Source organism: Impatiens glandulifera, chromosome 7 (genome assembly GCF_907164915.1).
Source record: "Impatiens glandulifera chromosome 7, dImpGla2.1, whole genome shotgun sequence".
Classification (NCBI taxonomy): Eukaryota; Viridiplantae; Streptophyta; class Magnoliopsida; order Ericales; family Balsaminaceae; genus Impatiens; species Impatiens glandulifera.
This window is the reverse complement of record NC_061868.1, coordinates 48,462,668-48,606,293: the sequence shown is the minus strand read 5'-3', so window position 1 is coordinate 48,606,293 and position 143,626 is coordinate 48,462,668. Positions and strand designations below refer to the sequence as shown.

The 143,626-nt window shown below is 29.5% G+C and overlaps 18 protein-coding genes, 1 non-coding gene and 1 pseudogene across 22 annotated transcripts; 14 read left to right on the top strand and 6 right to left on the bottom strand.

The window, feature by feature from the left end:
• The first annotated feature begins 1,230 nt into the window (after positions 1-1,230).
• Positions 1,231-3,286, top strand: LOC124945074 (RHOMBOID-like protein 2). The gene is made up of 5 exons (XM_047485445.1): positions 1,231-1,804; positions 2,133-2,296; positions 2,417-2,580; positions 2,659-2,909; positions 3,011-3,286. The coding sequence occupies exons 1-5, from the start codon at positions 1,506-1,508 to the stop codon at positions 3,120-3,122; spliced, it is 990 nt and encodes a 329-aa protein (XP_047341401.1). The 5' UTR covers positions 1,231-1,505; the 3' UTR covers positions 3,123-3,286.
• Positions 3,287-6,756: 3,470 nt separating this feature from the next.
• On the bottom strand, positions 6,757-13,340 carry LOC124910115 (annotated as a pseudogene).
• Positions 13,341-15,569: 2,229 nt separating this feature from the next.
• Positions 15,570-16,820, top strand: LOC124910114 (RHOMBOID-like protein 2). The gene is made up of 5 exons (XM_047450735.1): positions 15,570-15,868; positions 15,947-16,110; positions 16,202-16,536; positions 16,567-16,634; positions 16,712-16,820. The coding sequence occupies exons 1-5, from the start codon at positions 15,570-15,572 to the stop codon at positions 16,794-16,796; spliced, it is 951 nt and encodes a 316-aa protein (XP_047306691.1). The 3' UTR covers positions 16,797-16,820.
• Positions 16,821-18,626: 1,806 nt separating this feature from the next.
• Positions 18,627-21,048, top strand: LOC124910113 (actin-66-like). The gene is made up of 5 exons (XM_047450734.1): positions 18,627-18,659; positions 18,745-18,773; positions 19,741-20,096; positions 20,204-20,811; positions 20,968-21,048. The coding sequence occupies exons 1-5, from the start codon at positions 18,651-18,653 to the stop codon at positions 21,046-21,048; spliced, it is 1,083 nt and encodes a 360-aa protein (XP_047306690.1). The 5' UTR covers positions 18,627-18,650.
• A 3,898-nt stretch (positions 21,049-24,946) lies between these two features.
• On the top strand, positions 24,947-30,929 carry LOC124945143 (protein HAPLESS 2). Its single transcript, XM_047485524.1, has 18 exons — positions 24,947-25,345; positions 25,431-25,574; positions 26,051-26,139; positions 26,435-26,474; positions 26,752-26,809; positions 26,909-26,969; positions 27,390-27,468; positions 27,574-27,708; positions 27,914-28,108; positions 28,460-28,540; positions 28,623-28,723; positions 29,020-29,137; positions 29,408-29,440; positions 29,534-29,627; positions 29,700-29,788; positions 29,905-30,017; positions 30,132-30,232; positions 30,307-30,929. The coding sequence occupies exons 1-18, from the start codon at positions 25,160-25,162 to the stop codon at positions 30,846-30,848; spliced, it is 2,259 nt and encodes a 752-aa protein (XP_047341480.1). The 5' UTR covers positions 24,947-25,159; the 3' UTR covers positions 30,849-30,929.
• On the bottom strand, positions 30,839-35,042 carry LOC124945144 (phosphatidylinositol glycan anchor biosynthesis class U protein-like). 2 transcript variants are annotated; one of them, XM_047485525.1, is made up of 15 exons: positions 34,877-35,042; positions 34,116-34,295; positions 33,979-34,026; positions 33,824-33,884; positions 33,692-33,724; positions 33,467-33,591; positions 33,207-33,341; positions 32,749-32,825; positions 32,380-32,645; positions 32,165-32,221; positions 31,885-32,053; positions 31,720-31,777; positions 31,546-31,631; positions 31,407-31,463; positions 30,839-31,286 (listed from the first exon to the last, which is right to left on the bottom strand). In XM_047485525.1, exons 2-15 carry the CDS (start codon positions 34,285-34,287, stop codon positions 31,200-31,202), a joined length of 1,431 nt encoding a protein of 476 aa, XP_047341481.1. In that variant the 5' UTR covers positions 34,288-34,295; positions 34,877-35,042; the 3' UTR covers positions 30,839-31,199. The 2 variants fall into 2 exon arrangements, with proteins under 2 accessions (XP_047341481.1, XP_047341483.1); XM_047485527.1 differs by having other exon boundaries at positions 34,116-34,292.
• Positions 35,043-38,437: 3,395 nt separating this feature from the next.
• Positions 38,438-39,556, top strand: LOC124910757 (F-box protein PP2-A13-like). The gene is made up of 2 exons (XM_047451436.1): positions 38,438-38,812; positions 38,904-39,556. Exons 1-2 carry the CDS (start codon positions 38,489-38,491, stop codon positions 39,435-39,437), a joined length of 858 nt encoding a protein of 285 aa, XP_047307392.1. The 5' UTR covers positions 38,438-38,488; the 3' UTR covers positions 39,438-39,556.
• Positions 39,557-39,574: 18 nt separating this feature from the next.
• On the bottom strand, positions 39,575-44,006 carry LOC124910756 (probable transcriptional regulator SLK2). Its single transcript, XM_047451435.1, has 9 exons — positions 43,268-44,006; positions 43,007-43,138; positions 42,844-42,892; positions 41,870-42,084; positions 41,690-41,758; positions 40,855-40,940; positions 40,639-40,732; positions 40,481-40,550; positions 39,575-40,182 (listed from the first exon to the last, which is right to left on the bottom strand). The coding sequence occupies exons 1-9, from the start codon at positions 43,952-43,954 to the stop codon at positions 39,677-39,679; spliced, it is 1,908 nt and encodes a 635-aa protein (XP_047307391.1). The 5' UTR covers positions 43,955-44,006; the 3' UTR covers positions 39,575-39,676.
• A 5,500-nt stretch (positions 44,007-49,506) lies between these two features.
• Positions 49,507-49,586, top strand: TRNAL-UAG. Its single transcript has one exon. It is a non-coding gene; the product is annotated as a tRNA-Leu (tRNA).
• A 4,314-nt stretch (positions 49,587-53,900) lies between these two features.
• LOC124910309 (BAG family molecular chaperone regulator 1-like) lies at positions 53,901-55,406 on the top strand. Its single transcript, XM_047450936.1, has 4 exons — positions 53,901-54,220; positions 54,297-54,553; positions 54,689-54,835; positions 54,922-55,406. The coding sequence occupies exons 1-4, from the start codon at positions 54,052-54,054 to the stop codon at positions 55,213-55,215; spliced, it is 867 nt and encodes a 288-aa protein (XP_047306892.1). The 5' UTR covers positions 53,901-54,051; the 3' UTR covers positions 55,216-55,406.
• Positions 55,407-61,448: 6,042 nt separating this feature from the next.
• On the top strand, positions 61,449-62,949 carry LOC124910112 (actin-66-like). Its single transcript, XM_047450733.1, has 4 exons — positions 61,449-61,481; positions 61,567-61,960; positions 62,087-62,712; positions 62,872-62,949. The coding sequence occupies exons 1-4, from the start codon at positions 61,473-61,475 to the stop codon at positions 62,947-62,949; spliced, it is 1,107 nt and encodes a 368-aa protein (XP_047306689.1). The 5' UTR covers positions 61,449-61,472.
• Positions 62,950-77,087: 14,138 nt separating this feature from the next.
• On the bottom strand, positions 77,088-78,800 carry LOC124945856 (protein DETOXIFICATION 49-like). The gene has a single exon (XM_047486370.1). The coding sequence runs from the start codon at positions 78,673-78,675 to the stop codon at positions 77,131-77,133; it is 1,545 nt and encodes a 514-aa protein (XP_047342326.1). The 5' UTR covers positions 78,676-78,800; the 3' UTR covers positions 77,088-77,130.
• Positions 78,801-89,945: 11,145 nt separating this feature from the next.
• Positions 89,946-90,813, top strand: LOC124910584 (ethylene-responsive transcription factor ERF027-like). Its single transcript, XM_047451255.1, has one exon. It carries the CDS (start codon positions 89,952-89,954, stop codon positions 90,618-90,620), a length of 669 nt encoding a protein of 222 aa, XP_047307211.1. The 5' UTR covers positions 89,946-89,951; the 3' UTR covers positions 90,621-90,813.
• Positions 90,814-99,168: 8,355 nt separating this feature from the next.
• LOC124945964 (dehydration-responsive element-binding protein 1E-like) lies at positions 99,169-99,921 on the top strand. Its single transcript, XM_047486508.1, has one exon. The coding sequence runs from the start codon at positions 99,208-99,210 to the stop codon at positions 99,838-99,840; it is 633 nt and encodes a 210-aa protein (XP_047342464.1). The 5' UTR covers positions 99,169-99,207; the 3' UTR covers positions 99,841-99,921.
• A 4,164-nt stretch (positions 99,922-104,085) lies between these two features.
• On the top strand, positions 104,086-105,200 carry LOC124945179. The gene is made up of 2 exons (XM_047485568.1): positions 104,086-104,511; positions 104,672-105,200. The coding sequence occupies exons 1-2, from the start codon at positions 104,137-104,139 to the stop codon at positions 105,086-105,088; spliced, it is 792 nt and encodes a 263-aa protein (XP_047341524.1). The 5' UTR covers positions 104,086-104,136; the 3' UTR covers positions 105,089-105,200.
• LOC124945178 (calcium-dependent protein kinase 17-like) lies at positions 105,135-107,380 on the bottom strand. 2 transcript variants are annotated; one of them, XM_047485567.1, is made up of 6 exons: positions 107,239-107,380; positions 106,343-107,009; positions 105,973-106,269; positions 105,732-105,905; positions 105,546-105,652; positions 105,273-105,465 (listed from the first exon to the last, which is right to left on the bottom strand). In XM_047485567.1, exons 2-6 carry the CDS (start codon positions 106,917-106,919, stop codon positions 105,418-105,420), a joined length of 1,203 nt encoding a protein of 400 aa, XP_047341523.1. In that variant the 5' UTR covers positions 106,920-107,009; positions 107,239-107,380; the 3' UTR covers positions 105,273-105,417. The 2 variants fall into 2 exon arrangements, with proteins under 2 accessions (XP_047341522.1, XP_047341523.1); XM_047485566.1 differs by having other exon boundaries at positions 105,135-105,465; positions 105,546-105,905.
• A 19,034-nt stretch (positions 107,381-126,414) lies between these two features.
• On the top strand, positions 126,415-129,977 carry LOC124945828 (hydroxymethylglutaryl-CoA synthase-like). Its single transcript, XM_047486332.1, has 12 exons — positions 126,415-126,684; positions 127,018-127,124; positions 127,280-127,412; positions 127,554-127,697; positions 127,785-127,943; positions 128,046-128,119; positions 128,209-128,284; positions 128,738-128,793; positions 128,883-128,970; positions 129,073-129,213; positions 129,288-129,440; positions 129,517-129,977. The coding sequence occupies exons 1-12, from the start codon at positions 126,613-126,615 to the stop codon at positions 129,715-129,717; spliced, it is 1,404 nt and encodes a 467-aa protein (XP_047342288.1). The 5' UTR covers positions 126,415-126,612; the 3' UTR covers positions 129,718-129,977.
• A 2,768-nt stretch (positions 129,978-132,745) lies between these two features.
• LOC124945779 (transcription factor TCP19-like) lies at positions 132,746-134,198 on the top strand. The gene has a single exon (XM_047486273.1). It carries the CDS (start codon positions 132,868-132,870, stop codon positions 133,987-133,989), a length of 1,122 nt encoding a protein of 373 aa, XP_047342229.1. The 5' UTR covers positions 132,746-132,867; the 3' UTR covers positions 133,990-134,198.
• Positions 134,199-137,555: 3,357 nt separating this feature from the next.
• On the top strand, positions 137,556-140,035 carry LOC124945463 (agamous-like MADS-box protein AGL14). Of its 2 annotated transcripts, none has more exons than XM_047485909.1 (7): positions 137,556-137,761; positions 137,845-138,035; positions 139,184-139,268; positions 139,384-139,445; positions 139,522-139,621; positions 139,747-139,788; positions 139,865-140,035. In XM_047485909.1, the coding sequence occupies exons 2-7, from the start codon at positions 137,848-137,850 to the stop codon at positions 140,012-140,014; spliced, it is 627 nt and encodes a 208-aa protein (XP_047341865.1). In that variant the 5' UTR covers positions 137,556-137,761; positions 137,845-137,847; the 3' UTR covers positions 140,015-140,035. The 2 variants fall into 2 exon arrangements, with proteins under 2 accessions (XP_047341865.1, XP_047341864.1); XM_047485908.1 differs by having other exon boundaries at positions 137,556-137,774.
• A 159-nt stretch (positions 140,036-140,194) lies between these two features.
• On the bottom strand, positions 140,195-143,259 carry LOC124945461 (protein FIZZY-RELATED 2-like). Its single transcript, XM_047485906.1, has 10 exons — positions 142,601-143,259; positions 142,395-142,517; positions 142,203-142,307; positions 141,428-141,607; positions 141,275-141,337; positions 141,006-141,200; positions 140,822-140,923; positions 140,682-140,744; positions 140,545-140,613; positions 140,195-140,466 (listed from the first exon to the last, which is right to left on the bottom strand). Exons 1-10 carry the CDS (start codon positions 143,057-143,059, stop codon positions 140,413-140,415), a joined length of 1,413 nt encoding a protein of 470 aa, XP_047341862.1. The 5' UTR covers positions 143,060-143,259; the 3' UTR covers positions 140,195-140,412.
• Between the last annotated feature and the right edge of the window lie 367 nt (positions 143,260-143,626).

The following is a 143,626-nucleotide window of genomic DNA, read 5'->3' as shown; positions in this document are numbered from 1 at the left end:
TTATTATTTATAATAGTTATGTATTTTAATTGTTCAATAATAATTTATGATCTGTAAGTTTGTAGACCTATTTGTGGAAATTAAAAGTGGCTTGACAAAGGGACAATATATAGGACATGAATTTAAGATGCCCATATTGGAATGTAAGCCGTATTTAATTCTGTCAGTTTTATAATATATAATAAATAACTGAAAGCATATTGAAGTATTTATAAAAAGTTACCGTTTTTGTTTAAATTAAAAATCAATTATAACAGTTTTAAATATTTTGGTATTAGCAAAAGAATAAAATATTTTAGACAGAAAGTAATAAATTTATATACTTATTATGCAATATATTTTTTTAGCTATTTTACTATCATTTTAACATTTTTTTAAATATTATTTTCTTTATCATTGAAGTTATAGTTATTTATTATAAAAGATATTTTAAAGTTTTGATTATTATTAATATAAAAAAGGTTTTATTTATCTTTATTCTGCCCATGTTTAGATAGTATAAAATAATAATAAAGTTTATTAAAGTAGAATAAAAACTGAAAAATATTAACGATTTACAAATCAACTGTAATGTTTTATGTCAAATAAAAATAGGTTGAATCCTTAAATTATGGCTCATGTTATTGGGATTTTCAAACTTTACAATTTTGTGCTTTTTATAGTTAAAAGTTATAAAACAGTTTGGATTATCAATCTTGTTTGGTTTGACAAAGAGTGGAACTGAGTTTGGATAAAAAATAAATAAATTTAATTATATATAAAATATATTTTTTATAATATTTTATCGAAGTACAAGATACAAGTGTTTTCAAAATATTATTTGACATTTATAAATAAATAAAAAATATTTATATTATTAATCTAATTACAAAATTGTATCAAGGGAGGGAGAGTGTTAATTACCAATTTTCTAATATTTGATAATCAAAACTTTAAATTATTTGAATTTTCTTTAAACTTTAAGAATCTTTTAAAAGAGTTAAACAATTTTTTTTTTCTTTAACCCTAAAAGAGCCCAGAATTTATAGTTTTAAATCAATGACCCCACAAAATTATATTATATGTTATTCGGTTATTTGTTTAAGAAATAAAAGTTAAGATAATATGTAAGAAAAAATATAAATTTTAATTTTTATATATAATTAGGAAAAAGAAAATAGTTGAAAAAGCAGTCTGAATATAGTCAATTTTATATATGTATATATTGTGATTGTCGCCAAACACCTAACTGAGCAGACAAAATATATTGACGCGGAGAGAGAGAGAGAGAGAGAGAGCTGCCGTGATTGTGTTCTTAACGAATGATGATGATGATGAATTCACACAACAATTACAGATCTTCAATCTCGCTGCTGTTTATATTCCATTTGGAATTGGTTGCATCCAACTGAAGAAAGATTTCAACCAATTTCCCTTTCAACTCACTTCATCACCTACTACCCGATTTCAACAAATCCATATTCAAGTCAATCTGTTTCAGAGAAAAAAAGAAAGAAGGAGAACTAATGGGGACTAGAGATCCGGAGAACAACGGAGATAGGATTAAGACTAGGGGAAACAACTATCCGCCGACATTCTATTCGCCCTCGTATTTTGTGGATTCGAATGAAAGACAATGGACATCTTGGCTCGTACCCATGATTGTTGTAGCAAATATTTCAATGTTTATCATCATTATGTTCGTCAACAATTGTCCTAGAAACAATATTGCTGATTTTGAAGGCGTGTGTGTCGCCAATTTCCTCGGTAGACTTTCCTTTGAGCCACTCAGAGAGAATCCTCTTTTTGGTCCTTCTTCATCAACGTAAGCTATTCTTTTCATCAATTGCTGCAAATCTTCTTGTTCTTGAAATTATGACTCTTAGTTAGTTATGGTATGATCATTTTTGTGAATTGGGTATTCATGATTTACACTATAAGTGATCTCAATTACTTGTCTATTTCTGGCTTCAAAAAACTAAGCTTTTTCTACTTGGATTCCATTTTCTTCATACATTAGTGTTTAAGTTTGACTTTTGTTGAAGAAGGTGGGGTTTTGTGTAGTTTTCTTTGACCTAATCTGAATGGAAGAGAACATTAATGTGGTTGTTCAACTAAACAAGGGGAAATTAATAAGAATAATGGTCCTACAGGTTGGACAAATTGGGAGCTTTAGAGTGGAACAAGGTGGTTAATGGGCATCAATGGTGGAGACTTATCTCTTGCATTTGGTTACATGCTGGTGTTATTCATCTGCTTGCAAACATGTTAAGCCTGGTTTTCATTGGAATTCGCCTAGAACAACAGTTTGGATTTCGTATGTTTTCTTTTGTTTTGTTTTGTTTTGTTTTCCAAACATTCATTCATTTAGTAATAATAATTATTTCCTTTGATGCAATTTGTTGTTTGTTTGTCTGTCTGTCTGTCTGTTGAGCAGTTAGAGTTGGGGCGATGTACCTGTTATCGGGATTAGGTGGAAGCATTCTGTCTTCACTTTTCATCCAAAAGAGTATATCAGTTGGTGCCTCTGGTGCTTTGTTTGGACTTCTTGGAGCAATGTTATCAGAGCTTCTAACAAACTGGACTATTTATACAAATAAGGTGAGTTTGAAACAAACAAACAAAAAATATAGTTGAAAAATAGAAGTAACATGCATGGTACAATATTTGTATTTGTAGGCCTGTGCTCTATTAACGCTATTGACAATCATAGTTGTGAACTTGGCACTTGGAATCCTTCCTCATGTTGATAACTTTGCTCACATTGGTGGATTCTTGAGCGGTTTTCTTCTTGGCTTTGTATTGTTGCTTCGTCCCCAGTTTGCTTGGAGGGAGAGCCAGCATCTTCCTGCTGGTGCTCGCCCTAAATCCAAGCATACTGTCTTTCAGTGGGCATTTCTGTTCATTTCCCTGCTCTTGCTCATTGCTGGGTAAGTTTTTTCTTTTTTTTTTTATGTAGCTAGAAAGAAATCTTGATCATATGTTGGTTACTTTGTCATCTGATGAATGTTTTTTTTTTTTTTTTTTACAGATTCACAGTTGGGATAGTGATGCTTTCGAGAGGAGAGAATGGGAATGATCGATGCAGCTGGTGCCATTACTTAAGCTGTGTGCCGACCTCAAAGTGGAAATGCAATAGCTGATGACCTCCTTCCCGACCAAGGAATTCTCCCACTTTGCTTGCATTTTATATGAAATTTCCTCTTCCTATATTCTTTGTTTGTTTATTAATGTACTATATTATTATTATTATCATTGTTATTATGTAAATGTATACAAGTTTTAAAACTCCAAAATTTCCATCTAACCTATTTGAATGTTATCGAACAAACTCATGTCATCCCCAAACCGGGAGACTAAGACTCATATTTAAAAAAATAACACTAACTTTTTATTAAACATAAACGCAAATTGTGTTCAAATGTTATAAAAAAGAGGGAGAGGGGTTAAAACAATAAATGGAGATAAATAAAGAAATGCAATAAGACGATCATGTTTGGTTGGGAGAGAACACAATGCACAAAATGAATCAAGATTTTACAAGTTTCTTCTTCTTCCTTGTCCAAGTCACTATTACCTTATCATGTGATGAAAAATGTTTTGCTTGTTTGCAGATTCACAATTGGGATAGTCGTGATTTTAGGTTTCAAGAGGTACTTTGGATGGCTTATCGAATTTCACATGTACATTATTAAGTTTGGTTGCTTCTTTGTCTTTCCATTATTGAATTCATGAGGCCTGATGTGTTGAAGAACACAATAATGTTTTTTTTTTGTCTTAGAGATCTTTTCTGTGGCTACTATTGAATCCTTTTCAATCTCAATCCTCCTCATCTCAATCCTCTTCGATCCATTCTTGACATACATGTTCTTTGTCTCAAATGGTTTCTACTATATATTGAAAACTGCTGCATCGATATGCTCATTTTAGTGGTGTTTTGTTTGACTCAAAACCTATGTTGTACGGATATGGGTATCATATCAAATACGATACGGATACGGCGATACAGTAAAATTTAAAAATATAGGATACGATACGTTTAGGATACACATATTATTAAAATTATTAAAAAAATATATAAAATAATAATTAAAAAAAATAAAATATATTAAGAGTTAGTTAATGTGAATTGTTAATAAAATATATTAAGAGGAGGAAATGTTATTTTAGGGTAAGTTTTATTTTAAACATTCAAGTCCTTCTAAAACTTTTACGTTTTAAAAATTACTCAAAACGTATCAAAAAATGTATCCAAGCCGTATCCCGTATCGGATTGGTCAACTCCAAAAAAAGTCAACGATATTTCTTTTGTCGTATTCGATACCCGTTTTGCCGTATCGTTTATGGATTTTTTTTAGGATCCTTACTCCATAGCTCAAAACCCTTATTGCTGCAAAATGACTTATTTAAACTCGTAGATCTATGTATTGTTTATTGTTTTAAAAAGTTAATACACAAGAACCCATTTGGTCTATTTGTTGTTAAATGACTTACTGTTTTACATGGTTTTTGACTCAATTGTTAACATGTTTAACAAATTCTTGTGTGGCTATTAAGCCCATCCAATTGCAATTAACTAACCAAATAAGTTAAGTTACTTTTTATTAATTTGAATTGATATATCTCTATATTATTTTTAAAAAGTGTTAAAAAAAAATACATAAAACATTGATACCAAATTTTGAGGACGTGTCTAATCATCATTACAGAGTCTTATTAGAGCATCTCCAACGGGCACATAAATCCTATTATATGTGCTTTTTTACCTCCAATCGGACGCCATTCCCAAACACAAAATGAGTTTGGATGCCGCTCTCTCCTCCTGTCAACGCATATCGGCACTATTCATTCTCCCAATTTGACCATTTTTTTAAAATGATTCTTAATCTATTTTATTTTATTTTTTTATATATATAATCTTATATATCTATAATGTAAATTGATTCTTCAATTTTTTATTTTTTTTATTTTTAAGATAAAAATTTATAATATTTTTAAATGTATAATAAAATCATTAAATTATATTATATTTGAAATTTAATTTAATTTATTTTATATTTTTATATTACGAATAAACATATAAATTTATTATTTTTTATTAATAATGTTTGTTTTAATATATTACGTTTTTTTATTTAAATATATTATTGAATTATTGATATATAATTAATTTTATTAAATGAAAAAGAAAAGATTTGGATTAAATATGTGAAGTTGATAAATATATAGATAATATTAATAAGGTTAAAAAGTTAGTGTAAGAAAGAAATATTTTAAGAATATTTTTTTTTAATTTGGAATTGAGTTTTTGGGTTGGAGATGAATTACTATTTGATGTGACGTTTATTGCATTTTGAATTTGTGAATAAGTTTGTGGGTCGAAGATGGTCTAACTGAATCAATTCACGAAATAGTTTTTTTTTCGACGTTTCTTATATACTCATTTTATTTTCAAATATTATATATTTCTTAAAATTAAATTTCATTATTATGTTGTAGAAACTTCGTGCACATTTCTTTGCCATATTATTTTCAAATTATGTTGTATAATTGAATAATCAGATACCCCATATTTTAATTAAATTATTTGACTATTATCTCACGATTATTTCATTAAATTGAATGATTTTTTTAAGACTAAAATCTATTTGCATCATACAAAAGGAATAGAGCTCTCCTGAATATGGGAAAGAGAGGATTTCTTTAGTCATTTTCACCAATTGGATTGAATATATATGGTCAAATCAACAAGGAAACTTCACATGGAGAAGGTACCGTTTGGATTTTGATGTTGTGACAGATAAATTTGATGTTTTAATTCCATAAAAAAAGGCAAAATATTGTGTAATGGGTTAGAAGAATGAAGAAATTAGTTTACACGAAAAATCATTGAACAAATTGGATCAAATACATCCTGAAATCACTGCCATAGTTTCTTCGAATTCTCGATAAATTTGTGACCAAATTGGATCAAGTGCAATCTTCGATGAATCTGCAAAATAGCTTCAAATTAGTTTCAAGAAGTCTAAATTGTGATCAATGTATGACTAAATTCTCAACAACCAAAACAATAAAATTTAACATTTTGCATATGATGATTAAGACGTGTTTTTTAAGTTTTGATATGAACATGTGTTTGTATTTTATTACTTACAAGTTTTTGTTTTGTTTTGTGACCAGGGTTTATACTTGTGGATGGCTAGTACGACCCCACTTAAGTGTAGCGTGAAAGTTGTTTGTGCCACAATTTAATACAAACAAAATAAGGATGAAATCTTCAATCTGCCTATCCTATTAAGCCTTCAGACTTGACTAAATGACTAATTTTCAACTTCAATAATTATTTGAAAAAAATTATATTTGTTATGTTTTTTAAAAACATTTTTTTCATGATCTCAAATATGATCATGATGCAAAAACAAATATTTATACTTAATGAAACAAAATATTACACTCAATCTGGATTATGATGTAGAAAATAATTTGTATATTAAATGAATCCACAAATGTTGCACTATAATTTAGATCATGAAAATCATGACCCATAAAAAAATCAATTATAATATTGACGAAATTTAATTGTAAAATATAATGTTTGAGATTGACAAAAATACATGTCTGCAAAATAGGCTATGTTTTTAACATACCTTAAGACAAAATGACAAGTCCAAGATAAATGGGTCAGTGATAAATATTAAAGTACCTTTCTTCATTTCCCTTTTGTTAGTTTTGAGTAACAATGTTGCCTAATTTAAAATGTTTTATTTTCAAAGCTTACTACTGCTTTTTAAAGAACCTGCTGTTAATTCCAGCCCTGTACAAATTCAGGTTCGACATTGCTGTCTCTATATGAACCTCTGTTCCTGCACCTGCAAAGAAGACATCGCCTTCCTTAACCGACAGCCCTTCAGACAATGGACCGCCGTGCATGGTTCCCTCACCATTGGTCAACACAAAAATAGATGGACCAGGAACGGCTGGGAAAACAGTAGAGCTTCCTGATGGAAGGGCACAATGATCAATCTCAAATTCATCAAATGGTGGGAGATATTTCTTAGTATAAGGGTTTGCAGGAATTCCCTCCAAGATTTCAGGAAATCCCTATAAAATTTTTAAGTTCATATCAGCAGAGTTAGTAAAGAAATGATGATCCAAACGCAATGTCATCTGAATCCAAATAAATACGTTTAATTAAACCTGGTTGTATGTGAGCATGGAGCAAAGAACTTGGATGTCGCGATGTTTTGGTGTAAGGCCAGCTCTGACAACATTGTCGGACGTTGCCATGCACTCAACACAGTCCCCCGACAAGTAGGCATGAGGTTCGCTTGCCCCTAAATACAGAGCTTGGCCTGGCTTAAGTTTGACATGGTTGAAGAGGAAGGCTGCAATTACACCTACATCGTATGGATACTGTTTTTCTAACTTCAACACTAGCTTTTCCTTCTCTGTCAATTTACCCTCCTCCTGCAAAAAGTTTAAAAATATATGAATATAACCTTTAGATTAAGCAACTACCAATTCAAAGTGGGTTGATGTTCATTCACATCATGTCAACAAGGTCAAATGTAATGGCTCACTTTCTTAATTAGTCAAATTGCATCACTGGCTGGCTATAATAGTCATCAAATGATAAGAATAGCAGGCAGAGTCTAGGCCATTAGGGTAAATTGTGTTTGGATAATCCTATAATTCCAGTTAAAAGAAAGAGCAGAAGGGTTTCAGTTCACCCACCTTGCTTGATTCGTGGAGACGAGTTGTGATTGCAGACAACACTTTCGAAACAACAGTGTCGCTAGCTGACATGATTTGGGTAAACACTGATCGTAAAACTGATTTCATTCTCTCTTCTTCACCAACATCATCATGATTGATGTCTATTATTAGTTTCTTATATTCATTACCAATCACTTGTTCTATCTCGGGAACATTCTGCATGACCTCTTTAAGCTCCTGAAAAACATCATCAAATATTTCTCTGAATTTCTGCCCCTATTATTATATTATAGATGAAATGCATTATGCTTCAATCAATCAATAAAGAAAGAATAGAACCTTAAGGGTAATGAATCCAGATAAGGCCTCAAAATTTGTGAGCGCCAGAGCCATCTCAAGCTTGTGATTATCATCCTTATAGATATGTGGCTGGTGTTTATGCAGATAACCAGCCAATTCCTTATTTGGATGTGCCTGAATTGACAAAGCTTTTTCCACTGAAAGTACCTAATATTAATAAATAAATAAATAACAAGAGATAGATGTGAAGAAGAAAATAAACGATATAGAATGAGAGATTATTATTATTATTATTATTAGTACCTTAAACAGGAAAGGTAGATCATGGCCCTGTTAGAAATTAAAGTAATAATAATAATAACAATTAATGAATCTTTTTGTTATGCAAGAGTCTCTTGGATTGTCGAAGCCTCTTGATCTTATCTAATAAATGAGACTCTTCATGTCTCTTAGTTTAAGAGTCTTAGTTATGTTTATTTTATTTAAGGATTGTAATCGTATTATTTTCTATCAAGTTCAATAGACAGATTATCCTTCCAGTTTTGCTTTTCATTCTCTAAATTTTCTATTCACTTTCATATATATTCTTCACTGTTCGATCATCGAGGTCCTGGTTGTGACTTCGTTACATGGTATCAGAGCTTTGGTAATATTGTTGAAGAAGATATCGTTGTTATTCGATATGGAAAGTGGTGGTCGTGTAGCTGGACTCGGTTTGGAGTTGTTAAACCAGTCAAACTACCGGATATGGAAAACTTGTATGGAATCGTACCTGGTTGGGGAAGATTTGTGGGACATCGTCGTAGACGATGATGATGTAGCTCTTGAGGATGTTGCTGAAAATGCGGAAGCATCGAAGAAGCGGAAGAGACTCAACGCGAAGGCAGAATTTGTGTTGAAGAGGTCAATCTCCCATAATCTGTTTGAGCACATCATCGGTTGTGGATCTGCTCGTGAGATCTGGGAAACGCTTGATCGTCTTTTCAATAAGAAGAACGAGGCTCGTCTCCAGATGCTTGAAAACGAGTTGGCAGCCGCAAAGCAAATCGGATCTGTCTCGGAGTTCTTTCTTAAGGTAAAGAATATTTGCTCAGAAATTTCTTTATTGAACCCAGATGAGAAAATCTCAGAGGCTCGAACAAAGAGGCATATTGTTCGAGGACTTCGACCTGAATATACACCATTCATCACATCGATTCAAGGTTGGGCTCAACAACCTTCACTCGAGGAGTTTGAAAATCTCTTGTCATCTCAAGAGTCGTTGGCCGCACAAATGGCTGGAACGAGTATAAAGGAGGAGTCGAACAGTGCGTTGTTCGTGAAGAAATCGAGCTGGAAAAAGGGAAAGTCGAAGAAGGAAGAAACAGGTCAAGATTCTTCAAATACTCCTAAGAAGTCCCTTAAGTGTTTCAGGTGTGGCAAGACTGGACACTTCAAAAGAGACTGTCGAGTAAATCTGAATGGAAATTTTGTTGGTTCAAATTTCGGAGAAAAGTCTAACCAGCGTGTTGAGGAGGACTGGGACAAGGCTTTTCATGTCGATGTGACGACTTCGAAGGAAAAGAAAACAGAGGCTTCTCATGGTAAACAGGAGATCGATCAAAGGTGGATCGTCGATTCAGGGTGCGGACATCATGTTACTGGAGATGGTTCTGTGTTCTCGTCGAGTCGAGTTCATAATGGGAGCGCTGGCATTGTCACGGCTGATAACTCGGTTCACGAAGTTAAAAAGGAAGGATCAGTTGTCATTGAAAGCGATAAAGGAGAATCTATTACTCTAAAGAATGTCTACCACGTTCCAGGAATTCAGAAGAATCTCTTCTCGGTTGCAAATGCTGTAGACGCTGGAAATTTGGTGTTGTTTGGTCCAAATGATGTGAAGTTCTTAAGGAACGTGAAAGAAATCAAGGCGGATGTGGTCCACACTGGAACTCGGGTAAATGATCTTTTTGTCCTTTCAGCTTCAAATTCGTACATAGAAAGGGTGAATGACAAAAGCACCTCTTTTCTATGGCATGCAAGACTTGGGCATGTCAATATGACTAAGCTCAGTGTTATGTCTCGAAAGAAACTTGTCGAAGGTCTACCTGAAGATCTGAGAATTGAGGAGGGCAGTGTGTGTGAAGGATGTCAATATGGGAAGGCTCATCGACTTCCTTTCGACAACTCTGTATCGAGAAGTAAGGGTCCTTTGGATCGAGTTCATAGTGACTTGATGGGACCAACTCGAACTGCCTCATACTCGGGAAGTAAATATATGCTGTTGTTTGTGGATGATTTCTCCAGGTTCACTTGGGTGTACTTTGTGAAAGAGAAGTCTGAAGTGTTCTCTAAATTTCTCGAGTTCAAGGAGACGGTAGAAGGAGAACAAGAAAGGAAAATTCGAGTATTGCGGACAGACAATGGTGGGGAATTTTGCTCAAAAGAGTTTGAACTGTTTTGTAGGCAAAATGGCATAAAAAGAGAACTCTCCTGCCCTGAGACCCCGCAACAGAATGGGATAGCCGAAAGGAAGATTCGACACCTTACAGAGACTTGTAAGTCTTGGCTGCATATGAAGAATATACCAAGGCAGTTATGGGCAGAAGGCATGAGTTGTGCTGCTCATGTCATCAATCGAGTTCCGCTTAGCCCAAATGAGTTCAAATCTCCATTCGAGATGCTTTTTGGTTTTAAGCCAAATGTTAAACATTTTCGAGTTTTTGGATCTACTTGTTATGTCCATATTCCAGACTCGAGAAGGAGCAAATTGGATGCGAAGGCAGTCAAATGCGTGTTTGTCGGCTATGACCAGAGAAGGAAAGGGTGGCGGTGTATGGATCCGTCAACTCACAAATGCACTGTGTCGAGAGATGTTGTTTTCGACGAAATTTCTTCGTACTATATGAAGGATGTTGAAGAAACTGTTCAGACTGATCTTCCCATTCCCACGTCTACGGGAAGCTCCTGTAGTAATAATAGTGACAGGGGGAGCCCTGACATAGCTCAAGATACTTCAGTCGATGAAGGAGCCAAAGGTGAAAAATTACCAGGAAGTCCACATCAGGAAGAATCAAGTCAACAACAGAATGGGGAATCTCGACCAAAAAGGAACATTGTAAGGCCCCTTCGATTTAGGGATGATAATTTTGTAACAACCTTCTCTTGTTTCTTGGCAAACGCAATAGACGACGAAGAACCCACTTCTTATAATGAAGCAAAAAATGTCAAGGAATGGGTGACAGCAATGGAGGAGGAAATGCATGCTCTCAAGAAGAATGAGACATGGGACGTTGTTCCGAAGCCTCCTGATACTCAAACAGTCACATGTAAGTGGGTGTATCGAATCAAGCGAAAGGCTGATGGAAACATAGATCGATACAAAGCTAGATTGGTCGCTCGAGGATTCTCACAGAAGTATGGAGAAGATTACGAGGAGACATTCAGCCCAGTTGCGAAGATGACGTCAATTCGCACTGTGTTGGCCTTAGCAGCAAGTTCTCGATGGAAGTTGTGGCAATTGGATGTCAAGAATGCATTTCTCTACGGAGAACTTGATCGTCCAATATATATGGAACAACCACCTGGATTCGAGAAGACTGATGGTTCCCAATTGGTCTGTAGACTTAAGAAGACACTATATGGATTAAAGCAAGCCCCGCGTGCTTGGTATGGAAAGATTGCAGAATATCTTCAATTTTGTGGGTACAAGGCTTCAGAATCCGACTCAAGTCTGTTTATAAAGAAGAGTCAAGGACAGATGGTGGTGGTGCTTCTTTATGTGGATGACATAATCTTGACGGGCAGTAACTATGATGAGGTTGCTCGTCTACAAGATGAGCTCTCGCTTCGTTTTGAGATGAAGAAGCTTGGTGAACTTGGAACCTTCCTTGGTCTGCAAATCGAAAATTTCGATAAAGGGTTGTTTGTATCGCAGATCAACTACGCAAAGAAGTTGGTAGAAAATTTTGGTATGACTGATGGAAAAAAGAGCTATACTCCTCTCGACGTAAATCCTAGACTTAGTCGAGACGAAGGAACATGTCTACCAGATCCTCGTCCTTATCGTGCTCTTGTGGGAAGTTTGATTTATCTGACTATAACAAGGCCTGACATTGCTTATGCAGTTGGAGTGGTGAGTCGATACATGCAGGAGCCAAGGAAACCACACCTCGAAGAAGCGAAAAAAATTCTGAAGTATATTAATACCTCACTAGATATTGGTCTACTCTACGAAAAAGATGTAAAATTCGTCTTGCAAGGATATGCAGATGCTGACTTTGCTGGAGATCGAGACGATCGAAGGTCCACATCTGGGTTTGTTTTTCTTTGTGGAAACACTAGCATATCTTGGAGTAGCAGAAAACAAGGATCGGTATCCTTATCTACAACAGAAGCAGAATACAAAGCATCAGCTCACGCAGCACAGGAGTGCATATGGCTTCGTAGACTCTGGGAGGATTTTCATGTCAATTTTGATCAGCCAGTTCCTATACATGGAGATAATTTGAGTGCTATTAAATTGACTTCAAATCCTATGTTTCATGCGAGGACAAAACACATTGAGTTGGAGCATCACTTTATTCGTGAAAAAGTACTAGAGGGAATCATTGAGATGGTTGCAGTAAGGAGTGAAGACAATATTGCTGATATCTTCACAAAAGCACTTCCTAAAGGTCCGTTCGAAAATCTACGATCTAAGTTGGGACTAGTTCATCGGGCATCACTTTAAGGGGGAGTGTTAGAAATTAAAGTAATAATAATAATAACAATTAATGAATCTTTTTGTTATGCAAGAGTCTCTTGGATTGTCGAAGCCTCTTGATCTTATCTAATAAATGAGACTCTTCATGTCTCTTAGTTTAAGAGTCTTAGTTATGTTTATTTTATTTAAGGATTGTAATCGTATTATTTTCTATCAAGTTCAATAGACAGATTATCCTTCCAGTTTTGCTTTTCATTCTCTAAATTTTCTATTCACTTTCATATATATTCTTCACTGTTCGATCATCGAGGTCCTGGTTGTGACTTCGTTACAGGCCCCATTTCTGGACAACCTTATCTCCAAGCACACTAGGGTTTCGATAAATAAAAGACTTCAATGTCTCATCATCATCTCCTTCGGAGAGAAAATCATTATCAACAACAAACGTCGGTCCTGAATCGTGCGTTCCCATCCACAACTCGGCATAATGCTCTCCTTCTTCAACGGAAAGTCCAGAATTCAAGGAGAACAATCTTGATACTGTAGACTCGCACCCTACTCTACCCCAATCATACTTCTAGACTGCACATCGAAGCCTCCGGAGACACCCTCTCTTCTCCGGCGACGAACCGTTAGTAACCTCCATTGTTGATACAGAGAAAGATGAATATCTTACGGCCAAGTTATACAGGAATCAAAGCTCAGTTCTTCTGCCGTTTTTAAGAACAACGAAGAAATGTAGAGAGGAAGACGGAACTTCCCTTTTGGAAATGGAAGTTTGTTACGATTCAAGGGATGCGTAAGCCAATTTGGGCCCACAAATTTATATTTTTGAACATTAATAATATAATACTAATAAATATTAAAAAATTCACGTTATTTTAGGCCTGGACCACCAAAGTTTAGGGTGTTTTACAAAATAAATTATTTTTAATTTTCTATATTTCATGTTATATTAAAAATATATAATAATTTATTCAATCACTTTGTTTATTAAAAAAAATTATCAATTTAATTATTTAAAAATCTAAACAATTTATATTTTAATGGAAGATTTGATACCTTCACTTAATGTTTTCCCAATCAAAGAATATTAATGTCCAATTATTTATATGGTTCAAAATGGTTTGAACCATATAAATATTATTGTTTGATTGACTTGAACTGCAACATTCAATATTTATGTATAAGTTTGGTATAGTCTTGGCAATATTTCCAATAAGTGACAATAATATATATATATATATATATATATATTAAGAAACTATAGTTCAATGAGCTTACAATCACAAAATTATTTTCAAAAAAATATAATAAAAACAATGTATTTGTTAAGGGAATTTGAAGCTTTTTAAATATAATAAGAATACATCTCCCTATCTATATACAACATATACAAAGTGCTATTAAATTATTTGAAATCATTCATATTTTTTTTAATCAAATTATCAAAATATTATATTTTATTTTAAACTTTTTAAATCTTTTTACTTAACTAATCTATCAATTTCAATCCAAAGTCTTTAATTTATTAAAAACTCATTTTATGGGGCATACTTACCACACACTTTTCAAAGAAACCAATCAGAACGCCTCATGTCACACTATACTTCTAATTATAAGTATAACAAATTATAAGTATAACAAGCTTATTACATATTTACATTTATTTATTTATTTATTTATATATATATATATATATATATATATTACATTTTTATATCAAATAAAATATAATGTCCAATTATTTATATGGTTCAAAATGGTTTGAAGTTTTGTTCCAAATAAATTATTTTTATGTATTTTTTTTTAATTAATTCAACATATAATTTTTTTTAATTTTTATTTTTATTTTTTAACATATAAAAACTTTTTAAATAATCATTCATTTTAGGAAGAAAAAGATATTAACTTATTATTATTTTTTATTTTATTTTTGAAAAAATAACAAAAACTATTGACTTATTATTTTAATTTTATATTATTTTTTTATAAAACAAAATATTGTTGAAAATAAATTAAAATTTCACTAAAATATAAAAAATAAAATTAAAATGAAAGTCATCTAGTTTTCTAAATTAATATATATATATATATATATATATATATATATATATATATTAAAATTAAACAAATTTTTGAATAAAAATAGGGTTAATTGTTATTTGAAATTTAAATTAGAAGAATTTGTATTAAATGAATTTGTACAACTTTGATTTGTGATATAAGGCTCATGACTATTTTCTTACTTTATATTTTATAATAATATTTTTATTTTTTTAATTAATTTATTATATTTATAAAAAAGAAATTACAAAATTTTTATTTTTTTAAAACTATTTTCACTCATTATATATTTTTTAAGGCATCATTTTTTTAAAACTATTTTCACTCATTATATATTTTGTAAGGCATTTAAATTGTATTATACAATTTTAAACTTACATTCTATTCTTGACTCAATTTAAAACACAAATAAGTTCAAACGTATATCATATACAAATTTATATCTTTATGAAATTCTATAAAATAAAAATAAATAAGTATCAGCTATCAAATCTACTTCTTTTAGAATTTTTTATTTTTTTTTCTTTCTGAAATTACATTTTTTTAGTCATCTAAATAATTTTTGATAAATACGTTTGAACTTAAAAAAAACAAAAATAATAAGTTAGCCATATATAAAAATTATGATAATATAATTCAAAGTTTGACCTATTTTATAAAAATAAGCAAATTTTGAATTTTAAAAATATGCTGAATTTTAGAGTAAAACTAACGAAAATCTCTCATGTGATGGTTTATATCTTTATATAAAGTTGGATTCTGCTCCATAAATCCTTTTATGTTGCAGCTGTAAAATAAAGGTATTTGACAAAAAGATATATCAATGGAGAGTCAAGATCCTGAAAACAGAGTAATTGCCATGAACAGAAGAAGAAGCAAATATTTGCCAATATATTTACTTCCCCCTTATTTTACAAACTCGAAAGAAAGACATTGGAGATCTTGGCTGGTGCAGACAATTATTGTATCTAATATAATCATGTTTATCATCACCATGTTCGTCAACAATTGTCCTAAAAACAATATTCTAGAGATTAATGGCCAATGTGTAGCCAAATTCCTAGGCAGGTTTTCGTTTCAGCCTCTCAAAACCAATCCTCTTTTCGGCCCTACTTCATTAACGTAAGCTTATTCTGTTCCTCAATTTCTACAAAATATGGTTAAGATTTCCAATACTTTATTATTATTATTATTATTCAGGGCGTTTAAATTGGGAGGTTTAGAATGGAACATGGTGGTTAATGGTCATCAATGGTGGAGAATGTTCGCTGCCATCTGGTTACATGCTGGTGTTATTCATTTGTTTGTAAACATGTTAAGTCTGTTTTTAATTGGAATTCGTCTAGAACAACAGTTTGGATTCAGTAAGTTTTGTTTCTTTAAAACATTTGATTTGCGAATAAGATATAAAACTTTTGATGAAATTTGTTGTTTGTTTGTTTGTTTGTTGAGCAGTGAGAATTGGAGCGATTTACCTATTATCTGGATTAAGTGGAAACATTTTGTCATTACTTTTTCTCCAAAATGGTATATCAGTTGGTGCTTCTGGTGCTTTGTTTGGACTTATTGGAGCAATGTTATCAGAGCTTCTCACTAATTGGACTGTTTATACAAGAAAGTTATGTGCTATGTTATTGCTCTTGAGCATGATCATTGGAGAATTGGTATTTGATGGCATTCATAGTTGGCGAGTTAATAACTTCGGCCACATTGGTGGAGTCTTGAGTGGTTTTCTTCTCGGATTTGTATTGTTGCTTCGTCCTCAGCCTCTTCCTCGAACTCTTCCTGTTGTTGTTGTTGATGATGATATTGTTGTTCAGACAAAATCCAAGTATACTGTGTTTCAGTGGGTATCTCTAGTAATTTCTCTGTTATTGTTCATTGTTGGGTAAGTAATTGCACAAAATAAATCAAGTTTTTTTTTCTCCTTCTTCTTCTTGATTAAGGGTTTTGTTTTGTTTGCAGATTCACAGTTGGGATAGTTATGGTTTCAAGAGGAGATAATGGGAATGATTATTGCAACTGGTGTCATTACTTAAGCTCAAGATAATATGTATATCATAGAATGGTAGCATATCTTATATATATATATATATATATATATATATATATATTTAGAGTGATGAAAGGTTTATTGGTTAAAAAATATTAAAAAATAAAAGAAGAGTAAAAAAAGCAACTTATCATTACATAATCAATGAAAAATAACACTAACAATGAAAATCACAATGTGAAAATTTTGCCACTCATCAATTTAATTCACAATTATTTATTATGCTTATACTCCAATTAAACAATTGATGTATATTAAAAATAAACCAGTCACAATTTTAATTATAATTCAAAATTATAAAAAAATATATATATACATAACAGTTCAAGGGTTAAAAATCCTACTTAAAATATTAAAATAAAAAATGTTAGTCTAAAAATTTTAAATTAAAATTGTGACTTAAATAGAGCTTAAATTGATTTAATATTTTAAAACATTAAAATAATTTTAAAATGCATTAATAATTTTTGACATCTGTAAAATGAATAAATTTATATTTAAGAAAAAATAAATATAATAAATAAAAATTATGGAACATGAATAATTTACTCAAAACATATTTTTTATAAATCAAGCTAAAAGATTATATACTTGTAAAAGTAATTTTTTTTTCATGATTCTATGTATTAATTTTTACTCTTATTTAAAAGCAATGTTTTGTAATTGTTCACTAATTTTTACTCTTACAAAATTTCAAATTGGTCTATTTTAAAAATAAAAACAAGTAATGAAATAAAATTAATTTTATATTTTGAAAATAAAATTCTAAAAATTAGATATATGGAATAATATTACAGTATAATTATATTTTGATATAATTTTTAAAATTTATGTTTTGATTTGATTTTTAAAATTTATGTTTTTATAATTAATTAATATTAAATTTATTTATTTTATTATAAGTATAATATATATTTTTTAATTTATAAATATTATTTTGATATATCTATATTCTAAATATAGAATAATTTTTAAAATCTACTCTATTTATTGGACGCGGTATTCCTTAATAATTGGGTATCCTCCATTGTTCCCTCTAACTATCTTGACTCCGCGATTTTTTATGGTTCTTCATTATCTCTATATGGCCTTTTTTTCCTAGGGGTCCATTTTGTATGGTCTTTTAGTTTAATGTTTCTTTTTAGCGGGAGTGGTTATTAGCAAGAACTTATTGAATCCATCGTTTGGGCTCATAATAAATTAAAAGTTACTCCTGCTACTCAGCCTTGAGCATTGTACAAAGACGTGCCGTAGAGTAACTCATTACCTTCTGAGTTCTTTTTTTTTACAGCTGCAGGTTTAGTTTTTGTTACGGTAAGATTTCTATGTTACAATACGAGTTTAATCTTGATTCTCACTTAAATGATGAAACTTCATATTATATTTAATTGAACTTTCGAGCTTAGCTAGTTATCTGCTAATTTAAGTGCAATAAATATATCTTATGTTTTCGTGTTCATTGTCTATTGTGCTTATTGTCGTTCATGTTCGTATGAACTGTTAGGATTCACACAATCTCATTAAGTGTGTAGAGTCAAATCTTTAATTTGTCCATTGAACTTGATGCAATATGATCTTTTTAACATTTCAAGCTAAAGTCCCACAATATTCATCATCTTTGTTTTCCAAAATAAGTGGATTGGATAATTAATTCTTCTGACTATAATTATATGATATGATGCTAATTTTTTATAACTTTTTGCAACTAAAGTTATTAATTAATGATTTACTAGTTAAGATGTAATTCAAAGATCAGCATGCATGCACGCTTTTATCGCTTCTTATTTGAATCTGTGGACAGTAAGTAAGATGTTAGGAGGTCAGCCAATTGTGTGCGACAATGGAACTGAAATGATTAAGGTATTTCAAATCTGAGTCATGAGTTTTCATAAGTATTTAAGATATATATGACTAAATTGTAATCAGACAAATTCAATTTTGGTAGGCTGGATTTGCCGGAGACAGGGGCGGAGCCAGGATGAAAAATTACCTGGGGCTGACTCCAACTTGCATCTCAGATTTAACTTTCTATGTTCCGCTTTTTTTTCAATAAAATTTCCACGATTATTAGAAGATGGAAACTCGTCATGCCCTCTCAATGCACACGTTTGCAAAGTGAGCCACTGAGTGATTTCAATAGTTGTTGTAAGCCGTAATCTGTTATTTTTTTTTTCATCTGAAGACTGTGCATTTAGTATTTTGTCAATATGACAAGGATATTCATTAGATTATCAAGATATTCAACTGCCCTATTATGTGGTGAAATATTATATCCTATATGCATAACAAAAGAGCATCTATCCTCATCATTAACTCGCTTTCAATATTTGAATCCATCTATTGTAAATGTAGGTTTTGGGGTTGCTTATGTTAAAACAAGAAACATGGGAAATAAAAAACAGCATCTTTCAAAGGAGAGTATTCTAACTAAGTAAATTTCTTAAACCAATAACTTTGGAACCGTCGATTTTGATTTCCAAATTTGGTCGGCGGATACTCATCCTTAATAGGTTGATATAACTCTATCTTGATATAAGCTCGTCTAATTTCATCATTTTGATTCATATTAGAATACGTAATGTTGAATCAAGTTTAAGAGAACTTACATCAACATCAATTCTAGGAGATTTGTTAAGTTCTTGAGTAGAGATATCAAATTCTTTATTTTAATTTGTTTATTAATATTAATTTATATTTTCTTATAAATTTTTGAAATAGTTTAAAATTAAGAAATATAAAACACACTATAATAAAGGTGAGGCCAAGGTTTGATCACCAGACCTCATATTCACATTTTAATAACATAGCCAACTGGGCTAAGACTCACATGTTAAACAAATATATAAACAAATTTCTTTTAGGATTTTAATTTAGGTGGGGCTGCAGCCCACCCTAGCCCATGGGTGGCTCCGCCCCTTGCCGGAGATGATGCTCCACTAAATGTATTTCCTAACGTTGTGGGTCATCCTCGTCACACGTCTGTGATGGTTGGAATGAGGCACGTCTACGTCGGTGATGAAGCTGAGTTAAGGAGAGGGGTTTTAAATTTAAAATACCCAATTGAAGATGGCATTGTGAGTAATTGGGACGATATGGAGAAAATATGGCATCACACATTCTACAATGAGCTTGGTGTTTCCCCAGAAGATCATCCCGTTCTTCTTACTGAAGCACCTCTTAACTCCAAGGCTAATCGTGAAAAGATGAACCAAATTATGTTTGAGACATTTAACACCCCTACTATGTACATTGTCAATCAGGCCGTACTTACTCTATGTGCAAGTGGTCTTTTCACCGGTAAGCTATTTAAAGTAATTCATGCAATCTCTCTATGTGAATTTGAAAAAAAAGAATAGTGTACATTTTTGAACCTCTTTCAATACTTGTATTTTTCATATGAGTAGGTATTGTGCTGAATTCCGGTGAAGGTGTGAGCCATACAGTCCCCATATACAATGCACAAGCCATTCCACACGCAACCCTTCGACTTGATTTGGCTGGACGAGGCTTGACAAATCACTTGATGAAGATCCTGACAGAAGGTGGTTATTCATTTACCAGAAAAATTGTGAAGAATATGAAGGAAAAGCTGACTTACATAGCTCTGGACTACGAACAGGAGATTGAGACTTCAAGAACCAGTTCTTCATCAGTTGAGAAAACCTATAAGCTTCCTGACGGTCAAGTGATCACCATTGGTGCTGAGAGGTTCCGATGCCCTGAGATACTTTTCCAGCCATCGATGATTATAGGAATGGAAGCCGCTGCTGGAATTCATGAGATGATTTACAACTCCATCATGAAGTGTGATGTGGATATCAGGACGGAGCTGTTTGGACACATTTTGCTTGGTGGTGGTTCAACTATGTTCCCTGGTATTGCAGACAGAATGAGGAAAGAGATAATCGCAATGAGCAAAGAAATAATGATAAATGTGTTTGCACCTCATGAGAGAAAGTACACTGTCTGGATTGGTGGATCTATCTTTGCAGCTATAAACACTTTTAGGGAGGTAATCTTAACTTTTCATATTACTACAATTATTAATACTAATAGATAAAATTATTATAAGGGCATTCCCATGAAAACATAATTTATTTTAACATGTTATATACTATATGGCTAGGTCATTCACTCTCTAATATTTTTAAATTATTTTTTATTACAGACGGCGATAAAAAAGACCGACTACGATGAATTTGGACCTTCCATTGTTCACAGGGAAGGCCCTGGCTTTAAAATATTCTAGTACTATTTGTTATTTCTGGACAACTAATTAGTTATAGACATCTGAAACTTAAAAAATGTTTTTGTCTCTTTATTTATTGTTTATGGAGTTGAATTTGAAGACCCTAAATTGGTGATGAATTTTACTAGAATGGGTGAATTCCTTCGGTTTTAATTCGATGCCTGCTTGCTTCTCTATTATTCTTATACTGTGTCATTATTTTGGTTTCACATGTGGTTATGGTTGAATATACACACTAGTTTAATTCTATTTTAATGAAAAATGGTGAAGTTCCTCCTCGAGTTGTTCTTCTACTACTACTACGACTTTATTATATTGATTGTGTAGTAAGAATTAAATCGTCTTAATTTCTTGTGATTTTGGTTTCACATGTGGTTATGGTTGAATATACACACTAGTTTAATTCTATTTTAATGAAAAATGGTGAAGTTCCTCCTCGAGTTGTTCTACTACTACTACGACTTTATTATATTGATTGTGTAGTAAGAATTAAATCGTCTTAATTTCTTGTGAAAAATTAAAGATATATAATATTTTAAAGTTAAATTAAAAATTAAGCTATTTAAAAAAATTATGACATCTTCTTGAAAGGGAATTGACCTAACCATGAGTTATCGCAGACAAATCTGTAAATCATATACTATATTTTTCACCAAATTATCTAAAATTTATTTTATAACTCAATATACATGTACTAATATAACTAATATAGATCTGGTGGTGCACGGATATATATGAATATTATTTATATAATTTTTTTTAATAAAATTAATATTATTCAAATATTTGTATTGGTTTTAATTAATAAAAATTAAGTTTAATATAAATTTAATGTTTAAATTTATCGAGTATATAGTTAGAAAATTTTTTAAAAGAAATATATAATGTATACAATATATATAATTTAAAAAACATCTAAAATAAATATGTAATGCATATCAATCATATAAATTGACAACCTCCATTAATACATTAATAACGAAAAAAAATTATTTACCAAAAAAATCGTCATTGAATTTTGGATCAAATTATCGATCAAATTATATAAAGTACTTATGGGTCTAATATTTCTTATTATTATATACTTATTTGAAAAATTAAAATATTAAAATATCATCTAACTAATTCATTTAAGTTTATTTTTATATTTTTAATATTTATAATAGTTTTTATTATTTAATAACTAAATTTAGTAAGAATTAATATTTATAAAAAAAATAGAAAAATAAATTAGTATAATAGATAAATAAATAAATATAAAATATTTAAAATTAATATATTTATATATATATATATATAAATAATTTAAAAAATATGTGATAATAAAATTATTGTATGTAGTGTCTTAATTATGAAAAATGAGATCTAAAATGTTAAAATGCTTTTAACAATAGTTATAAGAACCTACACTTAAAATAGACATTAAATTATAACCGTTGGACATAATAAAAAGTTATGTAAAATAAAACTTTAGAGATAGACACATATATGCTAGAGTCTTGTTCTTGTTCTCATACGAAATATCTTTGTATCCAATTTTTTTATCTGTAATTTTTTTTTCAAACCCTAGTCATCTAGTGTTCTTCACCAATGAGGGTACAAAATTTCCTCTTCAACGGAACCAGGTGAATAGTTTCTTTAACGAGCATAAGGCAAAATTTCTTCTTATACTTCCTCAACTCATTAAATTTAAGAAACATTATTAAATAAACGCAAATTATATTATATAAATACACAAATTATATAAAACAAACATTACTAAAACTTATTTTTTAATTTTTTTTATTCATGTTGTTCATTATTATATGTTTATAATATTTAAAAAATATATATTAATAAAAAGAGAAGATAAAAATAAAAAATAAAAAACATATCAGTAAATTATATAAAATGTCAAATATATAAATTAACCTATTAATATAGTTAGAACAGTAGCTAGGCAAAATTGAGTTTTTATGTGAGAAGATGTGGATAAACTCATTTTGAGTTTTGATTTAGGTGTGGATTTTAAAAATATTTTAGAGGTGATTTTGCAGGTGAGTTAGAGATAGTTTAACTGTCCATTGTATTGACATATTTTTTTTAAAATTTTTTATTTATGTTTGTGTACACAAATATTTACATCACAAAACAAAGAATAAGGTATTTATAGAAAGTTATTGACATGCCTGACTTTATGTTTAAAACTATCCAGAATTAGTTTATGAGTTTTTTTTGTTTTTTTTAGAATTATATAAACAAATAATGAATTAAATTAAATAAAATTATTAAATTATAGGATAATATAACATTTTTTTTAGTAATAAATAAAATAAAAATAGACTTGCCCATTCCTGCCTTAACATGTAACTACATGTAGATCTGTTCATATTTCATTTTACAAATAAATATTAATTAAAGAGTTTATCATTTTGAGAATCACATTCATATCATATGGAGTCTCAAGGATTAATTGAAGTGTACATATCTAAATCGAATACTTCATTATATGGAGGATTAGTTAATATCAAATAATCAAATTAATTAGGTGGAATCAACCTCACTAACCAAAAATCTCAATTTTTATTTTCCATTCTTGATTAAAAAATCATGTACCACTCAATTTATTCTCAGCAGCCAAGAGCTGAGGGACACAAAAATATAATCGAGAAGTCTAAGGTTTTATTTGATAAAAAAGAAACGTTGGAGGACCATTTTGTTTTTGTTAGAGGAGGTTAGAGAGAGATTATAATTTTTTTATTTTTTATTTTTTGGTTAAAAAAAAAAACAAAAAATGAGGAACAGTTATTTTTAGAGAGAGAGTATAAAAAGATAAAGTCGTATAGAGAGAGAAAGAGAGAGGATTCACCATTGTTATTGCTTGGGAGATTTCTTTTGCATTTCCAAACCGTTTGTAAGCCTCCTTCCTATCCTATCTAATAATAACAATCATTTGATTTTATTCTATTCTCAATTCCAATTTAACCCATTTATTCTGCTATTTCATTCTTTGTTTAATCCGATTTGAGGAATTTTTAATTATATAATTGAATTTTTATTCCTTTCCATATAATATATATATATAACTTTTTTATTTATTTATTTTCATATTATATTATATAGGAATTATATCTGCTTTTATATTATATATAAATATTAATTATATAATTATATTTTATATATTTAATTTGGATATCTATTTTGTTTTGATAAAATTTATAATTATCAACTCTTTAATTTTAAAAAAATTATAATTACTATATTTATTTATTTTAACTAACTCTTGTGGTAGCTGTAGTTCTTAAATCTTTTATCAGTTTTCATGCGTATTTGTGATACATGTACTTTGCTAAACCTAAATGAAAATATATTTTATTCACCAAATGTCACATTCCACAATTTATTTTAAGAATGAAAGAATTTGTTTGCTTTAAACAATAAGATAAAGCATAGATGATAAAATCATTATAAGAAAGAAACAGATATTAGAAAACTTAAAAAACTGAGTAACTTATCATCATAAAATAAAAAAAAAAGTCATATTGTGTCTATGACTTTTCTCACCGTAACTAAGTACCGAGTCTTTTTAACCTTTTTAGATCAATTTTTTTCGCGAATTAATTCAATTATTCGTTCAATCTACGTCAATAATCTTTCTCACACGTAACGAATGTTTTTAGTCTATGAGTTCAACTTGTCCAATTATTTTTATGAATAGTATACTCTAAATCACCTTACTGATTTTTAAACAAAATCATTAAGAAATTATAAGTTTAAAAGTGTCGGTTAGATTGAATAAGATTGAATAATACTGATTATTTGATTATGTGGATTGTGATTTGTCAATATGAAGGCCTTTTCCAGTGAGATGAGAAGAGATACAAATGTTTGCCGCCAAAAACTCTGAATCATTTTCTCACTATTCATCTTCTTCTTCTTCCGAGATAAATCGCCTGCGGCTTCAGTCGTCAACCGCCAAAGAACTTGAAGAGATCATCGTCATTTCCTCTGTTCCGTCATTTGACAGTTATTAAAGCCGCCAAAACCGTCATCATTCATTCATTCATTCATTCATCCATTCAAGATGCGATAGTATCAAATCTTGCCAATTCGCATTCTCTCGCATAACAGGATGAAATGTATTACCCCCGCGCTCATTTTCTGTCACTTCCTTTCTCATATTCTATCCTTTCACTCCCTCGCCGCCACTCAAATTCTTTCCAAATCAAAACTAGAAAAGTGCGAAAAGGTCTCTGACTCCGGCGACCTCAATTGCACAAAGAAGATAATCGTCAACATGGCTGTTCCGAGCGAATCGGTAATGTTTTACGGATCATAATTTGATATTCCTTTTCTCTGTTTGTTTGCCTTTTCTGTTTTTTAAAATCTGATTGCCTTTTCAGAGCGGAAGGGAAGCGTCGATGGTGGCAGAGATCGCGGAAGTGGAGGAGAACTCAACAGACAACTTTAGAGCTCTGCGAGTCCCGCCTATTATAACGGTTTACAAATCGGCATCTTACGCACTTTACCAGTTGACATATATACGAGTATGCAATGAATTGAGTTTCTTAGTAGATCAAATTATTTTGTAGATTGGATTTCACTTGACTGTCTACGGTTCCCTTGCGTGTGCTCGGAATGCATTCAATTTGTGTTTTCCTACTTTTGCTTATATTTGTCCATAGCGTCTACTTACTTTTGAAAACCAGGGCATTAAAACCGTATGAAGACATTGTCTCATTCAATAATTTGTTCTTCTTCTAGAAAACAAGTCAATAAGGCTATATATGTTTGCTTGATTAGGCAATGTCCATTTGAAACTTGAAAGAAAACCCTGTTTATATCAAGATTTTAGCCCCCTATACAGAGATAATGAAGTAGACGTTGTTTGTGTCTGACTATTGTAACTACTCAGCCTATTCCAGTTCAGTTATTTCCTTTGGATAATCAATTTTGTATGAGCTACCTCTTAATATTAATGAAGTAATTTAACGTCTGTTGCTGTAACATATTTGTTTTCTAGGATGTTGCTTATAAACCTGAAGAGTTATATGTTAAAACACGTAAATGTGAGCCTGATGCTGGCGCGAAAGTAGTGAAGACATGTGAGAGGCAAGTGGTTACCTTTTCAAAATTTTCTATTTCTTTTCCAGGTTCATGCTTTGAGATTGAGGGGTGTTCTTAGAGAGTTAGTTTTTAGACTTTGAGTTAAGACAATTTGGAAGTGATAAATATATGAGTTGTGCAAATGTGAAACAATAAAGCATAATTAGTTGCAGATGATGTTCTCATCAGTGCATTTCTTTTATAAATGGTGCACTACTTATATACTACTTTAACAAGAACATGGTGGAGCTTTTAACATTATCCGGCGAATTATCTAAATACCTTCTTGATTCTGTTTCAGGCTTCGAGATGAAAATGGTCACATTATCCAGCACACTGAGGTGAGTTTTGTCAGCGTGTTCATTTTCTATAATTGTGATCATCATGACGATTTATGCTGACAATGATGAAACTCTTAGTCAAGACAATAGTATTAACCATTGTAGAACTTGTCGTCAAATTTCAACATTCTTATTTTTCATATTAACAAATTTCCCCATTCATAACCTAACTATGCTGTTATGCACATTCAAAAATCTGAAAAGATTGTTTGTTATCTTCAAGAATTCACTACTTTATGAATCATTTATTCTTTTGCTTCTTGTTATTTCTTTGTAGCCAATATGTTGTCCTTGTGGAAACCAGCGTAGAATTCCTTCTTCATGTGGGGATTTTTGTAAGTTCTAACATATGATAAACCAAGATAGGTTCTAAGTGCCCTTAACTTGTCTAACTTATCAGTTGTATAACTACTGTTTTTATTTGTTTGAACAAGTCGACAAGATGCTGAAAGGGAAGGCAAATACTGCTCATTGTCTCAGATATGCAGGTGAATGGTATGTTATCCATTTGTTACATCTAACTGGATAATTTATTAGCATCACCTCTACATTTTTGTAGTCATTTGACCTGGTTATTGTGTTGTGAGATCTGGTGATATAATTACATTTCCGGTGTTCATTATTTCATTCTTTCGGCATTACCATGTTGGTAGTCTTTTCACACACAATTTAGTTTTGGTCTAGACTCAACTAGGAAAACAAAGAAATGCCTTGTGCAACTTACTTTTGCCTCTTTTAATCCATCTACACTGTGAAGGGTTTTGATGCATACAAGTATTTTTGTTGTTCCAAGAGATAACCGGATATGGACATTTTTAAATAAGATTTAATCTTGAACTAAAAATATTTTTATTTTTATACTAGTTTCAAATTCCTACAAACAATGCTACATCTGTTTTCCTATTATCTATTCAGGTTCCATGTTTTTGGTATTGGACAGCGGTCACTTGGATTTAGCATCCGGATTGAAGTCAAAACACCACAAAGAAAGACGGTGTGTAGTTCACTGTGGAAAGAGTCCGTAGTTCATCTTAATTGAGGAAATTAAAATAAATTAGTTATGTTGCCAAGCGAATTCTTATTACTGATTTGCTTGTAGGAGGTGGTTGTTGGTCCTGAGAACAGAACAGTCACTTCCAGTGATAATTTTCTAAGAGTAAATCTAGTAGGTGATTATGCTGGATACACAAATATCCCTTCATTTGAGGATTACTATCTTGTTGTTCCAAGACAGGTAATTGGCTGTTTGGACTGGATCTACTTCTTTTAAGTACCTTGTTGAAACTTGCAAGCATGAGACCTATGAGGGACATGTATATTAAACTTTACATACTAACCTTCCCTTTGTTATTTTTATTTGATCTTCCTAGTATGTAAGTTATTTACTTTTTAGGTTAACATTAGGTTTTCTGCTATGTACTGAATATTTATGACTGAAGGGTGGACCAGGTCAACCCGACAATCTTGGGAGAAACTTTTCTACTTGGATGCTGCTTGAAAGAGTTAGGTTCACCTTGGATGGCGTTGAATGTAACAAAATTGGTGTGGGGTACGACGCTTTCAATGGACAGCCAAGTTTCTGCTCTTCACCATTCTGGAGTTGCTTGCATAATCAGCTGTGGAACTTCCAGGATGTAGGTAGTTCAAATTGATGTTAGAGTTGAGATCATTTCTCTCATCCTTCTGTCCTTTATATTTATGGAAGTTAGACCATCTCCATCATTTTGGTTTTCTCTATTATGCACAAAACAGAACTTCTTGGTGCCACTACATCACTCTTTCTTTAGAGAAACTAATGTATCTTCCATTTCACTACTTTTTGCATTCTTGAATGATGTGGAAGTTCTTTCCAATGTTTTGTTGAGAGTGATTAATAGGATCCATAGTTTTTGTTGGACCATCATTGTATCTGTTTTCAGATCCAATTCCTTTCATTGACACCATTAACAGGCTGATAAGAACTCTGAGAACTTTATTTGTTACAGGCTGATAAGAACCGTATAAGCAGGAACCAAATACCACTTTATCTAGTGGAAGGGAGGTTTGTAAGGATAAATGAGCATCCAGTTACGTTTTGATAAACTATAGATGATACTTATCATGCATATTTCTATGTGTGTGTTTTCAAGCATTTCGTATTCTCTGCAGACTCCTGGTAGCCATTCATTCTCAATTGGCATAACTGAAGTTCTCAATACAAACCTTTTGATCGAACTCACTGCTGATGACATAGAATATGTCTACCAAAGGTTAGTATCCATTTCACATAAGAAATTCTCATTTGTAGAAGCAGTATCTGAACTATTTAGGATAGCCCGAGTAAATAATTTTTCACCATTGAGTTAGCCTCCATGATAAAAAACATGTCTAAAAAACAAATAAATAAAGTTTTGTCAATGCTGTATATATGCTGGGATTATTTAAGGTTAGATTGATGTATATCAGATTTTTATATTTCTTACTTTGATTAATGGAATCTTGGTATAGTATTGTGTTGTTATGGTCATTGTCAATTATAGCGTTATGTACTTCAATTCTTTTCCAGGAGCCCAGGAAAAATTATTGACATTGCAGTTCCAACCTTTGAAGCTCTCACTCAATTTGGAACTGCCACAATTACAACCAAAAATATTGGTGAAGTAGAAGCATCATACAGCCTTACGGTACTTTTTTTTGTATACAATTCAGAAGAATATCCGTCTACAATAAATGTGATTAAAAAAAGCATCAACCGTTTAATTAAGAATGAACTTAGTCAGAAACTCATTTATGCATAATTAAGATTTGTGAATTTGTGACGTGAGTTATTTTACTTCTATGTGTCCATTTGATAATTGTAGTTAGGGCTAACATGTAAAAGCTTTTGTTATCGAGAGTGTATAACTGTATGTGTCAATTTTGTCCCTTTACATAATTGTTTTTTTTTTTGACAGTTTAATTGCTCTGCAGGTGTCGGTCAAATGGAGGTAAGAGAACTAATTACTAGTCCCTTAATTCTAAATGAAACTGTTACATGTTATAGATAAGACATTTAGTCTGAGTTTTGTATATAATTGCAGGAGCAATTTTTCATAATGAAGCCAAAAGAAACCGCAACTCGCCCATTTAAGCTGTATCCAACCACCGATCAAGCTGCCAAATATATCTGTTCTGGTACAACACTTAAACTAGATATGTTTAAATTTTTTCTTGCTTAAATCAGTTTGTAATTGATGTCGGCTGCAGCAATTCTGAAGGACTCGGGTTTTAGTGAAGTGGATAGAGCCGAATGTCAATTCACTACTAAAGCAACAATAATTGATAATGGATCACAGGTTTACTGTAACCTCTTTATTGTGTATATACACTCAATTAGTTGTTGTGTCCTAACCACCCTGAGAAACGTACTTGATATATGATCTGCTATAGCTGAACAAACATTTAATTGCAGATCCCATTTTGGGCACCTGAAACCAGTATGAATGGCTTCTTTGACTCAATTAAAAGATTATGGAACAAATTGTGGAGTGGTTTTGCAGATTTCATGACTAGTAAGAGCTGCAGGTATTTTGATTGAAAAAGTCCATTTCAATATTCATTGTGAATCAGTTTACACATTATATTATCAGGCAGACTGAAAGTTTATGTTGAATATTAATATAATTATTGCGCATGCAGAGAAAAATGTTCGAGTTTCTTTGACATGAGCTGCCATATTCAATACATATGCATCAGTTGGATAGTGATGTTTGGTGTAGTTTTGGCAATATTCCCAACAGGTGAGGGAGGAATGTCGTCTATTTATTTAGTTGTAATTTTTATTAATAATAGTTCCATATGAATGAATTTGCAGTGATGGTACTTGTCTGGCTTCTACATGAAAAGGGTCATTTTGATCCTCTATATGACTGGTGGGAAGATCATTGTTATGGAGATGATGTAATAAGAAGAAGAAGAAAAAGACATCATCATATGAATAAGAGGACTCAGGCTAGTCGTAAGAATCAACAACACCGCCATAAGGAAGGCAGACACCAACATATGAAGAAGAGGACCGATAATAATAATCAAGAAGGAGAAGCAGCTACTAGAAGACATGGAAGGAATACTGAACGAAGAGATATGGATTATGAGTATGAACTTCACCGTGTTCAGAAACAGAAGCAGCAACACAAGCACAGACACAGACGGAATAAGAGTAATTCTGGTTCAGATCATCACCACCACCCTCCTCCTACTACTACTACTAATATTAATAATAATGTCGATAAAAGGAAAGACGAAGAAGTAGCAGCAGCAGTAAATAATCGCCGGCATCACATCAGGCACACAAGAAATAAAACTTCTTCAAAACCGAAGAAATTGTCTATGGAAAAACACACACAGAAGCTTTAGTCATCAAGATTAATATTAGTGCTATATTGTTTATTAAGGTACCTAGGTAATGTTGTTGTTTGAATTTATGTTTTTATAATTAAATTAAATTTATGTTTTTGTAATAAAGTATATACCTTTCAACTGTTTTGATCTAAAGTTCAGAAGAAGTGGGAATGCTTAATGACTAGGACATATATGTATATATTGAGAGAGTATTGTTTTTGTCAAATCATAAGTAGGATATGTAGGCAAAATAAATCTTTTGCTTCTAAAAATAGTACACAAGATGAAAATGAAACACTTAAAAAGGTTTAACTAACACAGGTCCTACATCGAGTTGAGTTGAGGCGAGTAAAGAAGAAGAAGAATTCAGATCTTGGTATCAGACGATAGCCTCTTTTTCATTTTTCTGTCATGGTTAAGCATAGCACTCACACTCTCCACCACCAAAAGTATCTGCATACATATCAAACAAACACATTGATTTTAATTGATAGCTTTAAGTTTTGGCAATATATAATACTACTCTTTCCGAAAAAACTAAACTTTCACCAAACAACATATAACAGAACAAACCTGCAAGCAAGCATATGCCATAGCCGTTGCAAAGTAGAAGTTTGCATTCCCCGTACCCTGCATCAACTTAACCAAATTATTAACTGAAATACTTTTGAGAAATATATAATTAATCAGTTGCGACTTATATGGAATTTACCCTCCAAATCCAAAGGTTATGCATTACAGGGCTCAGAAGAGAGACACCTGCATACCCACAGAACAGGAAGAAAGAGAACTGCATATCTGCATGTCAATAACACCACAACAACACAAATAAGATATGATAAAACCATTTTCACACCAAATAAATAAATATATCGGGCTATCTTGCCTGCTAATTCGTTGATGAAGAGACCCAACAATCCCAGGTACAGAGCAGCGTCGCCCACCTAATTTGTTTTCAGACAAACAGAGATTGCTGAATGTTTTTAATGTAATAAAATAGCTGAAAACATATCCAACTCGTAAATCGGTAATAAAATGAAAGGCGGCTTACCGATGGGTAGGATTTAAGCATTGAAGCGATTGTTACGTATACAAAAGCCAGAAAGAGAGGTCTATGCTTCAGCCGAATTGCTAATGGCATTAACATGAATAAGATGTTTAAATGGAAGACTATAAGAAAGAAGTTTCTGAAAAAATCAAAAACTTCTGCAAAGAAGTACCTGCATTCGACAAAACAACCAGCTATATATAAAGACGAGCATTTTACTTATATATATGGTATGAAGAAACTTGAATCTCTGTGAAGACTAAATAGAATCTTGTTAACTCACCACAAAACCCCTATATTCGGAGACAGGTCTTCAACAGTGAGAATAAATCCATACGTTCTGCAAGAATTTTAAGTGAAATGAGCAAGCCATCATTAGAAACATAATTACAATGTGGTCACTCAAAAGGGTTTAAGAGATGGATGAGAACACTTAGTAGCAAAAGATTGAGATATCGAGTTTTCTTTCAGAGCAATGGGAAAAATAACATATGCTACCTTCTAAACATCTCACCGAGCCCGCCATACTGCTTGACAAAGAAACCACATAGAGCTAACACATAGAGTGTCCACACAAACACCCATGTGAAGAAATATATTACAACCCTCCATGAGAAGAATGTTGCTTCTTCTAGTTGACTTGTTATTTCCTCGTCTTTCCTAGGACCATGACTTGCAGAATTATCGCCACAATCATACAGTGTCTTGTGAATGAATAATTTCTTTGGAGGAGTATCTGGTCCGTAAATTAATAAAAGGACAACCTGGAACAAAAGGAAGAACTCTCATCCCAAAAGCTTTAAGTATTAAAAAAAACGAAATTAAGAAAAGACTATAACCATTCTTGATAACATGTTAAATGCATACCGGTACAATCAAAATTGCTGGATAAAGAGACAAATGAGTGGCTATGACCCATCCAAAAGCTGCTAACGAAGCTTTCTCTGTAATTATCTAAATAAGAATCAGTATATCCAACAAAAAAAATTACAAAATTGTATACTCATGTATACAACAGATAAAGAAACATAATTTGCAAACCGAGGTTCTTATCCAAATTATTGATTTTTTTCATCACATGAAAAATCTCAAAAAATTCTCCTCATTGATAACAAATAAGAATTGCGGCAAGGCCTTTATTTTTCTAACATTTTAAAATATTAAATACTGGGATATTTTTGTAATATAACCCAAAATAATCATCTACTTTTTTATCAAACAATATTTTATTCCACCAACCCCGAAGATTTCCCCTTCACAGATAAAAATAGCCATGCAACAAACGAATATAATGCAATAGACAGAAGAAGTTAACTGGTTCTTACTGGTGCAGGCACCATAGAGGGATAACACGACAGCAAGATTTTCAATTGGAGATGTGGACAAACCCACACATGAAAGTATGGTAAAAGGATTCCATAAGTACACAAGAGCAGCAATATCCCCAGGAGAAAGAACCTCTGAATAAAGTATTGAAAGAAAAAATAGACAAGTTATTATCACAAAATGGGAAGGAAGAACCTAATCAATATAGACAAGTAGTTCTCATATAAGGAAACACACAATCAGATTTGTTTCAAATTACCTGTGGTTTCCAAGACTTTGTTGTCACCTATTGATTTTAAGCTCCATATAAATGATTTTTGGATACGTTTACCAATGGATCGAATTAGAATTGCAGTGACAAAGTCTGCCATCACAGAAACCAGACTGCATCCAAATATATGTTGATCTTAATCATGTAAAAGATAAACTTTGAAGAAAAAAAGGTAGAAATTAAACCGAATTTTTACAAAATAGTAACTTTTACCTGCAGAAAATATGATCTGGTAGACCTTCAATTCTGCATCCATAGAGATTGTAACCATCAGATCAGGTAAACACACTTTACTGACATCAACTGGGGAGATCATTTATACGAAAATGAATCTAGGTTAATCACCTTATGGCAGTAAGTGGGCCTAATACTAAAAGTAGAAGCGGAGATCCATGGTACATTGAGCCTGCCAAAGAAAGAATTTAGCATATGGAAATCCATTTAGCAACAGAATATAAGCTATGGAATTGAACTATAACAGTGTTGATACAAGAAGATACCAGCATAAGGCGAGATAGAAGACTGCTTCAGCCAATAACCTTCAGCAACTGCAGATTTGAACTTGAGTGAGCTATGGGTCAAACAAACACCACATAATAATATCTCTTAAATACGCAAAAGATGAAATAAATAGTACGGCGGCGGAGGCTGGTTACAGGGGTTGAAACTTCGGGACGAGAGGCCAAGTTGAGGCTTTTGGAGAAGTAAATGAGGAGCATTCGCAAGGCTACTGATGCCATCACCAAGCTCCAGAACCATGGCTGCTGCCTCTTCTTTATCATCATCATTTTATCCTTCTTCTCCTCCATTCCCACTTATTTTTTATAGAAAAAAATCATACAAATAAGGATATAATAATTAAAATATTTTGAATAACAGCGATGAAATCCCATTAAGAAATCATCTTTACCAGAGGCTATAACGACAAACAAGTACTAACCAATCCAAGATACTTGAATTAGTCATCGGTTGTTCAATTTCCACCGAATAATTTAGAAACCGAACCCACTAGTGACTTTGTCATTGCATCATTTCATCGCTCGACTATTCTATCATAAGATCAAGATGTTTGTTTTTCTCTTATCGATTCTTTTCTTAATCTTAGTCACGGTCTCTTATCAATTTCCATTTGTTTTCACCTTCTTAACAAATAGCATACACATGATTTACATTTAACCTAATTCCTAAACTAGCATACTATAACCTGACAGTTCAAATATACAAAAAAAAAAAAGTAAAAGATTCAGAAATCAATCAATGAATCTGAAAAGCAGCTACTAAGAAGTAAAAACAAGAATAGTTTCAAGAATTACCAATGCTTTCTGTATAATGGCGCAGAGAGGCCAGAAACTCATTCTTAAGTAGATCAAAATGATAAGTGAGAGTACAAAATGGTACCTGGACGGAGAATCGGAGATGCGGCTGCCTGATGTGAGGTCCGTTGAGCCGTGCCGCCGCCTACCGGGAACTGGATAATGGAGTCTGGAGAAGAACTGAAGAAGACCTAGGACCGCGACTCTGAGCCCTGGGTACTCGATCGAGACGGACGACGATCTTCCAGTCCCTTTGGAGGTTGTTTCCGTTCACAGGAGGAACGACCATCAAACAGGACAAACGACGTCGTTGCGTCATATTGACAGTATAAGTCCCTAAGGAATATATAATGTACAAATCGAACCATATGTTTTTAAATCTCAACAAATACATAACATACCGAGGAAACCAATTTATGCGTTTGAAAAAAAAAAAAAAAAAATAGAAAGGGAGACTATTATGAGTTAGGATAGTGCTTGGGCTTGTTTTGATTCAGGTTATTTAATCTTATTTATTTAAAAATATTTGAATTTTAATATACGAAGTATATTCTAATATTTTAGTTAATGAATTAAATAATACGATAAATGAGAATAGATAAATTGATATTTGATTATGTTATGTTTAAACAACTTAACAGGATTATAAAAATCCATAGGTTCATCAAATTAATTTTTTTAAAATTTTTTGGTATATTATCAACAATTTTCACATAGGTGGGTGATATATTGAGAAGTCATATATTCAGATACTTTACACAAATATACATGTCATAGGTTCCATTTAATTATTTTTCAATATAATTTCTTTCAATTTGGTAAAATTTAGATATATTGATTCTTGATACCCACTATGTTAGAGTTTGTCTGATGTGGGTCTTTTGGGATAAAAGTGTGTTTTTAAAATTCAGTTTGATATGATTTGAACAAAAAATGGTTTTTTAAATATATATTAACAAAGTATTTTTATCTTTGGTAAATATTGTTTAATGATAAAAATATTTAAATAAGAGGTAATTTGGTATTTTATTTAATAAATATATTGATTTGATAAATGAAAAAAAAGATGTAGGTATGAATTTTTAGCTAAAATTTCACATAACCCATATAGCTCTGAGATCATACTTTCAATTTTGGTGTGTCATACATGTTCTTCTATTTCTCCAGACATAAATTTTCACATATAAATAATGCCTATTGAAATGGTTTGACATTCCGTAATCACAATGTTTATAGTCTACTCTTGATTCAATACATTTTAAAATTCTAGTTAATGCAATATATGCGTAAATACATTTATATGGCTACATACAAAATAAAAATAATATATATCTGATAAGGTTTATTATACATTTTACCTATTATATTAAACTTATAACAATATAATTAACTAATTAAATTAAATTAATTTTAATATTAAAGCAAAATATATTTTAATATTATTTTAAAAGAAAAAGTTACATATGCCCATCTCTCAGTCTCGGATTAGAGTATCTTATCTTAAATGGAAAAAAAAATATGTCAAAAATATCAAATGTCCTGACTCCTGATTCATACTAAATTGACTAAAATAAAAAGTCATAATTTTGAGAATTATACTAGTTTATTTTGTGATTTGCATTTTTTTTAGTGATTAACTGACCCATTAATTAGAGTTACTATCTCTTCTCAAATTAGAACATTTATTTGAAGTAGGAATAGAATATTACATTATATTGATCCTATCTTAATAAGTGATTTGATAAATATACTAATTAATATCAAATGTGAACATCAAAGTGATAGCTTATATAATATGTCCATGTAACTTTATATTGTGGGACATCACACAACACCCACACCCACACCGATCAATAATTGGGATATATAAAAACAAATTAAACGCAATAATAGAAATATATATAAATGTGTAATGAAAATCAACATTATTACTCTACTTATAAATAAAGCAAATTGGACAAATGTGGTTAATTAGATTAGGTTAGCTGTTAGCCTCACTATTTCACAAACACATCACTAACAATGTCGGTCCGACCATGCAATTGGCCTCAAAATATATATCACATGTTTATTATTGTTTGTTTTTCTTTTTCTTATTTTAAAGTAATCTCAATTTAATTAAATATATTTTTTTAATCTTATAATCACAATATTATTCAATCAATTAAATTAATATTTAAATATAAATTGATACTCTTTAAAATTATTTTATCAAAAATTAATTAATTTCTCAAAATCACGAACTAATCATCATTTTATAAATAATTAATTTAAAATAATAATAATAATAATACCGACCCATGTTCTTATTCATATTATTACTACAAGTGTTAAATAATTAAATATGTTTTGTAGGACCATTTGTTTATTTTTCTATTTCTTTCTATACATAGAACATCCGTCCATCTAGCAGTAAACTATGAGAAGTTAAAGTACAAACAAACAGTCATGAGCTTTTTTTAAAAAAAAAAACTTTGTTTAATAAAAAACAGTTTATTAAAATTTTCATATTTATTTTTAAGTTTAATAAAGTCATTTTTTTATATTTTAGTTCATAAAATTAATAATTAGATAATTAGAATAAATAATATGATAAGAAAAATATTTATAAAAAATAAAAGACAGATCAATTCAGCTCCAAAGAAGAAAGAATATTAATAAATAAATAATTAAGAATATAGTGGGCGAATGCTAGACACGTTATTGCTGACTCAACCTACACGTGGCACTCATTTTTATGGTACGGTACTCCAAAAACACAATTATGATTCTCTCATCGGCCAACTCAAAGTTGTATTTTTCTTATGATAAAAAAATAAAATTAGATTCTCTTATAACTCATTCATTTATTTTAAAATAATAAATTCATATTGGTGAGATTTTTAGGTAAGAATTCGAATTAATTTAATTATAGTAATAAGCTAATAAATTAAACTTTATGGAAATTTATATGCTTTTTATCCTAAAATCATGACCATCATAAATGAACTTGTCAAGTTGTTCATTATTGCCTTTTTAAACCACATGTTAGGACAATCACAAAACACATCATTTTTGCAATAATTTTATATGTGACTAACATTTATTTTATGTATATTAGAAAAAAAAAATGTAGTAAAGCACCATTAGTAAATTAGAGGATGATCAAAATGAACCATTCAAGTGTGATGAATGTCTGAAAATATATATATATTTTTTCAATATAAGGTGTTTTTCTATTTAAAAATTATTAGCTTTTAAAATAAAATAAGGTAAGTTTTTAATTAAAATATATTTAAAAATTATTAAAGAAAATATATAGACTAATGACAGATAATTCAATAATATTATTATGAATAAAACACATGAATTAAATTAAAAATAGGAAATAAAATTGAATGGATAAAGTTATCCTATTATTAATATTCTTAATTATTGAATTAGGTAAAAATTAAATTAAAATTAATTATACAGATTATTTTCTTATCCAGTAACAATTAATTAAATATCATTTACCAAAACAAAATAAAAATTAATATCATCAGTGATATTAGCACTGGCAGATACTAATTATTCCCTCTCTCTCCTCTCTCTTGTCGTGTTATAACAGAATCAGTTCATCCGTACATAAATACAGCTGTTAAGCACCAACTCTCTTTCTCTCTCTCTACATGTCATTCCTCATCCACTCTTCTGAATCATTCTTTCATGTTTTTTGATGGGTTCTGGATTTTCATTCCTTTCGACGCCAATGGATAACAGTTCTACTCGCCGGAGGAGGACGCCGGAGCTCGGCGACTTGCCGGAGGATTGCGTAGCGGAGGTGTTATCGCACCTTGATCCGCCGGAGATTTGTCGGCTGGCGAAACTAAACCTAGCCTTTCGCGGCGCATCGTCGGCTGATTTCGTCTGGGAATCTAAATTGCCGGCGAATTATGAGTCTATAATTCACAGGGTTTTCGAAAGTTTCCCGATGTCCTTGTGCAAGAAGGATATTTACGGGAAGCTTTGCCGGCCAATTGATATCGATGGAGGGACAAAGGTTAGAACTTAGAACATAGATAGATCTTTTAGTTTTGAATAAAAATTGGAATTTTGTGTAGCTAATTTTGGTTGGTGGGTTTTACTTGCAGAGATTTTGGTTGGATAAAGTTAGAGGGAAGGCTTGTCTGTCAATATCTTCGCAAGGATTATCCATAACCGGAGTTGATGACCGGAGATATTGGAATCGGATATCAACCAATGAATCTAGGTTTGGTACAATCGCATATCTCCAGCAAACATGGTGGCTTGAGATAGAGGGTGAAGTCGAATTCCCATTCCCAGTTGGAACTTACAGTGTGTTCGTCAGGCTGCAATTGGGACAAACAACATCAAATAGATTTGGTCGGCAGACATGCAACACACAGCATGTTCATGGTTGGGATAAGAAGCCAGTACAATTCAAGATCACAACATCATCTGATCAACCTCTAGTTTCCCAGAGATTCTTAGGGGAAACTGGAAAATGGGTTCTTCATCACTGCGGAGATTTTGTAGTAGAGGATTGTAGTAAACCGGTTAGGGTCAAGTTTTCGATGACTCAAATAGATTGTACTCATACCAAAGGTGGTCTATGTGTTGATTCAGTTTTGATATATCCTAGCCAGTTTAGAAGGGAAGGTTAGCTTTTTTAGGTTGCTGTTAAATCTTCTCTTGTCTATAAAAAATAAAATAGTTGTTTGAACTTGGCATTATTTATAAAAGAAGATCTCTAAAAGAGGCATTAAATCTTTTACTGCTACTACCAAGAACGACTGTTTTTAACAACTATTTGCAGAGATTGTTGAGAGTTGAGACTGTGTATGCTAACCTAGAAAAACACCATTTGCTGCAAAAGCTGTACAAATCAATTCCTGCCGCAAGTTCAAGCTTCATCTGTACTATCGTTCTCAAGAATACCGTCCCCAAATAATCCCTTGTCCATATTTCGAATAGCTTCAGTTAAGTCCATTGCATTGAAGAAACGGGAAGGAGGGTAGCTTGAAGAAGAAGAAGCAGGCATTTGCAGTCCTCTTGCACTTGCTGCATTTCTATCAAATTCTTCAAGAACTTGTTCCTTCATCTCTAGTTTTTCTGTCTGCCACTCTTTTTGCGATTTCTGGTCCATTCGAGAGAGCTGGGAAATGAGGAAACCACTGAGTGGTGAACCACCTTGGACTTTTCTAGGTCCTGATGATTGAGGACTAGGAAGTGGTGAAGACATCTTTGAACTACTTCCCCGTGAGCTCTGATTTGGCATATTGCGTTTTGGTTTATTTCTGACAGAATCAGTTATCGACTTCCCCATGCCTGTGGCTGTGGGTGGAACTTGGGCCGCGTTATATGTTTTCTTTGTTGGATCTCCCCCTTCACAGTACCTATGCAAGCTCTCTACAGATCATCAATATTGGTTGTCAGAAGGTGTAGGTGAGTTAGTTAACTTTGTGTTGATCCACATATTAACCCAATCCAATCAGTAAGTTTAAAATGGACTGGGTTCAATCCAGAGGCCTTGTTTGATGTGGGTTATTTGAGATTCATTCCAAATAATCTACTATCCAATCAACAATCCAATAATCAATCAAAATACTTGTTAAACAAGGCCAAATTTAAAAATATAGATCTTTTTTAAATGAGTGAACAAATAGTAAATAGAAGGAAAAATGAAATGAGAAAACATATAACATACCAATTGGTCCGATGTTATTATAATGACTGAAATGAATTAAGTCCTTCATGCTATTGGCCACTTCAGCAGTCTATGAAGTATAAAGAACAAACTTGAGATCAAATAAAAGTATCAGATAGATAAGTTGAATTTTGGTTTGATAATGTACTTGGATATACCTGTAAGCATCTGACAAAACTTTTAGAAAATCCCAAGTCATTCACCAACAGGAACTCCAAACTCCTAGTGAGTCGCTGTCCTGCCATAATGAAACTAGAGAAATAGCTAATATAGTCAGTTAGACTTATACGACTATTGCTAGAATTAAGTAGTATTCTAGATATTTAGGAATACTTGATGCTGAATTAAAGGGAATCACAATTCTGTTAAGTTACCTATTGCAATCTGACAGAAGATCTTGTGGTGATATCCTACTATATCTATCAGCTGTAGCAGCAGCAGTTTGGACCAATTGATTCACCTGAAACCAGGTCCATGTTTTGTAACATCAAAAGAGTTGCAGGATTCAAGATTGGAGAAAAAGAAGATCCACTTATTTTTTAACCTCATTTTTTACTTCCATCACATTCATCCAATTTATGATATTAGATTTTTTTTAAGAAAAAAAGATCCATGCATATAATGAAAATGAGGTCGTTTAAGATTCGTGATATTAGAATTTTGCAAGTAAAATATGATCTCCATATCAAAAACTTCATGACATAAAAATCTGTCTACAAAAAGCAACAACAATAATTACATATCTAAAGGGCAAAAAAATCCACAGCATCTAGCATTAAGGAAAGATCCAAAATGTAAACACAAAATACTGCTGGTTGAATGATTACATGTCACATAGATAAGTTAAGATAGCAATAATGCATTATCAATAGAAATACATGGTTTGCATAAAGTTATTCACAGACCGCGTAACTGGAAAGTAGTTTGTCCCTCCCTCTTTTGTTAGTTAAAGAGATTTAAACATGTTTCAGTAACACCTTTAAGATTTAAGGTCAAGAGAATGCAGTTCCCTTTGCCACCGTATCTGTTTGTAAAGTGTCTTTTTTTGTGTGTGTTGCAAGTTGACAACATCTTTTAGCATGTAAGAGAAGTAATTGACAGTCAAAGGGTAAAATAAACTTCTCAGGATGAAAGTCACCACACTAGTGTAGTGCCAAATTAGAACTTAAGGCGACAAAATAGTTTAAGTAAATGAAGTAGGAGTTGTACCTTAGGAGCAATTGAACTACGAGCCACAAACTCTTCATGCTTCCGTAAACACAATTCCCAAGACAATATCTGAATTGTAGGTCATATATCAGTACGTCTTTTGCATTGTAAAATCAAGTTTCATAAATATTCAACATAATCAGAAATTAAGCACGTGCAGCTTCACAAGGAATAACTCACCTTGAAGTCAGGCCTAAAAACTATCCGAAGTTGACCCTCGCGTACTACGCGAAATTGCTCATAGACACTCTCTTGAACGGCTCTTCCATAAGTCAACACCATTAATCCAGAAGGAAGTTTAAACTCACGTGGAGAATTTAGATAGAGAAGCTCATCAATGACCCCACTCTCAAATTTTGTTTTCAAGAGCCTGGGAAGTACTTCAAAATTTGCCTCTGCCAACATTACACAAACATATGTTAATTCATGCATGTTACATTAAATACCCAATAAAAACTAGACCAATGAAGCACTTCAAGGGGCATAAAAGTTCAAATGCCACTACTAAAGCATGGTTTGTAAATCCAGAATATAAAGGGAATGAATCGATCAAAATGTTTCATAAACAACACTGCCAATTAAAGTACTAATAGATGTTGGAGTTAACATACCATTACTACGTTAGATTTGAAGTCACGAACTAATATTTATCTTTTGTTAATTAACTAACTTACTGAAGAATGGAAAACACATGCAATACAAAGCAAGAAAGAGCAAACATAAATTCTTATGTTGCTCTAAACTAAAAGATCTTCTATACATGAATATAGCTAGAAACTAGAGTGTATTAATAATTGGCTAACCTTCTTCCACTACAATTTAAAGTTAGAAAACTCATGTTTCAGAAAGAGGGTGTATGGCCAGATAGATAATGCGGTTAACTCTATTAGTGATACTGACAGACAGCCCATACCCATGCTTTATAGAAGTTACCTAACTAATAGTTAGTGGGTAGTTAGATATAGAATCTTGCGTACAATTACATAATGATACTCAATCTATACATATAAATACACCAATAATAGATCAGGGCAATTTTCTCTGATCCAAAATTTCTAAACTAAATCTATCTGTTTTTATACTGATTTTGGCATTCCTAATAAACTCCAAGTTACAAGTTCATTCAAAAATATGTTTAGTTATGGCTTCCTTACCAAAGCCCTTTCCCGAATTAGAACCACATATATCACAGTGTCGTGCTGGCTGCAATCACAAAATTGGCCAAAAAGATTAGAGATGAAGGATGCAAATACAAAGTGAATGAAAACAAGTAAATAGACTTGATGTGTTAGAATCATCATCGTGATATAAACTGACCCTTGCTGCCCTCGAGAAAATGCTTAGGGAATGTTCTCCTAACTTTTCATATGAAGACAGACACCACCTTTTTCTAGCACCAGGAAAATAGTACTGTGAAACAAAATCCCTCCAATAGGCAATGTTATGTTCCTGCAAACATAAAGAAAGTAAAACTTTAGTTCTCTATTATTAATAATAAAAGGTTATGCTAATCAGCCAATGTGTTTGGCATACTCAAATCATTTGGTATTGGGTCAAATACAGATTCAATTAGCTCACATGAGGTCGGAGTCGTATATGATATTGATACTGCATCACCCGTTGGTGACAGGAAAATTGGGGCTCTAGCTCTTGACATAAATGTTGCCTTTGGTTTTGGTGCTGCTGTTGTTGAGCGGCAACTATAGGCAGCTGTTGAGTTGACCTTAAATTGTGTTGTTGCTGATATTGCAGCTTATGCTGCATTACTAATTCATGAAATTGATGACTATCCCACTGCACAGGATCCCCTTTCTTTAGTAATTGGTATATATTATGCTCGCTGAGAGGGTCTCCGTGTTTGTTGGCCAACCTAGGCTTCTTGAGCATCTGAGGTGGACAATCATATTCGCGGTTGAAGGCTGCAGGAAACACTTGATCTTGTTGTTTCCTTCTTGTGTAACTTTGATGCCCCTGATCATCAGAAGTTAGTTCTGATCTAGGATAACCAACAATAGCCGTGGCACTCAAATCACGTGAGAGGGATGGCATGGGTGAACAGAGTAAATTAGCAAAGGAGTTCATCATGGTAAAAGAATTTCCGAGCAATTGTAAATCACTTGATTTCGGCGCATCACTATCTTCAATAAATCTCGTTCCTACACTTGACAACGAATCTGCATCAATGTTCCCGATAGCCGATGCCATGTCTAGATCAGAAGCTACAGTATTCTCACAGAGACTATCTTTATCTTTTTGGATCTTCATATTAGAGCTTAAGAACTCCAATAGTTAATCAGTTTCTTAAATTGATGACATTATCTTGAAACCTGTAGGTTTTCAATTAAGAATAAAATAGTTCACTAAAATAGTATCATTATCTTCAGCCTTAATGACAAAAAGTGTATCGCAATAACTATCAGACCATACTTAATAATGACATTATCGAAATGAAGCAACGAGACAATACATGACACTACCATACGATACGAACTAAAAAACAAGGGAATCTTAACGACATTGATCATTCTCCATCCACTACGGCTACACAGTTTATCAGATAGTACCTTGCTATTAGTTTCTTCGGCTAGTTAGAGAAATAGTTAACAGTTCATATTTGAAACAAGTTTATGATGCGTTTTACAGTCAGAAAAAGAGAAATGCGGCATAAGGAAAGACGAAAAGACAATGGCTGAGAATGATAATGAGGATTGAACAAGTATGAAAATGAATATGGGAGAGTAGAGAGGAAGATGCGAACCCTAGAATCGGCATGGAACCGCCATTGGCGAGAAAGGTGTCCGTCCATAATGTGTCTCAGACTGAGAGAGAGCATGTACTGTACAAAGAATATGATGGAGTCTCTTTCGCGGGAAGTGTACTGCCCAAGTTCAGTGTTGATGGTGACCGACTGGTGCCGGTAATAGTGCTCCTCCTTCAACCGGATAAATTAAACCCTAAATAAAATCATATTTTTTTATTTAAATTTGTGCAAAAAAATTTTTTTTAAAAAAAAATTAGAACGGTAACCTTCTAATCTGGAGTCGGGAAATTTGATGAAATGGCTCCCATAACAGGCTAAAATCCAAAAATGGACCGCGCCGGCTAATGTTGGCAAAAAGGGCCCTTTTGTCCTGCGAAATTTTAGAAATACCCCTCGGGCGCCAAATTTTACGCTCATTGACGAGAATCGCAATTCACGCGTTTCATTTAAAATGCGTGAGTTGATTAACGCGTTTTAGATGAAAACGCGTGAATGACACTTCTCGTTTTTTAATTTACGAGAAGTGTCATTCACGTTTTTCATTTTAAAAGCGTTAATCAACTCAAGCGTTTTAGATGAAACGCGTGAATGACGATTTTCGTCATTCGTCGTATATATAACTTTTTGGCCCTAATTTAAAACAAACCCCCCCCAATTCTCCCTCTCACCCCGACTTCCAAAACTGCCTACTTTACAACTGCAGACTTTCCATTCCGACTTCGTTCAACATCATCGATCAACCTCGTTCAACATCATCGTTCCTCGTCCAACATCATCGACTTCCCACCGTCTTTTCGACATCATCGACTTTCCACCGTCTCTTCGACGTCATCGACTTTCCACCGTCTCTTCGATATATTCAGGTGAGTTTAGGGCTTAAGGTTTAGGTTTATGTTTAGGTTTTGATGTATATTATACCGTTTATATTGATGGATATTGATGTATTTAGGTTTAGGGTTTGGTTATGGTTTCGTTTATGTGTGTAAATGCTTTTAGGGTATATGACGAGTATTATATCAGTGTTCTTATTCTGTATGTATGCATTTCTCGTTTAATAATTTCTTGTTTGTTATGTTCTTGTGAAGAAATGGCATTTTCGTGTATTCTTTGATGTTGCTTGAGTTGTTATATTAAGAAATGGCACATCATATGCTTAATGTTTTTAGAACTGTCAATTTGCAAGTATTTTTCAATGGTTAATTCTATTAGTGATTTTGGATTATTAAAAACTAATAAGACAACTAGTTTTAACATGATTTTGGTTGTAGTATGATGTGCAGTATGAAACTGGGAAACTTATACCTTATTTGAAATAGTTTGTCAATAGTTTAGGTAATTATAATTTTCTTGATGTGTAGTAGCCTTCAGTATTTGCTTACTCCCATGTTGTTCCATGTTTTGTAGATGGAGTCCACCATAATTCCTGAGTTTGCTGGGAGGGTATCATGGAAAACCAATATGGGAAATATTGCCGCCAAGTTTGCGTCAATGAATTTAACTGAAAGGGTAGAGCAAACTCAATTCAGATTCTTATTCAAAGGGCACCCGTTACTGCGGTTCTCAGGAACGGTTATACACCAAATGCTCCTCAGGAAGTCCAGCTCAAATTCTATGGAGATGAAGTTCCTTATGAATGGAGAAGAGTTGTGCTTCGGGATGAAGGAGTTTGCATTGGTCACAGGTCTCAATTTTGGGAGATTCCCTGCGGAGGAAACGATTTTCAATCAAGTTGAAGAATCTCCAACTTTGGTTGTTAAATATTTTAAAAGTAATCCACTTATTAGAACAGAAGACCTTCATTCAAAATTTGTGTCCTGCTCTGATAAGGAAGATGCATGGAAATTGGGGTTGGTATACCTAGTTTCCCATTATCTCTTTGCCCTTGACCCGAAGAAAATAATAAATATCAAACTCCTCAGCATGGTCGATGACATCGACACCTTTCTCAGTTTTCCATGGGGAAAGGTGTCCTTTAGAGCAACCATAAAGGGTTTGACCAAGGACCTTAATCGATACAGGTTGCTATATCTGCAGAAGAAAGATGCCTTGGGGAAGAAGAACAAAGACAAAGATGTCGATGTTTCTTATACCGTATATGGGTTCGCACTAGCCTTACAAGTGTGGACCTATGAGATAATCCAAACGTTTGTCCCCAATCTTGCAATTAAAATGACGCTTCAAACGCAAGAGCCTATCTGCCCAAGGATAATACAGTACAAATCCAAGAGGAAGAGCACCGCCTCTGATCTTCACACTGCCCTACAAGGCAAGATTGTTAAGAAAATGGAATTGTCTGAAGAAGAGAAAATCTTATATGCTGGGGATGACTTTGAAGATATGGGAGGTAATGTTTATGATGTCTTTTTTGATCTTGATTGCAGAAAGAGGAAATTTGGAGATATTGACGATATAGTTCCTCATAAACCTGTCACGAGGAAGAAAAGACAAATTACTCCTACCAAAGCCAAACCTTCTACGAGAAGAAGAACCCGCAACCCTACCCCCAGCACCAGCAGCTCTTATTCTGTCGAGAGCGCCACGAGTAGAAAAGACGAAGAATCCTCTCCCACAACTCCAACAGCAACAACTCCCCAGGATAGATGTAGATTGGATGAACTTACGAAGGAGCTAAATGAATTCAAAACTGAAATGAGAACTGAAATAATTCTCATTAAAAAGATGTTAAACCAACTACAACAAGAGTTTGACATATTATCAGCCACACTAAGGGAGGAACAGAGAATGAGAAGATTTAACAGAGAAAAAGAATGAGGAAGATTTTGAGGTGAATGAGCAAGATTTGGATAAGGTGAATGTGTATATTGAGCATTGGAATGATGATAAATTTGATGTATGTATTTCTTGCATTTGGTGCATTTCTATTGTATGGTCTAATTAAAGACTTTTGGTTTATTTGTAGGATGGGGAGAAAGACAATGTTGGGCCTGTGGAGGAGAAGACAGATGAAGATCGTGATTTGTTGACTGATAATAATATTGAGGTATGCATTTCTTGCATTTGGTGCATTTCTTGCATTTGGCCTATTTCTTGCATTTGACTTATTTCTCGCAGTTTGCCTATTTCTTGCATTTGGCATATTTCTTGCATTTAGTCTAATTAAAGACTTTTGTTTTTATTGTAGAATGGGGAGAAAGACGATGTTGGGCCTGTAGAGGAGAAGAAAGATGGAGATTGTGATTTGTTGACTGATCATAATATTGAGGTATGCATTTCTTGCATTTGCCTTATTTCTTGTATTTGGTCTAATTAAAGACTTTTGTTTTTTTTTGTAGGATGGGGAGAAAGACGATGTTGGGCCTGTAGAGGAGAAGAAAGATGCATATTGTGATTTGTTGACTGATCATAATATTGAGGTATGCATTTTTTGCATTTGGCCTATTTTTTGTATTTGGCATATTTCTTGCATTTGGCCTATTTCTCACAGTTTGCCTATTTCTTGCATATTTGTTTATTTCTTGCATTTGGTCTGATTAAAGACTTTTGTGTTTTTTGTAGGATGGGCTAATGGAGAAAGACAATGTTGAGAATATTGAGGAGGCTGGTGTGGTTGATGGGAAATCCAATGTGAGGAATGTTGAGGAAGTTGATGTTCTTGTGGAGGAGAATGTGGAAGAGAATGTGAAAGAGAATGTGGAGGAGAATGTGGAGGAATGTGTTTGTCTTTGTGAATTATGTTACCAAGATTAATTTCTTGAGAAAATATTATATTATGAACAATGTATTTCTTTTTGTCTTTTTAATTTTGACTTATGATTTAATATAATTAATTTGCAGTTTTTTTTTTTGGTTTTTATGATTACCCACTTTTATAAAATGTAAAATTCTAAAAACTAAATAAATAAAATATAACTTTATTTACTTATTTAATGAGGAGATTGATGAGGTACAAATCATATATATTATTTTTTAAAGTCATAGGCATTTATGATGAAGATGATCCATTATGTATGCCAAATTAATAAAATAATTAATGAATACCAACTCGATCTCACTAACAAGATCTAGTTAGTCATTGAAATATGCTCATATTGCGGAGCAATGTTAAGGTATCTTAAATTCATGCTCTTGCGGTGGAAGTAGGATCGGTTATATGCATGTAGTGTAATGTTAATGAAAAAAAGAATAAGATGGTTTTTATCTTTCTTTATTCTACTTACATACTATTACATACTATTGTAAAATTTGGTTTCCATAATAAAGTAGGTTTTCATGAAGAAAATTTGACTCAGCATGTACTATTCTATTCAATACAGGTAGGAAAAGAATCCAAATCGATAAAAAAAAATGAAAAAGCAGAACTATAACTTTTTGAGTTTAAGAAGTTATGAACTAGGTGATTTCTTTCCTTAAGACTTGATGATCAATACCACCATTCATTTCAACAAAATCACAGATATTATGTGTAGCTTGTGACACTGCTCTATCTTTAGTTGTTTGCTTTTCCAAAATATGCACAAAAGTATATAAAAAATCCTTATCTAGAAGACAAGTATAATAATAATAATATATGAATTTGATATTATGGTTTCTCGCACCAATAGACATTATCCGTTTTTGTTAAAATAATCGAGTTAAAATTTTTATTTTGCGAATTGACTTTCTCATCAAACTTGAAATAATTAAATTTTAAAAATAAGATAAAATTTTGAACTATATTCATCATATAAATATTATTATCATTTTAAATATGTTATATTTATTTTTTTAATTAATTAAAAATATTATTTTTATATTAGTTTCGTGTTATGAAATATAAATCAATAATTTGAGGTGACAATTGACTCATAATGATTTATTTTTATAAATTTTATTTTAATTAATATTAAAATTTTAAATTTCGTTTTAAAAAAAGGATAATTATGTAGACACTAATAATAGTGTTGAAAATAATTTTCTTTAATATAAATATTTTAGTTATAATTATTATTTTTACAATTATATATATTAACACACGCAACTTTATGGTATATAAAATTATTTTATATTTGCGCAAAGTATGGGTTATATATTAATATATAATTAATAAAAAATATAAGACAGTTTGGCCGAGCGGTCTAAGGCGCCAGATTTAGGCTCTGGTCCGAAAGGGCGTGGGTTCAAATCCCACAGCTGTCAAATTTTTTTCTCATTTTTTAAATATTTTGATTGAATGTTTGATGATGATAAATATCATGTGTAATGGCTGAATTATGCATATGTGTTTGGTTGTAGATTTGAATCAAAATTTTGAAAGTTTGTTTTCAACTTTTCTGAAAACTGTTTTCAAGTTTAATGTGAAGTTGGAGCTAGATTTTGTGATTTCTATGAACAAATGAAATTTGATTTGAATCTGAGGTTTGACAATTTTAAATGGTTTTTGAAGATTTAAATCTAATTAACTTGATGATTTGAAATTGAGTTGAAATGGTTTTAAGTGTTCAAACCAAACTTTAGAAAAATTATTTGCCAAAAACTTGATGAAGATGTGATAATAACTTGTGATTCAATTGGAGAAATTATTTGAATATTTGTCAAATTAGATTTCAATGAGTATTTTAAGAGTTGAATGTTGTTGATTGCACAATATTCATTAAAGTGTGACAGATTTTGATTTGAAATTTCGTCTGTCCAATGTAGAGAATTGATCATATCTTTGAAATGGTTGAGAAATGGAATTCTGATTTGAATAGATCTAAATGCTCAAATCTCTAAAAAAATCTTAAACAAGTGCAGTTCTAGAATTTCTGAAACTGTTCCTGTCCAGATTTTATATCTAATGTTTTTTTTTTATCTTGTTCTCCAACCTCAAATGTTTAAAAACCTAATTTAATAAAAAAAATAGTTTTAAGATAGTGAGTTCTTTACAATCAAAACTACTTTGAAAACTAAAAAAAAATCAAAATTCAGATTTGCATTTTGTTTTGATTCTCTTTAAGCTTATATCTGAACTTGATGACATACCTTAGTTTGATTAGTTAGGTTTTGGATAATGGAAACCACTTTGGCATGGCATGTCATATCAAAGACATTAAAAAATGGCCAAAGTGATGAGTGCCCTGTTTTCCTCTGTTTTCTAGGGTAGCCTGTTCAAATTTGCAAAGTTCCAAACACTAATTAAATATATTCATATTTGTTTTCAAATGATAGTTAAGATATTGTATTAGATTAGAAATTTTTCTTGGGGTTCATTGTTAAGGTCAATTGAGAGAAAACAAAATTTAAAAAATGGATTTCTAAAACTTTCTACCCACCTTACATAAGAAGGTCTATGAATATTATTGAAGGCATTTAAATTGAAATGGGAGGTCACATGATGAATTTCCATGCTTACATAAACAAATGAAACATTAGTTTTCCAATATGGCGGTGTCTTAATGTTTGGTCTATATATACATTTAGCAATTTCCAATATATAAGTAATTACTTAATTTGTTGTTTTGAACTTTAGAGTAGTACTACAATGGATGATCCCGGGAAATTCTCATGTTGCACTCTTTTTATAAGCGGGATCATGACGGTTGGGTGTCACGCTAGTTATTCTTTATTTTTCAAAAAATAAAAAGTTGAGCATTTAAAAATGCAAAGGGTTAGAATGGGTAGGGCCTTTGATGTAGATATGTTTGTAGGTGACTAATTGATGACTTTTAAGGGCACTTGTTGCTGGAATAATTAATTTTGGTAGAAGACATATGACAATGGACCGACCATACATACTACCTTCATAGCTCTCCGGTCCATTCATGAACTGTCCTTAACCCCACCTTTTCATTCTGTACATGATCATGAGTAACGCCACTAGCTTATATTTTCATTTCTCATAAATATTTATAATAAATTTGTATTTGCATAATAATGTATGTATGAATAATGCATCATAGAGGACACACCCATTGCCGAAAGGTTATTCAAAATTGTTGTTTTCTTCTTTAATTTGCTGTTGATGTTAGGCAACATGTCCTATTATTGTATAAATATATATTTTCATTTTAATGAAATTTCTCTAACATATATTTATATAACTTTTAAAGTCTCTCGACAACTTATTGGTCTCAAGTAATATAGACAGCTTAATCAAACAATTGACTACACCTGTATGTATGTTTAATGTATAAATAATTGGGTCAAATTATCATATTTTAAATATGTGCATAGGACCAGGCCATGTCGATGGTTTATTGAGAACAGGATGGATATTTTTTGAATTCCCTCTCCGGGGGGTTTATCTTGTTATTGTTCTTTTTCAACTAACAGCTCACATTGGGGTTCTCGTGAAATGATCATGATGAACACTAGCTAGTAGTGTCTAAAGGTCAAAAACGCATCACTATTCTTTTTCACAAAATCATACTCAATTAAATTGGCAATACAAACATACCCGAAATTATAAACTCAAAATCATTTCAAACCCAACAACTAGACATGTGACTGATCAAGTACTAACCATACTTTGAAACGTGACGGATTTGAATCCATGTCAGTCAGGACTTATTCGAATTAAGATTATTTGAAAAAATTAGAGAGAAAAAAAAATAATGATAGGTAATGATTTTAATGAAGTAATAATTTTTTTTTAAAAGGTATATATATATATATATATATATATATATATATATATATATATATATATATATATATATATATATATATATATATATATATATATAAAGGAAAATAAAATGATATTGGAGTGGTTTAAGTTATTTAACAATATCTCAAATTTTTACATATATTAGAATTTTTTTTATTAACAGGTTGATATGTTGTATGAGATATTTAATTAAATTTTATTTTATTATTATTTATTTTATTAATTATTTAATTTATTAATTAAAATATTAAAATACATTATACTAAAAAAAATATAAAATTTATTTTATCATTATATATTAATGAGTGAAACGTTGTCGTTTTTATCGTTATTCTTAAACGACTATCAATTATATCATATTGTAGAATTTTTTTCTAAAAAAATATATATTGATATCTTGTAAGTCATTTTATAAAAAAAAAATCTTACTTCCTAAAAATTATCATGAATAGTTACTTTTTAAACATAAATAACTTAATTCGAACCAGTCTTGTACCTGGTCGACTTAGAGTTAATAACTCAAAAATATCAAACATCATTTAACTCTACCTTTAAATTATTTCAATAACTCCAACCAAACAAGACCTTATTCTTATTCTTATTTTATTTTATTTTAAGAAATTGACTTATATTGCACATTAATTTCATGTGTGAAGTCAATTAAACCAATATTGATGATTTTCTTCTTAAGTAGTTAGTTAGTTACTGGCTTTACATTGATGGTTATCTTGAATTGTTTTGTATTCATGTACCCTCCTTGTTTTTTTTATTTCGTTTATTCTTTGATTTGGAAATTTGTTGAATATGGAATATATATATATATGATTATGCATGTTCTTATTTTCCAAAATTTCAGCTTAATTAGAAAGTGATATTTATTATTATTTTGAAAAATCATCAAAATTTTATTTAAGAGTTTCAATTTTGTTGCTGTTAGAATATAGCTTCAACATCAAATATTTTTTTAACCTATTTTTTTTCAGATATATACCCGCATCATCAAGGATAGCCTAGCTGTTCACGTACGAATACTTAATTAGTTTTATTTTTATTTTTTTCTGAGTAATAGCATGTTTGTGTTTGATAAGAAAAAACCCTCAAAATTAATATAATTTAGTTGAGAATGAGCTCAAGACCTTAAAAAGAACACGAGTTCTTCTGCTACCAAATATATATGTTCTGTCTGTTCCCCTCACATAGGAGGGACAAATTAGTAAATCATTTTTTTATTTTTTATAAATAAACAAAATTGTGAGGGAGGAACATAGGAAACAGATGAATCAGCAGCCGAGGATCCCCTTCTTTAAAAAGAGTCTTGAAATTAATCTATCTAAGATGAGTATAATACAAGCCAATGAATTGATCAATTAAACATACTAAAAAAATCCTATTAGTGTAGAGAGAGTCAAAGATAGGATGCTAATACACAATTAGGAGTAAATTAATGCTTACATCTTCATGTGACATTAATTAATTAATATCTTAGGGAAAATAAAAGTTGTCACAGAATTTAAGACTTTGTCGTTGTCTTTTCAATCTTCCAACATAATTTATTAAAAAGTAAATTTATACAACAAATGGTTAATATTCACGTAAACAAAATAACTTGTTTGATATAGGATTATAAAAAATTAAGTTATTGTTGAAAATATTTATAAATGATGAATTATTTAAATAATACAATTGAATAATGACTAAGTTTTTTTTTTTTTTAATTTATGAATAAATATTTCTTTAATGAAAATTAACATATTATGATGGTGTGACCATTTCTCTCACTTAGCTGTCCTTTCATTTTCTTCCTCCTCACTTTTCATTATATATACAATATTATTTTGTTGAAAAGAGAGAACTAAGAAAAATTCTTTGCTTCCAATTTGGAGAGAGAAACATATTGACTTTGCTGGGGCAGTTGGTATTCTTTAATTCTTCTGAATTTGGGTTTCCTCCAATTTCAAGATTGCTCTGTTTTTTCATTCCGCCGGTTGAATTACTCTTCTTTTGTTTGACGCCATGTCCAGAGGAAATCACACCGCCGCCTGTTGGGAAGTCCGACCGGGAGGAATGTTGGTTCAGAAAAGGACATCCGACCAGAGTCCTGTCCTGATTCCCACCATAAAAGTCTCCGTTAAATACGGTTCTTCCTCTCATGGAATCAACATCAGCCCCCATGCAAGCTTCGGTAAGAAATTTCCCCATTTTCTTCAATACCCAAGTGTTATTTTAGTTTCATTTATGTTGTTTGGTTAAAAAAACAGGGGAATTGAAGAAAATGGTGGTAGGGATAGTAAGAGTACAGGCTGAGGACCAGAAACTGTTTTACAAAGAAAAAGAGAGAGATTCGAGAGGATTTCTTGATGAGGCTGGAGTGAAGAATGGATCAAAGATTGTGTTAGTTGAAGACGAGATTAGTCGCGAAAGGCGATTTATCCAATCGCGAAAAACCGCCCAAATGGAGAAAGCTTTCAAGGACATAACAGAGATCAGTTCAGAGATCGACAAGCTAGCCAAACAGGTAAATAATGATCTGGGTCCTGTTTAGTTTTAGTTTTAGTTTTAGTTTTAGTTTTAGTTTTAGTTTTAGTTTTAGTTTTAGTTTTAGTTTTAGTTTTAGTTCAAGTTTAATGAAAGAATGAATGATTGGTTATAGGTGGCATGTTTAGTGAATGAGATTGAATGTGGGAAAAGAGTGGTGGAGAAAGTATTGTTGAATCTGATTGAGTTGTTGATGACACAATTGATTAAGTTGGATTCCATTTCTGCTGATGGAGATGTCAAACTTCAAAGAAGAATGCAGGTAATTTTAACCAAAAAAAATTCAAAATTTTCAATTTTTCATGTTCAAATTCAATATCATATAACATGTTGGGTTCTTATTTGAAGGTGAAAAGAGTGCAGAAGAACATAGAAATTCTTGATGCAATGAAGATGAAGAATGCATCATGGAGGATTGTACAACCTCAAAAAGAACAATTGAATAGAGGAAAACCAGATTATCAAGAACAAGGAGAAAATAATCATTCAAATTATAATTATTATGGGAGAGGACAGCAAATTAGGAAAGCTCTTGTCACAACAAAATGGGAGACATTTGATTCAACTAATTTGTCTACCCCACCACCACCATCATCTTTTACCATTAAATCTGCTCCTTTTCATAATCTTGGAAGGTTTTAAATTCTTAATTAATATTATATAATATTAATTAAGCTCTCTCACACACATATAAACATGTATAGCACTATGAGTATATGCATATTAATTAGTATATTATAATGCATTTTCAATACATGGGGTTTGGTGGGGGTGTATTTTATTTTAATTTTGGAAAAAAAAAACTATGTTATATATCACCTATAAGGTTATCTGCTAATTAGTATATTATCTGCAATTGTACTTGTTAGGTTGTAGACTTGATTGTTTGGTCTTATATTATTTGGAACTTTTTAAGGTTTTTCTTTTATTAAATGTTGTTTGTTGAAAAAATAGATTTTTTTAATTATTAATGTTTTGTATTACATTTTATAAAAATAAACAAGATTATTTTCATAATTGAATTGATAAATTAATATTGTTAAAAAATAGGTGTCTTTATAAAAAAAAATATTTGATGAAAAACATAAAATACTACACATCAACTTGTATTTTGTTTTTAATTCTCAAGTGATGTTTGAATGATTTTAAAGTGGGCCAGTGTTAATAATTTCATTTTTACCTTTTTTAATGTGGTTTTAGACTTTGAACATTTAAATTCTTCATAAACATGTAATGTTTTGTTAATTGTGAGTTGTAAATGTGAAAAAGAGTGATATGTATTATTATTATTATTATTTTAATTATAATGAATTAATTTTTTTGGCTAAAAATTTAAGAAGTTTTTAAGTTGATGTTAAAAAATAAAAACCATTTTTTTTTATTGGATCTACTTTTAGAAAATAGGAAATATTCATGAAAACCTATAGCTATGGCATACTGAATTAAAAAAAAGGCATTCACACATATTTATATATTTTAATTCCCCACATATAATAATAGTTTTCTTAATTTAGCAAAAAAAAAAAACTTTTATTTCTATTTTAGTTCTCACCTATAATAAATTTTTTTCTTTTCAAAATATATGATTCAGTAAGACAAACAACATAATTTTAAATAATACACTAGTAATGGTATACAAAAATATAGAGAAAATTTAAAGGTATAAAAATGAATAAAAATAATAAAGGTTATGGTGGTAGAAGGAATAAACTTTCAGGGCTTTTAAAAAAGCATCTTGGATATGAGTATTCTAGTAAGATAATAAATTCCTTTCAAAAAATGTAATTTTTTTTAAAAATCATTACTTAAACAAAAAGCTATATATACAATATAAATATATGTATATATATATATAATTTCTTTTCTATAAAAATTGAGAGATCTATCATTTGTATATAATAAAACTGGACTGAAAAAGGGTTGGTAACTAGAGAGAAAAAAAAACTATATTAGTTGGTAATGTTTTGTTCTCTTTAACTAATTCACTATATTTTTCTTTATATTAAATAGATTCACAAGTCTTTATATGAAAATACTTACTCTTCAAATGTTTGTCTCTTCAAATGTCAAAATAAACGTATATCTCTTAGTTATTTCACTCCCTCCTAAACCAATAATATTATTATAGAAAATATTAAACATCAAAAAATAAAACATTTTAATTTAAGTTTTTCAACTTGAGGAAGACATAAACTCAATGACAAGCTCGTTCTAGACGACGACGAACAATGACAATGAGAATTCAAAGAGAATGCAATTGTTTGTATGTGTATGTTGGGATTAATTTATCAACAATTAGCACTATATGTATATATAAATACATCCCAATAATGATCTATTAATTATTACTATGTTTAGATTTAATTTCAAAGTATTGTAGCTGTCATCACATGTGAATATCACATGCATGAATGCACAAATGTTTGCATTTTCTCATCATTCAATTCTCCATTTATTTTCATTGTTTCACTTGGGACCTCCCCCAACCGATATAGCTAGATAGTGTGACTTACATTATATATATATATATATATATATATATATATATATATATATATATATATATATATATATATATATATATATATATATATATATATATATATATATATATATATATATATATATATATATATATATATATATATATATTAATTAACTAAACACATGCGTTTTTTTTTATCTGGGTTATTTTGAAAAGAATCATAAGTGATAAAAAAAAAAAAAACTAATTGAAATAGAGAAACATTTAGTAAGAGTCGACATTAGTTAAGAGGTTCTTAATGTTGTGGTTGATTGGTTGGAGAGTAGAAGATAGAAAGCTTAATGTTAATGGGAGTAGAGAAAAAAAAAAGTCATGGTTTCCCACTTCTCATAATTTTCACTTTTTAAAAAAAAAAAATCAAACAATTTCATTAATTAGTGCATGCTCATTGAGAATATCTTAAAATCTTATTAAGACAATTCAACACAAATTATAACAAATTAGGATAAAAATGAAAAACAAAAACATCATCCTCACCTTCATCATGCTCTTTGAGTAATAAGGATTAGGCATAAGATATTGAGCTTTATTGATTGATGGTTATTTAATTGATTAATGTCTAATTAATGTTTATAATTAATAATTGTTATGCGTTAATGATTGTGGCAATGAACATGGGTGGAAATTCATTAATGCATTCCAACAAACACAATTGGGACCCTTATATGAATAACAATTAGGATTATAAGCAACCTTAAATATCTAAATCTAGTCCGCCTACCATCATAACATAGGAGGGATATTGATACGTGTATATTGCATAATAGTGGGTATTCGATGTCCGGATACAAATATTTTAAATTTTAAATTTGGTCGAAATTGAGGATGGACAATAGAGGGAAGTACTCTATGCGAAACCTAAACCCGATATATTACTTCTTTTTTTTTTTTTTTTTTTATAAACAATTTACATCATAATTTATTTCTTAAATTCTTTCTCCCAATCATTTTATCTTATTAATTCTTCCACTTTAATCAATACCAAAAATATATTTTCTATTTTATTATTCTTTATCTACATCTTCATCATCAACTAATAAAATATTTATTTTCTCTTTAACGATCCCTATCCATTTTCAATTTTTATTTTGTTTTTTCTTCAGTTACTTTATATTTTTCTTTGTCAATTCCAGTAACAACAAAATTGTTAGATTTTTCGACATCTAAAATATATTTGTATAAAATTGTTAGACTTTTTGACATCCAAAACATATTTTTATTGTATAAGTAAATAATGTTTTCATTTAATTTTTTTTTTCTTAATTTCAATATTAATAATTTTTAAATTATTTATATATTATGTAGTGATTATTCAATTTTAACTTTGTAACCTACTTATAATTTAATCAAATATATAAATTCACACTTCAATCAATCGGGTAATTAAGAACATGTGGATTTGAGATAATGATAAGTTATCCATATATATATATATATATATTATTTTTTTAATTAGAGTTGTAGATATTTTTAAATTAAAAATAATATATTTCTATTATATTACAGAAAATTTATTTATCAATCATTTAATTTATTAACTAAAATAATAAAATTAATTTATTTAATTAAATAGATATTTTATTAATTCATTATAAACAAAATTAACAACTCCCTTTTTTTTATTATTAAATCAGTTTTTTTTTTTATCAAACCTAGTCTAATTGGCTAAACAACAGTCTGCTTATCTATTTTTAATTTTTAAAATTTAATTTTTAAAATTTTTTTTATTATTTTTTTAGAATATTTATATATATTAAAAATGATAAAAATCAACTACATTGTTTTTTTAAAACAATCTTATAATATATAAGATCAATGACTAAAATAAAACGTGAGAAGTTTGAAAATTAAAAATATTTAAAAAAAACAGTAAGGTATAAAAACAATATACTTGTATATACTTTAAATAAAATTGTAATAGAATATATTGAAATTATTTTTTTTAACAAAAAAAAGAAATGGTTAATTAGTAACATAACCTAAGTCTATCAAACAAAAATAAAATTGTAAGTCTATTGTATATGAAAATCGAATTTATGACATTTGATATCTTAAGAACCACTCTTACCACACTTGAATTAAGTTGTGTTAGATTTTTTAAATGATTATTTTGTATTGAGACGATAGTTTAATTATTATTATCATTGTATTTAAAATATTATTAATTTGTATAGAATCAAATATATTGAAATAGAATAACAGTCTCTAGATCAGTTGGTAAAAAAAAATATTGAACCAATTAATGAGATGGTGCGTCTATATATTTGTTTAAGGTTTGAAAACAAGTTGACCAATTAAGGAAGCAATTATTAATTAGGTCTACCAAATCAATTATAAGCATCCTCTTCATATGATTCATATTCAAATCATACAAAGAGGAATTATACACTTTGCAAGTCCAACCAAATATGATGCCTCCACTATTTAAAAATTATTTACAAAATTATTTGTAAGATTATGTATTTACCTTGAAGCATAGTAACATTTAAATGTTTTATATTTTGGGTTTTCAAGATATAGGTGACTCTAAAATTAAGTTGTATTGTTTACTATTCAATTATTTCCTTTCATTACACTATTTATTAAGGCACTATCATCCATTCATCCTCAAATTTCCTTTTTTCAGTGTAGTAAATTGTTATTTTCTTTATACAACCCATTTTATGACATCATGGAAATTATAAGAAAACCATTTTATGATCCTTGAATATTATTTTCGGGTTAATTTTTACTCTCTCTAGTGGATCAAATTCGTAATCATGTCAATTTCTTTTTATTTTAATGTATAAATATTGTATTCCAAGAATATATAATAATTTAAAAATATAAAAGGCCAGACTGGCCAGTATTCTCCAAATAGTTTCTGGATAAAGCCCAAATAGATTAAGTAGATATTAAATAGTCTGAGCCCGTTTATGTTGAAACATAAAAGGGCAGATTGGCTAGTATTTTCCAAAATTTTAGGTGAAAATGTCTTTATTTACAGGACTATATCAAAATTATAAAAAAAATTAAACTATTACTCATAAGCTTATTAAAGATTTAAAAATCATTACATTATATAAACTCTAATAAAAAAGCCTAAAACCCAACACCACATTGATAAAAAGAAGATATCAAGTTGTTGTCTATATTGAAATATAAACTTAATTTAAATTTTGATGTTTTGAATTAGTATAATCTTAAGTAGAATACTATAAGATTTCATAGAGTTTTAGAAAGTTCTAAAAATTATAGATGAATATGGAACTCTAAAGAGAGTTCTAGAAATTATGAGTATAATTATAAATAGATCGAGATGTAATCCCACTATTGTAAGTGAACAAAAATGACGTATAAAAAAACAAAATAAGAAAAAGTTTACATGTAAATCATAATCTCCTTAAAATTTCTCTTCTTAAATCTAATTTATAACCTTTTGGAATCTTAGTGATATTGAGTTATGGGTATTGCCTCTTATCACAAAAGAGACTCCTTGTATGGAGAATTGGAGATGATTCCTATGTAAATTCAAGAATTTCAAATTATCTCCATCCATGCATCCCTTAGCCTTATCACATTTGTCTAGAATGAGTTGTCTTGTAAATGAGAAAAATAACTTAATTTGGGAGAGAAAAAGTAGGATTAATTTTATTTTAAATTTTAAAAATAACATTTCTATAAACTAATTAATATCAAATATATTTATTTTCTTAAAAATATTATATATATTTTAATTTATAAATATTATTTTAATATTTCTCAATTTTAATTTTTTTATACATTTATCATATCAATAATTTGAATATCTATAATCTTGCATTTTTTTTTTATTTTTTTTTTCAATACATATGTATAATACAATAATTTTTCTATTCCTAATCAAACTTATCTAGGAATTAGCATGAAATAACCTGAATTTTCTATCCTAACTGCAAATCAAACAAACATCCCGCATTCTCTCACTATTTCGTTCTCCTTTTCGTCACCAGGTCTAGGGTTTTTTTTTTTTATCACTGTAAGATTTCTTAACCTCTTATATTCGCTTGTTATCTGATTGTTAAGATTCGCACGATCTCATTAAGTCTAGATGCAATATGATCTTTTCAACATTTCAAGCTAAAGTCCCACGATCATTTATCATCATCTTAATTTGTTTTTCAAAATAAGTGGATTGGATGATTATCTCTTTTGACTATAATTATATGATGTGATGCTATTTTTTAAAACCTTTTGTAACTAAAGTTATTAATGATTTACTAGTTAAGATGTAATTCAAAGAATGCATCAGGCTCTTATCGCTTCTTATTTGAATCTGTGGACAGTAAGTAAGATGTTAGGAGGTCAGCCAATTGTGTGCGACAATGGAACTGAAATGATTAAGGTATTTCAAATCTGAGTCATGAGTTTTCATAAGTATTTAAGATATATATGACTAAATTGTAATCAGACAAATTCAATTTTGGTAGGCTGGATTTGCCGGAGATGATGCTCCACTAGCTGTCTTTCCTAACGTTGTGGGTCGTCCTCGTCACATGTTTGTGATGGTTGGAATGAGGCATAAAGATGTCTACTTCGGTAATGAAACTGATTCATTGAGAGGCGTTTTAAATTTAAAATACCCAATTGAGGATGGTATTGTGAACAATTGGGACGATATGGAGAAAATATGGCATCACACATTCTACGATCTGCTTGGTGTTTCCCCAGAAGATCATCCCGTTCTTCTTACTGAATCACCTCTTAACCCCAAGGCTAATCGTGAAAAGATGACACAAATTATGTTTGAGACATTTAACGCCCCTTCTATGTACGTTATCAATCAGGCCGTACTTTCTCTATATGCAAGTGGTCGTTACTCCGGTAAGCCATTTAAAGTAATTCATGCAATCTCTCTATGTGCCTTGCAACGTTTTTTATTTGAAAAAATGAAAAGAATAGTTTACATTCTTGAACCTCTTTCAATGCATGTATTTTTCATCTGGGTAGGTATTATGTTGGATTCGGGTGAAGGCGTGACTCACACAGTCCCCATATACGATGGACAAGTCATTCCACACACAACATTTCGTCTTGATTTGGCTGGTCGAGACCTGACAGATCACTTGATGAAAATGCTGACAGAACGTGGTTATTCATTTACCACTACTACTGCAGAGAGAAATATTGTAAGGGATATGAAGGAAAAGCTGACTTACATAGCTCTGGACTACGAACAGGAGATTGAGACTTCAAGAACCAGTTCTTCATCAGTTGAGAAAACCTACGATCTTCCTGACGGTCAAGTGATCACTATTGGTGCTGAGAGGTTCCGATGCCCTGAGATACTTTTCCAGCCATCGATGATCATCGGAATGGAAGCTGCTGCCGGAATCCACGAGATGACTTACAACTCCATCATGAAGTGTGATGTGGGTATCAGGAGGGAACTGTATGGACACATTGTGCTTAATGGTGGTTCAACTATGTTCCCTGGTATTGCAGACAGAATGAGCAAAGAGATAACCGCCCTTGCACCTAGTCGCATGAAGATAAATGTGTTTGCACATCCCTGGAGGAAGTACAGTGTCTGGATTGGTGGATCTATCTTTGCATCTCTAAGCACTTTCAGGAAGGTAATCTTAATTTTTTTTCTTCTGTTCTTTTAAGATTAACTAAAGATTCACATAAGGGCATTTTATAAGTATAAGGGGATTCCCATGATACATCATTTATTTTAACAGGTTATATACTATATGGTTAGGTCACGATGGTTTTTCATTTTTTTATTACAGATGTTGATTAAAAAGGCAGAGTATGATGAATTTGGATCTTCTATTGCTCACAGGGAAGTGCCTCTATTTGACGACTGAGTACTATTCGTTATTATTGGACAACTAACTAGCTAGAGACTTAAAAAATGTTTTTATCTCTTTATTTGATGTTTCTAGAGCTGAATTTGAAGACCCTTGAATGGGCAATGAATTTGACTAGAAAGGGGTGAATTAGTTCGGTTTTAATTCGATATTAAGCTAGTGCTACTTGCTTCTTTATTTTGGTTTTACCAGTGGTTATGGTTAAATATACATACATTTACTGTGTTGTTCTCATTACTTACAGAAGAATGTAGAGAATAAAACCGGTTTGATTCTCCTTATAAAATGAAAAAAAGGGTGAAGCTCATTCTCTTCACTATTTTCTTTTGTCTGAATTCCTCTTCTGGTCACTTTGTGTGTTCTTGCTCTCTCATCTCTAAGAAATGGCTGTCTTTTAACAACTTATGTATTCTCAGACATTTATTTTTCATGTTTGAACCACAATTGATTCTGACCATAAATAGAAGAAATAAAGAGATGAAGATGAATTAAAATAAAGGAACTATATATGAAATATATATAGTAATCATCAACAACAAAAGTTGCCTGTGACATTACTCTCATAGAGGGACCTTCTAGAGCTGTTGTATCTCCATTATTAATGGTTTCTTCTATCAAAGTTAGGATAAATTGCATAAGAAGAAGAAGAAGATGATAAAATTGAATGGGAAAGAAAGGGAGGTTATACATATATACATTTTTTCAACATAACAATATATATATGTTTTATTATTATTTAACTTACTATTTTTTAACATAACAATTTATATAATTAAGTTGAAGCATATGTCTTAGGGTTTATGTTAACATCCTACCATACAAAAATAAAATATTTATTTAAATAGTAATTTTTTCATAATAATATATATATATGTTTTAGTATTGTTATTTAACTTATTATTTTTTTCAGCATAACAATTTATATAATTAAGTTGAAGCATATATCTGAGGGTTCATGTTAACATATTACTATAAAAAAATAATATTATTTTTGGTGTTACAAATAATATCCGAAATAGAATAAATTTTAGTTTATTTGGTAAAAAAACATGTATTGAACCAATTAATGAGATGATGTGTTTGTACTAAATATTTGCTTAAGGTTTGAAAAGGAGTTGACCAATTAAGGAGGCAATTATTAATTAGGTCTACCAAATCAATTATTAGCATATTGACCATCCATATGATTAATATTCAAGGGATTATACACTTTACAATCTACATGTGTGTAAAAAAAATTACTAGTAATTAAATTGTCTTGGCACAAGCATTGCATTTATTAACTAAACTAATTTAAAAACAATTAAATACTAATAATGTGATGATGCTTTACTTTAAAATATTCTAATTTGATTATTTTAAATTTTTTTATTAAGCTAAATTTGAAAAAATAAATAATAAAAACTTAAATTCGGTTTTCGGTTTGGTTTTCGAGTTGAAACCCAAACTCGAAAACCAATTCAAAAACCGTATTTGAATTCGAATTGGTTTGAAATTCGATTCGAAAACCGAAAATGAAATTCGAATTCGGTCAGTCAGATATTCGGTTAGATATTCGGTTCAGACCAAATATTGAACACCTCTACGTACACTATACAATTACCCTTTTTTTTTAAAAACAAAAACCCCTTTTCTTTTATTGTAACAACTATCTAATTCTTCATTTTTTTACTAATTAGCTAAAATAAATACTTGTCTACATAAGATTATGCATTTATCTTAAAGAATAGTCTTAAGTCTTAACACATAAGTAATTTTGATTTTCAAAATATAGGTGACTCTAAAATTAAGTTGTATTTTGTACTATTAAATTATTTCATTTCATTACACTATTTTTAAGGTACTATCATGCTCAAATTTCCTCTTTATGTTTAGTACCCTTAAATTGTTATTTTCTTTAAATATCCCATTTTAAATTGTTATTATCCTTGAATATTATTTTGGGTTAATTTTTTCTCTCTCTAGTGGATCAAGTTTCGTACTCATGTTAATTTCTTTTTATTTTATTGTATTCAAAGAATATATAAAAGTAATAAAAGTAATGCATAAAAGTATAAAAGGGCCAAACCGCCAGTATTCTCCAGTGCTACACCTTATGTTTAAAGCTCAAATACATTAAGTAGATGTAAAATAGTATGAGCCCGTTTATATTGGGCTTATTCATATAAATATTAGCGAGTCAGGTCCAATATGGTATAAGTTTATAATTAATTCATTTAAGTAAACCGGGGCTTGGGCTGCCCTAATATATATTAATAATATATTTTTTATAATAAATATTCAACATCGGCCATTATATATAAAAATAGTTTCTTTTATAAGTGTATAAACATATAAATAAATTAAATACTTTGTTGAGCCTAAAAAAAGTATTGATTAGGTTTGTAGTAGATTTTAAAATTCTTTGGATCCCATTGGGATGGAACTGCCCTAACTTGATGAGCTTTCCCTAGGGTCCGCTCTGCGAGTAAATACATGGAGACCTCGTTCGGGTGAGCTCACTTGAAACAGAGGTACTTAATGAGGTCAAGACCAATCAACATGCATGTTATGGGGTCTTTGAAGTGTTTCACTACGGAGGACTTTGGCAAGGATACGAAAATAATAGAAATAGAGACAAGATTAGATACCGAACCGAGTATATGAATGAGAATGAAGAAAGTGTTTGAATAAATTGTGAGCACAAGAGAAAAGGCAACAAGGAATTCATAAATGACTCTTCAAGTCAATCGGTTTACCGAGTTCATTGTGCGACGAGATGCTTGTGTGGTTATGAGTTTAATTAACTTTTTTTTTAGTGATTTTTTATTTTAGTTATAATTTTTTTTCTTTTCATTAAATGTTTTTTCGTTTTATTTAAACGATTTTTTTTTTTAATTTTTAATATACGTTGAACTTAAAAAAAATATATGTTAGTGATTCTTATATCGTTTGAATTGTTAACGTATAATTTATGACAAAACTTGTAATAACTTGACTATTAGGTTTCAATATTAGTTATTTATTTAATTAACAAATTGTTTATTATCCTTTGGAAAATAAAATGTATAATAATATTTGTATAATTGATAAGTTGGCGAATTCAAAATTTTCATTCTAAAAAAAATAGTTAATTACAAGAATTGGTAGATAAGTTTGTAAGATAATATAATTTCCCTTATTATTTATGATTTGTAATTAATAATGACCTGGCTTCATCATTGTGATGTGGTGCTGATGTAGCACCAATCTGGCACCGTCCATCATATAATGAAGATCTGGTTTATGCCAGATCGATCTCAGGTATTATGACAAGCAAACAATATTTTTTTATTTAGAGTTTTGGTTCTTATTGGAGAAAATTTACAAGTTAAATCAAATAAAATCTGAAAATCTAGGAAATAAACCATATTAAATAATTTTATTAAAATGGTTATTTACTTAGTAATATATAATATGTAAAAACTTAAACCAGTCCAAGATATTACTAAGTTGATTTTAGGCTTTATTCGGATTGGAAATTTTAAAAAGATTCTAGAGAGGGAAAAAAAGTAATGGTTGGTGATGATTTTGAGAAGGTGATGATTATTTTTGGTAAAAAGACTTAAATTGTATTGATATATATGAATAAAATAAAAAATAATAATTTAAAATATAGGGTATTTTAGTATTTTAGTTAATGAAATTAGTAATGTGATTGTTGAGAAATGATGGATTGGAAAATTAATTTTGGAAACACGGCCTTAGTAAGAACCACATGTATAGAGTGAGTCAATATGACAGGTTGAATTCACCGTTGTCGATCATTGTTATTCGTCAAAATATTTATAAAATTACTTTAATTTTTGTCTAGCATGTAAAAATGTCGCTACTAACCTCGTTTATACCAGTAAAATTAAGTAAAACATACTCGAAAGAATTAACTGAAAAGTTGGAATTAGTTGCTGAGGAATCACTAGTGGGGTTTTGATGTTGTCCTTGTAACACTGTCAAACTCTACTTAAAGATTTTCATAAATTTGATGTGCCGAAAAGCACCACTTATATTAGCGGTGAATCTAGTCGGGAAATGTAGATGAGTTATTTCTTATATTGATGTCGAAGATATTTAGTTATAGGAATTTAATGATGAAACCGAGACGTTGAGGTGATGATAACTATAGTGACCATTTTGCCGAATCATGATACTTTTTTTATCGTTATTAGATTAGCGTCGCTATTAAATTAGTATGACTCGCAATAAAAAAAAAACTGACTTAGAAAGAAGGGTTGCCAAAACTCTAGAGTATTTGTTTATAAAAAAATATTGACTATTTAATTATATTAATATTATGTATTTATTTTACAGCATATTATGCATTATTTATTAAAAAGTGAGATATAATATAAATTTGGCTGTCGACGGCTTACATTACTATGCCGGCACATGCAATTAATCGCCGCCCACGTTATCTAGATTTGATATAAAATTACAACAAAACAAAATTTTGTTTGTTTGTTTGGTGCACACAATTGTCCAAAGCCAACATTTAATAAATTTTAATATTATTTAAGCCTGCTGTCAGTCGGGCGTACGTACATATTTTATAATAATAATTATTATTTCCTCCCGATCAGTTTTTTAATTAACTAATTAATATATATATGAAGATAACCGATTGACACAGTTGAGTGCGGTTCCTAAGGATAATAATGTTTAATATATATTGTTAGGGTGGTAGTTGCTATGTGAAGTGTATACTAGATCATTTCGGTGTAAAGTTTGAGATTTATTTTTTTAATATACAAAGTTAGCCATTATAATTAGCTTAACATTCATAATAATAAATTAAACTTACCGGTATTACAAGTGAGAATGAAACCTATAATTATTTCTGACATGTGAATTAAGAATCAATTCAAACAAAAAAAAAAATTATAATATTGGCGGGAAATATCAGCTGCGATATTCACCTTTGACTCTATAAAGGATACAAATCTCTCTTTGTGGCTTGTGCTAGTCACATTTTGCTTCTGATCCTGGCACAAAAGATACTAACTAGTAAATGGGGTGTTAGTATAGGTAAGTTGGGTGGGAGATAAGACTTAGAGGCTTAGAGTTTACATCGTAATAGTATTAGCCGAACAACGACTAGGGCAATGAAGAAACGCAGTAAGGTAATGAATTCAATGTATAATCTCAGCATTTATTTCTAAATAATCTCATTTTTCAATTATTCAACCAATTCATTTTACCAAATTCAATGTTAGCTCCTCTTGATAACTGAACTTACTTGGGAAGAGTCAATCTCTCTCGAAGTATACTTCACGACCACTTATTTGGCATGACCAAATAGTATCATCTATCTCTCGGTCATTCTTTTCTTTGCTAATCACCCCTTCTCAATCAGCCTGTTCCGATCGTATTATATAATTTTTTTCATGTTGTCTTATTCTCTAGTTGACATGTTATTTTAAAAATCACTTTTGATGCGGTGCGAGTCGAAGAGGCGTTTATGCGAAAGTTGCAGCATCCGAAAATATCTCGCAAGTGTCAGATTTCGACGATTGCCTAGTGTTTTTCGGGCGGAAATGTGGTGCTGTGAAGAAGTCATGGTTTTGCCATGAGGTATGATGGTTTAAGGCCATCTGACGACGTTTAGGGGCTCAAAATCGCATTTTTATTAGTTTCGGGTGTTTTTTGCAATTTATTAAAAGTTGTTTATTTCTTTTGCAAGCTAGGGTTTGAGTATTTAAAGAATCTTAAAACACTTTGTTATGGGAGGATTATTAATCAGAAAACGAGGTTTCCTCAATATCTATCAATTTTCGGTATTCGTAAGAATCAACGAATCTTGATAAAGGTTCATCCTAGCCACGCACGCTGCATCAGTTGGTATCAGTTTCCAGTCGACCCTGAGGTATGCCGCCCCGAAGACAGCCGCGCAACCCTACCCCTGGTGCTGATGATGGTGACCTTGCTGAGTTGCGACGTGAAAACGCTGAGTTTCGCCGTGATAACGACGATTTGAGGCGGCAGGTTGAATGGTTGACGCAACGGATGGATGCATCTATGCACATGCACCACCCTGAAGATGATGTTACGATGACAGATGAAAACCCTCTCGGTGGTCTTCGGAATCGATCCCCTGAACGCCCCAATCATCGCTGGGAGCAGGCTTTCAGGGTGGACATCCCTAAGTTCGATGGTAGTCTACCACCGGAAGAGTTTATTTATTGGCTTTCTCAGGTTGAAGAGATTCTAGATTTCAAGGAAGTTCCTGCAGATCGTCGTGTACCCCTTGTTACGATCCGCTTACATGGTCGTGCACAAGCATGGTGGCAGCAGTTGAAACAGACACGTGTTCGTCATGGTAAGGCAAAGCTCACGAATTGGGACAAATTCAGGAAGCATATTGGGGCTGCGTTTCTACCATACAATTACGAACGTAACCTGTACCAGCGGTTCCAGAATCTTCGTCAGGGTTCTCGTTCCGTGGATGACTATTCCACTGAGTTTTACACCTTTGTGGCTCGTGTTGACCTGTCTGAGTCCCCTCTTTAGTTGGTTTCTCACTATATTGGTGGCCTTCGCCTCCAGTTGCAGGATATTTTGAATATGTTTGATCTCTTGACTGTTTCTGAGGCACATCAGCGTGCTTCACAGGCTGAGAAACAGCTAGCCAGGCGCGGTTCGAGTAGCTTTGGAAAACAGGTTGTCCCCACTAGTGGCATTGGTTCTTCTTCCCAGCCGGCCCATCCCACCCCAGCCCCCCCTCGCGGCACTACAGCCCCCCCGCAGGGACGTCCCGGTGGCTTGCGTTGTTTCAATTGTGGTGAAGTTGGCCATCGCCAAGCAGAGTGTCGCAACCCAAAGTCCACCAATCGTGGTCTTTTTACTGAGGTGGATGATCCTGACTCTGCTCTTCCTTCAGATTCAGCCCCAGTGTATGATGTTTATGATGATGAGGCAGCGGAGGAGTATGTTTCTGGTGATGTTGGCCCCCTTTTGGTGATTCGTCGATCATGTTTAACCCCTCGTGCTCCTGACAACGAGTGGTTACGCAATAATCTGTTCCATTCCACTTGTACCATCGGTGGCAAAGTTTGCACCTTCATCATTGATGCTGGGAGTTGTGAGAATGTGATTTCTGAGGTTGCAGTTTCGAAGCTGGGTCTGTCCACTGAACCTCACCCCAAGCCTTATCGCCTGTCCTGGCTGAGTCAAGGTACGGATGTTACAGTTTCCAAGCGCGTACTTGTTAATTTTTCCATTGGTTCCCATTATCGTGATGCTGTATATTGTGATGTGGTTCCTATGGATGCTTGTCACCTTTTACTTGGTCGCCCTTGGCAGTTTGATCATTCTGTTATACATGATGGGCGTGCTAATACCTACACGTTCTTATTTCATGGTACCAAGATTATGTTGATGCCAAATCAGCCCAAGAAGGGTGCTGCCCCCACTCATCATGCGTCCCCCCCTACCACCTCGTTGTCTCGGGGTCCTTTTCAGACCGCCATGGTTGAATCGGGCATGGTGTTTGCTCTATTTTGTTCGCTGATTACCTGTGGTGCTAGTTCTGAGGTGCCTATTCCAGTGCAGCCGCTGTTACAGGAGTTTGCAGATGTTTTTCCTGAGAATCTGCCTTGTGCCTTGCCTCCTTTGCGTGATATCCAGCATCACATTGACTTGGTTCCAGGTGCTGCCCTACCCAACCGTCCTCATTACCGCATGAGTCCCAAAGAACATGAAGAGTTGCGTAGACAGGTGGAGGACTTGCTGCTAAGGGACACATTCGAGAGAGCCTTAGTCCCTGTGCTGTCCCGGCCCTTCTTACCCCAAAAAAGGATGGGTCTTGGCGTATGTGCATTGATAGTCGTGCTATCAACAAGATTACAGTGCGTTATCGGTTTCCTATTCCCCGGTTGGATGACTTGTTGGATCAGTTGGGTGGTGCTTCTGTGTTTAGCAAACTGGATCTCAAGAGTGGATACCATCAGATTCGTATTCACATGGGTGATGAGTGGAAGACTGCCTTTAAGACTCGTGAGGGCTTATATGAGTGGCTGGTTATGCCGTTTGGTCTGTCGAATGCTCCTAGCACCTTTATGCGTGTGATGAACCAGGCTCTTCGCCCTTTCATTGGGAAGTTTGCTCACAATCATTCTGTTAATCGCTCCACTGGTTTCAGTCCTTTCCATGTGATTTACGGGCTGTCTCCGCGTGCTCCTCTTGATTTGTTAGCGCTGCCCAGCAAGGTGCGTCCTCATTCCACTGCTGCGGATTTTGTTGGTCAGTTGGCTCAGGTTCATCAGACCACTCATGACCGTTTGGTTGCTGCTACTGCCAAGTACAAGGAGAAGGCTGATTCGAGAAGGCGTGCTGTTGATTTTGAAGTTGGTGACTTTGTGTGGGCTATTCTGACTAAGGATCGTTTTCCAGCTCATGAATATAACAAGCTTGCTGCTAAGAAGATTGGTCTTGTTGAGATTGTGGAGAAGATCAACCCCAATGCTTATCGTTTACGCCTTCCCAACCATGTGCGTACCTCTGATGTGTTCAATGTGAAGCATCTTGTTCCTTTTGTGGGTGAGTCTTCTTCTGATGAGGATGATGCGGTTCCAGATTCGAGGACTAATCTTTCTACCCTGGGGGGAATGATGCGGTGCGAGTCGAAGAGGCGTTTATGCGAAAGTTGCAGCATCCGAAAATATCTCGCAAGTGTCAGATTTCGACGATTGCCTAGTGTTTTTCGGGCGGAAATGTGGTGCTGTGAAGAAGTCATGGTTTTGCCATGAGGTATGATGGTTTAAGGCCATCTGACGACGTTTAGGGGCTCAAAATCGCATTTTTATTAGTTTCGGGTGTTTTTTGCAATTTATTAAAAGTTGTTTATTTCTTTTGCAAGCTAGGGTTTGAGTATTTAAAGAATCTTAAAACACTTTGTTATGGGAGGATTATTAATCAGAAAACGAGGTTTCCTCAATATCTATCAACTTTCGGTATTCGTAAGAATCAACGAATCTTGATAAAGGTTCATCCTAGCCACGCACGCTGCATCAACTTTTGTCCGTTAAAAGTTTAAGTGTTTTTATACTAAGTAAGTACATATGTATGTGAATATATATATATATATATATATATATATATATATATAAATTTTTTGTTAAATTATAACGATACCATTAATATTTTAGACTTTTATTATCGTTTTATGTTTTGTAGTATTTTTATTTTATTTTTCTCTTATATCATATATAATTTGTATCCTTATATTTAAGCTATTGTCATCATTTTTCATTATATATATTATATTTAAATATTTAAGAAATTAATCAAAGGCTTATCTTAATGGAATAGTCTTCTTAATTGGATTTTATGTAAAATACCACTAACTACTTAGTCTAAAGAGAGTATACTTAGTCTACCACCATTAACGATTATCTCCCCCATTGATTGAGGTATTGTTCTTCTTCCTCAATCATGTTACAATTATTTCTCGTTTTTCTCCTAATACATATGTAAATGTTCCCACCTTCACATAGTGGACCACCATTATAGTTATGGTTATGGATCGTGATCCCTTAATATATATCTACCACATATAACAATATATAACAATGACTTCGATAATATCATAACATGTGTTCCTTTTAAAACATACATACGTTGTTTTGTTAAATATCTTATTCAAAGTGTGAACGTCAAGTTTAGTAGTGAAAGTGAACTTTTTAGTTAGTTGTCTTTATCTCATTATTATTTTTGTTTTGAAATTCTAAAATTATATGTTTTTCAACTAATATATAAACAAGTTTACATTTTCAAATATTTTATAGTTCTATTCACAATATCCACGTCAATACCATTTAGAATAGAGTACTGGTATTAATTCAAATTTTATTAATGAGTATGTAATAAATATTTTGTAACAACAAAAAAAAAAGGTCATGAACTTCTTAAATATGTATTTATAGTAGTCAAATATTATGGGGGAAAAATCGGTGCCTAATTAATATATATAAATAAATATTATTGAGGGGGATGGAGTATTAATTTAATGAAGTTTCGTGCACGTCAAATTAAGTCAAATTAGGGTCCGACTAGTTCCTAAACTTGAGTCAACTTATAACTACTGTTTGTGAGTCAATTTCTAAAACCACAATCTTTGTTTGCTTGTGAAAACCTAAGCCCACATTTTTTGAAAATCAACGGTCACATTACTGTTTTATTTGCTATTTCAAATAATGGGTTGGATCGAGTTTTCTCACATTTATAATATATATATATACAAGTAAAAAAAATCTTATGTTTTTAATACTCTCCACTACTTTCTTATAATAAAATGAAATTCATATTTTATTTAATAAATGAAACGTGGATAAATTTTGTGATAGCCACGTAAAATAATAAAATTTAAGAAGTATTAAATAAAAGATATATTAAAGGAGTCAACATGAAATATAATTAAATAAGACAAAGCGGCGGAAGCTTGGAGGCCGACATTTGGGAGACTAATTATTTCATTGCCGCGTGCGCACGTTTGCAATAAAATGAATGACGTAATCACTTCAAGACAAAATTACAAAGCCGATTTTTCTGACATCCCGTGCATTCTTAAAATTTGAACTATTCTTCCTAGTTAGTTGAATTCAATTCTATTTTGTTCATCTAATTTAATATTTAATTATAAAATCAAAACTACTATTTTTTTTATTTTTTTTTATCTTTAATATCTAATAGAAAAAATAACTAATATTGATTATAAGAGGAATGATAAGTGAAGAAATTTGTAAGAGATAATGAGATGGAGAATAAATGATGTATCACCACACTACTTATTGAAAAAAGAAAAAAAATTGAGAATAAAAAAAAATAAAATTATTTAGTGAATTAGATTAGGCCAATTTCTCTTCAACTTTTCTCTCCCCAATTCTTTTTCTAACTATAACTAGTAGGTTATGACTTATGCGCAATGCATTTTCATCTATAAAAAAATATATATTAACATAAAAAAAAAAAAGGTAACATGGTATGGTATGTAGAATTCAAAGTAATTTAAACTCTTATCAAAATAATGTTGATAGACTATACATAATTCTGAATATTTTTTAATTTGAACTATAGTTATGATAAAACGAATAGATAATGAGAGTAACCATTTTTTTTAAAATTAAATAAATAATAATTTTTTTTAATTAAGAAAAACTAACATGACAACTCACGATCATGACTTCGTCCCGCTTTAATTCAAAGTGTTTCCAATTAAAATCAAACCCGTGATCTTTTGGTCTCTTAATCCGACATTTAAAAATAATAAAATTAATATGTGAATTAAATTAAATATAAAATTAGGGATGATGTTAGAGTGGAATTACTTGTGCCCTCAATAGATTGGCCCTAGTAACATATCTATCAATTAAAATTAGGTAGGCCCGAAAGAAAATTAATTAAAAAAAACTAAATAAATAAGTAGAATGAAAAAATCAATGAATTATAGACTTATGTCACTTTAATACATTACCAAAAGGTCGAGTACATGAGCCACGCCAGCACTGATATAATCATATAAATTCGTCTTGATTTGGTCATGTAATATACGAGGGTACAAAGGATAAAATTAATTATTTTGATGTTATCGGAACATGTATTACTTGTATTACATTTATGAACTTCACTTATTTGTTGATTTTTTTTCTTAATAGATAAATGTACTATCTGTACTTGTAACATCGAATTTGGGAGAGTGAACATGATAGAATAACGTGTCACCACATCATTTACTGAAAATAAAAATAAAAAGTGAAGAGAGAGAAGAGAGTGAAAAATTGTTAATTTTTCAACGAATAGAATTACGCCACTTAATTTCCTTTAAAATTCAATTTAATCAATCCCCTCCCCATTCATTTTTACTTTTCATATAATTAAAGGACCCAATTTCTAAGCATTACAAATGTTATTAGCACTATATCAATATCAATATTGATCGTGATTTTATTTTTTTTAGACATCAATATTCACATTTTATATATATATATATATATTTTGAGTTTTTGAAGTGGACAAAAGTCTTTCATATGACATATCTCATACGGATCCGGTCACTTTTGCAACTATTTTTTTTATTAATAAAAAGATTTGTGTGATACTTTAAACACTTGTAATTTTGTCATTAAATTTAAACAATTTAATTCATATAATATTACATATATAAATGAAAATAAAACAATCTATTAAAATTTAGTGACAAATTTGCAAGATAGAAATATTACCACTAAATTGTTGTAATAATTATACTAGATCACTTTGATAAATACAGATTTGCATCTTATTTTTTATTTTACAATTTTAGTAATTAAATATGGTCAAATTAAATAAACTTTGGAAGTATTTCATTTTCTTTTTATATGTTTGAAAACAAACATTTCCTTTTTCTCTTATCATAAATCAAATAATGTAAATAGTCTAACACTTATAACAATTAATTAGTTGTCGCCCATCTTGCCAGCTTATAGTGAAATTTTATTTTAAATTTTTATATGGATCCACCTCTCATGGTATGTTGTAGGCAGAGGCGAAGCCACTCTTAGGGAGGACCTGTCCACTAATATATTAAGTAAACAACTTCTCATTTATTATACTATATAATATATTTATTTATAATTAAACAATATTTTAATTTCTTAATTTTTAAATAAATAACCCAACTCAATAATATATAATATATTAATTCCTAATTAAAAAATTCATAACTTATTTATTCTTATTTAAACTCATTTTCCTACAATTAAGTTATATATAATTTATTTGCTTAATTAAAAAATTATGTCTCTATTTTAATAATAGCTTGTACTATGTTTGGAAGATTGATTTTTTTTCTTTCTCGTAATATACAATTTATTCATTTTTAATTAAAAAACTCATATCTTATACATTCCTAATTAAACTCATTTATATATAATTTGTTCTGCTTAATTAAACAAAATATGTCCGCTTGAAAGATTGAATTTTTTTTTTATTTTTCTATAATTTTATATAATCGTACCGACGACTTAAATTGAAATTCATTCTCTCAGGTTTGAATAATTTCAATTTTATAGTAATTTGTGTATATTTATTCATAGTGTAAATATATATTATTGTTGGAGTCGGTTTGAAAGATTATCGACATTTTTTAAGACCTTCATACACGTTAATTTGTTTTTTTATCTTTGACCTAAGATTTATATTTTTTTCTCTTCATTATTTTTATTTTTTAGATGTCTTGCTTTGTTTTGTTGTGCTTAAACTATTCTTATTTTTTAATATTTTATTACTATTTAAAAAAATTTATGTTATATTAGTTTATATAAAATATATTTTAACCCTGATAGATTTTAAATTCTTCGCTCTTGGTTGTAGCACTAATTTATTCCTCAATCCTGACATATCCATTTTAAAACAATTTCTTGTAGTAATAAATAAAACAAAGTATTAGGTTACACTTTCACTAATCATGCACTGTTTGAAATTAGAGTTGGGTTTGAGCGATATTTTTTTTTTTAAATTTATCTATAAAAAAATTGTTTTAAATATTTTATTAGGTATTAATTTAAATGAAATAATATTCAGAAATATACTTTAATTATGTATATATTAATAAATTTAATAACATTTATTCGTTCAACTCCATACACTACAATCCCGGTTTCAGTTATAGGCGTATCCAACTGGCAAAATTAATTATTTTTATGAAACTAAAGACTATATAACTTACCAAATATGATAAATAAATGGGAAAAAAAAATAATTTTAATTTGATCTAATTTTTTTTTTTAAAGAGAAATATTGAAGATAAGATATGAACACAGTTACTATTGAAGCCAGCTGGAAGCGTGTTTCCCGGACCAGACGCATCAAGAGAGATGATAACGAAGGTTGTTGGTTGGGTTGGGACCAACCGTGTAATTTTTAGCACCCAATCCAAATATGGAAATGTTTTTTTTTTACTATCCAAAAAAATAAAATAAAAATTATTTTTTTATTCGGTTTTGCAGCCAGCCGGCAGCCGTAAGGGCTGTACTCAGTTGACTGATCAAACATCATTCTCCAACTGCCACGAAACACTGAATACGACAACGTTTTGTTCCTAACAACTGTTAAAATTCTATCATATCATATATCATTAATTTATCATCTAGCAAAAGAATAATCAAATTAATATAAATTATAAATAAAAAACTAAACAAGTAAATCTTGACTCTTTTCCAAACTATTTCTATCCAAATTAGAATCAATCTTTGATTTTTCCTCATCTTCAAATATTTCTTCATCTTCTTCAATATCGCCGCCATCATTTATAAGCTTCTGCGCCCTTTCAGCTTGTTGACTCCAATCCGTCCGGCTCAACACGACCATCATTGTCATAACACACGAAGCCTGTGCAGCCAAAAGACCGAGCCAGAGTCCCTTGAAATCGAACCCCAAGTAAAAACTCAAACAAATGGCTACCGGCATACCCACAAAATAAAAACAACCCAAGTTAATATGAGCCCCCAATTTCGGTCTGGCCGTGCCCCTTAATGCCCCACACCCCACCGTCTGTGGACAGTTACCCAATTCACAAAGACCAATTATAGGTAAAACCGCCGCCGTCAAAGTTATAATTTCGATATCTCCGGTGAACATTCTTGCCCATATGTTTCTTACATTTAGATTAAAAAACAGGGCAGCTAAACCCAGAACAAAGCTATACGATAAACCCACAACCGCAGCTAATTTTGCCTTCTCAGGCTGGTTAGCACCCAATTCGTTTCCAACTCTAGTGGAAACACTGAAGCTTAAAGAAGATGGGAAAATGTAGATCAAAGCAGTTGTTTGAATCAAAATTCCCATGGAGGCGACCGTTGCCTGAGGATTTATTAACAACCCACAAAGCAAGATCATAAGCTCGTACCACCACCATTCGAGGCAGACGGAAATGCAGCTTGGAATAGCTAAATTGACTAGATTACTCCAACCCCTTAAGCAATCCATGGAAATCCCAGGCCAGGTTTTCTTGTACACGCCGGAAATCACAATGTATAAGATTAATGAAACAACGAGGTTGAAATTCGTCCAAACTCCGGCTATTGCCACGCCTTCAATTCCTAGTTTAAGGATTGAAACTAGGAGATAATTAATGGGTATATGTAGTATGATTGCGAAAACCGCGCAAAATGTGAGAGGCAGAGTAATGGATTGTGACCGGAGGTAAATCCTGATAGGATGGAGAAACGATTGAAGTAAAAGATCGGGGATTGAAAATACTATATAGGATTGAGCTTTAGAAGCAATATCTTCTTTCTGACCGCAGACAACAAGTATGTTCTTCATGTTTAACCAAAGAAATGAAATTGGAATTGAAATCAATAGAAGGAGTAAGATTGTTCTTTGAAGGGTGAGGCCTAAAAGTTTATGTCTTTTTGCTCCGAAGGCCTGTCCACAAATGGGTTCCATTCCGATAGCTAGTCCAGATAGAACAGAGTAGCCGGAGATGTTAGCGAATCCGACGGCAAGTGAGCCGCCGGCGAGAGAAAGATCGCCGAGACGGCCGAGGAAGAGCATGGAAATCATTGAGCGAGAGTATAGGAGGAGACCAGTGAGAATCATGGGGAAGGAAATGGAAGCGATTGATTTTGCTTCATTAAGAACCAACGAAAGATGGGTTTTTTCCTCTGTTTTGATTAATAGAGACCGTTTGGATGAATCTTGTGGGCATCTTGGAGATGGAGGCTGTTGACACATATTTTTTTAGAGAGAGAAAAAAAGTTAGGTTTAAGGAGGGGTTTGGCGGGGAGAAATGATATGGGTTTAAGGATGGGTTATGTAAAATGTGAAGAGTGCTTGGTTTTTTATATTAGTTCATCGATGAGGGACCCTTTAGTGGAGAAAATATATTATTAGGGTTGACTTAAATAAATTATAAATAAGTCCCTTAAATATTTATATTGAGGATCATTTACTTTTAATAACTTTGGTAAAGTTACTAGATATGTTATTATAATGACAAGAGATGTATTTTAAGTTAGTGTATTTAAAATAAACAATTCATGTCGGTTCATCTTTACTTCTGGTGCGTGATTTTCTTCAATGCAGACATTTTCATGTATTGTGTGATTCTTTTGGTCGGATTTGTCCACTCATGGAACAACGGGTCTTTTTACAAATTGTACGCTTCCATTTTGTGGTTACAAAACGGATCCATATTTACAATTTTGACCGAAGTTGAGCGATATCATTTAACTAGTTGAGGGGTTATGTTCAATCTATATTGTTTCCGATTTATTTCAATATATCGTTAACTTGACCTGTTTGGTTGTATTAGTATATATAATGTTTGAAAAAAACTTAGATGGCTATATTACATACTCGATTATTTGGCTATTACAACAATGACTTATACGTTTGACATAATCTTTCGACTACATTGTTAGAGTGATGTTCACAAGAGTAACAACACCACAATTATGTTCAAGTTTTGGATAATAAGTGTTAGGTTCATACATGGTTATATGTTATTTTATACATTTTGAATTTGGTTATTTGTCAAATTTTTCTCTATGTTACTAAGTTATTATAATGTTTATTGAATTAATTTTGACATTTTGTTATAAATGAAAGTTAGTTTGTGAAACCAAATTAAGAGGGTACAATATATGTATGGTGGGTTAATTAATGATAAAATTAAATTTACACTATTTTGTAAAAGTTAATTGATAATTTGATTTATAAATTTCAGAAAAAATAAAAACTTGAAGAAGAAGAATTACAACGATGACTAATTTTAGAAAAGTAAAATTAGCAAAAAGAAGAAAAGAAACCCATAAATTCTAATATCTTTGTAACAGTTTATTTTTATAAGTTTTCTTACAAACATAAATGAGACTTGTTAGGATTTAGTTTTTTTTTTTTAATTTGTAGAGAGAAAAATCACAATTAATAGTGATGATTTTAAATAGGCATGTTAATTTTTTATTATAAATATACTTACAAAAATCAATATATTATTATAAATTAATAATAAAATATATTTTATTTCGAGTTTCGACTAATGAATTGAATAATATAATCCACGAGAGAAATAATTAATTAATTAAATAATTCAAAATTTTACCTTACCTCATACATTAACTTGCACGTATGTATTGTCCCCCCACATCAAGACTTGAACTTGCACGTATCTAAATTTGTAGTGTCCCAAATCTTAATAACCTTTGATTTTTTATTTTTATATATTTTTATAAGTTAACAATTTAAAACTTTGAGAATTAATATCAAATAAATGGATGACCAAAAAAAATTAAATTTATTTTATATGAAATATTAACTTAACATAATTACACTACAATAGTTACTCTTTTAATATTGATAATTATCTAATAAATTTGTATATTAAAAAATAAAATAAATTTGATCCAAAGAAAAATCTAATTATATTAAACAATGTAAAAAACTTACATTGTAAATAATTAATTTGTATAATAAATAAAACAAACACATTATTATATGCATCAAGCTTCTTAATAATTTATATTTATTATTATTTTTAATATATGAGACGAAATACACAAAATTTTGGACATTTAAACTAGTTTGTAAACTAATAATTTATATAAATTTTGGATAAAACAAATGTTATATACCAAAAAAAAGGTTGACTTATAATTTAAACTTTGACTATTAATTAAAATATATTGCATGGTGATCACACTAAGGCTCTAAATGTGAACAAAAAAGATGACTAAGACAAACATTAACTATTTTTTTTATTTTTTTTTTAGAAAAATAGAAATTAGACAAACCTTGTAAATAGATAAAACCAATCTTTCAGAGAAAAGAAGAAGATAAAATATAAAACTGATTATTTACTCCAAATAAAATATTTGTAGGATGAACCTCATGAGATTTAACATTTTTTTAAAATATATTCTCTCTATTTTATAAATTACATATAGCTAGTGAATAATTAAGCTGAAAAATAAAATAGTTTTCAAATATATTATTTTTTTATTTATATGTCAAATTTGAGGGAGTGTATTAAATTCTAATACAAATAATATTTCTTAGGCAATGGGCACACCATATCACATTAAAATCTAAATTCAAAGCATATATGTTATTTTTTATATTTTGAATTAAGAAGCACTAGTAAGTAGTATGACACTAGCGTCATGGACATTCATTTTTATTCAAAAACGTTTTCGGTAGAGCATATATACTATTTATAATAGTGACTTATTAAATAAATATATTTTCATTAAGTTACCATTAGCATTTTTATACTTATCTTATATAAATGGAAATTTAAATGATTTGCACATGTAATTAAATGTTCATTTTCATTACTATTTGTTGTGCCTAATCTATCCATCCCATGTCGGTAAGCATGTAATTAGTTACTGTGTTTTTAGTTGAATCTCAAATATCAACCATTCTTTTTATCAATAATATTTATTGTCTAATTTGGAATAGTTGAAAGGCATCTCAATTATTTATTTATTTTTTTCTCTTGCGTGCCTTTTAATAGTTGATGCGCATCTCAATCAGTTTTTTTTAAGTCTCTTTTTTGGGGTATATTTATTATTGATGTGAAGTGGGAAGTGGAACTAAATTATGGTTTTAATATAATTTTTTTAATGTGATTAAAAAGACATTATTCACTGTTTTCAATATTTATTTTCAAAATTATTTTTAATTTCTACAAAACAATCATACTCTTAACTAATTGTTTTTTTTTTTTTCAAGAAATTCCAATTTCAAGACTTTTAATCTTTTTTATTGTTATTTAATTATACGTATAAAAACAATTAGTTTAGAGACTAATTGACCCTAAAATATATGTTGTGGCACATATGCATGGGATGAGTAATGTCTTAAAACATGAAAGAACACGTGTCAACACACAATATATATGTATATATATGATAGAGGAGTAAACAAATCTACCGACACACATTGTTTTGTGCTGTTAGAACATATATTGACACTTTTGTATGTTTTGTGCTATTAGAATATATAAATATAACATATTTTTTTTTCTCTTTTTCAGTATCCTAACTCATATTTGCCCATGGAAACCAATGAGGAGAATTATGATTTCTAGTGATAATTTGATTAGTTTAATTTTTCTATTATGGAGGACAAAATGGTTGGATTGATTGTTGCATATAGGGGTATTTCCGAGACTTTATCTTTTAATGTACAAATCAGTTAACCGACCGATATTAATATCGATTTTATCGGTTTTGGTTCTGGTCGGCTTCGATTGGTTAATTAAGTTTAACCGGAACCAATAATTTAATTTTTTTAATTAAATATTAAAAAATTTAAATTTTTTCTTTCAAATTTATTATTGTAGTCCTATTATATTATCTTCGAATTTTTTATGTTATAATATATTATATTATATTTTTAAAATAATATAATTTATTTGGAGAGTCTTAATTTTTTTAAATTAATAGTTATCGAAATTATAAATTAAATTAAAAAAATATAATTCTATATAAATTATAATTTTAAGTTTAAAAATAACTAATATATAGATCGTTAAATATTATTTATAATATATCTAATATTTAAAAAAAATAACTACTATTAATTCTAAAATATAAATATATAATTAAATTATTAACGGTTAAATTGTTAAAAAAAAATAATTCAACCGAAAATTGAACGAATTAACTAGTAAAAATTTAATTAATTGAAACTTTAGAACAAGTTAACAAATAAACTAATAAAATAAAATAAAATTGGTAAACTATTCATTTTTAGATTTTTGTTTTTGCATAGCATTAATTGCATTATCCTAGTGACATATAACTTGAAATGTCATTATGTTATGTGTGTGAAACTTTATTTTGTTATATCTTAACACATTTATGTACTTAATTATTGGTTCATTCAGTAATGTTTAGCTAAATCTAGTTCTGATGGAATTTTTTTTTTTTTTTTTTAATTTAGAGGGAGAAAAAAAACTAATAATGGTTGATGATTTTGAGAATATAATAATTATTTTTGTTAAAATAATTTAAAGATATTAATATATATATTAATATATAAATAAATAATAATTTAAAATAGAAGGTATTTAATATTTTTGTTAATGGAACTAGTAATATGTTTATTAAGAAGTAACTGATTCAAAAATTAATTTTGTTTGAATGTTTAAAAACCCAAATAAAACATGGCCAAAACTATTATAGAAAAGTAATCATTTGTAAGATAAAATTAAGGAGAACAATAATAATATTATTAATTGGGCGGTGCAAAAGTTGAGAGGGATAATATTAATTATATATGAAATGAAACAATTAATTAAAGTAGTCCAAATATTGAGGAAAATTAAGTGAAAAACATAAAATTTAACTTTTGTGGTGTTTTAGGCAGTGTCTTGACACTTGGTCATGTTCGAACCGGCCAAAACCAAATCTTAATTTTACTTACCTGCAGGTGTTGGTGAGTGAGTTGGTGGTTTCTTTTATTTCTTCTCTCAATTGACTCATTAACTACCACAAATCAAAACACTAACTATTTTTCTTTATTCAAACTTTATTATTAACAGCTTCTTTTAAGAATATTTATATTATCAATGATGGTTTCTAATAGACTAAAGTTTGTGATGTTTGTGAAAATAGGTCTAACTAGTTATTTAGTTTAAAAAAATTGAAAAAAAAATATATTAACTTAATTATAAAACCTTAATTCAATATGCTAATACTTATACTCTCTCTATGTATAAATAATATATGTGATGTGTGTATTGTTTAGTTTCTTAAAACTAGATTAGATTAATATTTATTTACATAGGCCTAACATGGGTGTGGTTTTCATCTTCATCCACTAAATAACATAAAAATTAGTTTTATTTATTATTAATACTCCACTTCCTTCCAAAACCCTACTTTTTGTTATCCAATTACATTATTTTCTTACTCTTTTTTACTTGTGAGTTGTGACCCGGCCACCACCCTACAGCTAGCTAGCTAGGCCGGCCATTGTTGTGAGTTTTATTTTTGAATATTTCAATTTGGAATTCAATTATAAAAAATATATATATATTAGAAAACTGCCAAGTGTTTCAAAATGGTTTTCATTAAGTTTAAGTTGAATTGCGTCCTTTCTCGTGTCTCAATTGAATGTAAGAAAGTGTTTTCATTAAACCGTTTTGTATTAATGTGGAAATGATCACCAGAAGTTGGATCATTTGATCATTGATCTAGGTTTTTGAATTAATTTTTCTCTTGATGTTTTATTGAATGTTATTGATGGAGTTTATGGTCTCCGGTCTGGTGGGACTTGACCAATTAACATATATTTTTTTTAATTAAAGCATTGTTTTCAAATAAATTGATTGATCATATTTTGAACAAATGGTGATAGAGATTTAAAATAGGAATGCATAAACTATTGAAAGACTAATTCAATTGAACGTAACATGACCGTAATAGTGCTGGCTAGTTATTTGAGAACAAATTCCAATCACCTTAGTTTAGTCTAGGTCTTATCAATTTGACTCATTCTATTAATAGAAGGATCTAATTGAGTTGTAATTAAATTATATATATTTTTTGGACACATTGTCATAGTCGTCGGTGATTGTCGTCGTCGTCATTGTCGCAATAAAGTCGTATATGAAACAATAAATTTATTTAATAATTCTTTGGACTATGTTAGATTAAATTTCAATTTTGACGGTAAATATTTGGTCATAACTTTTATATATATATATATATATATATATATATATATATATATATATTATTGGGAGATGAAACTTTCCATTATTTATAGTTGTTTTCACTAAACTCCATTTAGGAACCTCAATCTGTTTCAATAAAATGGAAGACTTTCTTTCAAATGCACATTTTTTAAATAAAGATTAATATTTTATCATTTTCAAGTATGCGAACAATTATTCAACATTATCACGTAGTTTGTATAGACTTCAAAATGTTATAGAAGCATCTCAATGATATCAGCTTTATATGCGTTTTATCAAGAAAAACTAAATTATAATATGTAACATAAGTTATATTTTAAAATATTATGATATTAGGTTTATATAAAACTTATAAATTATTTCAACTTTACAATTTTAAATTTTTATGAATTTATTAATTATTTCCATCAATTTTACAATTATATATTATTTTACAGAATAAAAAAACTAATTTTTATTTATAAATCCAAACCAAAAATATTGCTTAATTGATTTTGTAAATATAACTTCTCATTTTATGTATTTTTTTTTAAACAATTTTTATTAATTTTAATTTATTGAACTATTTTAAAAAAAAATTATGACTTATTTTTAATGTCATTTGTTTATTATTGTTTTTTTAATTAATTTTTTAATTATATATATAAATAATTATAATTTATTTATTATCTATTTCCTTATCTATAGTTTTTGTTTTCTAGGCATGGAACTTTAGTATAGAATTCTTAGTTTTTTTATGGGCTAACAGTCTTTAGAGTCGTTGGATTTATGACTGTTGGGCTTATAATTTATATACATTTGGGCTGTGGTCCATAATATTTTTGTGTTAATAGAAGTGAAAAACAAAAAATAATATTTTATAGCCCATTGGGCCAATAGTCTAAATATCCAGCGGATAGTAACTATTGGACTCTTGTAAATGGGTAAACAGAAACTTAAAATTTATTGAAAAGGCCTTTATCACGGTTCGATATATTATGAACCCTAATTCAAAGGAAATTTTACTTTATACCCTATATTTAAAATAAAAGTGTCAAATTATATATTTCAACGTGAAGCCGTTTTATAATTGTTCAAAGAAAATTTCTCTTATTACGGGATTATTCTATGATCAAAGATGATCTATTAGTATGTCTTTTATATGAGTTGACATTAATTAATATTATTATAATATATTAAAATTCAACTACTTCTTTAAACGATAATCAAAAGAATTGCTGGCTCTTGAATCTTTCCTTCACCTTCTTTATGTCAAAAGTTTTGGAATCTTAAATGTAAATTATTTGAAAATGAGGTATTTAGGTCAAAACTATTTATTCTAATTATATGAGTATTTAAGTATGTTTTTGTTTTTTTGTTAAAAATTAGTAATTTTTTGTGTGTAAATTATATTAATCTTTAAAAGTTTATATTTTTAAAATAAAAATAAAATACATTATTTAAACACTGACTACCTAACTATGTTTTTAATTTATTAACAATGTTATATTTGAAATCAAAATAATTGAGTATTTGATAACAAACAACATACTTTTAGAGTTGTAAATAAAAATAAGTTAACATATTATCAAGTTTATCAAAATAATCAAGAAGGAAATTTTAATATTTTGATAAATTTTGTTTTATGGAACTCCTACTTATAATTTATCAAAATCAATACAGATGTGACATTTGAGAAAAGCATACGGACGGGCGATAATAGCATTTATGAACATAAATGATGAGGGTAAACTTTTGTTTTATAAATGAAATAATTGTAGGGAATTTGAATCCATTTATAGGGAGATTAAGGTTACAGTTAAGAGGAAAAAATACAAAATTTAACTAATTTCACAATTGAAATTGATGGTGAAAATGTGATGCAACGTGAATTGGGAAAAAAAGTGTTGGATTATTAGGTAATTTTATGTAGAAGTTAACCTGTTATTTGAAACTTGTGCAACAAATAAAGTGACAAATTTAATAGAAAAAATATTCTTGTCAAGAAAATTTTGATGACATGAATTCAATTTTTATTTTTGATTCTAACATTGATACTCTATAATGATTTACTCTAATTTTATATGTATATGATTTATTGACAAAATAAAACAATATTATAGTTCTTTCTCAAAATAAAAAAATAATGTAATATAAACAATTAACTAACAATATTACATTTGTTTCTCAAAATGAATTAACAATTACAAGTTGAAATGTCATTATTTATTTTACCCGAATTCATTCTTACAATGATAAAATTTTACTATTTAAATTAATCAATTTAAGCAAACTCTTAAAATATTTAAATATGTAATAATTTAAAATTATCATCTTAGAAATAAGTTACTATTTATGAAATTTATAAAGTACTATTAAATTAAATTACTATTTATAAAATTAAGTTACCATTTTATAAATTTATAGATTTTACATGCATAAATTGAATTTATAATTATAATTATTGAAACAAATTACTATTTATTTAAAAAAAAAATGAACTCATAATTGATTTTATAATTATAATTTTTTAATTAATTTAATACTTGATTATAAAGTCTTGAAATAAAATTTTAATTTTATAATTTAAATGTGATAAAAATAATGTGGTCTATTTTGGGTTTGTGCATGTATCAATTAATTATTAATATTTTATATATGATAGGTCTTGGTATAGACTTGAATCTTCCATGACCTAGCTAGCTAGTTAAGTTAAATATTTATAGTCTAATTAATTAAGCTATTAATTATTATTTAAATTGACCAATGAATTGAAGATCAGGATTCCAACATTTGACTATATATATAATCATGTCTCCAATGAAGAAAACTGTTCATCGCTTTGCTGTTTATTTTAATTTCTATCAATTAATTAATTTAATTGATTTGTCTTTTTTTTTTTCTTTTTAAAATATAACAATAATCTAATAATTCACTAAAATTTCATGAATAGTTCAACTATACACCCAAAATTTCCATTATCTGATTAAACTTATAAGAGTACAAAAGCACATTTCATATTTTAAAAAGTAATTTTAATTAACAAAAAAGATATCTATACATTTAAAACGGAATTATTCAAACCAAGTATGTTATTTGAAACTTTTTACCATTTTGAGAAAATCAAAATTAACTGAGAAAATCAAAAGTTGGTATATTTGACTTTATTATATATTATTTTATATATAACTTTTTTTTTGTGTTAAATTAAATTACTCTAATTTAAACGATTTCTCGGGAGAATGATTTGACTTTGACATGCACACACATATATATATAGAAGATAGTTGGTAATATATATATAATAATAATAATAATAATTGGTTGTTGAAGTTTTCATAATTAATATTTGTCTATTAAATATTTTAATCATGTGGACAATTTTTTTAGCTAATACGTACTTCTATCTAATAACTAATTATTATTAATCTCTTTTGTTGTTTTGAATCTGTAAAATTAAAGAAAACAAATGTCAACTTATTTGTTCTTTTCATTAGATGGAAAAATCATGTCTTTATATGAAAAAAAATAAAAGAAAAAGAGATAATATTTTAATTAAATAATTGAAAAGAATTAAAATATGATTAATAAGTTTTTAAAGTTAAGAATCTGATTATTAATAAACAAAATACTAAAATATTTTTATTTTATTTTTAAATTTTAATTTTTAAATACAATAACATAATATAATAATTCAATAAAATAAAAATGAAAACAATCTAATAACCCAACATAATTTGATTTATTTTTCTTATTACTAAATAAGTGAATGACTTTCACTCCCAAGATAAAAGAAGAATCGGCAACTTACTTCAAAAATATTTTATTAGTACTTTTGTAACTTTTGGTTCTACAATTTCTCTTTTTAAAGTCCTAAAATCAGTTAATGGTATAAAATAAAATACATAAACAATTAATTTTTTAACTGTAATATATATATATAAATAAATTGTTTTTTAAGAAGAAAAAAATAAAAAGTAGGCAGGTTGTGTCGACCTTAAAGTTGGGGACCAAAACACAAGTTTATAAATGTATTCACTCACGTTTGTTTTAATTAGGGCTAGTTTGATTTTTTTATTTTTTATTTTAGATTTTATCTACAAACTCAACTATTATTTCAATTATCTAATAATTTATTTTATATATTTAAATATCAAAATTATGCTTTATTTAATTATATAAAACTAATTTATCTTTAAAAATAAATAATATTTTTGACTTTTAACCATAATTTTTTTTTTTTAAAATTTAAACAAACATGGTTTCTTAAGGAAAAAAACAGAAAAAACCAATAACCACTACATCAAGAATCAAACCAAGCCCTTAGAAGTTGTCTGAAATTGAATTTTTGTAATTTTTTGAAATTCTTTATTTGTTTATATTTTATCATATAATTTTATTTTTTTATATAAAAAATAAACTTGACTCCATAAGCATTATAACAATCAAATTACTTAATCTATTAATTAAAATAATAATATACATTTATTTTATTTTTATAAAATTTATATTTTAAATAAAAATTGATATATATATATATATATATATATATATATATATATATATATATATATATATTAAAAATGATCTTAAACAACCTATTTTCTATAAAAAAAAAATGTTTATAGATAATAAATTCTAAAAAATCCAAAAACAAACAAACTTTTAATTTTGATTGGGAGTACAACATAATGTTATGAATTAAGTTACTATTTATGACAAAGACTAGTGGGTAATACATATACTAGTTATTAGCTATTACTTAATTAGAGCTTAATTATTTGATCTGAAATTATTTGTAAAAAATTGAGTTATCAATTATCATATTATATAATAATTAAATTTTATATTTGATAACAAATAAGCTGAAATTATATATAATTCAAATAATTAAATATAACACAATATCAAACACACTTATAGATTAAATTAGTTTGTGGCACTATCTTGATCTTGCTACTGGTAGTAAAATAATAAAATGAGTAACAAATAAATATTTAAAAGTTTATAGAGTTGATGATTAATTAACAGCTAGCTTGCGCCTTGTGCGTGTTGTGTTTTCTGTATCACTTGACACACTCACAAATTTTTTTTTAAAAAAGAAGTATGAATTCACTATAAACCCTAAAATCCCACGAATTGCCCACGCTTTTACTTTTTCTTCTTCCTTACATAAATAATAACATCTTCTATCATTTTCCTAAACCTAATCTACAATATATTTGTCAACAAACATATCACATATACACATACATACATATACTTATACGTATATCTTTCTCTTTCTCTCTCTATATCTATATCAATATATATATAAGTCACAATGGATATGTCTGACCCGACTCTTCCTCTTTCATTTTCTCTACCGCCATCTCCAGCTACTAACGTGCGCCCTTCCGAGACTAATGTGCGCCGGGAGTACAAAGCGCCAATTAGCAACAGTTTGATCACATGTCAACCTACAGTTATGTCGTCGACCGAATCCAGCCGGCCACCCGGTCGAACAAAGAGACAGACATGTTTCCGGGGAATTCGTAGCCGGAGCGGGAAATGGGTGTCGGAGATCCGTGAGCCGAAAAAGACGACGAGGATATGGTTAGGGACATACCCTTTTCCGGAGATGGCGGCGGCAGCCTATGACGTGGCGGCTCTTGCGCTTAAAGGAGAAAACGCAGTTTTGAATTTCCCAGATTGGGTTGATTCTTATCCTGTCCCTTTGTCGGTGACTCCGTCGGATATTAGAAATGCGGCTACTGCCGCCGCCGCTTTGATGAAAGGGGGAGTGAAGAGGGAGGGAGACAATGTAGGAGATCGAGAAGTGCCTGTGATGACGGAATATATTGATGAAGATGATTTATTTGATATGCCGCAGTTGTTGGTTGATATGGCCGGTGGGATGATGGTAACTCCGCCGAGGATTGATTCTCCGGCGAGATCAGATGAGTCGCCGGAGAGTTTACACGGCGAGAGACTATGGAGCTATAGTACTTGAGTTCATATATATCGATCTTAGGATAATTTCATCAAGATAAATGGGAATTTATTTACATATCATGATCATCACCATCAAATAGGGAATAAATTAAACGTAAGAATGGGAGATGGGGAGAGATTGAGGAAAAGATGATCGATTCGTGGTTGTCGTGTGAACAATATACACATAATTATGAATAGGGTTCTTGTAATTTTTAAGGATTTGCTTTGTTCATGATGATCTATCTATCTTAAACACATTTTTATGAGATAAAAATAATCAACCCATTAGACTTGACTCCTTTATTACATCACATATACATCATCTAATCACAATTCACAATTCTTTAGTTTGGATCTATTTTTAATATCAACAACTCCTTTCAAGAAAAATCATGACATACATCATCATCATATATATTATATTTATATATATATATATATATATATATATATATATATATATATATATATATATATATATATATATAATAATTAATTATTTTACACACATTCTTCTAAAAAGTTATCTTACTTTATGCTTAGTGGAGGAAGTTTGTTTTAAAAATAAAATTAATTGCTACATAATATATGATAATCCGAGGAATGTTATTAATGATGGATATTATAAATTTATGAGTTTTTAATTCTCGCTCGTAACACTTTAAATTGTAATAGAGGTATAATATACTAAATTTCATTATTAAATATATTATAAACCTTGTCTATTATGTCATACTTAAGTTTTGAATGGCATATGAAGTGTTGTAATTTCCTTATGAGTTTATATAGTTGTTGTTTTATGTATTGATATTTGAAAATTTTGTTTTGATTAATTCTTATTAAGTTTAGTCAAATTATTTTTATCATAATTTTGTAATTTTTGTAGTAGTATGATAGAGGATGGTTATAAAATTGATTGAGAGATTTTTGTGTTCCTCCACAAGGGCATATAACAAAATTAATTATATTGTCTTGCATTGGATTACTTTGTGTCTTTAAAAATGTCAATATTTATTGTTGTTCAGATTGATCCCAAAAATTTTGAATTCAGAGTATAAACCAGATACCATTATTTTGAAAGATAACAATGAATACTTCTAATAATAGTCTTCTTCTTGCACCTTGTTTGTAAATGTTCATTTTAATAAAAAGTTACATTTTCTTTTGATAAAGTATGATAAGTGAATGTTTTTGGAAGCTACCTACTAAGAAAAATAAGAATGGTCACAAGTTCATCAAATTAAATAAAATTAAAAAAGAAAACAAACAATGTCAAAACTCCACAAAGATATGGTGTATGCACTAAAATTAATGTTTGCAATCTCACAAGGGTACTTGAAGAGCTTTTTTTTTTTTTATCAAATTCATCGCATGAATCAAATCTTTCCTAAGCATTTGGCTAATGTTTATTTGAGCTCGCCATCAAAATTATTCCGAGAATTCTATATTTGTTTACAATGACGACTTGTATACTAAACTCAAACTCAGTTTCTTTTGTTGGTTTAGTTATACTATTTTTTTTTTATTAATTTGTGATAAAAATGATGAGAAAACTTATTGAATAACAATCGACTGCCATGATCATTGAGTTGAATAGTATTATCGGAATATAAACTACAATTACAACATTCAATTCATGTTTTCAACATTCCACAAATTAAGCTCAAAATGGTCTTAAATGTATCGAAAATTTCTTATCATGTATGGCTAGATTTTTTTTTCCCATTGTTTAGGCTACCGCGCGCGGGCTCACAATAATGGGGACCATTAGTAGTACTATATATTTATTAGTGGTGCATCAAATAAAATCTCTAGCTAAATAAAATAATTAATTTGTTCGAAAGAGACCAGTCTGACGAACTATGATTTAATTTCAATGCAAATTTATTATGTAGAAGGATAAGAGAAATCTGAAATGCGTACGTATATAGATGAAGAAAGGATTCCTAATTGTGGACCTCAGCCATTAATTTTGACTATATAGGTTTTGTTTCTTGACTCTTGGCTAGCTAGCCCTAGATCAAGAATATCTGTGGAAATATTTTGAAGTATATTCGTCAAAAAAAACCTTCAATTTTGGGCCTTGATTGAATAATCAATTATTATTTTAATAAATCATTCATATAATCAACCCTAACTATTAAAACAAGCTTACATTATTAATTTTATGTGTGTTTTGTAACACTTTGATTTAGGCACTCTCAATTATATATATAATATTGCATGAACATTTAAAATTTTTTTGTAAAATTTCAAAATATTAAATACTACAAATAAATATTTCACCTAAAAAAATCAGTTTTAACCCTTAATTACCAAAACAATTATTTTTAAAGTAAAGGGTAAATTTGTTTAAATTTCATGCTTCCAATAATCATTTTCATCTAAAACAAGAGGTGTTACACATTTCTTGGATCTTGTTTACCTAGTTGTGATTTTTGATATTGTCTTAGTGTTTTTTTCTTGATTTTTGTATTTAAATTGCTATTTCTCCAATTAATGTTACTTTTTACATCCACGTTCTACTATGATGAAACTTTAACATATTTTACATTTCAAGATAATAATAATATAATCATAATATTATTAGAAGATTGGTAGAGGAAATTTGAGAAAGAATAACTGAAAAAGAATAAAAATAATTATTATTTTTTCAATTAATTGTTGTGCCAAATCCTTCCTCTAAGGTCTTGTTCTCTTTAGGTTTTTTAAAATTCTAACAAAAATCAGTTTTCCAATCAATCATTTCTCAATAATCACATAACTCATTTCATAGTCAAAATACTAAAATACCCTCTATTTTAAATTATTATTTTTTATTTTATTCATATATATCAATACTCTTTAAGTCTTTTCATCAAAAATAATCATTATCTCTTCAAAATTATCATCCATCATTATTTTTTTCTTAGATTTTTTAAAAAACCCCACTCCAAATAAGGCCTAAATATATAGGCCTAAATATATATATATATATATATAGGAATACTATTATAAATAGTAATAAATAATTAATACAAAAATAGTGGTAGGGCAGAAAAGGGAAACAAAAGAAAAGTTGTTTCATCTTTATGTCAGTAGAAGTCGGCTAGAGAGAAAATAAATAATATATATTATATATTTTTGAAATTACAAATAACAATAATATTATAAATTTAAAATATGTATGGAAGTTGTTTACAATTTTTAAAATTAAAATTAAAATATTAATCATTTCATCTTATCCCTTGATTTATATCAGCTGGGATAAATAGATTCAAAATTTATTTAAATAATTGAATCGTTCTGATCATTCACATAACTTTATCCAAATCAATAAATTAGTGTGAATGAATCTCGTCTATCATTAATTAATATTGTTTTATATATAATAGACTAGGTAGCTTAAGTGAATATAATTAATTAAACATTAATATATATATATATATATATATATATAATAGACTAGGCAAATAGCTTGAGTGAATATAATTAATTAATTAAACAAGTGGTTATTAGTAGTGTACGTAACAGTAACTACAATTAATTAGTAAGATACTAATTAATTAATTATATATTCCATTTCTCTATCAATCAATCTGTATCTTTGAATGTCCATGCATCATTAGACCTTGTTATTGTATTTTCATGGCCGACATGCCCCCACATCTCTCTCGTTCATTTTCTTTCCTGAAAGCTATTTGTCATTGCTACCTCTAATAGTTATATATAATTTCAAGAAAACAATAATTTTTCATTTTCTCGTATACATACATGAATTCATGTTAATTATATATAACCACAAAAATATTTATATTTTGAAGTAATATCAAGCCAGAGCGGAAACTCCAATTACCTTCTAGGTTTCATTAAAAATAAAAATAAAAATCAATAAAATTGGATTTATGTCATACATGGTTAACAAAATATTTAACAAATTTAATTATTCTATGTTTATTAAAAATAATACAAATCTATTATATTTATTTAATATAACATAAAATATATATAATTACTTCACTAAAAAATAAGTCTAGTTTGAACACAAATTATTGAAAATGAAATATCAGTAAGTTAATGTCCACTTGTATAATTTATTAGTGTTTGAGCAATATTGAAGACAAAAACAAATCATGTTAGTTATGATCATGTAGTTTAATTAATATAATTAGAGATGTATAAAGAATTTCAAGTGGCACCATGTTCTTTACCAGAAAAGGGTATATATAATCCAACGGGCAATAAAGGATTTAATAATTTAAAAAAGATTGCTAATTAAAGAATAAATACCCCCACCAACTTCACAAATCAGTAAGATAAGCATAAATGACCAGTTTGATTCGGTTTATTGCTACAAGTAAGTCGTGATTGCGTAATGAGCTGCTAGTCTATATAATAATTTTAATGAATAAGTACCGATTGATTGAGGATAAATAAAATTAATTATATTTTAGTGAATTAGTTGGATAATCGATTAACTTACATAATTAAACGTATTAAAACACACTCAGGTAGAGCAAATAAGTTAAATAAAAAAATTGCGGAACAATATTTAACCACCAGATCCCCATCCATTTGTCTCATGGTAATTAATTAAGTAGATCCAATGATTCACACACATTAATGTCAAGATCACAAACAGTGATTGTCTTGAGGGGGGACAATATCCATACCTTTTTAGGATCGATTGTAACTAATTCTAACGACCATATCTTCAAAAGGATATCAATTTTTTTTATCTATATATCAAGTCCACTTTATTACTATTATTATTAGTGTTAGTTATGATTGTATTATCTTACTTGAAATTTTAATATTTCATAAGTTAGATATAGTAAATAATTTTTTTATTGTTGAACTACCCATAAAATTTAAAGACTTGAGATATCTTTTTTAAATATTGCTTACAATTATTGTCCATTTGTACTTGACGAACAAAAATTGCACATGAAAAATGAGCAAATGAACAATCGATAATCTCCATCAGCCCAATATTTGAATTTTGAACTCATAACAAATGATTTTACCTAGACAATTAGTAATTAATGACGCTACTATACCTTGCACAACAATTAAGTATATATATAAACATATATTAAGAATGATCCAAACAAACCCGGATAAAGAATTCATGAATATTTCAATTCTTCAAAATTTCTCGAATTATCTAAAGCTATAATAATAAATGAGATGTAAAATAAAACACCTAATTATTATTACACAAAAGTTACACCTTTCACTTATCTGATAGATTATTATTCTCTCCCAAAAAAATAACTGCCCAAAGAAGTAATAGAGATACTAAAGAAAATATCACATTACCTAGCTTCATTTTGGATTTTGTTTTTGTATGGAATTGAAGCAGTTGCTTAGACTAAAATAACATTAATAATTTATCAATATATATTTAGTTAAGTTATGTTATAAAAGATAACTAACATGTATTTCGTACATTTGCACGAATAATGATATAAAAAATCGTGAAAAAATATTACGGTAAAAATGTGATAACATTTTGAAAAAAAAATTAACCGTTTTAAGTTTATGGGCGGGTAAACTCAGAATCCGACCCAAATATCTATTTACTCCCACATATATATCCAAATTAACCACAGTTCTCGACCTAGCAATCCGGATACTTTAAAAATTAAACATCATTATATATATATATATATTAGTTAATTACAAAGTTGAACATATATTATTAAAATATCTCGCGTTCATCAAACTTGATATTCATTTTAAAATATAAAGTGTTATTAGCTTAGTTGGTTAAAGGGTTGTACTTATTTTATTAGGTTGCAATAAATATATATATATATATATATATATATATATATATATATATATATATATATATATATATATATATTAGTTAATTACAAAGTTGAACATATATGGTTAAAATATCTCGCGTTCATCAAATTTAGTATTCATTTTAAAATATAAAGTGTTATTAGCTTAGTTGGTTAAAGGGTTGTACTTATTTTATTATGTTGCAAGTTCGAACCATGCTTATAGCTTTTTTAATGGTCAACCCACACTCCGACCCAAGTATCCATTTACTCTCACATATATTTTCAGATTAACCACAGCTCTTGATCCGGCAATCCGAACATTTTAAAAATTAAGCATCATTTTATATATATATATATATATATATATATATATATATATATATATATATATATATATATATATATATATATATATATATATATATATATATATATATATATATATATATATATATATATATATATATATATATATCATCTAAACTAAAATTCAAATGAAATATTTGAGAAAAGAAAATACTTATTAAAAACTTTTGTTTGGTAACCTTGGAATTGAGAATTAAAATGTAATTTTATAATTCTAAATTCCACTCATTTTAAGTATGAATTGTAATTCTATTTGTTATTACGATTTTTTCAAACAAAATAACTTATTATTTTATCATTTAAAACACGATTAAAGTTTTTAATCGTAATTTTTTTTTTAATTTAGTAAGTTAACATTTTGAATTTAGTAAGTTAATATATATATATATATATATATATATATATATATATATATATATATATATATATTAATTTAAAAAGTTATCATGTTGAACCGATATTTTGTTTTTGAATTTAAGAAATTAAAATGTCGAATCGATATTTTTTTTAATATAAGAAGTTAACATGTTGAACCGATATTATTTTAATGAAATTCGAAGCCTAAAAAAATTCTTGACATTTGAACTATTTTAATTGATGGTGTCAAACCAATATTTTAATAAAATAGATAATATATATTAAAATTATTTTTATTATATTTTTTTTATAAACATAGTAATTGAGAATGAATTACAATTATATAATTTTCTCAGACCTAGGAATTAAATTGTAATTTAATGTCAATTCTCATAAAATTAAAATTGGAATTTCATTCATCCAAACCTACTCTAGATGTTTCTTGTCTAAACGCTCCATAAATATTTTGAACTATTCTCTATTTTATTTATTGGTCGCATAAAATCCTAAGATTTTCTCAGCAAGAATACGAGACAACCCACACCAAAATTGTTGAATTGTCAATGAATTTTTATATTTTCAACAAAATTTATTTATTTACATCCAAATAAAATAGTTTAAATTAAACAATCGTTAACATAATTAAAGTTAATTTCAAACTTGTGTATGCCAATTGCATATATATTTTTGCATCCATGCTGAACTCTGATATGAATCATATATAGTCAATTAATTGATTGATTAATTAGTACTGTTTGCAATGCTTATAATAGTTTTATTTTTATTAATTCAACTATATATAATATTGGCATGTGATTTTTGAACTTTTTGTTTTCTATTTTTGTGTGCATAATATAATTATATATGTGTGTTTGAACCCCACATGTTGCCTCTTTTAGTTAGGACAACTTGGAAGCACGTTTCACAATGAAAGAAGTTGCCTTTTTTTTAACGGGATAATTCCGTTGATGGTGACGCAAAGGATAACGTCATCAATATTATTGGAGGAGTTAATAAATAATAATTCATTGAGTCCTATTGTATCAATAACCAACCAAATAGTATCATTATTCAACTATTAGTTGATGATGTCGTGTGAAATATTATTTAAGACATACTCGTTACAAAAATTAATAATTATAAAATAGAAAGTAGAACCTGCTTGGACCACCAGAGGAAAGAGATTCTCGTGATGACCTTCTCAAACTTATAAATATAAAATGAAACTGATTATTGTTGGGGTTATTATAATTTTCAACATTAAAAAAAAATATATTAATTTTTACATTTTTTATTTAATCAAACTTTTCTTTCTTTTTCAAAACAAGAAAAAAAAATAATTAGATCGAATTATTCTTATACTTCCAATGTCAAACTTATAATCATTTAAATTTATAAAATCGCCGTTATCCTTTTTGTTAAAAATTCTCCATTGCAATTTTAGCAATTGTGGTTAGTTATCCATATGTCTTTTCGGGCTTGTAATGATAATGGGCTTCCTTCTTCTAGAGCCCAAACAAGTTGTTGGACTTAATGAGTTGAGCAAAGGACAAGCCCAAATAAGTAATAGAGGAGTCAAAGTCTAAAGTTTACTTTAAAAATAATATAAGTAAATTAATCTTTAAAAAATATTATTTATTATTATTTGTATATATAAAAATATTAATAAAATTAATTTAAGAAACAAATTATACAAATTAGTTTTTTAAGTTATTTTATTTGATTAACATAAAAATCAATAATTTATAAACTATATTAATTAAACATTTTCTTAATTAAAGGAGTGCGATATGAAGAAGCACGTGGTTTGGGTCATTCCGTGTGTAAACCGGGTCGCAAACCAATGGTCCCATTTAATCTCTCTCCAATTCAACGCTTAAATGATCTGTTTTGGATTAAGACAGTCAAGGGTCACTCTGCCACGTCATCAGACAGACAGCTATACAAATTAATCCACAATTGCCAACCTGGCAAAAGAAAAACCGTGTTCGTGTCCATTTCGTAAACACGTGTGAACGAAAATTTGCATATAAATACATTTTACTAAACAACACTTTTAGAGTCAAACCATAAACAAAACAAAACAAATTAATTCGATTCGATATGTCTGAGTATAGTTCCAACTCCTCCTCCTCCGATAATATCTCCGCCACCAATTCTTCCGACGAGGATCAAATCACACTTGCATCAAGTCAACCCAAGAAGCGAACCGGGAGAAAGATTTTTAACGAGACAAGACACCCGGTTTACAGGGGAATTCGTAAGAGGAAGAACAACAAGTGGGTTTGTGAGGTTCGAGAGCCTAAAAAACAATCGAGAATATGGCTAGGAACTTACCCAACTGCCGAGATGGCGGCTAGGGCTCACGATGTGGCGGCGCTGGCTCTCAGAGGTCGGAAAGCGTGTCTGAATTTTGCAGACTCTGTGTGGCGGTTGCCGATACCGGAATCGGCGGAGGCAGGGGATATCAGGAAGGCGGCGGTGGCGGCGGCGGAAGAGTTTCGACCGGAGTTAATAATTAGTAATGGAGAGGGAAATAGAAAGATTATTAGTAGTAGTGAAGATGATGGTGATGATGAGAAATTAGTTATGTATGTTGATGAAGAAGCGGTTTTTGGATTGCCATGGCTGCTTACAAATATGGCTCAAGGCCTTTTGCTTTCTCCACCTGACTTTATTATTTGGGATCAACAAGAACAAATTCATGATCCTGAGGTCTCATTATGGAGTTTCTAATTTATAAACAACCTTTTGTTTTTTTATGAGAGTTTAGAAAATCAAGTGGATATAATATTATGGAATGAATGACAATTTTACACAATATTCTATTTTCTTTTATTATTATTATTTTTTAAAAAAGTAACTTATATTAAAAATAATAGTTTTAGCACCACGACAAATCATTACACAAAAAAAAATCGAAAATGTTACTCATTACTCAATAAGTTATCGAACTCGTAAATTCTCAAAAAAAAAAAAAAATTACTCTCCCGACAGACTTTACTGTCTTCCCTGAATGAATCTCAGAAAACGTCGTAATAATAGTATTATGAATAGTCCAACAAAAATAATTGAGATAATAACTCAAATATGTAGGTTTGTCGTATAGTCACGTCAATCCAAACTTTTCAACAACAACTTACAAACTCAGACATCATCCAATTAATTATCTTAGAAATACTCCACAAAAGACTCAAAATATTAGTCATCTATCGACAATGTAAAAGTAAGTGAATTGTCGATTCAATCTCTTTAACCAATACTCGACTATATTTATTAAAAATTAATTTTTTATTTTTCCAAAAAATTTAAAAAATGAAGAAAATAAAATACAAGCATGTTGTCAAAGAAGTTATAGAACTCTTAGATCCTGAAAAAGAACGATTAATTTTTGACCGATTCATTGTCTTTCCGAAACAAATCTTATAAACCGACTTCGCTGTCTTTCTGGAACAATGTACTATGTGTCTTTACGGAACGAAGTACTGTTTGAATAATATTTGACTTGGACTTAAATAGTTAACTCTTACTAAAATGGTTTGTTACGTTATGAACGCCCTACTAAAAAAATGTTACTTGGACGAATTTGAATCCACCTTTCAAAAGTTTTTACTTTTATGTCAATGCTTTATGTTCAAAACGGGCTAGCAGATTCATGTAGACATTAGGTCGTTCATGGTGACTGAATCTTTTTATTCAGACGCTCAATTTTACGTTTTGTTTTCCTTGTCATAATAATATGATTATGAAATGATACAAATTGGACGACTATTATTAAACGATATAGTCCACTATAAAATAATTATGATGGTAACTCAAATATATATGTATAACATATTAGTCGGCTCAATCCAAACATCTGAGTAATTATACAACTACACAATTAGGACTCGGGTATCATCTATTAAATCTTAGTATACACCAAAAAAAAAATAAGTGAGTCGTTGATTACGCCTACTTATAACGCATACTATCATATGAATGATTTATTATATACAAATGTATTAAAAAAAATATACAATTATAATAACATTATAAATTACAATAATATAAAATAAAATATTATTAGGGAGCAATTTAAGAATTTGTGAAAAAGTTGAGGGGAAAAGATACAAATTACCCCCTGGGTGTAAAATACTGAAATGCCCTTGTAAGAACATTGTTACTATAGCCCTTGCGAGAAGAGAAGTGAAGAGAGCACAATAAATAGATCTTTTAGGTCTGATGAAGTTTCATTTGTACAAAAAGCCCCCAAGAACTCATCGATCGAATGAGGCTCGAGAGAGAAGGTTTCTGAGGGTGGTTGCCCCTCTCTCTCTCTCTGTTGCCGGAGATCTTCAAATCCGGTTATCGTCGGAGCCGATGATTTCATCTCTAGCTAATCTCAACAACCCTCTTTCAGTGTGTGTGCGTTTCTCTCTCTTATTTTTTCTGAAATTAAAAGAAGAAGAAGAAGAAGAAGATGATGAAGAAAAAGAAGAATGAACATGATTAATGTTTGTTTGTTTGTTTGTTTGGCTTGTTTGTGTTTGTGTTGAACATCAACATCGTCATCATCATCATCATACAAACATACTTTTAAGGTCTAGTTTGATCAAGGTGTTATTTATTTATTTATTAATTAATTTTAAGGGTTTAGGGTACAAAAACAAACAAAGAGGCAGTGACGATATTTGTCTTAAGAAGAGTGAGTTCAAGGGGGGGCGGGGCGGCGGGGGATCGGTGACCCGTGCCCTGGCGAGGCAACTGATCAAATCGGTCGTTGCAGCCATGGTTGGGTAAATTAAACACCCTCTCTCGTCCGACGTCCTTGTACAGATCTGAGCCTCACATTCACTTTTAAGTATAGATAGATCTGAAATTCTTTTCACCTAATTCAATAGATCTATTTGTTTGGAGGATCATGATCTAAAACATATCATCCATCCGAATCGATTCTTTAGCTTCGCACCCTAATCGGTGGTTGTGTCTGCTATATATGACCGGTTTCTTCTTTTTCTCTTGCTTCTCCGGTTACCCGGATTCTCACATTATTATTTCATTTTTTACAGAGTTTTATTTAAATGTTTTTTTTTTGTTAAAAGGTTTTATTATTAAGAGCTAATTATAAAACAAATTTTGAAATAGTTTCAGCTAAATAAATAAAGAGCTCAATTATTTTTCTACCTTTTTAATGGATAATAATTATAATAAATTGCTTATAAATAAAATTATTAAAAATAAATATAATTTTAGTTAGTAAGAGATAAATATAGTTATAACTCTTATATTTGACTGAATCATTCATTTTTCTAATTTTAATTATACAGTCTGTTTAGCTGTTCAACTGATATTAGTGACACTATTATAATGAACTTAAGCCTATACTTTAATAAATTTGTATGTGTCTCAATTTTAATAATAATAATTTTATAGTTATTATTAATGTTTTTTTTGTTAAACTAAATTTAGATAAATAGACTGCTAGTCTCCATTCAATTTTTTACATTAAATTCCCAAACTATACTGTTTAGTTTGGGAATTTATTATTTTATTAAGTCTGAAAAATTGATCCATTTGAATATTAAAATTTGGCTGAGTTTCTTTTACACCTTAGTCATTTTCCTTTAAATCCTTACAAAACTAATATTTTGACATTAAAGTCGAAATATAACTTTTTTTTATAAAATTGTATCAATCTCTTTTATTAATTATATAATTTAATTTATTAATTAAAATATTTTATTATTATATATTAAAAAAAATTTAAAAAAATATAAAAAAATATCAATCTCTTCAAAATTAACATTACAAAACATTATTTATTATAATAAAGACATAAATATAACTTTAGGATATATATATATATATATATATAATCAAATGTATTTTGATTCACGACAATAATTTTAGGATCCACAGCTGGACATGATGGACCGACCAATTGCATATCACCAATGTTCCCATTAACTGATTTGTTATCTTAGATCACAAATTTTATTTTTTTTTCTTCATTTTTTTATAATACCGATATACACGAGCAGAGCAAGCAAGCAAACAATTAAAAATACTATTATGAATATATGTTTAAAATATTTTACCAAAGAGAAACAGTTTTCAATATATATTAAGTCAGATTCAAAAGTGTGTTTTCAAAATAGGCTTCAAATATTTTAACTAACCCTGGCCAAGGATCTAGTGGCGGTGCCCTTGCCCATTAAGAAAACATCCCATTCTAACTTGTTTTGTAGTAAGGGATTAAGGATTTAGTTGTATTCATCTTTTAAATAATAATTTCAAGGGTAAATAGAATCTTTGGCCTTACTCTTCTTAGCATGCTTTAAAAGATGGGAGGTCGGTCCCAAAACATCATTCATCATCGTTTGTCCATTTCAAACGGGACAAGATAATATCTTTCAATCATCTTATATTTATTTGTTATAAAATATAAATAAAAAGATTAAAATACATAAAATCAAGATATTAACAAATTCGAAAGTTCTTAAAAGGGACACAATAAACTCCTTAATCAACTATACCAATTCCTCAAAAACGAATCAAAATAAAAAAACAAAAGGGAGATATCTCTCCCATTAGGTCTACTAATGTCTTAAACAAACTAATGTCTATTTAAAAACACTTTCTAACTTTTTTTTTTTTTTTTATGAAATTCTTATTCAGATGAAAAACTCTAAAAAAGAGATTTGATCCCTTGTTTGATCCATTTTTCTAGTATAGATCTAGTAAGAATTTAGTTATAATCTTTCAAATCAAACAAGCCCTTGACTGGCTGGCACCTATAGTTTCCGATTTTGAATTTATTTATTTGATTTATTACTGTGTTTTACTCTCTCCAAATAAATATCTGACTGACTATCTGAGGTCAATCAATTAGTGGTCGCTAATGAATCCAAAATCAAGATCACGATTTAGAATATTAAACTATATAATAAGTTGTCTCTTTAATGAATGAAATTTGAGATTCAAATAAAATCAAATCAAATCAAATCATTTAATGAAGATCGAAGCTTCTTTCTACCTTTATCTCATCCCATGCAATATCTCTCTCTTACAATGGATTCTTTTGAATTCTCAAAAATGAATCTCATGCCCAAACCGCTAATGTTGAAGGATTATCTTCTCCACGATTTAAGCTCATGTTCATCTAATGGATTCCGAACATATCCCCGCCGCCGCCGCCACCGACAATATTGTTCCAATACTACCGTTAAATACATCCTCCAAGACCAAGTTGATCCAAACAAATCTAAGCCGGCGTCGTCCGCTTTCCAACGCGCTTCCAAGACAGTTATCAACGCCGTTAAGCTCCTCCCCTTCTCTACCCTTGTTCCTTTTTCAAAACGGATCAAGAGTTCAATCTTCACCAAACGAAGAAGCCGGTCACCGGAAAAATCATCGCCCGCCAAGGTAACAAACATTCATTATATTATTATATTATGTGCATCACAGCTGTAACAACGGGATTTCATTCATGGTTGTTCCCCATTTTCATTTTTCTTTATTATATCTTCTAGATACAATAAGTCAACTTGAGAAAGCTTTGATCTTTTGTTGTTGATTGATGAAGGCAAAAGAATCGGTTAAAGATGATGATGAGAAGGAGCAGTCCAGTCCTGTTTCTGTGCTTGATTTCCCCTTTAATGAAGATGACCAAGTTTCATGGCCTTTTCGCCGCAAATCTTCAACAATTGAAGAAGGAGATCTGTTACAAAAGCTTCCTGAAAAGTTCAAAATTTTCAATAGTTTTTACAAATTGGAGCCAGTGGATCTGGGAGAGCAATTCGCAAAGATTGAAATTAACGAGGAATTATCCGAGACTTGTTTGATGGAATGCTCGAACGAAGGATTGTTCTTGGGCTGTGAAATGCAGAACAACAGAGAAAATGGAGGGAAATGGGAAGGAGATAGAGAAGAGATTGTAGAGATGATTGAAGCTCTGATTTTATCTACATTGTTAGATGAATTAATATTGCTACTGCTCTGAAAAGAAAAATCTGAATTCTTTTCTCAGTGTAATTTGAAACAAACCATTAAGAGAAAATGGATTTCACTGGAAAAACACTTAAATTATACAAAAAGGCATGTCAATCCATAACGGAAGAAAACAAAAAAACATAACCCGCTAGAAAAAAAATCATTTATTCTAACAAACGAGCGAAGATCTCAGCGACGAAGAGCTAGAAATATGTGTGCAAGACGCCCATCGGATGACTGATTCTGTAACTGCAGCAAGTTCAAGCTCCCCATGTCCAATTGTATGATTCCTCTTGCTATGCTTACCCCTTCGAAACTCTAACCTCCGATCAGTTACAATTAGCTCCGGCGTATGATCAAATGTAAAAACCTTATCCACGACCGAATCTGCACTCAACAACAAAAAAAAAACATTGTATTCAACTCTTGTCTGTATCTAAAAAATTGTAAAAAAAAAAAGTACATACCTTTAGTATTATCCTCTTGCTTGATAGTTGAACTCGGACTAAAGAAAGTAAAGCTTGGCAACGATGGAATTGGCGATGAAAACTCCGGCATATCAGATTCAGAACAACTGCTTAAAGAAAAGGGCACAGCTACAGGACAAGAAGGATTCTCATTCTCAACCAGAAAAGACGAAAACGAGGACTGACATGTAAATACGGGTGGCGAATCGCTCCTCCTTTGAATTCTCCCCAAATTTGGGGGAGACGCGTAAGTAAAGCTGCAATCTTCGCTTCTCTCCATCAAGAAGTTGTTTGTCTCTCCAATGATCGATGATGATGATGTTTCTTGTTCTTGTTCTTCTTCTTTAATCCAAGAATGAGCTGCAAATTCAGATATCTATAATTCACAGATCAAATCAGATGATTAAAATGAAACAGGCAAACATACATAAGACTTGACTGGCTGTAAGTCTCTTTGAAGGATCAATGAGTAACATTCCGGTTATCAAATCTTTAGCCGAAGCTGATACTCTGCTCCAAGGATCAGACGGAAATCGAAGATTAGCAGCCCTAACCGAATCAAAGATCTTCGATTTTGTCTTTCCCCAAAACGGAGGGATCCCACTGAGAAGTATGTAAAGGATAACCCCAGCACTCCAAACGTCTGCAGATTGATTATAACCACCTGCTAGAACCTCGGGAGCTATATAGAAAGGACTTCCAACTGTCCCATATAAACTCTGCCCTGCTCAATCCAAATCCAAATGTGTTTTTAATGGAAGAATCACTCAAACATATAATAAACAAATACAACTTACCTGGTTTGTAATAAGTGGCAAGACCAAAATCAGCCAATTTAATAGGCGAAGTGAAAGATTTCTTAAGTAATAGGATGTTTTCAGGCTTTAGATCGCGATGAACAATACCCTTTTCGTGGCAATAAACAACGACTTGCATAAGATGTCTAAACAGAACACGAGCATCGCTTTCAGAGAACCTTCCATGATTCTGAAGCTGATGGAAGAGTTCACCTCCAGCACAGAGTTCCATCACCAGATGAACATAAGTCTCCTCTTCATAAACTGCCTTCAAATCAACCACATTTGGATGACCTGATAATAGAGTCATGATCTCAATCTCAAGTTTAACACTTCTCAAGTCATCTGGCGTCACCAACCTATCTTTATTGATCGATTTGCAAGCAAAAACCTCGCCCGTTAACTTATCAAAGCATTCTCTGATGATTCCGAATTGTCCTAATCCTAATTGTTGTCCTAATTCATATCTGTCGTTGAAATTCAATATCTGGGTTGTTGTTGATTCCAAAATTGTCACGGATAATCTGTTGTTTGCTTTATAAGAATTGCAGATGGATCTATTCACAAACTCGTCCATAGCAAACAGACACAGACAGGATACTATTTTCCTAGCTCAATTACAACAACCTCAGTTGCATATCTCAGGACAGTAGACAGTAATAAGAACCTTCAGATTTCATACAATAAAATGGTTCAGTTTCAGATTCATAAGGTCAACTCAACACACAACAGATCATCAAAATTCAATAAACCCACATAGGAAATTAAAAGAACAGACTTCAAAACCTAGCTTACATGGGTAAACAAACAAAGCAGAAAAAAAGACAGTGAACCCACATTTCCAAATCTATGAATCCAGAGAACATAATCATATAAATCAAGAGAGATGAACACACCTGAGATTCCGGGGAATTCGGAAAAGACCGATTATGCAGGAGAAGAAACAGGAAGAGGAAGAAGAATAAGATGCCCGTTACAGCAAAGCGGCTCCTAAAAAGACTAAACGAGCATTGGGTTCTTACAGTAGAAGAAGAAGTTCAAATAAAAAAAAAAGAAAGAAAAAAAAAAGTGAGATTTCTCTATATAAGAACTGGCGACTTGAGAAGAAGAAGGGTATTTCAGTAATATCAACCGCCACTTCAAATTGACTATTTACGTAAATGTCCCCACCCATGTGCACGTGAGAAAGTGTTTAAAGGTCATGTTTGATGTTTCTTTCTAAATTAAACATAATTATAACCATGTTTTAACATCAATTAAGTCATATTAAATTATGCAATTCTTTATATGGTATATGTTTATGAATAAGAAAAAAATCCATTTTGCTCTAATTAATGATGACATAAATGTACAACATATATGACAAAGTAATTTATTAATTTTATACCTAATTGAAATCATATAAATGCAATTAATTCAAGATTCTAACCAATATAATTTTTTAATGATTTGATTGAAGTTCTACTAATACATTATTTTCATTATAAATTAAAATTAAAATACAGAATAATTAAAAATATTTATAATTTAAATTAAAAATATCTTCAAAATATATATATTATAATGTTAAATTTAAAATTTTGAAGATTTATTAAATACTGTATCATAATTAAGGATGGCAATTTGAAACCGCCCCGCGAAAACCGAACCGAATTGCCCCGTTTGGGATGGTTTTTCCCCGAAACCGAACGAGAATGGGGCGGGGATGGTATTTGTGTCCCCCGCCCCGATCTTCCCCGATCCGCCTCGATCTCACCCCCGATTATGCCCCGAACACTATAAATATAGTTAAATCATTAATATATTTATTTATTCACTATATTTTATAAGAATAGTAAGTTTACTTCTTTATAATAATTTAAAATTTCAATATATTACAATATATATTATATTAAAAAATTCATTTATATAATTTTATTGGATAATTTTATTATTTAAAAAATATATATTTTATTAACGGTGCCCCGCGGGGATTCCCCGAAACCGAAAAAAAACCGAACGGGGCGGGGATGGTATTAAAAAAATCCCCGAAATAAAAATGGTGCGGGGATGGTAAATGCATTCCCCGCCCCGAACCGCCCCATTGCCATCCCTAATCATAATCATTCATTCTCTCTTAAAATAATAATTATTCATTTCTCTTTTCTATTTTTTTTTCTCTTATGCAATATATATAATAATAATAATATATTACTTTTTATATTTTATCTCTAATTATTTATTTATAAATATATATTAATATATATATATAAAGTTTTATTTATTTATCTCTCTTAATTTTTTATTTTTTTCTCTTTTCTAAAATATATATAATCTAGGTATATAATATTGTTTGATATATGATTTTGTGGTTTAGTATACTCTCAATCCATAATTATTTATTCTTTCATCAAATAATAAATATATATTTTTTAAAATAATTATTCCTTTCTCTCTTTTAATTAATTTTTTATTATATTTATTTTTTCTCTTATACAATATATATATATAATAATAATATATATTTTTTTTATATTTTATCTCTCATTATTTATTTATATATATATATATATAATTTTAATCATTTCTCTCTTCTATAATATATATAATAATAGTACATTACTTTTTTATATTTTATCTCATTATTTATATATATATATATATATATATATATATATATATATATATATATTTTAAATATATTTTATTTCTTAATAATAAAAATTATATATATATAATTTAAATATAATTAATGAGAAAAAAAATTAATCAAGAGATATAAAAATTAATTAAGAGATATAAATTAAAGAGAAATATTAGTTATTATTATTAATTTTATAAGTTAAGTTTATTTATAAAAAAAAAATTGTCTGTACTCTTGAAATAATTATTCATTTCAGTTCTAATTATTATTTTTGTGTTTTTATTTACTCTCACCTACCATATATAATAATAATAATAATAAATTACTTTTTATATTTTATTTCTAATTATTTATATATATATAATAATAATATATTATTTTTTATATTTTATCTCTTATTATTTATTATTTTATATATATATAAACTTTCATTTCTCTTAAATATATTTTGATTTTATAAGTTGATGGTTGATTTGACAAGGTGAGATCATTAGATGAGATCCGAGTGATAAATAGACATATGAAAAAGTGGATAATATATCAGGGATAAAGAGACATGTGAAAAAGTGCAAGTCACAATATGAGAAATAATGGTTGGTTTGACGAGGTGTGTGAGATTAGGAGATGATATTCGATCGGGTGGTTTGTCGATCGAGAAATAAATTAAGAAACATATGAAAAAGTATGAGTCATAAGAGATTGACTCAAATTGATAAGTGATTTTCCGAGGGGATAAAATAGGCATATGAAAACGTATGAGTCACAAGATGATGATTGATGGTTGGTTTGACGAAGTATAAGATGTGTGTGAAAGTGTGAGGTCTTGAGATGAGATTCAATTCAGATTTAGTGGGTGGTTTGCAGAAGTGAAGGTATATAAAAGGTTTTTAACAAATTAAATATTAGTGGTGAAAAATATATGAATGAGATGTTAATTGACCGGGTATATGAATTAGATGTTGATCATGTGATGAGATTCGATCGGGTGATTTATCGGTCGAGGGATAAAAATACATATAAAAAATGTGAGTTACAAGATATCGACTAAGATTTGTAGGTGGTTTGCCGATTGGATAAAAGAGTCATATAAAAATGTATGACTCACAATATGATGATTAATGGTTGGTTTGACAATGGATAGATGTGTAAAAGTATGTGAGGTCATGAGATGAGATTCAATTGAAATTTAGTGGGTGGTTTGCCGAAGTGAGGATAAATATAAAAGGTTTTTAACAAATTATACATCAGTTTTTAAAAATATATGAATGAGATGTTAATTGACCGAGTATATGAATTAGATGTTGATCGAGAGATGAGATTCGATCTGCTAATTTGTAGGTCGATGGATAAAGAGACATATAAAAAGTGTGAGTCATATGAGATCGACTAAAATTGGTAGGTGGTTGGCCGATGGGACAAAAGAGGCATATGAAAATGTCAGTCACAAGATAAGAATTAATGGTTGTTTTGACGAGGGATAGTTGTATGAGTCACAAGATAAGAATTAATGGTTGGTTTGACGTGGGATATGTGTGTGAGATAATGAGATGAGATGAGATTGAGATTTAGTGGGTGGTTTGCCGAAATGAGGGTAAATATAAAAGGTTTTTAACAAATTAGATATTGGTGATTAAAAATATATGAATGAGATGTTGATTGACCGAGTATATGAATTACATGTTGATTGACTGAGGTTGTCGATTGAGATTAGTTGTTGCTTTATTGAAATGAGGGTAAGAGGTCGACTAAGATTGATGAGTGATTTGCTGACGAGATGAAAAAGTGTGAGTCACAAAAATATGGCCGATTGAGGGATTGATGGTTGGTTTGACGGTGAATAAAAGGTGTGTGAAAATGTGTGAGGTAACAAGATGAAATATCGATTGAGAGTTGTTGGTTGTTTTGCCGAAGTGAGGGTTAATATAATAGTGTAAACACGTCTAACATTACTTTAGATAAGAGAAAAATGGATGACACAATTTTAAATAAATTTACGGATTCTGTCTATCAAAACTATATTTTGATTTAATTTTTAAATTAATTATTATTATTATTTTAAATATTTAATGAATTTTAAAATATAAATTAATATCAAAATTTTAAATTAAACTTAATTTTGACCGTACAAATATACTATATTATATAATAATTAATTGTTATAAAATTATAAAATTTCAGTACACACTCTATACTAGGAAATAGGAATTGGGGAAATGATAAATATGTTGACTTTGTTTAGGCATTAATTGCATAACAGGTCCTAAATATAATATATATATATATATATATATATATATATATAATTTATTTAATTAATAAATAAACTGTAATTATTATTATTATTAAAATTTTAACATGTCATTTAATATTTATGTAAAATGTATATTTGTTCTTGCTTGTGTTTGTTTGTCGGGCACCCATGCCCAAATTCATGCTGAACTGAACTAACCAAACAGATTAAGTTACTATATAAATTTAAAAATCAGAATATATATATATATATATATATATATATAATATATTTTAAATATTCATGTTCGAGGATAGGCTGGCCATTGGACAGCTGTGATTCATGTGCTACTTAGCTGTAGAGATGATTATAAATTAAAGGACTTGTTTGTTTTATGATTAATTCTAATCACAATATAGTGGAGATCATTTAATAATTCTTTTTAGTTTTTTTTACTCTAACTTTATATTTTTATATCATTTATTTTTCCAATATTATAGATAATTTATTAAATAGGGTTTTAAAAATGGTATAAATAAAACTAAAATTTTATTTGAAATAATTTTTTTCAAATTTATTTTAATATATATATTTAATGTAGGATTGTAGAATAATCTCATACTAATTACATTAACTCTAACCTAAAATGACATTTTAAGTGAAAATCTGACCTTATCACATTTAGTTTATTAAAAACCACTTTTATCATTTTTAATAATTTATTTAATTTTGTATAAATCTTAATTTTACATCCCACTAACTTAAATATTTTAAAAAAAATTGAATTGGAAAGTACTGTGTGTCATTCTTAGCACTTAACTATATTGGGTTTGAATTTTGTTCTTAATTTTATAGTACAATAAAATAAATAATGGTAGTAAGACTTTGATTGTATAATAAATAAAAAACTAATTTTATTAATAAGGTTACCACTTTCTTTTTCTTTTTATTAAAAAAAAACACTAAATATATTTATAAGGACAAACAGTTGCAAGTATTTGAAGCCCACCAAGAAGTTTGCCAATTTAGTCCGCATGATATAAATATTGGGCTTAGTCTCAATTTTTATAGAGTTTATTAGCTTATTTAATCACAACTAACATTATTTTTTAATGATCTAAAAAAAAGTATAAATCTATTTATTAATTTTAATTCCACATCAATTTAACTTAGTTATTATTAAATAATGAGTAAAAGGGAAAAAAAATCGACCAATCATATTGTGCTCAGTCTTTCCTTACTCCATAAATAATATAAACAATTGGTGAACTATTTCCAAAAAATCAATGAATAAATATAAAAAAACCTCAAAACTCATGAGCCAATTCAACTTAGTTACACAATTTCACAGACGAGGAATGAGGAATGATAGACAGCAAAGTATAGTGAATTAATTATATGGCATCCCTATTCCCTGGATTGAATTAAAAATGTAATAGGTGAAAGTTTTTAAATTTTCAATTCAATCAAAGAAATTGACACATCATTTTTTTAACACTTTCTTAATTATGAGGATATTTTTTCTCTCTATCTTTATCTTCCTAGATATACAAACACCTTGTTTCCTCATCATACATAAAGAGACAAGTCAAATGTAAGTTATGATTAAGGAATGTATTAAGTTGGTTTAAAGAAAAAATATTAAATAAAATTATCAAACTAGACCAGAGGTATTTTGGTAATAATTTTTTATCTCAACCATTATTACAGATACTTTAAAATTATCAAACTAAAAGTGAATTTATCTTTTGACAATTATATATATATGTATATATATATCCATTCCATTTTTTGCCTAATTTATTTTGATAGTATTTTTCATATTTATTTATTTGATATTTTTTAAATATAAAAGATACAAATTAACAAAAAAAATTGTTAATATTTATAAAAACAATTTAGATAAATAACATATGTTTTTTTCCAAAAAAAATTATGATTCTCATGAAAAAAATACATATAATTAAAATACAATTTTTACAATTAATATTCATAATCTAATATATATTTATTTAAAAAAATGGGACAACGGATTAAGTATGTAGCCTAATTTATTTTGATAGTATTTTTCATATTTATTTATTTGATATTTTTTAAATATAAAAGATACAAATTAACAAAAAAAATTGTTAATATTTATAAAAACAATTTAGATAAATAACATATGTTTTTTTCCAAAAAAAATTATGATTCTCATGAAAAAAATACATATAATTAAAATACAATTTTTACAATTAATATTCATAATCTAATATATATTTATTTAAAAAAATGGGACAACAGATTAAGTATGTAGCCCGCAAACACACTTAATCATTTAACCAGGCGCAGAACTTGCCGCCCGACGGGCTCGAACCCAGGAACTTAAGGTTGGTATCCACCTCTTTTTGCCACTAGGCTAGAAGAGAGGATAATATATATTTATTTAGTTTATACCTAAATTGTGTTTGTTGATATATCCTCCATACTTATTTGTCAAATCATTACTGAAGAGCAACATTTATTAGTTTTCTATAATGAGATGTTTTTATAAAATCTCAATTTTTGTTTGCATTATCCTTTTCTATATATACCAAGGCCAATTTTAGGGTAAGTCAGCAAGCCTCGGTTAGAGCAGTCCAATTAATAGGACTTTCCATTTAATAAAACTATTAGGTAATTAATTAAATTTATTAAATTTATAAAGATAAAATGTTGTATCATATTAATTTAAGATAAAAATTAAAAAGTTTTTATTGGTTATAGATTCAAATTCCATACAAAATATTTTTTTATCAATTTTTTAAACTATACCTAGGAAAAAATCAATATTTTTTCTATTATCTTTTTAAATTATTTCTTTGTTAAATAATGTTTCACATAAATGGAATCAATAATAAAGTGTTTATCTAAGCATATTTAAAATATTTTATAAAATAATAATTATAACTTTAAAAAGATAATATTTTTTATAATTTTAACTCTATAAATATTTAACTAGTACTTGGTGGAGATTCATACCTTAATCATAAAGTGTAAAAATTCATATGAAAAAAATAATGTCTACCTTTCAAAAAAGCAAAATTAATAATGAGAAAGATTGTTTGAATAATGGAATTAGACAAAAAGTAGTTAAAGAATTGGGTGAAATGTTTTTTTTGTCAAATAAATTAAAAGGTTGATAATTTTATTTTCTAATTTTTTTTCAAATTCTTTTTTTTCAAAATTTATTTTTTGGGTTAAAAATGTAAAAAATAAATAAAAAGAAAATGATTCCAAAGTAATCTATAAAATATAATTAGAATATTCATAAAATAAAATGGTTAGTTTTGAGATCAATGCAGTTAAATTTACTCTTAAAATATTTTTAAGATTTTATGATTTCATTTTAGAGAAAATTAACGAATTTGATTTTAAGTAAATTATTTTAAAGGTAAAGTTTTACGATTTTAAATTCAAGAAAATAAAATTTTACGATTTTTTAAATTTGTAAATAATTTTAATATTACTATTTTATACGATTTTACGTTAAAAAATACAAATTTATATTTAAAATAAATTATTATTTATTCAAATAAATAAATTAATATAATTAATTTTGTAAATATAATTGTTTTTATAGTGTTATATATTTAATTTTTAATTCGTTTTATATTTAAATACATACATTTTAAAAATTAATTAGGTATAAAATATTTAATTATATATATAATTAATAATAATAATATATAATTTTTTTTTTTAAAGTAAACTTTTACGATTTTTAGTAAACTCTAAATTTTACGAGTTACACTCAATCGACTAACCTATCATTAAATAATTTTGGCCAAATGGGAATTGAAAACAGACATGGCCAATGTGAAGAGGTCCAATGTAACGCTAATATTGCCTTGGTAAAAACAGACCAACATGTAAAATCACTTATGGACAAATCAACCCTTTGACAACCTATTTAATGAAGAAAAAAAATATTTAGTTAAATTTATTAAAAACTAAGCATCAAAATACGTTTAGCAACAGAAATTTTAAATAATTGAACTATCTCGAATTAACTATATTTCTAGTTTACTAAATCAAATAATATATTTCGTTTAGTCTGCAGATTAGTGTAAAATTAATATAAATTTTCAATGTTTATATTATAACTTATTATTTCAGCATTAGTTTAATAATTTTTATTTTATTCTACCTGATTTTTTTTTGAATTTCATATCATCCATTTTTTAAATATTAGAAACTAAGCAATATTGTTGGATGACTTCCTCCATAAATTATTCCTGTGTAAAGCAAAAATAATAGTATTAATTAAATGAATTTATTAATATTATTATTATAATAATAATAATAATTTAAGTTTCTTTACTTTATACATGAAAAAAAAATGTAAGTGGCAAAACTCAAACCTATGCCAGTAATAATTAACATGTATGCTCTACTTATTTAAGACGAAATAAAAGTTAGATAAAATATATAAGTTGATGTATTAAAAACTGATAACATATATATAAAGGTTCTAAGTGTCATTTGACATTCATCATTTAACAACTAAGAGTTTGTTGATTTTGTTTTTTTATGGAATTAATCTTGTTTATTTTTATCCCAACCAATAGAGAAATCAAAACCCTAAACTAAAGTGGAATATCGAATTATAAAAAGTGATGATTAATTTCAGTGGAATAATATTGAGCTCAATGGGTTTATTTATACCCTAAACTTTCTCCGAAATTATAAGGGTTTGTTTGATTATTATAGGTTTTTTATCAACATTATTTAATTTTTTCACTCTCATTTTTGTATATTGTGTGTTGAATATTTCATAGTAACAAACACAATCTAAGTAATGTCAAGAACATTAGGTTGCAATTCATGTGGATGCACACTTTATATGTTTTGTAAGAAGAATAATTAACGTGACCACTCTAATATTATTTCATTAAATTATTTAATTCATAAAATATTGTTTATTTTAAATTATTATTTTATTTTATTTATATATATATTAATATATTTTTAAGTTTTTTATTTAAAAAAATATAAATCTCTTTAAAATCAACATTAATTATTATTTTATTTTTTCTTTAAAATTATAATAAAACTCATTTTGAACCAACTTTAAGGAAATTTTGGTAGTAAAAAATATATAAATAAAATAAAAAATAATAATTTAAAATAAATATATATTTTTTAATTTTGATGAATGAATAAAGTGATTTAAAATGATAGTTAATTTGTTCGGATTATTAAAAAAATAATAAGTTTAAATTTAAAAGAGAGGTAATTGCAGACTGCATGACAAACAAGTTAAGATTTTGTGTTCCCATTTTCTTTTGTTTTTATTTATTGGGTCTTACCGTTGTACAAATTTCTCAAGTTGTATATTTAAAATTAATACTCGTTTGAATTTAAATATTGCAAAATAGGATATAATATATTCTTAATTCATATTAAAATATTAGTAATCAGAATCTGTAAAAAAATATAATAAAGGAGTTTAAATTATTAGAAGACTTACATATTTAATTAAATAAAAATCAATTTTAATAAACTTAGAATTTAAACTTAAATAGTTAGGGCTCTATTGGCTTTTCTCCTATCCATTCAATTATGATTTAAGAAAAAATAAAAAAATAAAAAAATAAAATAAATATTAATAATTTTAGCATATTCTATTTTTGGACATTATTTCACTCTCTTCTCAAATCTCATTTATCATATCACTCAATTCATTAATTAAAATATTAAACTATATTTTTTTTTAATTTTTTTATTATATATCAATATACTTTTAAGTCAATTTACCAAAAATATTTTTAACTTTACAAAAATCATCACCATAATTATTTATTACCTAGAGTAGTGTTTGGTTGGTAGTACAAAGAAGTATAACACTATTGATATAGTATAAATAGGGATCAATTGGATACCGGCCCGTGGGTACTCGATAGTCGGGTTCGGGTATTTTAAATCGGATACGGGTCGAGTATTTTAAATTGGATACGGGATCGGGTATGGGTATGGGAGAAGGTACCTAATTGGGTACGAGGCCGGAAATGGGGAGGGTGCGAAACTCAAATCCAATATCCAACTATATATAAAAAATAAAATGTTTTTTATTAAAATTTAATGTGACATTTCAAATACATCGTCATTACAAATATCATCATTCCAAAGGTAAGACGACAAAGAAATTCCTGAAAATCGGGTATGGAATTGCTTGGTGTTGGACGTAGAATTACTCGAGACCATAAATATTTTATTCTTATCCACACTCTACTCAACATTATTTTATTTATATTTAAAAAATAAAAATAAAAAAAATAACTCACTCATTATCTTCAACTTTAATAAATTTGAAGAGTTTTATTTTAATTTTACTAGTATAATTTTCTAAATAATAGAACGGTAGAAACCAGTGAAATACACGTCCATGATTCATAAAGCATTTAAGGTGGAATATTCTCCTCAGCTAGCAAATCGGTGGCGATCGGCCCTCCTTGATAGGGCATGGTCCTCTAAACGGAAACTCGAACTATCGTCCAATCGTCCATACCGCTGATGCAAAAACCTGTGCAATATGTCGTATTGCCTCGAGACCCACTGTGATCACATATGGCGTGGCCACAAACAGATGTAAAACAAGAAGACTGTGGGGAGATGCAGCGGCGCTGTATTTTGCAGGCAGGGATATAGATTCAGAACATTTTTTGAATTTCATATCATCCATATGTATGTGTTATTCCTGAACAGCAAAAATAATAGTATTAATTAATTTAATGAGTTTACTTTTATTGTTATTATTATAATTTATGTTTATAAGCAAACCATGATTCTGAATTTCTAATATTACTCAATTAGAAAAGAAAGAGAAGAAACAAGTTGCAATATTTTAAGAAAAACCCCTAACACAATTGAATTAATTAAAGTGTTGCGCTAATCAAAGAGAAAAACGTAGTTTTGGATCCAACGAAATGGAAGAACAGATGATGACCTGCTATATATGTTGTGAGTGATTGGAAAGACAATTGATGAACTTCCATGAGGATCAGGGTTAGTTCGATGCTACCTATGCAGGTAGTGCCTGTATCCATTAAGGCACTGCCATTTGTACAAAGAGAAAATAATCAACAAATAAGGAAGGTGATGCTTCACTTTTGTGTATAGGTGTCATTTTATGAGTGGAATATAGGTACTGCCTGTATGGGTAGCATCGAAATAACCGAGGATCAGACATGTTTACAAAAACACTATTTGCGTGATCAGTAGACAGCTGGAACATAGCAGGTCATCATCTCAAATGATTATAATTTATTAGGACTTGTTTGTATATATATAGTTATATAATTTATTAGAACTTGATTATTTTAATAAAAAAATTATTTTTTACATTTTATAATTCCAATATTATAAATAATTTATTATATAGAGTTTTAAAATTACTAAAATTATAGTTTGTTTGTGTTATTTAAATAACCTACTATAATGTAATCGAATCTCATTTCTCTTTTTTATTAATTAAAATATTAAAATATAATATATTTTAAATTAAAATATTAATTTTTTATCTTTAGTTTTACATGATAATTTTTTTTCACTCGTTACTTTTTAAATTATTATTATTTTTACACAAAAAAAAAAACATTATAACTCTTAAAATTATTTTAAATAACTTATATTCAAGCAAATCGTAATTCTTTGAATTGGCTTTTGTTTATATTCATTTTAGAAAGAAAATAAATTATGAACTAATTTTTAAGGATAGAGAGTTTTAAGTACTTGAAACTTGCCAATTTAGTCCGCTGCATGATATAAATGGTGGGCTTAGTCTCAATTGATTTTAATTGTTTTTATTAGTTTATTTAGTCACAAACATTATTTTATAATGATCTAAACAAAAAAATTAGATTAAAAAAAGACCATTTAATCATAACGATAAAGCGTGACATGAAAAAAAAATATATTCAATAAGCTATCGAGCTCGTAAAATTTCGAGAAAAAAACGATTAAATCCCCGAAAAACTCTATTAGTTTTCCTGAACGAATGTCATAAAACGACATAATAATAGTATTATGAATGATATACATAAGATATGTAGGTACTGTAGCATTCCAAACTACACGACTCGGATATCACTCAATAAATATCAGTAATACTACACAAAAGACGTCAAAACACTGGTCATCGTTGACAATACAAAAGTAAAAGTAAGTGACGACGATTCAACATATTTATTAATTTTTACTTATTTTAATATTACATTAACTAACTTAGTTCTTAGTAAATAATACACAAACAACTCATGAACCTTACTCACAATTTCACAGTAACAAACACTGTGGATTTTATTTCCTTATAAACTTTGTCCTTTAATTAATATACACAGATGTAAGGTGATACATGTCTTTTTAGAAATAATTATTTTAAAAGATTGGACTTTGAGTGAGTCTATCTTAGCCCATGAGCTAAGTAGGTTTACCTTAGGGCCCGGACTGACTACAAAGTTTGTGATCTTTTTTGAATTTTCTGAATGATAAGGTTACATAAATTTGAAAAATGTTTAAAAGCATTTAGTATTCTTGTCATATTAGTTAGCTTATTTATTACAATATTTATTTTTCCATTTAATTAAAAATCAAAACTAAACACATTTGTTAGAAAAAGTTGATAAAAAACTTTCATAGAAGTTCATTTTAAAAATTTATCAAAAATACATATTTTCATTCACTTTTCCCCTTAAAATAATCTAACATATTTTATATTAAATAAAAACAAAGGGACAATTTCCAAAAGTAAATATTGATTTGACAAAAATAATAATTTCTATATAACGTCTCTATGATATATATGCTGTAATCATAATTTTGTGCTTTAGACATATTGGGCCCAATATTAAGTGTATCACATGTTATTGATGCATTATTCAGTGGCCCATTGACCCCTTAGTCTTAATATATTATAGTTTAAATGTGATAAACTATTCCATTTTGTTTATATTAATAATTAGAAAATTATTATATTAAGATTTTTGGAATATATTGTATTTGTACTGTAATGGAGGAACTCACATATGAATTATTCTTCCTTTCTCTCTCTCTCAAATGGAAAAAAGGACATTGCCATTTAATAAAGTTCTGTTTGATTGTTATAGGTTCTTTTGAACATTATTTAAACAATTCTGTATATTTTGTGTTGAATCTTTCATAATATCAAACATACTCTATAAGTAAGGTCAAGAACATTAAGTTGCAATCCACGTGATTCACGTGGTTGTTGTACGTACACTCTATGTTTTTTTTTTTTTTATCCACTAACTTATAATAGAAAAAAAAAACGATTATTCAGTATTTGTTTTTATAATATTTTAATAAATTTAGACTATTACTATCTGTTTGTTTTTACTAAAAACTACAAATTTATTTATTTTAAAGTTATATTAAAATAATTTACCGAGAGGGATCGTGGACTGCATGCAAACAAGTCCTTTGTCGTGTTCTTAAGATCTTGGCCCCACCTTTCTTAATTATTGGGTCCTACCTATATTTAAAATTTAATACTTATTTAAATATTTCAAAATAGGATTATATATTCTTAATTCATATTAAAAGATTACATATAAATACATAATAAATGAGTTTACTTATTAGAAAATTTACATATTTAATTAAACATTAAGAAACTCATCAATATAATTATACGTAAAATTAATAAATTTAGAATTTAATTCTGAATGGGTTATGGCATATGGCTGTTGAGTGGTTATGCTCAAAGTTTGGGGGTATTTCAGGCCAAAAAATAGTGCTCTTATTTATTTATTTTTTATTTAAGTTTCTATATTTTGTTAAGTTATATTAAGAATATATACTAATTTTGTATTATAATTAACAAAAATATTTTAATCAATACTGTCTTAAAGTTCAAACTTTGGGTAAAATAATTCTTTTTTTTTTAGAGTGACCCCCTAAGGCTTATCTAAGAATAACAGACCTCACCTTATAGCCACCACTTATGATTTAAGAAAAAATAAAAATAAAAAATTTAATAATTTCAACGTGGACTGGTAAGGGAGCTCGTGTATGGCGGGCTGGTGGAATTTATATTTGTAACTTTATAAAATGGGGAGGTTGTTGGAATAATATTAATTTTAATTTTATAATTAAACCAAATTAAGGACTAGTTTGATTATCTAAAAGTTAGAGCGGTAGAATCGGGCCAAATAAATACACCTTGATTAATAAAACACTTAAGGTGGAATATTGACTTGAATGTTAATTTATAACATTATTAACAATTAATATTATGACATTGATTTATAAAAAATCTCTAATTCTGATCGAAGACACGTGAGTACAAAGAGTGTAATTGTTTTTAATTAATTTAGATCTGATGAATTAACAAAATATTTATTTATTTATTTATATAATTTATTGTCACGTCTCACAAGGTGGTGGTCACATGTGATTTTGCAGACTTTAATTTATGGTTGGTGGGCTTCTTCTTATTTATTTATTTATTTTTTTATAATAGTGATTTGATTTGAGATTATTTAAAAAAATTCTAAATCATAGAATTAATTAAGTTTAGTGATGAAGTCATGCTGTGCTATTCCCCATGAAACTTGGAATAAAAAGAGATTCACCATCTTTGCATTTTTCTACTTAATACTCTAATTTTAAAAATATCAATAAAAATATTAAAAGCTATAAAAAAAAATTCTGAATTGTTCCAATACAATTATGTTAATCACTTGCCACAAATTTATTTAAAATTATTTGATTTATTCAAGTGGAGAACAAAAGGTCAAGAACTCAAAAATTTTAAATAATAATTCTTTCTATTAAATCAGAACGAGTTCATATAAAAAAAGAAATCGAAATGAAAATATGCAGTATTCAGCAAACTATTCAGTTCATCCCCTTTCATTGCAAGAAGAAGGGGAAGGGGAATAAGAAAGACAAGGGGAAGAGAAAGACAACATGTTGAAATATCAAGTTGGTATGAAAATAAAAATCCTGATTGGGATAATTAGGATTTGATACAGCTTGTAATTTTTGTTTGTAATCTTTATTTCTTGTATGTTTGATTGTTACTAATCAGGTTTTAGGGTCGTTAGATTGTCATCATTTAATCATAACAAAAATTTGTCTAGCTTTAATTCTTGATCCTCCCACTTTTTAGATTTTAATTAGATGATTTTAACCGTTTTTAAAAATATATATTTAATTCTTTTGAAAAAGAGGTCAACAAAAACAAAAATAATATAACATACTAGTGATCTCAAGAAATTTTGGTAAAACAATTGAGAGCTCAATACACAACATAAAATAAAATAAAAAAATATAGGGTAACACCCTAATTTTACACCATAAATTTATAATAAATCAAACAAATTAAATAGAATAAAAATGAATTTTATCTCTATTTGATTAATTTATTCGTGTGTTTATTTTTGCAGGTTAAGAAAAGCAATTTGTTGGTCAAACAAGACTCAGGCACAAATGCTCAGATTCTAAACAAGCAAAACAAACGTACCCAGACCTTACAGGAGCCTCATTTCGGAAATATAATTTATTTGGATTTGTTGGAAAAGTCATTAGGAGCAAAATGCCAAGCATCTCTAGGGTCGAGGATCAGGAGACCCCCATAAAACGCAGAACGCAGAGTCCCTTTTAAATAGCGAAACCCTAAATCGAAGCCTAAACCCATAAAGAAGCCTTATATAAACAACAAAAGGAGGACGACCAAGACGGACCAATGAGTGAGCGAAGGAAGAAAAAATGTATTTTGTTTTTAATTACATGTATTTGAGAGAGACTGAATGATAGATTGGAGGATCGATTTTCGAGTTTCGATTCAAAATACTATTCGGGTAAAACATTTTGTAGCATTTCTTTGTTAACACTTTAATGTATTTGTAATTGTACTTTGATTAGAAATCTCATTACCTCTTCTTGGTTTGGATTTGTTTTTTATTTGAATTAAAGGAGAACTAGCATGACACCCCTAATTCATGATTCCCATTTAAACTCAAAGCGCTTCCAGAAGGAATCGAATCCGTGACATTTTGGTCTCTTAAGCCGACTCTTACCACTAGACTATCTTAGTGGGGTGAGTTTGAATTTATATATTTCAAAAGAGAAATGATTGGGCAACAAAGTTATAAAGATAAAAAGACCATAAGTGTAGGAGAGAAAAAAAATATCGTCTACAAATTGTTGAATAGTTAATGGAATTGTATAAAATGCACTCTAGTAACATGTATTAAATAATCAAAGCTAGTTTTAATCGACGTTTTTAAATGCACTCTAGTCAAATCTATCATTTTGATTTCTCGTCTCATTCGATAAAATGTGAGTTATGAAGCACGACTATCGAACAACGAAATCTTTTTTCGGGAAAGGTCAATTTTTGACGTAACACATTAGTTATTAGATTTTAAATTTATTTTATTTAATTACAATTTGGATATTTCCCAATTTTGACATTGGCGAATTTGTGATTAAAATTATAAATATTTAGTTAGCATACCCATAGCTTAGCAAGTCATAAAGAAGACCAAAATAAGTCAAATAATTGCCTAAAATGGCCGCAATGGTTTACTTATTCATGAAACATGTTATATCATATTATTAGCTAAGCATTTATATTGATGATGCAATGCATTAAAAAAGTATATTTAAATGAATTGTTTAATTAAAACTGGAAAAAAAAATTCCTACAGAAAAACCACAATACATACATATAAATGACATTGCAACTCAATTTAATAGTAACATGTATTAAATAATAAAAGATAAAGGTTACTTATAACGTTTTAATTTTAATAAGTCAAAATTGTGAGGATCATACTAACCTATTACATAAAAAAAAATATAGATTACATAAGTTAAAATAAAAGCCATTACCATAATTTATTTATACATCATTCATGCTAAAATAATAAAATTAGACTAAATTATTACTTAAATTGCCGTTAAAATTTTTTTTATCCCAACAACTCTCATTTTTATTACAATAGGGACCACAATGTCTGAGATCTCTCATTTAAGTTGAAAAAGACAATAATGGGTCTAATCTGTTCATATAGTTCAAAAGATTCACAATCTATAAATTGATAATCTATATTTTTTTAGACTATAAATTGAGTTGATACCATTGTTTATATGTTAGAAAAAGTATTATTTTCAAATGAAATTTAAGAAATATGTTAATTTAGTGGGACTTTAACAATTAATTTGTTTAATTAAATATAACATTAAAAGAATTTGAAGACAATTGACCTATATAAATCAATAAAATTGTAGATGGCGGTCAATAAAAGAGTTGATATATATATTTATTTTTATAATAAAAAAGTTTTATTATTAGTTAGCTCTTTGATCATTCAGTCAATTAATTTAATTAAATACACCTTCAAATATCCCCCAAGTGGTTGAAAACTTGAAATAAGGACGTTCTCAATCAACATTGGCGTTCTTCCACAAATAGTTAATTGAATTATTAATTTGATGTTGAATTTGCTAGTATTAGCATGCATGCGGGTCACATGAAATGCATTTGCTTATTTTTCTTTTTTTTTCATTAATGTTACTATATTTTTTTTATTTTGATTAAATTTTGAAAAAAAATTAAAAAAAATTGTTAATAAATTGTGTGAGATAATAAATATAATGGCTTTGTTTAAAAATTTATCAAATATTATTAAATTTGATAATATCTACATAAATAAAAATATTTCAGAACATTAATTCACTTAAATCAGCACCACAATAAAATATTATAAACAAATATAATTTTAAATAAAAATAAATAAATTGGGCTCAAATCAAACCAAGCATAGTTAAAATATATTGATCGCAATCATAATAAATAAATCATGTTAATTGTTTAGAAATAAATAACTAATTGGAAGTAATACAATTATCATTCTGTAATGGAATGAAAATGACGTAGTAATTAATTATTAATAAGTAGTTGGAAAATGTAAACATAAGTATGCATTAAAAATAGTGTAATTATGATAGGATTTCAGACTCCTAACAAACAACTACTGCACAATTAATTAATTATTATATATTATTTTATTTTATTTTGTCTTTGTTAATGATTTCTTTTTACATTGTGATTATATAAAACTTCACAATATTTACTTCTTAATTATTTATACAATTTTAGTTATATAATAAAATTGAACTAATTAACCCTCATTCTGCGGCAAATGAATAGAATTTTGTAGAAAAAAATATATAATAGGATCAATACTCACTATAACACATTTATTTAAATTGAGAGCATGATTTCAATAGAAATAGTTAACCTAAATAAATCTAATCCATTTTTCATTTTTTCTATAATAATTATCTTAAAGAAATTATAATAATTAATAAAATTTACATGATATAATCACATTTGAGCTTTCTAGAGAAAGATATACTTGTGTCAAGTGTAAGATAAGATAAGCTTTGTATTATTATTTTATTAATTTTTTTTTTTGTAAGAATATCCATATATATAAAAATGATATTATCGATTTAATCACAACCACAAAATTATGAAAACAAAAAAAATTAAAACTAAAAAATAAAGAACGTTACTTAATAAGTTATCAAATTTGTAAATTTTCGAAAAAAATGATTAACTTTTCGACAAACTCTACCGACTTTTCAAGAATCTCAGAAAACATAATAATAATAGTATTATGAATGATACGTCATATGCATTGCACTGCTACGATCAGTGAAAGTTCGATAATTTCTCTCCAACGAGATAGTCTATAAAAAAAACTGAAATAGTAACCCAATTATGTAAACATTCAATTAGTCACATTAATTCAAATATTTTAACAACTACCGGATGCACCCGACATCATATGATATATATCTGTTTATCTTTTTCTTTAAATATAATTTTTTTTTATTTTATATATATATTACAAAGTTATAAAATAATAAATATCTGTCGTATCTCATGAAATCTTCTGACCATTTAAAACATAAAAAAAGAAATATGAGTGTTAAGAGATTAGGACAATGGCAATTCTGTAAATTGTAGTGCTAAATATGGATAAAATCGTCAGATGGTGTCTTCGTCGTCGTCGTCAATGAGAGCGAGTGGCAAATTCGTAAGAAGATAGAAACGTGGGGGGTAAATTTGATAGACAGCCAGTCAGCTTCATTTGAGAGAGCTGGCAATATCTCGGTCCTTCCTATTTATAAATCAAGTGAAAAACTACGAACTCCGTCGCACCGTTCCTAGTCTCTCTCTCTCTCTGCGATTTTGCGTTTTGCGATTTGAGAGATCACCAGTTCTTATCGCTTGCGTTTTGTTCTTTCTCTACATATCAATATCTCGATCTCGAGATAATTTAGTGACTGAGAATATCTCTCTTTTCTCTGATCCGTTTCTTATTCGGAGAATTCAGAGCTTGAACTCAGGACAAGGAAATGGCTTCGCAGCAGAAAAATGTAGGAATTCTCGCCATGGAGATCTACTTTCCTCCAACTTGTGTTCAACAGGTCAGTCTATTTCATCAACTCAAACTTACAGTCCAATCGTTTTCTCTTACTATGAGCATGCACTTGGAAAGATGCACCAGAGGTGAAAATGTAGAAGTTTCTGTATGCTGTTGATGCTTGTTCTATGAATTCTTTACTTAAAATGACGTGATGAATGTTGAGGAATTCTTCCGAATCGATTCCGGATCTGTGACCGTTAAAATAATGAATTTGTCTACTCATTAGGTCATTTTACTCGATTGCAGTTCGATGTTTTGGCATAGTTGATCTGTTCTCAACTGTTGTCAATAACATTACCTGTTGTTATATGGAACTAAAAGTTTTAATAATCAGGAAGCTTTGGAGGCACATGATGGAGCAAGTAAGGGGAAATATACAATTGGACTTGGACAAGATTGCATGGCCTTTTGTCAAGAGGTGGAAGATGTGATCTCCATGAGGTTTTCATCTTCTTAACTGTCTCTGAAAGATCTACTACTTATGATAGAAAAGTTTTAGAACTTTTAACATAGCTGCTTTCTGCCTTTAATTATGTTCATTCACTTGCTGTTTGAATTTTAAATTGCTAATGAGAATTTAATTATGTGATTTTCAGTTTGACTGCTGTTTCCTCCCTGTTGGAGAAGTATAATATTGATCATTCACAAATCGGTAGACTTGAAGTTGGGAGTGAGACAGTTATAGATAAAAGCAAGTCTATAAAGACTTTCTTGATGCAAATTTTTGAGGTATCATCTTTGAATGCTTATTGTTATATGCAAACAGCTACATTTCACACAAATTGATTTTGGGTGTCATTATTTATACATGGATTATGTTCTGTTTTTAGTCATAATTCTATTTGTTTGATATGTTTTCTTAACAAACAGAAAAGTGGAAATACCGATATTGAAGGTGTTGATTCAACAAATGCTTGCTATGGTGGCACAGCCGCTTTGTTCAATTGTGTTAACTGGGTGGAGAGCAGCTCATGGGATGGGCGATATGGACTTGTTGTCTGCACAGACAGTGCGGTAAATTTACTTTTTCTGGTTGATTTAGGTGCTCAATTTTTGGGGGCTTGGCATGAATTAACTCAATTTATGTATTTTTAAAATCAGGTGTATGCAGAAGGACCGGCTAGACCCACTGGAGGAGCTGCAGCTATCGCAATCCTGATAGGGCCTGATGCACCTATAGCCTTTGAAAGTAAATTTAGAGCAAGTCATATGTTTCATGTCTATGACTTTTACAAACCCGATCTTGCTAGTGAATATCCGGTAATTATAATAATATCTTATATCCCATTTATGCAGAATCTGTGTTATTATTAAATTTCCCTTTTGCATCCTTATAAGCAAATGTTTATATGTATATTGTAGGTTGTTGATGGAAAGCTTTCTCAGACCTGCTATCTGATGGCCCTTGATTCGTGCTATACACGTTACTGCAAAAAGTTTGTTCCTGCTTTCCAAGACATCTTAGTTTATATTTGAAATTTTATGCTTGCAGCAACATATATCTTATTATGCTTGTCGTGTGTAGGTATGAGAAGTTAGAGGGTAAACAATTCTCACTTGACGATGCTGAATACTTTGTCTTTCATTCTCCTTACAACAAGGTATCCACTCCCTTACTTAGTCCATTAAAATACTTATCTTAAAAGGCTATATTTTCTTTGTTTCAAGTCATCAAACAAACAAATGATTTGGAATATGACCCCAATTGCAATTCCCCCTAACGAAACATATTCAAATGAATTAGACCAAGAGCTTGTTTGATGTAGGATATTTTTTTCTTCAAATAATCCGATGTTCTCGAGAAACCTTGTTTGATGAGAAAGTATATTATTTGGGTTAAATGACTAAATTCTCTTTTGTATATAATAATTTAAAATGTTATAAGATAAAAGTAAGGGTATTTGCGTATCGTAGATTTGTAGTTGAAGATTTGAATAAAGATGAAATAAAGGAAATTATTTGATTAAAACCGAATAACCCTTTATCAAAGAAGCCCTTGAATTTTAAGTCTAATTCAAGCATACATTTTTGACATACCCTTCTTTTCTATGCAGCTTGTGCAGAAGAGTTTTGCTCGCCTATTAGTCAATGACTTTTTGAAGGGTGCAAGGTTCTTAAACTATCTTCAAATCATTTTATTCAATCTGATTTATTTACCTACCTTGTTGACTAATCCATTTCACTGCACTATTATAACAGTTCTGTTGATGAGGCTGCTAAAGAAAAGCTAGCCCCGTTTTCTACTCTTACCGATGATGAAAGTTACCAGAGCCGAGACCTTGAGAAGGTTTGTCTTCTTCTTCTTCTTCAATATCCACATATATATTTGAATCTTTCTTCTCCTTTTGTTTTTCTAGCATAGTTGGCTCAGCTTTATTGATATTCACAGGTATCACAGCAGCTTGCAAAGTCATTATACGATGCAAAGGTTCAACCGACAACTCTCGTACCAAAGCAAATCGGAAACATGTATACCGCATCTCTCTACGCAGCATTTGTGTCCCTTGTTCACAACAAGCATAGTTCACTGGTAAAACATGAATTAAGTTCAGTTAGTTTATTGGATAAAATATTGTTATTTAAAATGACTTAATTATCTTCCAGGTAGGAAACAGGGTAGTTATGTTTTCATATGGAAGTGGTTTAACCGCCACCATGTTCTCATTCCGCATGCGTGAAGTTGATGATAGTCGTTTTAGCTTGTCAAACATCGCAAATGTGATGAATGTTGGTGAGAAATTGAAGTCAAGGAATGAGGTATATATCTAATATTAACTTTATATATATATATAAATAATAATAATCTGATCTGAAATGGTTATGTACTGAACAGATTACTCCAGAAAAATTTGTGGAAAATTTGAAGCTAATGGAGCACAGGTATGGAGGGAAGGACTTTGTGACGAACAAGGACTGTAGCCTTCTATGGCCGGGTACCTATTACCTAACCGAAGTTGACTCAAAGTACAGGAGGTTTTATGAAAGGAAACCGGTTGGTCCTAATGTGAATGGGTCTTTGGCCAATGGTCATTAATCATGTTAGCCAATTGGATTCAGAAATTTCAAATAATCCGTCGAACCTCTATCAATGCAGTTTGGGTGGGTGGGTAGGCTGGCTTGATCCATCAACAAACAGCCAACCAGACAGTCATTAAATTGCTTTTTCCTCTTTTTTATGTCGGTTTGTTTATTTCCTTTTTATGGATAGTGTTGTTTAATATTATCAGATTGTAGCAAATATTTGCTGACTTTTTTTTCTTCTCTATTTAAGAGCAACCATGTGCTTAGATTTTAGTGATCATGACCAATGTGGCTTCAATATAGTTTCAATTGTCATGAGTTATACTTTTGTTGGTTGTGGGTGCAATTAATTAATGGGAAGAATGTCAATTTTACACACCAACTTGTAAGAAGGTGTCAAATTTACTTATTAAGTATCAAAATTCTATTTATATATACTAACTTGTTAAAAAGTGTCAATTTTATTTAAAATAACGGAAATGTTAAACACCGTCAATTTTTTTGCCACATGTAATATCCATTTTTTTTAAAATTGACATTACTTTAATTATTTTTCAATTTAAATAAAACATTAAATCTTTCTTTATTCATTTTTTCTCTCTCTTTATCTCACAATTATTCATTTTCTTTGAACTTTTCTTTTTCCATTTCCATCTCCATCTCCATCTCCATAGGGATCGATTGATTATTTTTCCTAAAATGAAATTAATTAATGAAATTAAGGTTTATTGACCTCTATCTCTCTACACATCATATTATCATATTATCGTATATTATTTTATCCACTTTTAATTCAAATGGAAAGAGAGATAAACACAATCTCTTTATATTATAAACCAAAAATAAATTATATTAAGTTGTCTTTATATCTAACCAAACCAAAAAATATATAAAATTAAGAATTGAACTACAACAGGTTCAGGAAATTACATGATTCAAAATTAATAGATTATATTAAATTCACAGTAAATTTTTGTCACACATAATTCATTTTGAATCATGTAATGTCATTTTAGTTGAACTTGTTGTAGTTCAATTATTAGTTTTACAGTTTTTTTAGATAGTTATAAAGACTCAATTTAATATAAATTATTTTTGATTTATAATATAAAGAGATTATGTTTATATCTCCATTTGAATTAAATTAGGGATAGAGGTTGAATGATTTTATTACAAAGATATGGTCTCAATTTCATTTTAGGAATGGACTTATTTATGCACTCCCTATACATATTAGAGAGGAGATGAAGAGGGAAATTAAGAAAAAAAATGGATAATTGTGGAATAAGAGAGAGAAAGAATGGATAAGGACAATTTTTAATGTTTTGTTTAAATGAAAAAATAATCAAAGTAATGACAATATAAAAATAAATAAAAAAAATATGTGGATATTACATGTGGCAAAATTTTTGACGGTGTTTAATATTTCTGTTATTTCAAATAAATTTGACATTTTTTTACAAGTTAATAGGTATAAATAGAATTTTGATACTTAATAAGTAAATTTGACACCTTCTTACAACTTGGTGTGTAAAATTGGCATTCTTCCCATTAATTAATTGTAAACTTGAGAAATCAAGAGTTTAATATTATTTATTATATATTGATCATTTAAAAAAATGTATATATAATTAATTAAAAAATAATGAGTAAATGATATTATAAAATCAATTATATTAATTCATCTTTTTAAATTGTTTTTAATTTATAAATATAAATTTATTTATTTTTATTTGTAAAATAACATAAAATCTAAAATCTTGTCAAAAATTTTAAATAGTAAGAATTTAATTAGTTTAAGATTTAAACAAATTTAATTTCTTTAATATCCTAAAATCATACCATTTTATTTTTAAAGGACATGGGAGCAATATTATAACATCTTAAATCTTTATTATATTTGACATGTATTAGGGTTGTTTCAACAAACTTAACTTAATACATTTTGTTTTGTTATCATAATTTCTAATCCAGTCAAGTTCCGGGCCTATAACATTTATTATTATATTTTAATTTCTTTGGGTCTGAGACGACTGACCGTCCATTCTAAATTCTTCTGGGCCTATTGTTTTTAGGATCTTTTGATTATTCACTAAATTAAATTATTTATTAAAAAAACATATATCGAGAAGATATTTCTGATTATTTAAAAATAAAATTGAACAGGATCATTATTAAAAATAAATGTATTAATGGCTGAAGTAAAATAAAAAAAATGTTGATGAGAGTTATATTTAAACAAAATATAATAAGTGAGAGATAAGTGTTAAAAAAATATTACTTACTGGGGAAAAGAAATAATAATAATAATAATAATAATTGAAGGATAAGTTTGTTTTATTGATAAAGATAAGTTGGGATTAATTTAAAAAATCGATGAATAAAAATAAATAAAGTAAGTCTTAGTCACTCACAGTAAGACAGACAGTGTGGAGTGTTTGGGATGGTATTGAAAGGGATATTCCCTTTTTTCCCTTTTAAATAATTAATTAATTTATTAATTAATAATATAAATAAATGGTAATGGGTGGAGCCCTAAACGGTGCCCAACTGGCCCCCACCTTAGCAATGGTGGTCCACTTCTGATAACATAATCAAACTTGGCCACCACACCTCCTTTCGACACGTGTCGCCAACCTACTTCTCCCACTGCCTCTACTAGTAGGCCCCATTCTCACTAAAAATACCCCCACACCCGATCCGGACCCCCTTTCCTTTTCTTTATTTTTTTCAAATTATCTTAAGGTGGTGATGGCTAAATATAAATAATAACATTTTCATCCTTTCATTAAGTGTTGTCTTAACGATTATAAATTATCGTGTTTAAAATAAAATAAAATAAAATAAAATATCAATTTAACTTAGTTAAAGAGCCTTTTTAAGAAGCACTCATTTTGGGTTAAAATAAATAAATCCAAATAGACATTATTAATGAAAATAATAATATAGTTGTGACACATTCTAGGGTTTGATTATCTTCTTTGTTTTGGCAAATGGACATGATATACAGTTTATCTCTCTAAAAGAAAAAAGAAAAAGAAAAAAAAAACACCATTAGTTATCTCTCACTTTCTATTTAGGTTACCCTATAAAGCCATACTAAAGCTCAACCGTCTTCCTCCTTTCTTCCCTTTCTTTCTACTATTAGATCATAATTCATAATATGCCTTCTCCACATCACAACGAATATGACGGCGGACCTTCCGATCTAACCGCCGGCGAACATGAACCTACGCCGGCCGCCGTTACTAACATGAAGGAAGAACCGTTTCACATGGATCCTGAATATCCGGGTCAGAAGCCACTCATCAATAACCCGCCGCCGCAGATGCCTATGGTTCAACTTAAGCAAGCTCATCCGCCGCCGCCGCCACCAGCGCCAAACGCGGCGTTACCGGTGGTCAACAGTTCTGTACGGAGATCGTCTAATAAGGATCGACATACTAAGGTGGAGGGACGAGGTCGGAGAATCCGAATACCGGCTGCTTGCGCCGCCCGTATCTTTCAGCTGACAAGGGAACTTGGACACAAATCCGACGGGGAAACGGTGAGATGGTTGCTTGAGCATTCGGAGGAAGCTATTATTGAAGCTACCGGTACCGGAACTGTGCCGGCGATTGCTGTGTCTGTCGCCGGAACTTTGAAGATTCCTGCTACACCCACGATTAGTCCAGATTCAGATATTCAATTAGCTTCTAATAAAAAAAGAAGAAGACCTTCAAACAGTGAATTCTACGACGTAACTACGGCTAACGACGGTGTTTCACAGACAGTTGGACTTGCTCCGGTTGGACCCACTTCAATCCCCGCCGCCGCAGTAGTACCAACTCAGAATCTAGTGCCGGTTTGGGCTGTCAGCAACGCCGGTTTAATGATACCCTCTAACGCAATATGGATGATACCGCCCACCGCCGCCGCCGGCAGCTCCCATTCGAACTTAAATCAGCCGCAGCTTTGGACAATATCCCCTTCGATGACGCCGGTATTCAATATCGCTGCAAGGCCAATGACCTCATTCGTTTCCACTTCACCAGTACCTGTACCGGTCATCAGAGAGGCGGCTCCGGCGACGGCGGAGATGGGATTTAGCCCAGAGACGGCGGAAACAGGAAAGAATAAGAAATCAACAATGGCGCCGGCAAGTATGAGCTCCGGCGGCGGAGGAGGAGGAAAAACCCAAATGTTGAGAGATTTCTCGTTGGAGATTTATGATAAAAGGGAGTTGCAGTTTATGGGGAGGAGCATTAATCATCAACAATCAGAGCCATCTTCTTCAAAATCATGATTTAGACAAAGAGCATTATTCATTTCATAGTACAAATTATGCATGGATTATTCATGCAGAGCAGAGAAGATCATATCATAGGGCATGTAATAATTTGGATGGAAAATTTGGTAATTTGTATGTTTATTAATTGATGTTAGGAAGCTTGTTCAATTCGTGTGCTACTTAATTTCAATAATAATAATAATAAAAAGGATATAATTATTCTTAGATTAAAAATATATATCATTAATTAATTACTACTCTACAATTAATTTTCTTTTCTTGTAATAATATCAACCTTACTCCCCTATGACTTTTTTTCAAATTAATTATTACTCCAAATTCCAACCCCATCATTTTATAAGATAGGGCTTGTTTGATTGATATTGGTTATTTGAGATTTTTTTTTGAAAAAAATTGTTTTAAGAAAATACATGTTATTTGTTTAATTATTATAAAGTATTACATTTAATTAAATTTTATAAGAATATAATAAATATATCAATTTAAGACTTGAGTGACTAGATTATTAAAAATAAATAAAACCTGGAATTTCAAAAAGTTAATAATAATAATAATAAGATCAAACAAACTTTTAGAATTCATTTGAAATTGTATTGATAGGATGAAAAATAAATTAAAATGTATATGTTTTCAACAAGGCCTTGTCACATTAAATAGTTATCTTTAATGAACTAATACCCATGGCTTTCTAACATATAGAAAATGATTCATTCAACATTTATGAATAAAAGTATTAATTTAAATCTAACTTTATCAAGATTTTCCATTTTTTAAACATTTTTTCGAGCTCTATGATACAAGTCTTAGAGTATATTATTGGTTAATTTAAAATGGTGGAAATTTTTATATAGATATAGATAGCTAATATATCAAGTTTATCTTAAGTAAGAATTAGTGCTGGCAACTAACTTATAATGAATGTTAATTGAGGGGGACTTTTAAATTTGTCTTCTTATCTAATTATGGTTTTCTTTATTAATTATTTTTTATCTTTTTTATCTTTTTGGGTTGATTTGCATAGTCATTTAAAGGGAGAATTAAACTATATTAACTAAAGTTAATTAGGATAAGTTAGATATTCTACTATATAGAAGGGGAGGGAGAGGGGAATAGTTGCACGTGAGAGAGAGGGAGATGTGCACGTGTTACAAAGAATGGGCCCCCACCCACCGGAGTAGAAGCAGGCGAGGTGGTGGACCCGGCCGTCGGTCGACCACTCACTAATGGCCGTGGAAGGCGTTTCTTTGTCCCCACCATTACCCCCTCTTACTTGTGGGCCCCTTTCTTCCCATTTCCCAAATTAAATAATTTTAATATCTATAAAAAAGATATTTTATTCACAATAAAATAAAATAATTAGAAAAATCAAAACAAACAAGTCTTTAGGGTTATTGACGAAAGATGACATCAGAAGAAATAAAAATAAAAAAATGAAAAGATAATGGGTGAAAGTTGTAGGTCCAAAAAATCCAGCTGTCACGTGGAAACCTACGCATACGCGTGCTTTGTGTGGGCTTAAGGGCTTAAAGGGCCCCACAAGAACTCTCGATACAGCCTGAGGAGGGGTCCACCAATTGCCAATTAATAAAATAAGTGGGCCCCACAATAGTTTTTTATAGGTGGGCACCAAAAAGTTCGACAATTAGTTGGGAGTCAATATCCAGCTGCCTATTCTATTTTTTTAATTATATATAATTTCGAGAAATAAATAAATGTAGAATTTAATGAAGCTCCTATACTTTAGTTAAAAGTATAAACAGATACTTAACTTTCAAATTACATGAAAGTCCCAAATAGGCCCAATTGTATAACTTTTGGGCTTACGCACTTCTAGTCAAAAGAATTTGGCCAGTCATGGCCCATAGGCCCAATATTTAACGGATTCAGTTATGTTTCATTAACATATACATACATTGTCCTAGAGCTTGTTTGATTAATTGATGTAGGGTTGGTTAGATTATTTTTAATGGAAAAATGAATTATTTCGGTTCAATTAATAAACATATACTTTATAATTAATATTGAAATTAGGAATAATATGATATTTTTATTGATAAAGTATTTGTTGATTAGATAAGGGTTATTTTCATTAACCTTCATCAATCAAAACCATATATATCTTTTGACAATTTTTAAAGGGTTTATAATTCCTCCAATGGAACTAAGTTTTAATACAAATTATGATAAACATTGCCAGATGTTCTTCATAAATTATATGAAGTTCTAAAAGCAAATTATGTAAAATAAAATATCTAAAGACCTTGGCATGATCATTTTGAATATTAATAAGCAGTTTTAATTAACTAAACAAAAAATAATTTATTCATTCTGATAATCAATAATTTCTTGCAAATAATTTAGTTAGCTTTCCGAATACCATTTGTGACAATTAAATAATGAATTAACTTTTTGAGGCTAAAAACTATATATTAAATTTAATAATATTAAGAATTACTTGTGTCAGACGTACACCAAGTCTGACAATATTGTACGGACACGTGACCTGGCATGCAAGTGATAAAGTGATAAACTTATGGCTTGTTTGGTTGAGACTTGAGAGAACGTCCAACGGATAAATAGAGTTGCCGACAAACGGTGTCGTGTCCGTCCACAGGGGAATCGACCCCCGTTTGGCAAATATCTCATCAATATTAATTTGTGATTTTCTAAATAAATAAATAATAATAATTTAACCTTTTAATTAATAAATAACTGAGTTATTTGAATAACTCATTTCTAAGCCTTTATCCAATACAGTTTTTAATACATCACTTCAAAACAATTAAGGGTTTGTTTGATAATACTAAAATTAGAATTATAGAATTTAATTTTAATTTTTATATATGTTTGTTATATTATTTAAAATTAAGAATTAGAAATAAAATTATAATTCAAATTAATATAATTTTGTAATTTCTATTATACACTTCTTAGAAATTATAATTCTAATATTTATTCTTTCTATTTTTGTTTCAAACATTTTTTTTTATTGATTTGTTATATATATAATTTGTTTTTCTTAGTAGAAATGGAAACTTGAAAAAATGCCTGTGCCTTCAGCTACTATCTCAGAAGGTTTTATCTACCTCATATCTAAATAATACTTATTTAAATGATTTTTATTATAAAATTTTTAAACATAGAAATTATAATAAAATTATTCTAGTTTTTTCAAATGTTAACTTAAATGGAAGAGTATCCATTACTAGGTTAGGATAATTTCCTACCATAATAAAAAAGAAATAAATAATTATGATTCAATGTTAATTATTTTAAAATTAAAATTTGAATATCAATTCTAATTTTAATTCATGTAATTCAAGTGTTCAAATAGACACTAATAAACATTAATAATATTTTCATCATTCTATCTAAATAATTAAAATAAATCATTTTTAAAAATTAAAAATCTAAAAAATACTATAAACCTGGAAATTGTATACTATAACTAAAGGTGAGAACTGAGAAGTTTATAAACATAAACATAATAATTATAATAATGATTCCTTTACCATATATAAATAATTTTTCAGCTACATTTACATCCACACAATACTACTTAGGGTTTCTCTCTCTCTCTCTCTCTCTCTCTTCATCATCTGAAGTTAGGGTTTCCAAAAAAAACAAACAAAATATGATCATCTGGTGTTAATTAGTCACGTCAAAAAAATCAAGATCCAACATTTTCTTCTATACTTGTCACAGATCTGCATGATAATAACAACCCAGAAAAGAGATCTCGTACTTTGATCCTATTTTAGGAAAGGTTGTGTTTTAAGGTACTGCCCAGTCTTAAATTTCTAATTCTGGATTATTAATAAAACATTTTTGATTTGGGTGGTTTGATAGATCATGGTGAGAAAGGGTAAAACAGAGATGAAGAGAATAGAAAAAGCCACTAGAAGGCAAGTTACATTTTCAAAGAGAAGAAGTGGACTCCTCAAGAAAGCATTTGAACTTTCGGTTCTTTGCGATGCCGAACTTGCTCTTATCGTCTTCTCTTCAAACCAAAAGCTCTATCAGTTCTCCAGTTCCTCAAGGTATATATATTTATAATAAGATTTAATCATGAAATCTCATATCATGTTATAGGGTTTTGATTGTTTCCCTTTTCTATATATATAGAGCACTATTTAATTTGAAGATCATATTAAATTACCCTAATTTCATTCCCAAAGAAAAATTAGGGTCCTCCAAAAAATACAATTAATGTGAATAAGTAGTAGGAGACTCACATGAATAGTGAAGGTTAGTTAGTATTCATTCAACCATTCTTTTTACTTTGTGATTCCAACAAATGAGTATCTATTTTATGATTTGTTTAGGTTGTATCTTATTGACAAGTAAGTTTTGTTTTTAGATTGTATGAAAAACTTAGAAAGAATAAATTAAAATTATACAAAATAAATAAATAAAGGTTTAACTATATGTGATAAGACAAGGTTAACTATGATGAGTATCAAGGAATTGGAGTATTAATCCTTAGTGATGTTTAATATTTTAATTTTGATGAATAATTATCATTATAACTAAGTTATATTATGAATTGTATTTTAATTGTTTTAGTTTTTCTAACTATACATAGAAGGTGATCTTCACATTTATGGTAAGTCAATTATTCTAACTATAACTTGATCTCAAATGGTTTTGTATTTTTCATCTCTTTAGGAAATTATCATTTTAAAAAATATGTATATTATAAATTAGAGACATGTAATTGTTCAATAGTTAATAAAAAAGCTGCAGCTTGGAGATATGTGCCTGTAAAAAGTATTTATAGGAGTTTGAATTAGTATTATTAGTTATTGGATAATTAATATCTTAATGGGTTTAATTTGGGAACATTAGCTAACCACTAATTCTCTCTTTAATCAGGCTATCTGGAATTTGATTAAATAAAAAAAATGAGATTATATATTACTTTACTCTAATAATTTTTATGATTTTAATTAGATTAATTATTGGTACAAGCGTATTTTAGTTTTAATATATTATGAAAGAAATTTGTTGAAATAACTTCAAATTCAACCAATCTAATTAAGACAAAAGAGTAGAACATCTTACATTTGTTTTGGGTATGTTTTTAGTTCTAACATAATGATTGAGAATGTGACATGAACATACAAGTCTTTTGGGTATTTTTTTTTTTTTCATTCATCACAAATGTTCAATCCAACGACTTATATAGTATTACGAAGACAATACAACGTTATGGAAAAACTTGCAAGGAACCGGGAGGAAGTTGCGCGACAAAAGTGGTGGAAAATGTGCAGGTAATTAAGACATCCTTAATTAAAATGAAGGTTTTTTCTTTCACCTTTTTCAACATCTCAAAGCACGATTGGAAAATGGTAAAATGATTTTTTCCCTTGATGCATCTGCATGCAGCATTCAAAAGAAGAAACTGATGTTTTGGCAAAGAAGATTGAGGTTCTTGAAGCTTCTAAAAGGTTTCACGTCTTATTTTTGAGGTTTTCTTTGGAATAATTATATTGTAACTGCTAACTATATATATGTGCACTGCAGAAAGTTATTAGGGGAAGATTTGGAGTCTTGTTCTTCTGATGAGTTCATAAAGCTAGAGGAGCAGATAAACCAAGCTTTATCTAAAATTAGGGAAAGGAAGGTAGGTCATATATATAACCCAAGTAATTAAAAAAAAGACATATTCAATATGAATCTTAAAATCAACAATGAACAAAATGTTTGTGCTTCTAATGATGATTTTGAAATGGATGTGATCATCATCAGAATCAGGTGTTTAAAGAGAAGATGGAACAGTTGAAAGAAGTGGTAAGTATGTAAGATCAATGATCACAGCTTCAAGGCATAATTTAGCTTGTCTTAATTCTTTCTTCTGTTAATATAGGAGAGGATACTCAATGAAGAAAATGCACAGATGATGAACAAAGTAAAAACATTTGAAGAGTTGGATCAATCAGATGATCATCAGAAAGTGGAGACCCAACTGTTCATTGGTCCACCTCAGCCAAGAAATTCAGTTGTTTTCCAAGGTTGATCATGATCACATCTTATGAAAGAGACAAGAGCCATGACAATGATCTACATCTTATGGACTTCATTGAACATTTGAGCTCAAACATCTTCTCCTATATATGTTCTATACCTTCTTATAAAACAATACATAATATATATATAGATATATATGCAGATGCTGGATGTTGAAAAGAGATAAATATGTAAATAAATGGTATTCATATAGACTTCTTTCACTTTGAAGTTTTTGTCTGAAAATAGAGAGGAGGTTCCAGAAAAGAAGAATTCTGTAATTATTATATTACATAATAATTTCATGGGCATAAAACTGTCTTACAATATAATTACAGAAAAAAGATAAAAATTGCAAGCAACCTTCTCCTTCTTCCTTATTAATATCATTTCTATTGGTCTTCATATTCATCTTATTAATGATCTTCCTAGAGACGACGACCCAATTTCTCTGTCAGTATTCTGCAATGAAATTCCCAGTTATACGATTTTAATTACTACACCAATTGAAATTTCTGTTATAAAACTTAAAAATCTCACCTGAGATTTAGGGGAAGGGAAAACATTCCAAAACCTGAGTGTTTCATCTCCTGCTCCAGTGACTATTGTCTGCCAATAAACAGATTTCTGAGTGATCAGAAATGAAAAAAGAAGAAAAATTGTATATATTGATTTACCTGTCCATCGGGCGAGATAGCAAGGTAAAGTACTCTAAAAGTATGACCAGTGAGAGTTGCCAACTGAAACCAGCAATCCAATATTCAAAGTTATATTCAACTCGAATACAAAACAAAATAAAACAAAATAAAAAAAGTACCTTTGTCATGGTGGGATATCGCCAAACAATGATTTGGTTTTGGGAGTATCCATGAGTACTGACAAGCTCATTCACATTCTTCGACCACACCAGATTGCAGACCTATAAAAACAAGTAATCAAACAAAACTATTAAAGAAAATCAACAAGGATTCATCACAAATCAAGTATACGAGGAAATTTACCTGGCTGCCGGTGTCCATACAGCTAAGATGAGTGTTGGTAGTTGTGTTCCAAAAGCGGATACATCTGTCAGCAGTACCTCCACCCGAAGCTAGAAGGCCGTATAGATGAGGAGACCATGCAATTGCTTTCACTGCAGCAGTATGCTCGCAGTATTTCAACACAGGTTGATTTGAATGTTGATTCCAAACAAACAGCTGTAGCATAACCATAGATTTTTAGTAAACACCTATTTGATAAAAGGAATTTATATAATCACAGTAGTACATACCCGATTATCATTTCCTCCTGAAGCCAACTCACGGTTATCATAAGACCACTTTAGACCACAAACCTAATCAAAGTGAAATAGAATAAAGCAGATATTTAAGTCAAAGGGGATTTCAAATGAATGAAGGGTATCGAAGAAATATGTAATCCTGACCTCAGACTTGTGTCCAGTTAACTTGCTAGAAAAGTGATCGTGAGCTCTTATATCTCGTTGAAGAATACTCTTGTCCCTGCTGCCTGAAGACAATATAGAGGAACTCCAAGCTAAGGCCCCAACACGTAATCTGTGACCATCCATAGTTCTCACCCTCTTACAACGGGAAGCATCCCAAATCTGCAATAATGATGTTCAATCATAAGAATAAAAATAGGCCAAATTTCTTCAGAAGAAGAAAAAAATCAATGTTCAAGTCATGAAATAGTTTGCCATGAAAATGGTTACACAACAATCTCGCGGTATCATAAAAACAAAAAGTGAGTTTCAAGGACTTTATCAAGCATTGATATAACTGAATGACTGAATGAAGTGAATTATATTATTGAAGCCATGAATTTCCTTCCTCCTACTATCTTTCGGCTTCCACTTATGGCCTTGACTCTAGTCTCTAAGGCACTGGGGGAGAGATGACTTCATCGCGGTTATAAGAAAATCAGTTTATTTGCTATTAATGATCAGATTTCCCTCAAGGAAATCTTTTCTGTTTCCAAAATCTCAAATAGTAATAATCTTAGATAGTTTCTTATTTGAGACTTGCTGCTAACAAAAGTAACTTGTTCATTAAGGTCCAATTAGTGCCACGACGTCGTATCGAGCAAGACTATTGGGTTAAAACCCGATAACGACAAAAAAAAACTATACCTTGTTTGCACGTAAACTAATTGCCTTGTATAAAAAACATGAAGTTAGAATCTTTAGACAAAAGCAAAACCTGTAGTTTCCCGCTATTGGTTCCGACAGCAAGATGTGTTCCTCTATGAGCCCAAACAACAGAACAGACACTGTCGTCCATACCCAAGTCACATAATTTGGTCACCTGCATTTTAGAATCATCAACAGGCTCAGGTTACTTGAAGATCTCATAACCCTTTAAAGGTAAGTTAGGAGATTAAAACATACTAACCTTACTACTACAGGCATTCCAGAGATAAACACAATTTCCCAATCCAACAGCTAACATGTTATTGGAAGACCAATCAACAAGGTTTAAGTAAAAATCATCTTGCAAAGCAGGTGCATCTAATACCTAACAGAAACCACAAGAAATTCATGAATAAATCTAATCTAATGAAAACCTAGAAAGATTTTGTAATCTCATGAAGAATTTACCTTGAAAGGTGATCTGGAAACCTTCCTAGGAGCTTTAACCCGGTTCTGAATTACACCAGGCAATTGATCATCCGCCCCAAATGGAGATAAAGTACTCATCGTCTGTCGAGTCTCATACTTATACCTGAAAATATTCCGATTAGGCTGATTCATAGTGAAGTTCCTCCCATTCAATCCATTCCCTTTATCAGGCGTTACTGGAGCTACAATCCCTGTATCTGGTCCAAACAATGCAGTTCTCAACAACGCCTTATATGCGCTAGATGCATCTTCTCGTCCATCTCCCGATGAATGGGCATTCGAAACGATATCGAAAAGAGCATACTTTGAGCTGGATCGACTAGGAATGAAACGATCTGTATAGATAGTCCTAGACGGAGATGGACTGTATCCTGCACCAACCAATTGGTCGATTCGTCGTGATGGGGTACTGGGTTCTTCTGGATGATCCTTAGACATGAGTAATTTCTGATTGAAATCCGTAAAGGAGAAAGCTTTCAGAAGATCTAACCACTAGATTCAACTACAAATACCGATCAAACCTGAAGATCTTTGCAGATTCAGATGGGTAAGAATTGTCAAAAGGAAACGGTGATCTGGGTCAGCATTTGGGGGATTAGGTCTGAAAATTCACGAGAGCAATCTTCCCGGGAAATATTATTAGGTGCAATTTTGCAATGAACACAATCTACCTCCATATTTATACTGATTATCATTTCAACTTACTTTAGGAAACTTTGTGACTAAAATTGAGAAACAATATAATTTAGGAATATATTATTACTATTTCTTAAACTTCGAAGTATAATGTGTATTATTTTTTAATATAATTAATAATATTTATTATTAGTATTAACTATTAATACAATATAAAAAATATTTACTCAATATTAATAGTATTTAACAACTAATTACGCGTCTGTTTCACACATGTATAACCGTCAATTGATATATTGTGATTGCTTTCTTAATTAATTACTTTTTTTTATTTTATTTTAGAGATTGCTTAGAAAATATTTTATATAC

Coding starts and splice junctions, on each gene's coding strand:
- LOC124910756 (XM_047451435.1), bottom strand. CDS start 43,954: ATGAAGATCCAAAAAGATAAAGATAGTCTCTGTGAGAATACTGTAGCT. Junction 43,139..43,267: donor ATATACGACTCCGACCTCAT/GTGAGCTAATTG, acceptor TTATGTTTGCAG/GAACATAACATTGCCTATTG. Junction 40,733..40,854: donor CTTCTGTCAGATTGCAATAG/GTAACTTAACAG, acceptor CTATTTCTCTAG/TTTCATTATGGCAGGACAGC.
- LOC124945856 (XM_047486370.1), bottom strand. CDS start 78,675: ATGTGTCAACAGCCTCCATCTCCAAGATGCCCACAAGATTCATCCAAA.
- LOC124945463 (XM_047485909.1), top strand. CDS start 137,848: ATGGTGAGAAAGGGTAAAACAGAGATGAAGAGAATAGAAAAAGCCACT. Junction 138,036..139,183: donor CAGTTCTCCAGTTCCTCAAG/GTATATATATTT, acceptor CGACTTATATAG/TATTACGAAGACAATACAAC. Junction 139,789..139,864: donor TGGAACAGTTGAAAGAAGTG/GTAAGTATGTAA, acceptor CTGTTAATATAG/GAGAGGATACTCAATGAAGA.
- LOC124945828 (XM_047486332.1), top strand. CDS start 126,613: ATGGCTTCGCAGCAGAAAAATGTAGGAATTCTCGCCATGGAGATCTAC. Junction 128,120..128,208: donor TATACACGTTACTGCAAAAA/GTTTGTTCCTGC, acceptor TGTCGTGTGTAG/GTATGAGAAGTTAGAGGGTA. Junction 128,971..129,072: donor AGAGCCGAGACCTTGAGAAG/GTTTGTCTTCTT, acceptor TGATATTCACAG/GTATCACAGCAGCTTGCAAA.
- LOC124910309 (XM_047450936.1), top strand. CDS start 54,052: ATGTCCAGAGGAAATCACACCGCCGCCTGTTGGGAAGTCCGACCGGGA. Junction 54,554..54,688: donor TCGACAAGCTAGCCAAACAG/GTAAATAATGAT, acceptor GATTGGTTATAG/GTGGCATGTTTAGTGAATGA. Junction 54,836..54,921: donor AACTTCAAAGAAGAATGCAG/GTAATTTTAACC, acceptor TCTTATTTGAAG/GTGAAAAGAGTGCAGAAGAA.
- LOC124910113 (XM_047450734.1), top strand. Junction 18,774..19,740: donor GCCGGAGACAGGGGCGGAGC/CAGGATGAAAAA, acceptor TGCTCCACTAAA/TGTATTTCCTAACGTTGTGG. Junction 20,097..20,203: donor TGCAAGTGGTCTTTTCACCG/GTAAGCTATTTA, acceptor TCATATGAGTAG/GTATTGTGCTGAATTCCGGT.
- LOC124910584 (XM_047451255.1), top strand. CDS start 89,952: ATGGATATGTCTGACCCGACTCTTCCTCTTTCATTTTCTCTACCGCCA.
- LOC124910757 (XM_047451436.1), top strand. CDS start 38,489: ATGGGTTCTGGATTTTCATTCCTTTCGACGCCAATGGATAACAGTTCT. Junction 38,813..38,903: donor ATATCGATGGAGGGACAAAG/GTTAGAACTTAG, acceptor TTTTACTTGCAG/AGATTTTGGTTGGATAAAGT.
- LOC124910114 (XM_047450735.1), top strand. CDS start 15,570: ATGGAGAGTCAAGATCCTGAAAACAGAGTAATTGCCATGAACAGAAGA. Junction 15,869..15,946: donor TTCGGCCCTACTTCATTAAC/GTAAGCTTATTC, acceptor ATTATTATTCAG/GGCGTTTAAATTGGGAGGTT. Junction 16,635..16,711: donor CTGTTATTGTTCATTGTTGG/GTAAGTAATTGC, acceptor TTTTGTTTGCAG/ATTCACAGTTGGGATAGTTA.
- LOC124945143 (XM_047485524.1), top strand. CDS start 25,160: ATGAAATGTATTACCCCCGCGCTCATTTTCTGTCACTTCCTTTCTCAT. Junction 25,575..26,050: donor ACCAGTTGACATATATACGA/GTATGCAATGAA, acceptor TTTGTTTTCTAG/GATGTTGCTTATAAACCTGA. Junction 28,109..28,459: donor AGCTGTGGAACTTCCAGGAT/GTAGGTAGTTCA, acceptor TATTTGTTACAG/GCTGATAAGAACCGTATAAG.
- LOC124945178 (XM_047485566.1), bottom strand. CDS start 106,919: ATGGACGAGTTTGTGAATAGATCCATCTGCAATTCTTATAAAGCAAAC. Junction 106,270..106,342: donor TGCCACTTATTACAAACCAG/GTAAGTTGTATT, acceptor TGGATTGAGCAG/GGCAGAGTTTATATGGGACA. Junction 105,906..105,972: donor TACAGCCAGTCAAGTCTTAT/GTATGTTTGCCT, acceptor CTGAATTTGCAG/CTCATTCTTGGATTAAAGAA.
- LOC124945144 (XM_047485525.1), bottom strand. CDS start 34,287: ATGGAGGAGAAGAAGGATAAAATGATGATGATAAAGAAGAGGCAGCAG. Junction 32,646..32,748: donor CAGCAATTTTGATTGTACCG/GTATGCATTTAA, acceptor CTTTTGTTCCAG/GTTGTCCTTTTATTAATTTA. Junction 31,778..31,884: donor TGCTTAAATCCTACCCATCG/GTAAGCCGCCTT, acceptor AAAACAAATTAG/GTGGGCGACGCTGCTCTGTA.
- LOC124945779 (XM_047486273.1), top strand. CDS start 132,868: ATGCCTTCTCCACATCACAACGAATATGACGGCGGACCTTCCGATCTA.
- LOC124945461 (XM_047485906.1), bottom strand. CDS start 143,059: ATGTCTAAGGATCATCCAGAAGAACCCAGTACCCCATCACGACGAATC. Junction 141,338..141,427: donor TAACTGGACACAAGTCTGAG/GTCAGGATTACA, acceptor CACTTTGATTAG/GTTTGTGGTCTAAAGTGGTC. Junction 140,467..140,544: donor TCCCTTCCCCTAAATCTCAG/GTGAGATTTTTA, acceptor ATTTCATTGCAG/AATACTGACAGAGAAATTGG.
- LOC124945179 (XM_047485568.1), top strand. CDS start 104,137: ATGCAATATCTCTCTCTTACAATGGATTCTTTTGAATTCTCAAAAATG. Junction 104,512..104,671: donor AAAAATCATCGCCCGCCAAG/GTAACAAACATT, acceptor TGATTGATGAAG/GCAAAAGAATCGGTTAAAGA.
- LOC124945964 (XM_047486508.1), top strand. CDS start 99,208: ATGTCTGAGTATAGTTCCAACTCCTCCTCCTCCGATAATATCTCCGCC.
- LOC124910112 (XM_047450733.1), top strand. Junction 61,961..62,086: donor TGCAAGTGGTCGTTACTCCG/GTAAGCCATTTA, acceptor TCATCTGGGTAG/GTATTATGTTGGATTCGGGT. Junction 62,713..62,871: donor CTCTAAGCACTTTCAGGAAG/GTAATCTTAATT, acceptor TTTTTATTACAG/ATGTTGATTAAAAAGGCAGA.
- LOC124945074 (XM_047485445.1), top strand. CDS start 1,506: ATGGGGACTAGAGATCCGGAGAACAACGGAGATAGGATTAAGACTAGG. Junction 1,805..2,132: donor TTTGGTCCTTCTTCATCAAC/GTAAGCTATTCT, acceptor ATGGTCCTACAG/GTTGGACAAATTGGGAGCTT. Junction 2,581..2,658: donor GGACTATTTATACAAATAAG/GTGAGTTTGAAA, acceptor TTGTATTTGTAG/GCCTGTGCTCTATTAACGCT.